This window comes from Phocoena sinus, chromosome 13 (assembly GCF_008692025.1).
Source record: "Phocoena sinus isolate mPhoSin1 chromosome 13, mPhoSin1.pri, whole genome shotgun sequence".
Lineage (NCBI taxonomy): Eukaryota > Metazoa > Chordata > Mammalia > Artiodactyla > Phocoenidae > Phocoena > Phocoena sinus.
The window spans coordinates 7,244,714-7,387,125 of record NC_045775.1 but is presented as its reverse complement, the minus strand read 5'-3'; the positions used below and the strand labels follow the sequence as shown (position 1 = coordinate 7,387,125).

The 142,412-nt window shown below is 52.7% G+C and overlaps 2 protein-coding genes, 1 long non-coding RNA gene and 1 other non-coding gene across 4 annotated transcripts; 3 read left to right on the top strand and 1 right to left on the bottom strand.

Annotated features, from left to right (window-relative positions):
* The first annotated feature begins 9,101 nt into the window (after window positions 1-9,101).
* Window positions 9,102-21,791, top strand: LOC116764276. The gene is made up of 3 exons (XR_004352829.1): window positions 9,102-9,115; window positions 9,291-9,293; window positions 19,999-21,791. It is a non-coding gene; the product is annotated as an uncharacterized LOC116764276 (long non-coding RNA).
* On the top strand, window positions 9,434-18,119 carry ODC1 (ornithine decarboxylase 1). Its single transcript, XM_032652720.1, has 12 exons — window positions 9,434-9,586; window positions 12,396-12,542; window positions 12,633-12,764; window positions 13,036-13,209; window positions 13,369-13,541; window positions 13,817-13,951; window positions 14,081-14,162; window positions 14,367-14,450; window positions 15,105-15,267; window positions 15,349-15,461; window positions 15,550-15,764; window positions 16,491-18,119. The coding sequence occupies exons 3-12, from the start codon at window positions 12,663-12,665 to the stop codon at window positions 16,633-16,635; spliced, it is 1,386 nt and encodes a 461-aa protein (XP_032508611.1). The 5' UTR covers window positions 9,434-9,586; window positions 12,396-12,542; window positions 12,633-12,662; the 3' UTR covers window positions 16,636-18,119.
* Window positions 11,149-11,280, top strand: LOC116764814. Its single transcript, XR_004353026.1, has one exon. It is a non-coding gene; the product is annotated as a small nucleolar RNA SNORA42/SNORA80 family (small nucleolar RNA).
* Window positions 21,792-25,081: 3,290 nt separating the features above from the next.
* On the bottom strand, window positions 25,082-136,723 carry HPCAL1 (hippocalcin like 1). The gene is made up of 5 exons (XM_032652976.1): window positions 136,416-136,723; window positions 57,041-57,127; window positions 31,017-31,412; window positions 28,349-28,454; window positions 25,082-25,926 (listed from the first exon to the last, which is right to left on the bottom strand). The coding sequence occupies exons 3-5, from the start codon at window positions 31,392-31,394 to the stop codon at window positions 25,829-25,831; spliced, it is 582 nt and encodes a 193-aa protein (XP_032508867.1). The 5' UTR covers window positions 31,395-31,412; window positions 57,041-57,127; window positions 136,416-136,723; the 3' UTR covers window positions 25,082-25,828.
* Window positions 136,724-142,412: the final 5,689 nt, after the last annotated feature.

The window sequence follows — 142,412 nt, the reverse complement described above, 5'->3', positions numbered from 1 at the left end:
ACAATAAAAATGAAGGAAAAAACTCTCACCAGACACACAATTTTATAAATGTTTTCTTTTTACAATATAGCACAATATTTCTCCATATCGTTAGAAAGCATTCATAAATATGATTTTACAGATTGAATACTATTTCATCCTATGGCTGCAGCATTTTTTTTTTTTTTTTTTTGCGGTATGTGGGCCTCTCACTGTTGTGGCCTCTCCCGTTGCGGAGCACAGGCCTCAGACACGCAGGCTCAGCGGCCATGGCTCACGGGCCCAGCCGCTCCGCGGCATGTGGGATCTTCCCGGACCAGGACACGAACCGGTGTCCCCCGCATCGGCAGGCGGACTCCCAACCACTGCGCCACCAGGGAAGCCCTGAAGTCTCTTCTTTTAAACCCAAAGAACAAATCAAGGAAATAATGATTACTGCTGTTTTTTTACATAAGTTACTGAAGGAGACAATGTTGTACCAAGGAGGGGGTATGAAAGCTTTTCTGTTTCGGGGTCAAGTCCAGTAGGTACAACATTGGTGCTGTGTATAAATTATCTCATTTAATCCCCATGGCAACCTTATGAGGTGGCTTCTTTATTTTCCCCTTTTAGAGATGAGGAAACTGAGACTCAGGGAAATGAATTAACTTGCCAGGGAGGGCTGGGATTCAGACACAGGCCCTCTGTCCCCAGAGCCTGCTCTCTTGACTACTCTACTGGGATATATTTAACCCGAACGCTGGGCTCTTCCAGAGACCAATTCTGGCTTGGGTGTGAAGGCCTGGCTACAAATTTTTTGGTGAGAATATTACAGCTGCTTCTTTCAGTTTTACGTGGCTGCATAACAAACAGCCCAAACTTTAGTGGGTAAAACATCTATCTATTATGTGCACAGATTGTGTGCGTCAGGGACGGTGGTGCCGGGTTTATCTCTGCTCTGTGACATCTGGGGCCTCAGCTGGGAGGATTTGGTGGCCGAGAGACTCCCCGGCTTGGGGCTGGGTGTTATCTGTTGGTGTCCTAGCTCACATGCCTCGGTTGGTGTTGGCTATCAGCTGGCAGCTCAGAGCTCCTGCACATAGGTTCACGTGGCCTGCAGTTTCTCCCCGCCTGGTGGCCTCAGGGTAGCCTCACTCTTACAAGGTGACAGTTCCAAAGCTGAACATCCCGGTTAGCAAGGCAGAAGCTGCATCGCCTTTGTCACATTCTCTAGGTTTAAACAAGTCACAGGCCTGCCCAGATTCCACTTCGCTTCTCGATGGGGTCGGCAGCTGTCTTTGCAAGCTCCGATTCGCCTCTCTCTTCTTGTTTCCTGCCCAGCTGCTCCTGAATCTTCTAGCTCCGTCAGTGCTCAGCTGGGCCCTTCCTGGGACTTGCAGCCTCCTCCATTCCCTGGTCTATCACAGATCTGTCAGGCGGTCCCAACCCAGAAAGAATTTTGGTGTGGGGCTCTAGGAGAAGCGGCAGATAAGAGGAGACCTTTGATGTATATGGTATCTGCTGAGTTTTGAAGGCATTTACCAATCACCAGGCAGTAGCTACCTCCCTGGACTGTCGGTGAAAACGTTTATTCAGACTCTGAAATTCCAGACCCTTACATTTTTTAAAGTAGCCCCTCTCTAACCGATTCACTGAATACTTTTTGAACACTTTTGTCTCATCCGAATACCCACCGTTTCCCTCCCTCCAGGAAGGCGGTGTCTTCTTTGCTCCTCTGCCCTCCCGAGCTCTGGCATGAGAAAAGAGGGCTGAATGGAGACCAGGGACTGTGTCAGGAGGGCAGGAGGGCTGTGGGAAGCACGGTTGTCAGGGTAGTGCCCCAGCAGGGCAAGGCCATCATAGGAGCACAGGTGGGGCAGTCTGCCAAGGAAGGGAGGGAAGGTTCTTCCAGGGAGGGGAGTAAGCAGGTCCCAGGGGTTTCCCTTGCCGGAGACAGAGTGATGGAGACAGTTTCCTGAGGCACTGGACCCTCCCTCAATGTTGGAGAAGAAGCAAGGGAAGACAGGAATTTCTGTTTGGACTGTCTTGCAACCCAACACCCCACGGGGGCTGAGCTCTGGGGATCACAGCCTTGTAAGCTTTCTGTTAACTCATCTTGAGCTTTGACGACGAGCCCCTGCACACACACACACACACACACACACACACACATACACACACACACACACACGATCTCTATTCTTCACAGCAAGCTCGGGAGTCCTGGAGAAATCTGAGGTTCTCCCAAGTGGCTTATCCTACACTGTTGTCCCCTGCTTTCTTCTGGCAGTGGAACCCTCGTTTTGACAGATAGTGGATTTGTTTGTTAGGGCTGGTGTAACAAACTACCACAGACTCAGGGGCTTAGACAACAGAAATGTGTTCTCGCACAGCTCTGGAGGCTGGAAGTCCAAGATCTCTGGAGGCTGGAAGTCCGAGATCAAGGTGTCAGCAGAGTTCACGCCTTCTGAGGGCTGTGAGCGAGAATCTCTTCCAGGCCTCTCCCCCAGCTTCCAGGGGCTTCCTGGCGATCCTTGGTGTTTCCTGACACGTAAAAGCATCACCTTGATCTCTGTCTTTTTCTTCTCCTGGACTTCTCCCTGTGTCTTCCGCCTGTGCTTGTCTGTCTCTGCGTCTAAATTTCCCCTTTTTACAAGGACACCAGACATGTTGGATTCGGGTCCATCCGAACAATCTCCTTTAACTTGATTACGTCTGCAAAAACCCTACCTCCACATAAGATCCCGTTCTGAGGTACTGGGGCTTAGGATTTTAATGTATGAATTTGCGGGGCAGCCGGGGGCACAATTTAAGCCCTAACAGACAGCATCTTCCAGGGAGCCATGCTCTTCATGGGAGGCCCAAGCCCACACCCAGTGCTGGGGAGTGAATCGTAATCAGCTTATGTCAACCACAGAGGCCCTACTCTCCCAGGTATGAAGAAGGCAAGAGGATATGGTATGTTCCACCCAATGAGACAGGAAGGGAAGTCTGCTGAAGAAAATCATCTCTTAGATACAGAGAGACATAGAGGAAGAGATGCCCTTTCCTTTGTCTTATCTGTACCTGATGCCTAGAACTGGGGCCATCTTGGAACCACAAGGGGAGTTGGGCTCACCTTCTGGGCCTGGAAATGACAAAAGTGGAAAGGCCTGGGTCTTTGGTGTTGTTCTTGAGGTTCTAAGTGGATGATACTGGAGCCTCCCTTCCTTGAGACTTCTTGTCATCGGAGATGATTAATTTCCCCTGTTGCTTAAGCCAGCGTGTAATGTAACAGTGTGCTTACCAGACTCTCCTTGGGAAGTGTCCTCTGAGTGGGCAGGAAGAGGCTGACAAGCCTTTGGAAAGGGAGCTGTGCCCGTCGCTGGCTTGTTGGATCTCAGGCCCATTCCCCACCCCACCAGGCCCTGCTCTGTCTCTTGGGAGGAGTGGAGACGGGCACTGACCCCTGGAAATCACGCTTGCTAGCTCTCTGGCCAATAGATTCCAAGTGGGAGGCCCCGGCAGGAGCCTGAGGAAGGTAGAAGTGGACCTTTTCCCTCCCACCTCTCTACTTCGGGCAGCGTCCACAGCAGTGGCCGCTTCCCCTCAGTTCTAGCACATCTGGTCGGCACCTCTCCCTGTGGTTCCGGCCCCCACTGGACAGCCCCCGGGTCCTCTGCAGGTGGGCCTCGCTCCCGTTTACGCCCAGCCCTATGGGTGGTGGTGCTTCCTGCAGCGGTTAGATATTCTGTTATCTCTGTAGCTAGTTCCCGTCCTAGTTAAACTCCCTTTGCTGACCTGCCTTACCTCTCTGGCCTGAGCGATACAGGGCACGACCTGCCGAAGGGGAAGGTTTTGTACCTGTGGGTGGTGGCCTCCCCGCCTTCTAAGGTCACCAGGTCCTGCTGTCAGCGAGGATTTGGTGGGACTGGTGGGAAATGCAGGTTGAGGCCAGAGCTGAGTCGTCTGCTCAATGAAGGAAAAGACCCCGGGGGTCGGATGCTGCCCCCAGAACGGCCCCACCCACAGACCTCTGTCCTCTCGCCAAATGAGGCTGGGCCTGTGGAGGGCTGCCTCTGTGTGTGCCCCGGTCTGGTTCTTGCCCTGCGTGCCACGGGCCCCTCGCTGACTCAGCCCAGCCCTGGACAAGCCTTTCCAAGCCCAGAGCTCTCCTCCAGCTCTCCGAATACTCATAGCAGAGCTCACACCTTTGCCCTCGGGCCCCATGGTGGTACCTCGTGACCACCGTCCCAGGGACCAGGACACCGGAGCGCAAGCCCGGGGATCAGCGGCCCCTCCGGACTGTGAGCTCCTTGAGAGCAGGGGCCTCCTTCGCTCGCCTTCTCCCTGGTGGCTGGAGCGGCCCTGGGCTAGGCCGAGGGCTCACAGGCTGTGCAAAGGGAAGCAACGCGCATCCCCTTCAGTTGCTCCCGCAGCCTGTCCTTGGGAGCCCAGACCCACGGCTGCCTTGTGTCCAGGGGCCCCCGCGGCTCTGTCCGCCATGATGCCGCAGGCTGTTTGGAACTCAGCTCTGACTTGGCAGGAAAGGGATGCTAACACCGCTCCTGGGAAGAGCACGTTCCAGAAGGTCTGGGTTGTGCAACGGCCCTCCACATGCTGTTCCCTGCCAGGGAGAGAAGTCTTGCAGGCTCTGGGGATTCCCAGAGGTGGGGCCCTGCTAGGGTGGGCCCCCTGCAAAAATGGGGCAGTGGCAAAACCTAGCAGAGGTGCTACAGCATGTCGGGTCAGAGGTAGTCACCAGGAGTTTAAGAGACAGTTTTCTTTTAGCGCCGGGGAGAAGGTCAGGTTTCACTGGGCCCCCGTCAGCTCCTCACTGGTCCCCAAGAACCCCGCCCCCAGCTGCATACAAAGGGGGGGGTGCCTCCCTTGCCCAGCACATCACTTGCATGTAGCAGACATTCAATATAAACATGTATTGCACGAATGAATGAATAAACGACCAAAGGAAAATATTCCAAATCTTTTATCCCCCAAACTTTAGATAGCACACGGGGAGAAATTCCCACAAGTTAATCAGTCATGTAGCAAATACAACTCACAGATCTCTCAGGACAGCCCTAGTTTCCATTTAACAAGGTTGAGCGACTTCTGTGGACCAGGTACTCGGCTAGACACTTACGAAAACCAGCAAATCATGGTCCTAACTTCAAAGGGAGTGGGAGTGGGGGAGGCCCAAGGTGCCCGGACGGCGTGATCCATGCTGTGATGTCAGGCGTGTGGGGCCTGCAGAGCAGAGCGGTTTCGGGTGGCTAGAGCGGCAGGAGATGGGTGAGGCTGGGAAGGTGAGCAGAGCAGACCTCGGAGGCTCCTGGGTGCTAGGCTGAGGCATTTGGACTTTACCCTGTGGACCAAGGGCCACCAGCAAAGGGCTTTAACTAAACAAGTGGTCAGATCTGAAACCTTCTGTCCTGCGGTCAGCCCACGCGTTAGGAAGGTGGCATGTCTGAAGCTGGCCTGGGCACACACTTCCTGGGACTCTGTCTTCAGTCCACTGAAAAGGCAGGCTGTGGGAAGCAAAGCATCGCTAAAATCAATGCGCCAGGCAAGTGAGCTACTGCTTCTCAACCTCTGGACAGAGGCCACCTCTTCTCTGCAATGTACTGTGTGGCCATTGACGTGCCGCAGGGCCTTGCTGGGCTCCCAGAGGCCTGGCCCACTTCCTGCCAGATGGCCTTTGCCCCAACAACTCCCAGGGAGCCACACCAGGGCGGAGGCCGGGTGGGGCGGTGATGCAACAGCACTTCATAATACAAACGTCCCGGGACTTCCACCGACACTGGTGTCTTTGGCTCTTCCAACAGGTACTTCTGGAGATGCTCTACTTCTCTGATGACACCTGGGTTGCTCAGAGCAAGGAGGGCCTCCACGGAAGTTCCCTGTGCCCAGAGCACATCACTTGGATATTGGCAAAGATGGTACACTTTCTGCCTCATAGGGTGGATTGGATTTTGGGAAACACCTAAAACAATTTAAGGGCAAGCCTGGAGTATCAGTGAGTGACTGAGCTTCCAAACATTATTTTTGGTCCAGCATCCACATGTGACTAGCAGTGTCCCGTGACTAATTCCTATTTCCCTGAGTTGTGGCATCCTTGCAGGACAGGTCCTAACCCCCCAAAGTCCTCCCGTGGCTGGATGTCATGAGCCTCACTCCAGAGTCAACTCTTACTACACTTCTGGGAAGAAATCTGATGCAGAATATATATGACCATGACGTGTGGACAGAACACAAACCCATTTTCCAGAAAGTTCTCAATTTTTTATTGGAATGTTGACTCTTCCTTTACTGAGGACATGGATACATAAATTCTTGCTGACCATTGTCTCTTATGTTACTTCTTCTCAGTAAAGGTGACTCCTTAAATTTGTAATTATCATATACCTTTATAAGCCCTTTCGGGTAAGTAAGTTAAGAAAAGATACCTTCTGTGCCAGACATGTCCTCACTTTTGGTTCAGAAAATGTGATTTGCAGATTCATACAGAGCTCTTTGTAAAAGAAGTCAGAGATTCTTAGAACACCAGAGTGCAAGAGCCTGAGTTTTCATTCAGTCCAGTTCAGCCAGAGTGCATTTTACAGAAAGAGCTTGAGATCCAGAGAGCAGAAGTGATACCCAGGGATGAGCTAGGTGCCGAGGGTAGCCAAAAAAATTAGAGGTGGTCCCAGAACTTAGGTGGGATGACTAAGGGTACAGAACTTATTGCCATGTCCAACGTGGTTTTAGATGTTTTTGTTCACTTCCCTAAGTTACTGCTTCTGCACCAAACACAAAAACCTCATCTCCATGTAAGGGTAACTTCTAGGTGTTGGACTTCACATAGTTTTCAAGGATCTGCTGCTTTTCTCTAAGGAAAAAAGAAAAAGTAAGGGAGAAGATAAACTCTACTGAAAATATACAGAAAGACATGAATGCCATTCATCTGAACAAAGCCAGGTTTAGTCACTGTAGGTTTATCTTTTCAGATCCAGATTGGTAACTGGGTTTAATGACTCAGGCCTGCTGACTCCCAGACCCAAGGCCAAATTCTAAGAGTCTGTCTGCAGCCAGGAGGGCCAGTTCTCAGGGAAGCCACACCTCCTCCTTGCCTTGCTTCTGTTTCCCCATCTGGGTCAAGATGGGTCATCTGGGCAAGGCCAGGCCTCCCCAGGGGAAAGTGCAGCACATGGGCAGTTTGGGGTGGGCTAGCAGGAGAGGCAGTGTGTGGAGGTGACCACATGTGAGTAGCACATGTGAGCAGCAGAGGGACGGATCACCTGGCTTCCTGAATCAAGAACTCGCCTCTGGGTTCCAGCTAATACTTCTAATTCTAAAATTTGGTCACAGAACTGAGCTGAAAGGGACTCTAGATCAGGCCCGAACTCTTCCCTTGATGGCTGGAGAGAGGCTCACAGGGGGTCAAGGAGATGGTCAAGGTCACACAAGGCAAGCTGCTGGCGGGACGGGGTGGGGGGGGGGGCTGGCTATCCACACCGGGCTCCTACTAGGATCCCACACGCTGAGACATCCGGTTCCCTCTACTGGGAGGAAGCCGAATAGTGGGGACAGTGTTTGCCACGCAAGGACTGGTTGATTGATGTGCCTCGGAGAGCTGGGCAGTGCAGACAATGCTCCCCTCTTGGCCCCGGCTCTGGACATGGGAGACTTCCGGAGTTTGAGGAAAAATCTGCGTGTCACTGGAACAAAATGTTTCTTCTCAGAGCGGGGATAAATACCAGTGTTCACCATGGAATCAAAGCTGTCCCACTTAGTGCCTGGGATTGTAATGGTCTCTGATGGGATTGTTAATTTCATTATTAATCTCATTCCCTCCTAGGAATTAAAATTGCTGAGATGGGGATAACTCCCCTCTCCCCCTCTCTCACTGGTACCCAGTGGTTACTCAAGGACTATGTAAAAATAAGGTTGATCAGGGTGGCCAAGAGAAAAGGGAGCTCTGCCTGTCATATCCCTTCACATATGAAGACTCGTTACTGTTTACTGCTGTCTTCCCTTTTCTTGATTCTGTGGAAGCCATGCATGGTCCAGGGAGAGTTACTCATTCATTCCTGCATTCATCAAACAAGTACTCACTCCTCACAAAGAAGGTTTTTGTAGCTGTAAAGATCCTTGGGTCTTCTAGTCCAGCCTTCTTCTGAGGCCCAGAGAAGGGAGGTACCTTACCCAAGATCCCACAGCAAGTTGGGGCCAAGGTGGGCTACAGTCTTGAGCTCTTCCAGGGTCCCTGCCTGGGGCTAGTTTCAAACTTTTTTACTCCCACCCGCAGCCCTCAGGTCGGTCACACCCTAGGTTGGGACATAATCACCTGTTGGATTTTGTCTACAAGGGAAGGAACGGTAAAAATACAAGGGGCGAAAAGTGCCCCAAATCCCTCCCTGGGGCCGGCAGTGGGGGGCGGGGGTGGCCTGCACCCTGGAAAGGCCAGTTCTCCATCAGAGCCTTGGCTGCACTCCTGGGGACTCCCAATTGATGACAGTTTTTGCCATATGTATTTCTTGAGTAGACACTGGTGGTGTTGGGACTCAACTCTCCCAAAGCGTGCCAATCGCTGCTGCCCTTTAAGAAGTCTTTGATGAGTGCCACCCAATACAACTAAGGGCAGTGGATCGCTCGGTGGCTTGCAGACCTGTTACTTCCTACCGCTTCCCCTAATGCCCTGAGACGACGAGTCTTTGGCTTAGTAAGCGTAACGTGCATCTTCGCTTGTCCACTGCTGTCTGCCACCTAGTTGGAAGACACCTGGATATGTTAGACACGGTTTACAGGCGCAGTGGCTCGGGAGCTGCCCCCAGCTGTGCCGCTAGCTTGCCGGGTGACATTTTTCCCTTCTGCGTCTCTGCCCCCTTCTTCGTTGGGTGGGACTGCGCCAGAATCGCTTCCAGGTCCCTCCCATAGGAATGGAGACGCCGGGCGGAAGGAGCCAGAGTGTGCCAGGTGGGGTCCACGTGGCCCGCTCGCGCCCGCGATTTCCTTTCTCCGCCCGAGGGCACGAGGCATTTAATGCCAGGTGGAAGAACAGTGCTGCTTGGCGCAGGAGCTGAAATTTAGCGGCGGTCGGAGGCTGGTTTCGCAATTCTTCGGCTGCGGCTCTTCGCCCCAGGCGGAGCGCCAGGCGCAGGCGCCTGAGGGTGCGCTATTGGAGCCCAGGGCCCGCGGCGTGTGCGCCTGCGCGGGCCTGCAGCTGGCCCGGGAGGGGCGGGAGCCGCTCGGATGCGCTGACGTCGAACCGCCCGCGCCCCCCGCCCCTCCGCCCGGCTCCGGGTTGGCCGCCGCCGCGCCCCGCCCCCTCCCTGGGAGGACGCCCGGACGGAACCGATCGCGGCTGGTTTGAGCTGGTGCGTTTCCATGACGACACGCGCGGCGCTATAAGTAGCGGAGCTGCGGCGAGTCGGGCTTTGTCAGTCCACTCAGTCTTCCTCAGCCTCCGCCGCCGCCGCTGTCCCTCTGCCAGCGCTCCGGCACCACCTCGGGCCGGCGGTTCTCCGCGGGAGGGAGTGAGGTGGCGGGCGGCCGGGCGGGCGGCTGACGGGGGTGGCGGGGACAGCGGCGGGGCGGCCGGCGGCCCTGCGCGCTCGGCGGCGGCGTCTGGTCTCCATGGGGTCTGCCCGCGGCGCCCGTGCGCTCTAAGGTGAGAGGGGCGCGTCCGGGCGGTTGGAAGGCCGGGGGAGCGGGGGTGACGGCCACGTGTCCCTGCGCCCGGGCCCGGCCTGAGGCCGGAGCAGCTCCCGCGCCGTGGAGCTGCGAGGACACGTGGTCGCAGAGCCGGCCGCCGGCCCCTGACCTCGGTGAGCCGCTGCGCCCCCGGCCCTGGCGTCCCCGGTGAAGCCGGCCCCCGGCGCGCACGGCGGCCGCCTTCCCGGCTCAGGGCAGCCTGGGCTGGAACGGCCCGGGGTTCACCTCCTCCGAACCACGTCAGTGAGGGTTTCTGAGCCGGAAGCTGTTGAAAAGGGTCGGTCGTTCCTTCAACTGCTGTTTTTTTTTAAACCCATGTGGCAGTCCGGTAGCAGGTGCAGGAGAGGTAGGAGGCGAGCCGGCGCAGGTCTCCGGGCTCCCATCGCTCGCACTCACTTCTAGAAGAAAGAGACGTGCCATTCCGCCGTATTGCCCTGGAATTTACTTTTTTTTTTTTTTTCATTTTAGCTTTTATTTGTGCTATGTGTACAGAGCGAGTGACCCAATATAGAAACCCACTCGGGTCGCTAGAGCTGAGATGAGATAACCTTGTAGTAACAACTGATAATAGTCAGCCGGCCGTGGCTTAGAGTTGTTTACGGGATCTTTGAATGACTTGGTGAGTCAAGAAAAACCTATATTATTAAGATCCCAGTTCAGGCTTAGGCATAGGAGCCAGTCCCAAGATCTTCCCCAAAAGGCCACCTGTGTTTGAAAATGCAAAATAATGGGGGAAAGTGGGGAGTAGAACCTCTTAAAATGTCTAGGGAGAACAAAGAATGTGTTGACTTCATTCAAACCTAAAATAGGGCATAATTTAGTTTACTTGTAAATTTTTCAGTTGCTGTTTGAATTAGTACCTGTCTTTTCTAACGTTACCCAGTTTGCAGTAAAGCATTTCATAGCAGAGAGGCGCTATCTTGCGCTAGTCCGAGTCGTTTTAAGTAACTTAGCTATACAGAAAGAACACCAAAAGGTGTTCTTGCGTGAAATGTCTCCATATCAAAAGTTATTGAGATAGGGCTTCCCTGGTGGCGCAGTGGTTGGGAGTCCGCCTGCCGATGCAGGGGACATGGGTTCGTGCCCCGGTCCGGGAGGATGCCACATGCCGCGGAGCGGCTGGGCCCGTGAGCCATGGCCGCTGAGCCTGCGCGTCCGGAGCCTGTGTTCCGCAACGGGAGGGGCCACAGCAGTGAGAGGCCCGCGTGCCGCGAAGAAAAAAAAAAAGTTATTGAGATAAAGCTTTGAAAGATACAAGAAAGCAAAATACTTAGTAGGGGTGTATTTCAGAGAAACAAAAACGTCCTAAGCTTAAGCCTGAACATTGCCTTAAAAATGTTTAACAAGACTCTAAATAGCCCAGTCTGTCACCGGTGAGCATATTTAAATGTTGTTATATAGACAGAATGGGTTTGCCAGCAGTTAGTCTCTTCCCTTCCCCTACGCGCGATTTAGGCAACGTAGGTGGTTGACAATGCCAGCAAGTCACATTAGATCAAGCCTTGCAAGTTCTACCGTGCATGGGTTTGGATTTATGGCAGGCCCGTCCCCCTGGGCCTCTCATAGTGTCCCATGCCAGAGCAACCTGGCCCAGAACCATTGCCTGGCCTCTGCCCGTAGGCTGCAGGCACTGAAGCGGGTTGCACAGTGGAAAAGAAGCCTTCCCTGGCAGAAATTAAATAGGTTAAAATCAGTAATTTTAAGACAACTGTCATTGACCAGTGTCGTATTTCATGAAGGCCAAGGACAGTGGCTCTGATTGTTAAATGAGCTTTATTTTTGCTTATTCATAAATTATTGTTGGCTTACTTTTGTTACAGTTAGCCAAAACTTATTCCCAGGTGATGATCATTCATAGCTAAGCAAGTATTAGAGTGCCGGTAAGGACAGTTGAGGTTCCCAGAGTTGCTAATTTAGTAGGCAGTGCTGGTTTAAGAATACTGATTTCTGGGGCTTCCCTGGTGGCGCTGTGGTTGAGAGTCCGCCTGCCGATGCAGGGGACACAGGTTCATGCCCCAGTCTGGGAAGATCCCACATGCCGTGGAGCGGCTGGGCCCGTGAGCCACGGCCGCTGAGCCTGCGTGTCCGGAGCCAGTGCTCCGCAACGGGAGAGGCCACAACTGTGAGAGGCCCGCATACCGCAAAAAAAAAAAAAAAAAAAAGAATACTGATTTCTGATCAGCTACAGCAGCTGTAATACATTATGTTGATTTGAAGATTGCAGTTTTAAAAAACACATGCCTAGCATGAAAATTAGCTCATAAAATTCTCAGGAAACTTAAGAGCACTCAGTAAGTTGAGAGCAGCGATGCCTGTTGGTCACTAAAAGTTGTTCTGTATAAGACTTAGGAAATAGCAAGATGTTTATACAGCAACTTTGAAAAATTGCTGTCATGCTATTTTAAGCTTCTAAAGAGAAACAGATCGGAAATAAAGTAAGCTAACTGTCATGAAACTTTTTCCCTATCAGTGAACTAAGTGCGGGAAAGCTTCTGAAACCTGCATTCAGCAGTTTTTAGCAGGGATATTTGAAATGCTTTCTTTGAGGTGGACAGTACTATATATGGAAGTTCAGTGTGAAAAAATCTGGCGTTGAATCTGTGGTGTCCTCATTCCGTTGAGGTTTGTGGAGTCACGTGACCTAAAGCTAGGAATAATGGGATTCCCAAACCCAGTGAGTGAGGTGTCTGTGGAGGGTGCTTGAGTGGCCCCGCTTCCTGTGCGCGCTGCCAGTAACTGATCTTCCAATTTAATGTGTTCCGAAGGTGGACGGCAGATGGTGCGTTTGTCGGGACATTCTCACTGCTGCAGCTGGGGCACGCACACCTTTCAGTGGGACTTGGAATTCCGAGAGAATTGCCTTTGTGGAAAGCTGGCATAATTTCTTTAAATTTCATCTCTTAGTTTCCCTTGTAAGTATTCATGGTTGTTGCAGGCTTATCTTATTAGGGGTTACTAAGTGTTGCTAAGACTTCTGAGTAAATCGTCTTCCCTGTCTGCAGTTTGTTGTTTCAGAAAGATATCAAGGAACCATGAACAACTTCAGTAATGAAGAGTTTGACTGCCATTTCCTGGATGAAGGCTTTACTGCCAAGGACATTCTGGACCAGAAAATTAATGAAGTTTCTTCTTCTGTAAGTGTATGTTAAGTTCTTGCTGGGAGTGCAGCTTTGAGAATGTTGGGTTGGATGGGAAGCTTCAGTGGGGTCTTGCGGAAATGGAAATGTCTTATTAGGGAATTTAGAATTTAATTGGCTATGGATCGTGCAATAACAATGATATTCATGCCAGGAATTGACTAAATAGAGTAGGATTCATGAGAATGACGGGCAAGGGAAGGGAAGCCTGCGTGTTGGACACATTGTTAGGCCGCTGATGGGTTTCCTGTAACCACTGTCACTGCAGGACGATAAGGATGCCTTCTATGTTGCGGACCTGGGAGACATCCTAAAGAAACATCTGAGATGGTTTAAAGCTCTTCCTCGGGTCACCCCCTTTTATGCAGTCAAATGCAATGATAGCAGAACCATAGTGAAGACCCTAGCTGCCATAGGGACAGGATTTGACTGTGCCAGCAAGGTGAGCAAAAGCCGCAGAACTCAGATGATTGTAATGGCCTCGGTGTTCCCAACAGGGCAGGGGAGGCTAATGAATTGAGTGGGGGTGGTGACAGTTTCCCACGTTTCCTGTTTCTTCCATGTACTAGCTACATGTATTGTAACACCTCTTCTTTTTCAGACTGAAATCCAGTTGGTGCAGAGTCTCGGGGTGCCTCCAGAGAGGATTATCTATGCAAATCCTTGTAAACAAGTGTCTCAGATTAAATACGCTGCCAATAATGGAGTTCAGATGATGACTTTTGATAGTGAAGTTGAGTTGATGAAAGTTGCCAGGGCGCATCCAAAGGCCAAGTAAGTTACTCCTCCATTTGAGGGCAGGGTCAGATGTGGCATCTGTATAATAATGGCAGACAAACTCAAATTTCCAGTTGTTAGATTTCCATACTTTAGTAAATTGTCTGTGTACTGGGTCAGAGACAAAGTAGAAAAAAGCTTAAAGCCTCTTGATTAGTAAAACCAAATTAGACTTAAACCACAGGGTATCAGAGCCCAGGAGTCTCTGTGTTAACCATGGCTGTAGGTGATCTTCTGTTATGGGAAACCTGATACACTTTCCTTGCCTCTAGGTTGGTTTTGCGGATTGCCACTGATGATTCCAAAGCAGTCTGTCGCCTCAGTGTCAAATTTGGTGCCACACTCAAAACCAGCAGGCTTCTTTTGGAACGGGCGAAAGAGCTGGGTATCGACGTCATTGGTGTCAGGTGAGATCTTGGTGATGGCAGAGGTAGAGATTAAGATTACACAAGGCAAGTTTTATAGGTTTCCTCCCACTGTGAATAGTTATTTCCAGAAATAGTAAGAAATAGCATATTCTACTTTTTTTGCCCCAGCTTCCATGTGGGAAGTGGTTGTACTGATCCGGAGACCTTCGTGCAGGCCATCTCTGATGCCCGCTGTGTCTTTGACATGGGAGTAAGTATATGTGAACCCCAAGTGGGAGGAGGGGGCGCAAGGATGACAGTAATAACTAGTCCCAATTCCAGAACTGACCTTTTGTAGAGGTCATCTCATATTACAGACATTTAACCCCATCTGCTGCGTGCATTTGTCGTGCCTTGTTATGAATCTGGCTACTTGGTTGACTTAATTTGACTGAATTAACTTTCTTGACTCTAGGCTGAGGTTGGTTTCGGCATGTATCTGCTTGATATTGGTGGTGGCTTTCCCGGATCTGAGGATGTAAAGCTTAAATTCGAAGAGGTAATTTATAACAAAACTATAATCTGTAGCTCTTAGCAAGTTCTTTTTTGGAATATTTCAAAACTTGTTTTAACAGATAGTAAAGGGACTATACAAACGTGAAAATAAATGTCTTGGTGGGGTAATTTGAATGACTTCTGTGCTATTTAAAATGGTACTTAAGGGACTTCCCTGGTGGCGCAGTGGCTAAGACTCCGAGCTCCCAATGCAGGGGGCCCGGGTTCAATCCCTGGTCACGGAACTAGAAGAAGTTAGGCCATTATATGCTACTCATTTATAAAATAAATCCATATTCTTTTTTGTTAAAATTATGTGCATAGGCAGAATAGAAAGTTTTGTTCTGTTGGCATGTATTTGCTAGATAAAAACATTTAGGCACTTTGTAAGTCGTAATAAATTTGTATCATTGTTTAATAAAATCATATCCATAACATCTTAAAGAGGGTAGAAAGGGTGTCTGGAGGGGAATCAAAATGAAACCACACGGATGTACAGGCTGGTTTTCAGGGAGATGTTTATCTTTTGCTGTTGTTTGAGGGTAAACCTCTCCGCTGATGACTGCTCTCAGTGTTTTTGATGTGTCATGTCACAAGGTGCTGGTCCGTGTGAGTTCCCCTTGGTGACTAACTGCTCTTTTCTGTCTCACTCTGGTAGATTACCAGTGTAATCAACCCGGCGTTGGACAAGTATTTTCCATCAGACTCTGGAGTTAGAATCATAGCTGAGCCAGGCAGATACTATGTTGCATCAGCTTTCACGCTAGCAGTTAATATCATTGCCAAAAAACGCGTATTAAAGGAACAGACAGGCTCTGATGGTACGTACAAAGGATGATTCATCGCGTGTGTAACGAAGTTGGTACATAAAGTGGTAATTGAGACCGATTCTGCTTTTCTAGATGAAGATGAGTCAAGTGAGCAGACGTTTATGTACTACGTGAATGACGGAGTGTACGGGTCTTTCAACTGCATCCTCTACGACCACGCACAAGTGAAGCCTCTTCTGCAGAAGGTACCTTGTGAACACGCTGTAGCCAGCAGTTAAGGTGACTGGTCAGGACAGGTGTCAGCAGGCGTGCTTTTCTCCCTCTCACATGCAGAGACCCAAACCAGATGAGAAGTATTATTCGTCCAGCATCTGGGGACCGACCTGTGATGGCCTGGATCGCATTGTTGAGCGCTGTAACTTGCCCGAGATGCATGTGGGCGATTGGATGCTCTTTGAAAACATGGGTGCTTACACTGTCGCTGCTGCTTCTACCTTCAATGGATTCCAGAGACCAACCATCTACTATGTGATGTCAGGGCCAACATGGTTAGTGACAACAGTGTGTGTGTTTATGTGTCCTGTAAGAAAATAAAACCTTCCAGGGTATATTATGCTTGCTCTTGTCGAATAAGAAATTGTATTACTTAGGGTTAAATAGTAACTTTTTTTTTTTTTTTTTTTTTTTTTTTTTTTTGGTTCGCGGGCCTCTCACTGTTGTGGCCTCTCCTGTTGCGGAGCACAGGCTCCGGACGCGCAGGCTCAGCGGCCACGGCTCACGGGCCCAGCCGCTCCGCGGCATGTGGGATCTTCCCGGACCAGGGCACGAACCCGTGTCCCCTGCATCGGCATGTGGACTCTCAACCACTGAGCCACCAGGGAAGCCCCAGTAACATTTTTTTAAATTGTTTTTCTCTCCATATTAATGTATGCTTTAGAAATTTTGGAAAATACAATGGAAGGAAAATCCCTTCAATAATTGTGATCTGTATTTTCAGATTTTTAAGGCATAATCATTTTAGAAAAGATTGATCAGGATATTTCTGTGCAGCTAGAATATTTTAATTAGTGTCTGTGACTTGTGCTTTCCTTGTTACCGTAAAGATGGTTCTGAAGAAATGCTTGCTGTAGAGCTACGTTGAATTGCTTCCTGATGACATAGTAACCAAGGACATAAATAGGCTCATGAATAAGTTATTCTCAGTTTCTCGGTGTGGAATTGCTCAGTGAGGGGTGACTCAGGGTTTCTGAGCATGCCACTTCTGTCTCTTTCAGGCAACTGATGCAGCAAATTCAGAACCACGACTTCCCACCCGGAGTAGAGGAGCAGGACATTGGCACTCTGCCTGTGTCCTGTGCTTGGGAGAGTGGAATGAAACGGCACCCAGCAGCCTGCGCTTCAGCTCGTATTAATGTGTAGATACCATTCTTGTAGCTGTTAACTGCGAGTTTAGCTTGATTTAAGGGTTTGGGGGGGAACACTTAACTTAATTACTGCTAGTTTTGAGATGTCTGTGTGAATAGGGTTGGCATAGATGCAGCAACGTGGAAGACTAGGCGATGGGGTCACACTTATCTGTGTTCCTATGGAAACTATTTGAATATTTGTTTTATATGGATTTTTATTCACTTTTCAAACATGCTACTAAAGCGTGCCCCTCAGCTGCTGAGCAAGCGTTTGTAGCTTGTGCATTGGCAGAATGGGCCAGAAGCTCGGTGCTGTGACCTGTTTGAAGTAAAGTATAGGCACTGGGAAATGTCTACAGCGTGTCCATTCCAGATGGCTCACCTTGCGTATGGTTTACAGGTGGGAAATTGATGCTTTTCCCATAGGCTGAGAAAATTGCCCCAGAGGACTAAGGCGTTGACAGGTTTTTAATATTTTGAAGATCCATGGAATGCCTTTTTCCTGTCTGACATTTTTACTTCAAGTCCACAAGTCCTGTAGGAAGTTTGCTTTGGATTCTCAGAATAGTGAGTGGGTCTAGCCCCATGTGCGGTGGAGGGAAAAGGAGGGGCGAGACAGTGGGCAGTCTCTGCTGTTAACGGCTCAGTCCACCCTGGATGCGACTGTGAGCCTGGAGTGCCCAGGGCCCCTTGTTAACTAGCCGGCCTGCGGCGAGCAGGGCCAGTGCCCAGGCCCCCTGCACCCTGCCTCTCCAGAGGCTAGACACAGGCCCTCCCCGTCTTGACTTCACTAGTTGCATAGTTACAACTAGTTAGGAATGTAGCACAGCTTTTGGTAGTTGTTACACGTGTTGTAGATCTTTACCTTCCGGCCTTGGCCTTTTATATTCTCTTACTCAACTTGTACCCCCAGTCCTCAGAAGAGGTTGGCAGGCTCTCATACTAAATTTCCAAAATGGGAATTGTGAATTCCTGCTGTAGCACAGGGAGGAGGGAGGAAAGGAAGGCCATGTAAAAGCCAGGTGTCACCTTAGTAACTGCCACTTGTCTGTACCAGGCACTGCAGACGCCATTGAGTGTCTCACCAGCTTCGTTAGAGGGACACGGGGAGACAGCATGTGGTACAGATGCAAATGCTGCAGCTTCTTGCATCTCAGGGACTACATTAGCGCTTCTGCTGATGCTGTTAGTACCTCTACCAAGGAGTTGAGGGGAGTGACTTGTGTTTCTAAAAAGCCACCTTCCCCCAAGCCCTGAGTTCCACCTGGACACAGCACATTGCTGTGATCGCTGACGTCACATCTTGGCTGATTAGCCAGACCCCTGAATAGGACTTCTTAGGAGCCACAGAGAAAATAGGTCTGACTGGAGTCTGGGCAGAATAGAGGAAAGAACACGAGTGGACTGTCTGTCCGACTTCCTGTGAGCACATCCTTTTCTGGGTCCTCAGTCTGCCCGCTGCTGATGTTCAAAATAAAGGAATTGGTGTTCTGTATGGATTAAGTGCCAAGAAATGCAAGCTAGATGCCATGCCTAAGATTTTGAGAAATGAGATTTTCTACCTTCAGAAGTGAGGAGTAACAGGACGCCCTAGTGACAGCACTGAGCTTGGATTGAAAAGAGGAGAGGTTTTCCACTCAAAAAGTATGCAGTACTGAGGGCTTGGGAACTGCTCTTCTCGCAGCCTGTTAGGTAAAAGTGCAGTCCAGCCAACTGGCCAGTGCTGGTGGGGACAGAAGTAGCCCCAGGTAGTCCCATGGCGCCCATACAACAGCCTCTGAACCTGGCTCATGGCAGCTTGGTGAAGCCACTTGTGAGCCCTGGAGCCTGTATGGTGACACGGCCTGGGCTGGGCCAAATGACCTCCCGTGGCCCCTACACCTGGGTGTGGGCGAGTTTGGCAAAAGGATGGAGATCTCAGATGGCTGGATGTGTGTCGGTCAACACTGTCCTCCAGGACCCTCAAGTTCTAGCTTGTAGTGTGCACTTAGTATGTCCATTACAGATGGTACTGTCTGGTCATTCATAGAAATGACATTTCTAGACCTTGATTTGAAGTGAATATAGCTCTGGCCTCCACCAAGGCTGTGGGTGACTCTTCCTCCTGAGGGTGTTGGAGTCTCCACGCAGGCCCCCATGGGAGGGGCTCCTGGTTCAAGGTAAAGGAAGTGGTTTCCAAGCCCCTGCATTTGGATCACTTGGGGAGCGTCTGAAAATGCAGATTGCCGGGTCCGCCCCAGGACTGGGGACGGAGTGTGGGGCAGCGGGTAACCACCTGGGCAAAGTAAGATGTCACTGATGCTCCTTACACCACAGTAAATCCCAGATGAAAGTTTTCATTGTGACAGGTTAGGCCACAAATGTATTAGAAGAAAACATTTGAAGTCAAAAATGCAAGGGGCAGGGGCTTCCCTGGTGGCGCAGTGGTTGAGAGTCCGCCTGCCGATGCAGGGGACACGGGCTCGTGCCCCGCTCCGGGAAGATCCCACATGCCGCGGAGCGGCTGGGCCCGTGAGCCATGGCCGCTGAGCCTGCACGTCTGGAGCCTGTGCTCTGCAATGGGAGAGGCCACGTGGAAGGGGCCAATTTCTTTCCTGTTCAAAGAGCTCCAATAAATCCGTAAAAAAGAATTCAATAGAAAGTGGGCAAGCCACTTAGGTTCACAGAAAAGAAAAAACTTTGAACTTGAACAAACTTTAAAATTCAAGTGCATATTAAAACTATGAGAATCTATCACCTGTCAGTTTGACGAACGTAGAAGAGTGCACTGGCTTGCTGGGTAAGCAGGCTGGCTCGCCCAAGGCAGGTGGGAAACAATAAGAAGAATCTCTGGAGGGAATTTGGCAATATCAGAAATAATCCACGTTATCTTTGCCCCGACACGTCTACTTGTAAGAGTTTTCTGATAAGTCGGCGTAAGGCTTTTCATTGTGACGGTGTCTGTACAGCACGTATTAGAAACAACCGTATGTATGCTCGTCAAGAGGCTACTTGCTGATGAGAAGGTCACTGGAACACACGGCTGCTTCAAGACGCAGAGCCCTGCAGGAGCTGGCGGGGGACGCTCTCCAAGCTGGAGAAAGGGGCAGAGGAGCACCGTGCAGTGAGCTATCCCCTGTGTAAAAGGCAAGCCAGGCCTGGTGTGCACGCCTATACCTGCACACGCGTGGAAACTTCTGAAAGGACCGACCGGAAACGCAGCAGGAGGATGGAGGCCTGAGGAGGGGAGTGGAGACTGACTTCATATGCACTTTTACACGTGTCTATTGCTGACCTTAGAGGAATCAAATGTATATGCCTTCTGGGTGAGGAAGGAGAGGCCCAGAGAAAAAGTCCTCAGTCGCGTAACTCCCACGCGCACGAGCGGCTGAACCAGGGCCGGGGGGCAGGGCGGCGTGGGACAGGGCCGGTCTGCAGGGCTGGCTCGCGCCCACCCAGCTCCTGAGGCTGCCGGAAGTAGCGGCCGAGTCTTCGGGGCCGAGTACTCACCCGCCCCCCACACACACACACCTCTGCCCCGCAGCCCTGTCCCCCCCCGGGCGGGGCCGTCTGCCCTGTCAGGGCGCAGTCCCCCCGGGGACGGGGTCAGAGCCTGAGCCTGCCCCTGGACCCGTGCGCACCCAGGGTGCCACTGTCCACGCCTTCCACAGCCCTCTCTAGCCTGGCTGACCAGCCTTCGTGCTGCCTCGCAGGCGGCCCGCTGGCCCACGCAGGTCTCACTCAGCCTGTCTCCAGTAGACCTGTGCTCCCCACAGCCCACGGTGACCCCTGTGATGGTCACCTTGCATCTCTGTGCAGACTCCATCCTTGTTTGTCAGGTGGTCAGGCTGTATTTTATGTGGCAACCCTATCAACCAGGCTTCCGAGTCCCGGGTACCAGGAGCCCGGCCTCAGCTTCTGTGTGCTGTGTGGCCCACGGGAAATCAGGTGCTCCCCCGGGCTTTAGGCTGTCAAATGGGACAGAGGCAGAAAGCTCCTACATGAAGCTCCGAAACCAGGCTGGGGGATCCGCGCTCCCAGGCCCGGACGGCCCTCCCGGCTACGGCCGCCAGGGGGCAGCAGCACCTCGTGCTTGAGACTCCTCGGCCCATCTGGAGCTGCGACCAAGTGGGCAGGTCCTTCAGTCCCTCAGCGAACGATGGCAGAGGCCTGACAGGAGGGCTGTGGGGACTGGAGCGTGGCCTGGCTCGGGGGGATATCCAAGGGCAGCCACACCTGGGCAGCTAGGCTTTGAGGCTCCAGACAGCTCGTCCTGGACCAGGCTGCTCCCCCCGAAAATCTTGCCGAGCCCCACAGACGAAGACTCCCCCAGCCCAGCCCTCACCCCCTGCTTCACACGCAGGGAACAGCTGGGGGTCCCCACGGCCTGCATTCTCTGCCCCCTGCCTGTCCGGAGTGGGTGATGCCCCCAGCCTGGGCTCCTGAAGTACCCACACCACACTTGGTGACCTGGCCGGCCACCCCTCAGGCGCTCCCTGGACACACCGCTCGTGCCCGTGCCCCGCCCGGGCCCTGAAGCGTGGGTGGCGTGGGAAGCAGGGGGCACTGCCCTCACAGTCCGCCCGCTGACCAGCCCTTGAGGCCTAAGTCCAGGTCCTGCTTATCCCCACACATCGGTCCCCGGGCGCCCAAGGCTGCTGGTGTTACCCCTCCCCAGCTTCGCCTGGCCCGGGGCCATACTCTTCCCACAGCGGGGCCGCCCCACCCTGGGCGCCTGGTGCCAGCCCCGGCTCTGGCGCCCCCTTCTGGAGGAGCCAGGAACCATCTGCAGCCCTCGCTCTGAGGGGGAGGGGCAGAGGGGCAGATCCTGGCCCACGGGCATCCTTGCCCTCCCCCAAGGCTCTGCAGCCTGTCCCTCTTTATGTCACACTTAGTCATTCCACTTGTAGTACCTTATTCTACAGAAATAATCCCGATGCACACAGAGATGTATATAAAACGTATTCACATTGTTTGTGACAGGGAAAAGCAAACTGTCAATCTAATTGCAAAGAATCGATTAAACTATGGGACATCAATATGATGGAACACTACATGATACCTCATTAAGTGAAAAAAGCAGGAATATGAAATAGCAAGTGTACTACAATTCTATTTTTGTAATCCCTAAGTGTACAAATATATTTATAGAAAAAATAAAAAGACTGAGAATATATACACCAAAATGAACAGTGCGTCTGGGTATTAAATTTATAGGTAATTGTTCTCTTGTTACTCTGTATTTTCTATAAAGAATATATGTAACTCTTAGAGAAAGTTTAAAAGCTATCAGAAAAATGAAGCCTTAAAAAAATCCTATCACAACAGTATCATGCCAAAAGCTAAGCATATATTATATTAAGAATTCAATGTTTTCAATTTTAGATTGAAATCTAAAATTGAATTTTAGATTGTGAGATCAAGGTCAGCACCCTTGGCTCTCTGGGCCCCTGCCTTATGTGCCCAGGGTCACGTGGCTTGTCAGTGGCCAGGCTGAGGCTTGTACCCCCTGCCTCTGTATCTGAGGCCCACTGGGTGCAGTTCCAGGCTGTGGGGTGGACCCCACGCTTCGTTTGTTCACTCACTCATTCTGAGCCTCTAATTTTCTTTTCCCCCCTCTTGTTTTTGGCCATGCCACATGGCTTGCGGGATTCTCAGTTCCCCGACCAGGGATCGAACCCGGGCCGTGGCGGTGAAAGCCTGGAATCCTAACCACTAGGCTGCCAGGGAACTCCCTAATTCTAAGCCTGGCCTGTACCGGCTCTGGGTAGGGGAAGGGGGAAGGCGGCCAGAAGGAAGTGAATTATGAGGTCAGTACAAGGGAAGCAACGCTGTGGGCGAGGGGAGCACGGGGGCCATGGAGAGTATCTGGGGAGGGTGGGGACGGCTTTCTGGAGGAAGGGACGTTTGCATGGCGTCTTGGGAAAGGCAGGTGTGTGGGCGTTTCAGCCCAAGCTGGGGACAGGAGTAGGGTGGGTGCCCTGCTGTGAAAGCCGACTGGGCCAAGCTGAGAGCCAGGGCCAGGGGCTCGGGTCCCGCTCCCACCCACCTGGAAGGAGCTGCAGGGCTGCCACCCAACACAGCCTCGCACACGTCCCCAGAAGACACTCACCTGCTGATATGGGCCCAGGCCAGACGTGCTGGGAGTCTGGTGCCGAGTCTCTGCACGGGTGGTGCCTGGGTGCGCGTCTATGACACTGCCTTGTAGGGCAGACACACACCCCAAACTAGACGCCTGAGTCCCACCAAGCCCTGTCTGCAGAGACCACACCACCTGCCCCTCTACACACACACACACACACACACACACACACACACACACACACACACACACACACGGTGAAAGGGGCAACTGTCTGGGGGGTAGGATAATCTGACTAGTTCTGATTCTGCCACTGAGTTGCTGGGACCTGAGGGACATGGCCGGTTGCTAGCCAAATCCCCGGAGTGAGTGACGGGCCTGTGGGTCATCCCTGCCCTTCCCTGGGCCGGTTTCCTCATCGCCTGACTCCCTAAGGCACCACCCTGACCCCCAGATCCACATCTTCCACATTTGTGTGGAAGCACTTGGGATGGTTATTTTAGGTCAACTCGCCTGGGTCGTGGGTGTCCTGACAGTTGGTTAAACATTATTCTGGGTGTGTCTGTGAGGGCGTTTCTGGGGGAGCTGAACATTTGGCTTAGCAGACTGAGTAAAGCAGAATGCCCCCCTCCCGCCCCCCGCAACGTGAGCAGCCTCATCCAGAGGGTTGACTAGACAAAAGGCTGAACTGAGCAGGGAGATTTCGTCCTCTGCCTGCCGGGTTTGGGCTGGGATGTCGGTCTCCTGCCTTCAGATCCAGACTGGAACTAGTGCCGTTGGCTCTCCTGGGTCTCCAGCTGGTAGATCTTGTGTTCATTCCGCCTCCGTAATCTTATGAGCCAATTCCTTGCAATGAATCTTTCTCTCTTTCTCCCCCCGCCCCACCCCAGAATACATGTGCGCATACAGAGGGAGACACCCCCTTGGCTCTGTTTCTGGGGCGAACCCTGGCTACAGCAGTCATTCCCATCTGTGCCTGATTCCTGGGCAATGTCCCTGTTAGCAGTACTGCAGCACTCCCCGCCTCTCCTCAACAGGCAACAAGCACTATTGACTGAGCCTTGGCCAGTTCTCCTTACATTTGTAAAATACAAGCCCCTCTCAGGGAGGGGAGATTCCTCCAGGCCAGGCGGAGTTGGCAAGGCACCATCCTGCTTCTCTGTAGCGAGCTGGGTCCACCCCCGGGTCACCCGGCCTCCGCCTCCTACCCCCCCTCCCCCTGGCACCGCCCACGAAGGTCCAGCCTCGGGCAGTGCCACTGGCTGGAAAGTCACTTACAGAAGGGCTCACCGTTTCTATTCAGAGGCCTGGAGTGGTAAAAGGTATTAAGATTACTGAAATCAGCAAAACAGCCAGGGTCCCTGACAGCCTGCTGTGGGTCAGGCTCCGAGCTACACGCTCGGCCCACTTACCTTGATCACCTGTCTCCCGGCTGCACTGCTTCCACAGGTGAGACTCAGCGAGGTCCCGTGGCCCATGGGTGGATGTGCCAGACGCTGGAACCAAAACCCCAATCCTGTTCACGCTTCCTGGCGCCACGCCCTCTGTGGGGAGGGGGCCCTCATCAGCTGGGTGCATCCTGATCGGCCAGTCATGGTCACCTCACACTCCCGGCCAAGGCACTGAGAAGCGGTGGGCAGGGAGCACAGGAGAATTTTGGAAAGTTCTCCTCCCCTTTAAGGAAGAACAGAGGACAGGCTGCTTCTCGTCCTGCCTGTGGAAGGCTCCCGTGTCAGCTGCACTGCCCTGCACGGTGACAGCCCTGCGGGGACCCCAAGGATTCAAGTGCGCGGACAGAAGCTGCCCGTGAGGCCGGGGGCAGGGCGGTGGGGGAGGCGGAAGGAACCTGGGCATCCTTAGCGACGCCCCCAGCTGCCGCATTAGTCTCGCCACGTGGTAGAAACATCCTTCTGGTTGAAGCCCCCTCTGCTGGGTTTCCTGCTTCTGAGACCAGAAGCAGCCTGATGGCCACAGGCTGAGAAACCAGGCCTGCCCTCATGGCCCCGTGCTGGTACCCCTGATCCCCACTCTGTCCTCGCTGGGGACGTGCGGTCCTGCTACCTTGCTGATTAAACCATGGGGTTGGCGGGGGAGCCGGGGGAGGGGGTTGGATACAGGCAGAAGCCTGACAGTCAAACCTGCCAAGAACTGTCATCTTTCATTTCCACAAATATTTCTTGGCATTAGGCAGATATTGAAGAACAGTCTGCACAAGATTTATAGACACAGTAATGGCTATGTGGATACAGAAGGGGCCAAGTTTACAAAGAGCAGCAGGACCTGCCGAACGCACCTGTGCTGGAGAGCGCGGAGAGCGCGGAGGCCGAGCACGGAGAACGCGGAGGCCGGGACAGCACGATGGGGCCTCCCGATTCCACACAAAACTCAGACAGTGCCGTTTATTTGATCATTTTAATACAGGAAATACCAGACCAATCAACAGGGAGGACAAACCTTACAGAGAGGCTGCGTTCACTACGCGGACGGGAGGGTCTCCACAGCCCTGGGCACGCATGCACGTCCTTTTGAAAAGGGCAGGTTGAGGGCATAAATACCACAAAATAACCAGGCTCGGAGGGATCACAGGCCACGAGGGAACCACGCTTCAAAGGCAATCGAGGCATTAAATACAGGACCTACACATTACATTTCACTTCACCATGACTTATATATTAAAAGGAGACCACAGTATATATACGTGCAAGCGGCTTTGGTCAGAGAAAATGAACCGAGCTGGGTGGAGCCATGCACGGGGAGGGCTTGCCCATCTACTCTCCCTCTGTTCTTGTCCCCATTTTTCCTGCGATCACAAAATCAATCAGCTGGCCTTGGCGCGATCTTAGAAAGTCCCACGGGGATCCTCGGGGTGTCCTCTGGGCTCCCTGCGGGCAGGGAGGTGCCCCAGAAGCCAGGACACCGTGAGCCCTGGGAGTAACCACATGCCAGGGAGTTCGCTCTGGAGGGACTGGGGAGGGGTCGGGAGGAGGCCAGGTGAGGAGGGAGGCGTGGCCACCAAGCCGGCAGATGCGTGTTGCCTGGCCGCCCCGGGAGAGCAGGAATGATTGAAGAGGCATCCACTTTTGCAAGCAAAGCTTAAACGGCAAGACAAGCCTGTGTTTCTCTGCACTGTCCAGACGCCGACCCCTTAGAACTGACTGGCGCTGCTGGGGTCACACTGTAACAACCGGACAATGGATGGGTCGCTCTTGGCACCTTTAATGAATTCTTCCAGGGACAATTTGCCTGTGGGATGGAGGACGGGAGAAACGGGAGTTAGCCGGTACTCACAGTTCATCACCCTTAGGAGAGCATGGGGACAGCCCCTGTGTCAGGGACGTCTCCTCCAGCCCAAGTCTTGAGCCCTCCTGAAGCTAGACGCGTCCAGGCTGCACACACTTCCAGAGCATTTCCGGAAAAAGCTTTTTTGCTTTCAGTGCTCATTGCAAAGCACCGGGCACCTCAAAGGATGTACCCAGTATGGTAGCAGACCGTGCCTGGTGGGGCAATTCAAACCCTTGTAGAAATAGCCCCACGCCTTATTTAAGAAAGATGCGCCTTGTCCAGAAAGAACATGACACCTGCCTCTAAACCAGAACTAACCCAGGGTCGAGAGGGCCAGGCCTGGGTGGGGACCTACTGCTTGCCTCTGCGTCTGAGGCTCTGCAGCTGTACAATGAAATAGAGCCATTTACCCCAGAGGACAGCAGTAGAGGGAATGCAGGAGCTTGAGGTCGTGCCCCGCACACAAAGGGCTCACAGCTCACAGCCATGGGCAAGCTACCAACCTCTCCACGTCCCAGGGTCTTCATCTGTGTGGTGGGATCGTGGGAACACCCATCTCAAAGGGCCACCGGGAGGGTTAATTGGGAGGATGTGTTTGAGGGGTCAGCCCACGCCTGGCCTGCAGGATGCACTCAGTTAGTGAGCTGCCACCGGGAAGCCAGGCAGGGACCTCCTGCTTGCCCACTGCCGAGAGGGACACGTCCTCCTGTGGGTCCCCAGCAGCGGGGGCAGACAGGCTGGCCCCAAGGGAGACTAAACAACCCCAGGCTAAGGGACGGATTGGGAAGGGAGGGGGCAGCCACCCCCTCGGCAGAAGACAAGACCTCTGGGGCCCTCTGATGATGGACGGGGGTTACTGGGCTTTGTTACTATTCATATGGTCGGTGGGGACTTTGCTCTGACCGCCCAGGGCGAGGAGCTTCTGAAAGCACCAGCCTCTTCTCCGGGCAGAAAGCGAGGCTGGCAAGGCGCTGGGGGTCCCTGAGCACAGTCTGTCCTGCAGCCATCAGGGTGTTCCTGGTGCTTGGCCAGGCTCAGGTCACAGGAGAGGGCTTCAGTGACACCTGTGCTTTCCTAGGGGGGCAGGGAAGGTGTGGGGCAGTCCCCGGAGGACGAGGGCCTAGCTCTGGACCACCCCAGCTTCACTCTTCTCTCTTCCAACATCGCCTCTACCACCCCTCTCCGAGCTCCAGGGATGCACGGATCCCGGTGTTCACAGGAGAAGCTCTGTCCCGGTGGGCACAGGCCCAAGTTCACAAACACCCTGGGAAGGTGCCCAGAGCGGGCCCTGAGGGGTCGGGGCTGAGGTGGGTGGAGGGAGAGCCAGGCACTGTGCTAAGAGCTCTACTGGCTCTATCTCACTGAATCCTCAAAACCACAAGAGACTGAATTATTATCCCCATTTCACAGAGGCGTAATCCGAGCCTCAGAAAAGCCAAGATTGGTTGGAGCAGGTCTGTCGAACCCAAAGCCTGTGCTGCTACTCTGGAAGGCAGAAGACATGTTTTAAATTGGCCCAAAGGCAATGCCAGGCACGAGGCTGTCTTGTTTTACGTTTGATGGATCATGTTTTGAAAACTGTTTCCTTGCGGAGATGTGCCTGCAGCCATGTTGCCCCCCTCCCCCTGCTGGCTCAGTCCTTGGCGTCATCTGCAAACCACACTTTAGGGTTTAGGAGCACTTTTCTGTACATTAGCTTACTTTTAATCTCCAGCACAGCCCGGGGGTATTTTCTCTTTTTCTTTTCTAAATGCTGCATTTCTTTATCCTCCAAAAGCAAATCAGACCTGACTCTGGGACTGCACTTAACACTGGCAAGAGGTGCGGATCCATCCAGTTTCATAGCTACCTTCCCCGGCAGGGACCCTGCAGAAGCTCACGGCCAATGCAGAAAAGGAAACACAGGGCACGTCCTCACTGTATGGTCGCCATCGCCCCTCCTGGACACGCCACTTCTGCTGCGGTGTGGGCCCAGAGATGCTGGCAGAGCTGCTGCAGGCCAGCACATCCCGACAGAGTCCCTGGGGCCACTGAGGTTTGGGGGAGGGATGACGGGGGGCAAAGGGACCCCCACCACCTGGAAGGCTTGATCCCAACCCCTCCAGGGCCCGGGTGCCAAGGGCACAGCTGCCTCTTCTCCCCAGGACACGCCCACGGGCCTACAGTCTCCCCGTTCTAGAAGCAAGGAGACTGTGGCTCATGCGGCAGGATGCTGACCCAGTGCCCCGACTCCGAACTCTGGCTCTCCCCTCAGCGCAGCTGCACTGGCCGGGCAGGGCCAAGGGTGGGCCAGGTGAGGCCTGAGAAGCTACAGAGAAGGAGGAAAGGGTCCCAAACACATCTCTGGTCCCAGCAGTGGGGCATAGACACACAGGGATCCTACCGTCATTGTTGGTGTCCATCTGTCTGAAGATCTTGTCCGTCCGTTTCTCCGGCGTGGACTCATCCTCGGGCATCTTCATCACGGAGGACACCATTTTGTATATAGCCTTCAAAGGGGGACACGGACACATGTGCTCAGAGGTTCCAGGGTGTCCCTGGGTGGATGGGGCACAGGCATGAGCTTCTGCCCAGCCCACAGCAGGACAAGAGGTCAGGACGCTCACAGCCTCAGGACCCTTCCCCAGCTGGAAAGTTCCCTGCTACTCCCAATACTGTGGATGCATGTCACAGACAGCATGTGAGCAGAAGGAAGCCCGACTCACTTACGTGACCTTCAAGAACAGGCCAAACAACCCACTCTGACAGCTATGAGCCTGGGGTGTCTGCGGGGGCAGGAGGCGGGACAGTTCCCAGGCCCTCTGGGGCGCTGGGAATGCTCTCTAACTCACAGAGGGTGGTGGTGACACAGGCACATACGTGCACAGCCCATCACTCAGCACACGTAGCCACAAACATTTGACTATGGGATGGCTGTACCTGAGTTAGAAGCAAAAAAGACAGCCCACAGGGAAAGCCACATAACTAGCCCCAGAAAGGCCAGCGCCAGGACAGATGGGTCTCTCCAGCAGGACCGAGAACCCCAGGACACTGCCATCCAAGGGCTCAGCACCATTGCCAGCCGTTTCTGTGTGTCTCTGTCCAAGTGGCCCGGCCCAGTGTTGTGTTTTGTGTGTGTGTGTGTCCAGGGGGCGTGATGAGCCCAGTGACCAGCAACTCATCAGAATAACTCGCGAGGGGGAGGGGCTGTGCCACTGTGGGTTTCTGTGCGGAGATGGCTTGACTGAGAGTCTCATTTCCTGAAACAACACACTAAGGACAGCAGAAGTCTGAGAGCTGTAGCATGTTAAAAAGCAGGTTTACAGGCTTCCCTGGTGGCACAGTGGTTGAGAGTCCGCCTGCCGACGCAGGGGACACGGGTTCGTGCCCCGGTCCGGGAAGATCCCACATGCCGCAGAGCGGCTGGGCCCGTGAGCCATGGCCGCTGAGCCTGCGCGTCCGGAGCCTGTGCTCCGCAGCGGGAGAGGCCGCAACAGTGAGAGGCCCGCGTACCTCAAAAAAAAAAAAAAAAAAAAAAAAAAAGTAGGTTTACAAAACAAAACCAGAAAGGAATGATCCCAAGTGAGGCTTCTGGTATCTGTTATACTCTCTCCTCCTTGGCCCGTCTCCATTTGCCAAGGAGGGTGGAGGTGGCCAGGCCTCACAGCACGGCCAGTGTGTCTTTCAGGGCCTCTTGAGACAGGACCCCCTCCTAAGAGAGGCAGGCCCTTGTTCAAGTGCAGAGGAGGCAAAGACCCTCCCCGGCCTCTGGTGGGCTCTGAAGCACGTAGAACCCAGTCCGTTTTGACGATGGAGTAGCGGCCGGGCGTGCCGCTCAGCAGGCCAAGCCACCTGCGGGAGCCACGGGAAGGGTCTCAGAGTTTGGGAACTTGGTCTGGGGGCCTAGCAGCCAGACCCCGTTTGGGGAAGGCATGGGGCCCCTCGCTGTCCTGCTGTGTCTCTAAGTCTTGGCCGGGCCAGTCTGCCTGGCCAGGGCCAGGGAAGCGCACAGGCCAGCTTGTGGGCCGGGACAGGTGATTCCTGAGATTTCTTCCTTCTACCGCCGCTTGTCACTAAGAGCCAGGAGCGACAGCCGAAGCAGAGTGCCCTGAACCTGTGCTGATTTATTCTCACTGTGCAAAAACCACCTGTTTGGGAAATAGGTTGGTCACTCCTCAGGCCACTGGCTGCTGGTCTAGGCGTTCATGAGTTTGATACCCTCTGTTTGTGGCTTAGCCCGGAAGTTCCTTCCATGTAGAGGACATCTCCTCTGAGGAATTCTAGAACTGAACCTCCCAGGCTCCAGGAGTGGGAGTGCAGGGAGGCACCCAGGCAGCGGCAGCTCTGTGCCTCTCTACCACACACCTAGGAAGCTGGGGAAGTGAACAAAACACGGTTTCTTTCTGGAACACAGCTTCCCCTGCCAGAGCTGCTGACTGTAGTCGAGGCGAAGAGGTCTCTGCAGTGCTTTCTGTACCAGAGCTTATTCTGTGGCCACTAATGTTTCCGTTTTGCTTTACAGCTGCACCTTCCTGGGGACATGACAAACTGTTTGTTCTTTTATTCTCAGACACGGGGACTCGAACAGGTCTTGGCAGGTGGCTTCTGCAAGTGTCAAGGGTCCTCTCAATTACTGTAATTCTCTCTGAATTACTAGAGCTCAGCTCTGTTAACTCTCTGGAAATCACAGTCCCCCACCCAGCCTCAGATTCTGTGAAACGCAGGGAATGACACCTCCATCCCCGGCTCCGCCCACCCCACCCCAGCCCCGCCAGGGTCGGGAAGGCCACAACTCATCAAAGGGCTTAGGCCAGGCCTGACGGGTGGCCAGTGATCAGTAAACTATGGCTCTTCTCATCACTATCTGCAAGGACCCGCCAGTCTGGTAACAACTCGTCACTTTCAAAAGTGCACGAGGGAGGGGGCCTGGCAGCCAGCTAGCTGCGAAGGGCTGAAGGCGCGGGGAGGACAGGAGCGCTGTCCGGAGTGGGTGGGGCCTCGGGGGGCCCGCCCCCACCCCACCCCCCACCCCGCGGGCGCGCTCCGCCAGCCCCTCCCTCTCCGGGGCGCACCTGCACGATCTCCAGCATCTCGCTGCGGCTGATGTAGCCGTTGCCGTCCAGGTCGTACATGCTGAAGGCCCACTTGAGCTTCTGCTCCAGCTTGCCCCGCGAGGTCACGCTCAGCGCGATGATGAACTCCCGGAAGTCGATGGTGCCGTCGCCGTTGGTGTCGAAGGTGCGGAAGACGTGCTCTGCGAACTTGGAAGCGTCGCCGTAGGGGAAGAAGTTGGCGTAGATCTTCTTGAACTCGTCCACGGTCAGGTGGCCGGTGGGGCAGTCCTTGAGGAAGCCCTTGTACCACTCCTGCAGCTCGTGGTCCGTGAACTCCGTGTTCTCCCGCAGGTCCTGCAGCACCTCGGGCCGCAGCTTGCTGTTCTGCTTGCCCATGGCGGCCGGCGGCGACACCTGCAAGACAGGGAGCCGGGCTGGCGCCATCAGGGCGGGGGAGGGCGCCCCACAGCCTACAGCCACCGAGCGGCGCGGAGAAACGTCCCCCGCGTGTCCCGCACCAAGGGCTGGAGAGGCCCGCCTCCGGCCCTCCCCGCGATGCAGTGCCCCAGCCTTCCTAGGACCCCTGCGGGGAGGCGGGCCCTCGGTCTGTGTACCACCAGGAAGGCCAGGAGGCGCCGGTGGAGTCAGGACAGGCCACCTCGCGCTGCAAGGCACATCCTGACTTCCAGAATGTGGAAAGGTGGAAAAAACTTGAAATCAAGTGCCCAGCAGGGGCTGTACAAGATTGGAGGATGAAACCCTTACTCTCACCACCCTCATCAGCTTCAGGCAAAACTGTCACGCTGACTGCACCCCACACCCTGTGTTCTGAGCAGTTCTTTTCTTGTTCGGGCACGATGTTCTGATTTTATCCTTAGAACAGGCGTCCAGAAGCTTTTAAGGAGTCCCTCTTGTTTGTTTTTGCCTCTGAGAAGCCCTCTGGTTGGGAGTGGGGGGCAGGGGGATCTAGAATTAGCACCAAGAGTACATGAATGTCTCTAAGGTTCGTAGTAAAGTCTCAGGCACCTGCGGGCGTGCAGAAGCGTGCTCCCCAACGAGGTTTTCCATAAGACCCATCCGTTAAGACTGACCCTGGGGTGATACTCTTACTAGACATTAATGCAGCTTTCACCTCGCCACCTCACTTTATTTTCTGATTTTTCACAGTAACACAGTACATGGCTTACTCATTTTTGAAGCATATAGAATAGAAAATAAAAACAAAAGGTTTTCCACCCTCGTCCCAGAGGTAACCACCTTGAACTGCTTCTTAACATTTATGAATGCTAAATGTTAAGTACCGAATCCCCATTACTAAATATAATCAGTGTAGTTCACATATTTTCCCTGGCACCTCCTTTTACTTCTTTGTCTCCTCCCAGGTTTTATTAGTTTCATACATATATGTCATTGTTTTTACTTGTTATCTTTATGACTTGAAATTATATGAAATTTAAATTGATATACATTTAAATTATAGAAAAGTTCCTTTTCTAACCCCCAGGTAGGGGGATTTAGGAATATCTTTCAAAATTACAAACACGTTCCCTTCGACGCAGCAACCCCACTTCTAGGAACAAATCTAAAGATGCTCCCACCCATGCAAATAGCCTGTGTACACGGCCAACTCCTGCACGTTGTCTGTAATAATAAACAACCCAGGTGTCTGTATTACTAACTGATGTGAAATAATCATCAAGATCTGTTTTTAAGTGAAAAGAGAAGGTGTAGAACAGCACATAGAGTTTGCTGCTGTTTGTGGAAGAAAAAAAAATATATATGTGCGTGCTTGTATGTTTGGAATGACTTCTTGGGAAATGATAACACTGGCTACAGAAAGAGAGACGGCTGATAGACAAGGGTCAAACGGAGACTTTTTTTTTTTAGTTTAGTTTAGTTTTCATTGAAGTATAGTTGATTTTTTTTTAATGTTCTTTGGATCATTTATTCTTTTACAACAAACATTTTCTTTGAATAAATATCCCTCTACCATTGCTTTCAGTTTTTATTATTATATATATTTTTTATTTTATTTTTTATACAAACGTAGACTTTTTAGTGTAAATCTTTCTATAATTTCAAATGTTGAACTCTGTGTATTTTTTTAATTCAAAAAAATAAACACACAAGAATCCTCTATTTCTTGCTTGAGCAACTTGACCCGGACCTCTCTCTCTCTGTACGATCAAGCTACTGATTCCCTTCTTCCCTAACCTCTCCACCTTCCTATCACATCAGCTCCTGTCATGCGTGGGAACCACTATTTGTACATTGTCAAGGTTTACAATCTCTACTTTCTGCTTTACCTATAGGTTGATCCTAATAAGTGGAAACCAGCAAATCTCTACGTAACTTGGTTGTCAGTTTCCAATGGCCCCCAGCAGCCCCACTCCCCCGCCCCAGGGCCCCCAGACTTGACTGAAGACACCCCGCAGACCGCACACTTCCACCTCCGCATTTCCTGCACTAAAAAAGGCTAATCTTCAGTCCTTTACTCAGTTCAGCTCCTCTCAAGGCTTTGTATTTTCCACACTCCTCTTAATTGTGAAAGTCTCCTAGCCAGTGTCTGGAGGGTGTGGAGAGGAGTGGTTTGTCGTAGGTGTCTCTCCTTCAACTTCCCATCTCATGCTTCAGAGGCAGCATCCACGAGCAGAAGGGGCTGCAACGTGGAGGGTTTCACCACATCTGCCCCTCCTCGCTCCTCACTCCTTCAGCTGAGACCTGAGGCCCTTTTTCCAGCAGCGTGTGCCCACGTGTCCGTAGGGGTGGGCAGAGCGGGCCAGCTGCTGTCGTGGACTGAACTGTCCCCCCCCCAAATTCACATGCTGAAGTCCTAGCCCTGGGACCTCAGAATGTGGCTGTATTTGGCGACAGGGCCCTTAAAGAGGTAATTAAGATAAATGAGGTCACATGGGTGAGGCCTAATCCAATCTGACTGGTACCCTTGAAAGAGAAGCTCGGGACACAGACACACAGAGGGAAGACCATGTGCGGACACGGGGAGAAGGTGGCCGTCTTCAGGCCAAGGAGAGGCCTCGGAAGGAGCCAAACCAGCCGACACCTTGATCTTGGGCTTGCTGTCTCCAGAAGCGAGAGAGAATAAATTTCTGTTTTTGAAACTGTCCAGTCTGTGGTGCTTTGATGCCTCAGCTCTGGGGCCCTAAGACAGCTGCCCCGAGAACGGACCTGGTACCGTGTGGCATCAGCGCCCGTGAGGCAGCGCCCCGTGCCAGGCACCGTGAGGTTCCCAAAGCTTTAACTCCTGATCTGCCAGCATCAGGGACAATCAGAAGGTCCACGGACTGTGGGACACTTTTGTTTTTATCAGACACCTTGCCTGTATTAGTCCCACTTCACCAGGGAGGAAACAGACCCGGAGGCTCTGGAGGCAAAGCCAGCCCTCAGACCAGGTCGTCTGGCCCCCTCCCACATCTTGCCGGGGGCAGCCAGGGGAGGCTGGTCCAGGGAAGGGCACCCTGGTCATGAATATGGCCTTCCCGGCCGCCTTCAATAGTTAATGGTACAGCCTTTTCCCAATTAGCATTCCTGCACTTTTCATCGTGGAAACAACCCACCTTCTGTGAAGCTCTGGGCTCTGAGAGCTCAGGGTTGGTCCTTCTACATCTTCTCTGTTTTTTTTTGCTGCGCCGCATGGCTTGCAGGATTTTACTTCCCTGAGCAGGGACCGAGCCCAGGCCCGGGTAGTGAAAGTGCTGAGTCCTAACCACTGGACCACCAGGGAATTCGCACGGTCGGTCCTCTTAGAATGCGTTCACCTCAGTGAAGACCAAACCACCACTCAGAACAATGGCATCAACTGGCCTCAGGATGTGTCTGTGATTTGTGTTGTTTCTGATCCCACGGAAATGCCGACTCCTAACACCTCCTCCACCCAATGTAACGAATGTTTATGGGAAGGAAGGGACCATACCAGGGAGCATGACAACTACGGTCAACACAACCACTGGAAGGTGACAGCCGAGGGCTCCGAGGTCCGCCCGGGAGGCTTCAGCTTTCCCAGCCCTTCTCGCGTGTCCCCGCAGGCGGGCGCGTGGGGCTGCAGAATCGCAGCGGCGCCCTGGGCCCGGCGCACAACAGACATCTGTGTTGGTTGAGTGGGCCTTCCCGCTGCAGTGCTGGTACTGGTTGTGTACACACACATACAGACACCTGCTAACTCTGAGGCAGGGTGGTTTCTGGCAAAGCTGACCTTCCAGCAGAGCCTGGGTGTGCTCCCCTTTGGGGGATGCGATGCAAGGGGTCCTTCCTGAGAGTTCTGGGGGCTCACGGGATGGGGAGAGGGGAGAAGGTAGGACTCTGGGACAGACATATGAGGCCTGGGTCCTGCCTTTGAGAGCTCATCAAGGCCAGAGCATGTAGGATGCAGGCGAGTCACTCACACTGGTCCATTTTAGCATCAAAGCCCCCCACTGCAGCCACAATTCCCCAAGCTGTGCCAGGCACTGTGCAGACCGTTTCACAAATGGTGAAACTGGGGCCCGGGGGTGTCAAGTAACTTTCCCAGGGTCCCACAGCTGCTGGAGCTGGGATGTGACCAGGAGTCCATTTGAGCTTGACCACAGAGCTCTACGGTCAACCCTGAACCCTGCGAGATGGGCAGGGCCGGCCTGGCATTCCCAGCTGTACAGAGAGGAAAAGCCAGGCTGGGAGAAATTGAGGGATGGGTCCAGGAAGCAAAAAAGATAAGTTTTACTTTGGGGGAAAACTGTCAAGAAATCGTGGGTGGAAAAACATGATTTCCTGCCACTGTCTTGAAGGTTGAGTTAGTCAAATCTGGGGCTGTCAAAATCAGGGCTGATGGGAGACCACATGTTTGAGGATGATGTTGCAGGAATCCATCACTGATTTCCCAGTGTCCTTTAGGGAGACCCCACGGCTTTCAAGTAGGGTACCCACCTCTGCTTTGATTTCTTCACCACACCCAGTCAGCTGAATTAAAGGGCTGACTTATAGCATTACCGTTTTAAAAGTCGGTAACATTAATTTTGCTACAGAAAGTTCAAGACAACTCCAAGGATGTCGAAGCCATCCTGGGGCACCAGGGAAGAATCCAGAGTTGGGGACAGGGCTTATGTTTGTAGAAATTCCCTAAGAGCCCAAGCTGAATTTGGAGGAAGAGAGCTCTGGAGAGTATTGGTTGCACAACAGTGCGAATGTACTTAACACAGCTGAACCGTACACTTACAAATGGCTAAGATGGTCAGTTTTATGTTATGTATATTTTACCACAAATTTTAAAACGGGGTGGGGGGGGTGGCAAGCGGTATAAGGTCCACAGTGTTCTTTGGGCCCCTCTGCGGTCTGATGGTCTAGGACCCCTGGGCCTGGAGGTCCCAGGTCGAAGAATCCTGTATCCCTATTGAGATGCAGAAGCCTCTCATCACAAGGGCTGACCGCCCCCCCCACCCCCGCAAGAAAGGCAATGGAGTCAGGGAAGGCGGTACCGCATCCCCTGAGAGAATCCGGAAACTGGCTGTCTACCAGCCCTGTGTGGCTCATCACATCCTGCACCCGCGTAAGTGTGCAAATGCTTGTGGTGCACACGTGCCCACTAGCCGCTGCTCTGCCCCCAGAAACCTCAGCCCAGGAGTGCAGGCCACCCTTGCCCTCGGCGCGTCCTCTGGGTCTGGCTCCAGGCTGCGTGCACAGGCCGTGCGCACTATAGTCCAGTCCACTGGGTCCTCTGAATGCCTGGGGACGAAGGTCCTGGCTCTCACTGCAGGCTGCTTATGGCATACGGATGGGGCATAATAAGTGACACAAAGGAGGGGGAAGGTCCAAGCTCCGAGGAGGAATCCCTCATTCCCACGTGGAGCGGAGGCAGTCTGCCTAGGAAGGTGGCACGCGGAATCCAAACTGAATGACAAGGACTTTAAGAGCCACTGGAGGCTCGACTCCCACCGGCCACCTCTAGGGCGCACACGGCAGGTTCCAGGCCCTGCAGGCGGGGGTCACGCTTGACCGGACTGGGAGCAAGGGCACCTCCGTCATCTCCGACTTAGAGACAAAGAACTGAGGCTTCTGCGAGGCACGAGATTGTCTGTGACAGGCGGGGCTTCCAGCTGGCGACCACCTCCTCTGTCTCCTCGCCATTAAACTTCTCACCAGACAGTTTCACAAGACGGCCTTCCCACTGTGAAGTGGGGCCCGTGAATGTCACATAAAGCCACCCCCCGGCACTCCCCATCACCTCCTGAATCAGCCTGCGTGTGCTTTCCAAAGGCTCGGGTGAAATATTTCTAAAGAACCTCATTTCAGCACCCTGTCCCAGCGGCTCTTGGCCTGAAGCAGGCAGCCTCAAGGGAACATGGTGGATGGAGGAACGCTGCACCCCAGTGACCCCTCTGTTACTAATTAAGCCAATGAACCAACCTTACTGACGACCAGCTGGCTGGAAAGAGGGCTCACAAAATGCAAGCCTTTCTGCAAAGACAAAGCCACCACTCCCACTTCCCGGCAGAAATGGCCCCCTGGCCCTGTCATCAGGCAAACACCCCAGCTTTCATTTACCGGAAAATCTTACTTTCATCTACAGTGAAAGATGGGGTGAAGAACGGATGTGCCAGGGGAGGACGACTGATTCAGGGTCAGAGCCATCTCTTACTGGGCTTAAAAAGCTTCACGACCAAGCAGGGGTTGGATCAGACAAACAACACCCTTCTGAGGGCATCGAAGACGACGTATTAATTCACAGTAATGGAAAAATGGGGGAGGGAGTTAATGTAGCGCTAACGGCCATCTCTGTGGTCCTCAGTTACTCTGTTACTGTTCTTAATGTGTTAAATTGTAAAGAAAAAAAAAAGTAAACATGTAACTGGGGAGCCCTATGAAAATATTTAACCCAAAGTCTGTATTGCCTGCAAATTAAAGCCTTTTTAATGGCGTCGTTCCTATCAGCTGCCCGCCTCCTGGAACCGAGGGCGCTCATGTCCCATTAATCACAGCTCAACGCCTGCTGCCGGCGTGGGTAGGCATTTCATCCCATTGCTCTAAAACGCTTTCATCACCTCAGATCTCCAAAGCTTGCTGGGCCAACCAGACTTAGAAACACTTGGGGGGAAGATGATGGGAGAGGTGGGAGGAACCAACTCCTCATAAAAGGCCAAAGGCTGGAGGGGCGGCTGCAGTGAATTTGCACTTCAAGGGACTGGAGGGCTCATTTGAGACAGAGCTTGTTCTGTCCGGCAGAACAGGACACGGTGGGCGGGGTGGGGTACGGGGGGCGGGAGGGGCAGGAGAAAAACTGGCGGTTTGCGTTGTTTCTCATGCAGCAGCAGCCCTGGGTCTTTCTCCTGATGACTCATGGACAAACGCTCCTCCTGTGGCTGAGCCCGGGTCCTAGAGGGAAAGGAGGCTCACTGCGTTTGTGTCCTTCTTTCCTCCCAGTATGCAGGTGGGAAACAAGCCGCCTGCTGCCTGGGCTTCTAGTGCAGCTGCTCTGAGGAGGGGCCAGTCCTGTCCCGAGAGGTCTGCGACAACTGCCAGGACCCGGTGCAGGGGTGGCTCCGGCTGCAGTGCGGTTGGGTGGACGCTAGAGGGCGCAGTCGGGCAGGCTCCCCAGGACTTGAGCTGGAGACCCCGCCTCCCAGCTTTCTGACCCCGCCCCTGCCACGCCCCCTCCACCTCGCTGGTGCCTCAGTTTTTCCATCTATAAGCTGTATTTGTCCAATATAGTAACCACAGTGGCTACTGAGCACTTAAAATGTGGCCGATCTGGGGCTTCCCTGGTGGCACAGTGGTTGAGGGTCCGCCTGCCGATGCAGGGGACACGGGTTCGTGCCCCGGTCCCGCAAGATCCCACATGCCGCGGTGCGGCTGGGCCCGTGAGCCATGGCCGCTGAGCCTGCGCGTCCGGAGCCTGTGCTCCGCAACGGAAGAGGCCCGCGTACCGCGCAAAAAAAAAAAAAATGTGGCTGACCTGAATGCATATAGGTGCCCTAGGCACAAAATTCTCACTGGATTTTGAAGACTTAATACAGGGAAAAAATATCTCATTAATAATTTTTCGGGACTTCCCTGGTGGCGCAGTGGTTAAGAATCCGCCTGCCAAGGCAGGGGACATGGGTTTGAGCCCTGGTCCGGGAAGATCCCACATGCCACAGAGCAACTAAGCCCATGCGCCACAACTACTGAGCCTGCTCTCTAGAGCCCACGAGCCACAACTACTGAGCAAGCCCGCAGGCCTAGAGCCCGTGCTGCACAACAAGAGAAGCCACGGCAATGAGAAGACCACACACCACAACAAAGAGTAGCCCCTGCTCGCCGCAACTAGAGAAAGCCCGCGCGCAGCAACAAAGACCCAACGCAGCCAAAAATTAATTAATTAATTAAAAATAATTTTTCTATCCTGATTACATGTGAAATGATAAATGATAACATTTGAGATACAGTAGATTAATCATTTTGGTAACATTAATCTCATCTGTTTCTTTTTACCTTTTTAAGGTGGTTACCAGAAAAGTTAAAATTACATATGTAGGTGACTTGCGTTGTCTATCTAGTGGTTGCTCAGCACTGGGTAGATCCTTGGGGCGCGGTTTAGGGGGCTACCAAGTTCCTTAGCGTCCTGTTTACAGACCCACTGCTAACTGCGACCCAGCTGGGAGAGGTGGCCTGTGTTTATTTCACTCCTTGGTGCCCTTGAGTGAAAGATAAGGGTGTTTGCGTTTCATAATTACATGTGAGTCCCACAGGTTTCTATTTTCAGCAGCTTCAAGAACTTTGCCGGAGGCCAGCTGCAATGAAGACCCAGGTCTGGTCCTGGCTAAGGTGTAAGGCCAGGGGGAGGGGCTGCAGAAAGGGGGTGTCCCTCCTCCTCTTCTGAGGGAGAACACAAGAGCCCCAGGTGAGATCTAGGGCAAGAGGGGGTTAGTAACACCTCTGGAGCCAGTGGCTACTGGGTGTACCTGGATCCAAATTCAGCCCATGTACCTCGGGGAGCCACCTGCTGGTTGGGCTCCAGGCAATGACCATAGCTGAGAAAATCCAACTGAAAGTCCTCCTGACTTCTGTATCCACCCCAGCAGTTTAAAACCCCACAACTCCCCAAAGCTTTAAAAATATATAAAAGGATGGAAGGAGGGAGGGAGGGAGGAGAGGAAAAGAGAGAGGAAGGGAGAAGGAAGGAAAGAGGCAGGCTGGCCAAGCAAGGCAGAGAAATCTCCTCCTTATCTTGAGCCATCCTCTCCTTCCACTTTCCTGAGGTTGACATGCCCTAAATGAGGCAGGGGAAAAGGAAGAGGTGGAGAAAAGGAAAGGAAAGTCCCCGAGAGGAGAGGATGTTCTTTCCCTTGCAGAAACCGCTAACACAACAGGAATAGGAACTGTGGGTAGCTTTCCCTGAATACTTTGTGCCTGAAATCACCAGGTCAACCATGTGGCTGCTCCTCTCAGCCACCCAGCAAACTCCTACTCATCCACCAAAGCCCAGGTCAAATGTCACCTACTCACGGATGCATTTCCTAACCCCTCTACAGTTGCTCTTCCTTTTGCATTCCAATACCATTTTTAAACCTATTTCTATTATGACCTCAACTTTTAGTACATCGTTTACTAATGTTTTTCGCTCATTAGACTGTGAGATCCTTTAGGAAAGAGGATACCTCCTCATGCTAGTAGGAGAACCTGCTAGCCTGTTCTACCTCCAAGGCCTTTGCATTTGCAGTTCCCTCCACCTGTCTGCCCTCCCCCTCAGTATCTGCAAAGTGCACTCCCTCAATGTTCACATCTTTGCTCGAGTCTTCTTGGCGGCACCTCCTCCAAAGAGTCCATCTCAAGCAGCGGATGCTGCTTACCCGCCCTTACCCTGCCCCCTTTCCGTGGCCGTTCCTATACTGATACATGGTTGACTCCCTGCTTTTGCTCACCATTACATCCCCACACTGCCCAGAACAGGGCCTGGCACACAACTAGGCTCAGTAAAAATATCTGAATAACGGTTGCGTGTCCAAGGGCTTAGCGCAGTGTCCGAATGAACGAACAGATGAACAAGCGAATGGGTTTCTTCTAGGACCCTCTTGTTCTAACAGTTTGGGGCTCTTCCAGTAACAGGAAAATGGGAAGCAACATCAGGGATTAGGATGACAAAGTGCTCTCTTGCTCAGGTTCGAAGCTCCAGGAAGGGACATTCTGTAATTCAGACTTGGTGTTCTGGAAAGTTCCATGTATCGGCACAGGACCAGCTGCAGCAGAGTAGAGGTCCGTTCACCAAACTGGTGCTATCTCCTCCCTCCTGCGGTGAACACCCCCCCAGCTATGTGGTCCTCCGCCACGGGGGCTCACTCTGCCCTCCAGCTGGGATCTCATCTCCTCCCTCCTGCGGTGAACACCCCCCCCAGCTATGTGGTCCTCCGCCACGGGGGCTCGCTCTGCCCTCCAGCTGGGATCTCATCTCCTCCCTCCTGCGGTGAACACCCCCCCAGCTATGTGGTCCTCCGCCACGGGGGCTCGCTCTGCCCTCCAGCTGGGATCTCATCTCCTCCCTCCTGCGGTGAACACCCCCCCAGCTATGTGGTCCTCCGCCACGGGGGCTCACTCTGCCCTCCAGCTGGGATCTCATCTCCTCCCTCCTGCGGTGAACAGCCCCCCCAGCTATGTGGTCCTCCGCCACGGGGGCTCACTCTGCCCTCCAGCTGGGATCTCATCTCCTCCCTCCTGTGGTGAACACCCCCCCAGCTATGTGGTCCTCCGCCACGGGGGCTCACTCTGCCCTCCAGCTGGGATCTCATCTCCTCCCTCCTGCGGTGAACAGCCCCCCAGCTATGTGGTCCTCCGCCACGGGGGCTCACTCTGCCCTCCAGCTGGGATCTCTCAACTGAGTGGTGCAGCCTCACCCTAGAGCCAAGGTCACTGCTACTGGAATCTTCAGGGGACGAGCGCTCTGAACTGCTTCCCCAGTGGAGGAAGGCAGGTTAGTAGGTCAGACGCAAAACGCAACACCGATTGCAGAGGAGATGGTCAAGGGGAGCAACAGGAGGGGCTGACGCCCCCCAACCCTCCCCAGAAAGAGCCCATGCCCCAGGAAAACGCTCTAGTCCAGGACTCAGGACTCTATCACTGGTCTATGGAACGATAAAAGCTCCGAGGTTGAAACTAACGAACATATGAGTCACACAGCATCACCTCAGGGACGCAGAGCCGGCCGCAGGCTGACTGCTCTTTTGAAGGAAACCTAAGAGGCCACGGCAGGCTGGACACCGTGGGCTGAAGACAGGAACCGGTGTGAGATTTCAGAAGCCACTCCCTCCACTCCCAGCCCCACCATAGATCTGCTCCCCCTTCGGTCAGCCCTGGGGGACACAGAGCTGGCAGAGGGGCCACCACCTCAGCTGGCTTATTGCGCATGGAGGTTTGGGACACCGGCCCCTGCACATCTTGGAGTAAATTCCTCCTGGCTGCCTGGGCCCGGCTGGCTGCGGAGTGACCCACGCAGACCAAGCCCGCGTGGGAAAGACCCGCAGGCAGGCGGCAGAGTGAGCGGGCAATTCCACTCTGATGCTCCCGGCCGGGATGTGAGCCGCTGTCCTTCCCCGAGGCAACGTCCTCCCAGCAGGAGAGGAACAGAGAAGGAGAGGCCCAGCCGGTGGGCCAGCACCCAGCACGCAGTGGCTGGACAGGCAGCTCTCGGGAGGCATGGGGCGGGGACTACTCGCCGGGCTTCAGTCAGGCAGGCAGTCCCCCGTCTCAAGGCTCCAGACTAAGCCTCTGACGCTCCTCTGTAAAGGGGACCGAATGCCAGCCTCGGGGGCTGCAGTCGGGATGGGGACTGTGTACCGAAGGGACCCCCGCCGGACAGTAAATGGCCTGAGTCTCCTCCCAGGACCCAATTCTCCAGCCCTTTGGTCTTGGCTGTCTCTGGGCTTCTCTGGGCCTCAGTTTCCTTGGCAGTAAATGGGGATAAGGGTCCCAACCCGTTGGTTTCACAGTGCAGTTGTGAGGATAAAGGGAAATGAAGGCTGTGAAAGGGCTTTGACAAATGTAAGCATCAGACAGATATACGGAGGTCATATCACAGCTTTTATGATAAAAGGCATGCGCGATGCACTTGATGGGCTCAATCACAGCATCAGACAGAGCCAGGCTGGGAGGCCGCAGGCTGCAGGCGGTCCCGCACTCTCCGGCCGACCCTCTCCCTTGCATGCCCGACACAGTGGTATTAAACCCTGGGCCACACACCCGGGTGGGCAGAGGGCCTGGGATCCCGGCAGCTCAGTACATCCAGCGGGGGCAGGGCCAGTGGAAATCCAACTCCTGCTCTTCAAAGAGAAAGTGAGGGAAAAGGATGGGAGGAGCCCAGTCCCTCAACAGCGGCAGAGCCTTGGGCTCACACTGCCCAAGGCAAGTCCGGCTCCAGCCCGAGGCCCCGGGGATCAGCGCGACGCGGACACCACGAACCCCCATCCCGAGGAGGTGAAGGGCTCTCTCCAACAGCAAGGTGTCTCCTGGGGCTTCTAACTGGTTCAGGTCCACTTGAACGGGCACGAGGATCCTGTTTACCACGGGACAGGCTCCCTGAAGGACAAGGAACTTCACAGATACTGAAGGAGAATAAGCCCAGAGCAACCCCTGCGCTCCCGGGAGGCCGGCCGCTCAGATCTGTGCTGGACAGAGCAGCCCTCGGTGGGCCTGTGACACACCTGTGCACAGACACACCATACTGCACACACCACATACACCTCACACACACACACACACACACCCCACACAATACCCACAGACACACCATCCATATACACCACACACATCACACACACACCACAACATGCCACGTATCATGCCCTACGCACATCACACACACACCATACCCATCCCACACACAGCACACCCCTTTCCTCCACACTGGGGTGGTCCCCACCACTGACTGTCTGAAAGCCTCAGTCTGTTCTCTGGCTCCTGGTACTGGGACGGAAATCACACTCAGGTCTGGTGGTGGGGCTGGCGGTGCTCTCGGGGTGAAGGCCTTTCCTACACGACAGCGTATGGAATGAGTGGGATTTCACTCCTGGGAATTCAATTATCTCAGAGAAAACACTATGGGCCGTGCTTATCCTTCCTGCACTCGTGCCACCTCTATTTTATACACCAACTAAACTCGCAGGTACTTTATGCACCAGCAGGACCTGAAGACGCGACATGTGAGCCGTGCCGGAGCTGGGCTCTGCGGGGGCAGAGGGGCGAGTGGGCCTCCAAGCTGCCATCCGGGGAACGTCCACCCAGTGGAGAAGGGTCAGAACAGCATTCCAGGAGAAGTCAGCGTTCGAGGCGGCGTGAGGGTGTGAACACGTGCGAGGGTGTGAACACGTGCGGTGTAGCTGGAAGAACAATGCCGGGGAGATGGGCGGGGAGCCCAGGCCGCATCCCCACTTCAAACACTCACAGGCCCGAGCTTCTGGGGAGACCACCGCCAGCAAGTACCCGTTCAGGCTGCACAGCTGGGCCTGCTACCTCCCCAGGCACCTTCCTGGGCAATGACTGGCCTAGCAACACAACAGTAGTGAACAGCGTAGAACAGCGTGGAGCAATACAGAGCAGTAGAGGACACTGAGGAACAAAAGGACAAATGCAGGCTGGGGAGGGGAGAGGCAGCTGGGGAAGGAAGGAAAAGGCACCATCAAATGCTAGGAATTCTGACGAATTACAAATCTGAACTGCGCTTTGGGTAAAGTCTGAGTCAAAAAATACCTGAAAAAATACCCTTTTTCAGGCAAAGGGTAAGGATTGGAATGGCAGAGAGCTGTGAGGTAGATGACGGGCATTTGCAGTGAGCAGAAGGAATCAGGTGTTATTAGCACAGCCACCGACGTTCCCCCCTCAGGGCAGACTCAGGAGGCCTGGGCGAGCTTGGGTAAGTCACAGGTCTCACGGCTTTACTTTCCTCATATCTAAAAAATATGAGTTTGGACAATGTGGCCCCCAGGCACGTCCCACTCTAAAAAACGTTTTGGAGTCTATCCCCAGTGGAGGCCTCCACAGCACTGGAGAAGTCGGCCCACATGGCTGGAGTGTGTGTCCCTCTCCCCAGGATCCCTGGGAAAAGACCCATTCCCTTTTTTCCCAGCAGGTGGTAGAAAGCTAATTTCTGCCAGGTTCCTGCCTGAGTGATGACTCAATTCTCAAGCCATGGGCCCTAAACTAACCCTTTCCAAATTTTGAATTCCTGTGCCCCAAATGAATGAGGTTTGGTCACATTCTGTGATGTCTTGGGTAGAAACAGAAGAAATGTCATTATAAACATTAGGCTTGAGGTGTTTTCAAGAACCACTTGGCCCCCCTGGGGTTTTGTGCCGGTTGACACAGGGCTCCGACCTCAGGGCAAGGTCCACTCTGCGAGGTGCTGCCCACGGCAGAGCCCCTGGAGGGGTGGCTTCCCCCGAATGCTGCCCGGCTTCACTCAAGTGCGCTTCAGCACACCAATCCCCATTTTTTGTGTGTGTTTTTTGAAACTTGGAAGAAAACTTCCAGTAAATCATCTCATCTGCTATTTGATTCATGTTTAATGTCTTTGGAGAGAAATAAAAACAGTAAGTCATTCTTCCTAAAAGTGGCATCAGCCTGGCCAGGACACACAAATGGTGAGGTGCCAGCTGCCCCTTGGTGGGCCCAGGGCTACGGTCTTGAGCTGTCATCAGAGACTGTATTTATAATCAGTGAAGACAGCTCACAAATGTTGCCCTTTGCCATTTTTATTCTTTAAATCACAGCACCAGAAGCCGTAGATTCTGCAGGGAGAGCTGGGGCCAAAACACAAACTCACACAGAAAGTGTCGATCAACACAGATTAACTGAGCACCTACTGAGTGGGAACCATTGGGATACACAAAAGTACAAGGTGCCCCCAAAGCTCCTCCAGTCTAGCTGGGAAGGAAGGAAGACATGGAAGGCGTGAATTCCTCCTTCCTCTTCTACTCCGAGTTAGTTCCTACTCTAGCCTAACTCTGAGACAGCACGGTGCTGGAGGTGTGTGGGGAGGGAGGGAGGCAGCGGAAGGGGTGCAGAAGGGGGAGGGAAGGAAGGTGGCATTCCAGCCCAGGGCCCAGGGGGTCCCTCCTTGACCCTTTTCCCCAAAGACATAGAGCTGAGTTCCAGTTACTCAGGGCGCAGCTAGGAATAATCCACAGCCAATTAGCACAGTACCTCACACACACACACACACACACACACACACACACACACACACACACACACACGATGGATGCGTAATTGGTGAGAGGAAGCAAGGAAGAAGAAGAGATGGCCGGCGACGGGGGCGCCCCTGGCAGCAGCCCCAGCTCCTCCGTGGGCCCAGCAGTTCAGCGCATCTGTAGCCGCGGAGCGCTGTCCAGCGTGCCCGAGAGCCCGCCTTCCTGGCCCTCCAGGTATCGGAATTGTCCATCAGAGGCCGTCTGACACAGATGTTCTGCGACATCAGTGGAAGAGCCAGTTTCCTGGAGACCCTCTGAGGTCCTAGGAACGGCCACCAGAGGAAGCAGCGTGGGCTCGACGGGAGAGGTGGGCGACAGAGGGGGAAGAGCCGAGTGGGCTCAGACCTGGCTCAGGGGCCCCGCCAGCGGCCAGCAGGCAGAGAGACCCCGGGGACATTGCTTGATCCTTCGTCTGTTCATTATGAAGCCTCCCTCTCTGTCCCGCCCCTTGGGCGCTGAGCAAAGACTGACCGGCAGGTGCCCTTCCTTTTACCCCTGCCTTTCTTCTCATGCAGAAACCTACCCAGAGCAGAAGCTCAGGGATGCCGAAGACAGCGATTCCCTTGCCTGGGGCTGGCCGTCCTGCAGACAGGCCAGGACAATGGCCCCCACCCTTCCACTGACTGCGCAGTGGATGAAAACGCTGAGCCAAGTGGTACGTACCACATGTGTGCGTGTGTGTGTGCACGTGTGAGCACACGTTTGCCCACGACGCTCGTCGTGGAGGACCTGCCCCTGCGGTTGAGGGTTGAAGGAGACGCCCATAGGAAGTGATATTACCAAGTCATCGCTAGTTACTCTAAAAATAACCATCAACGTACAAGCTAGGAAGGATTTCCCTTTCCCGGTGCCCCGCCTCAAAACCACAGCAGTTTCCATTCTGCCGGCCACTTCCGGACGGCAGGTGGACAGCACCCAGAGGAGAGGTTAGCCCGGGGTCATGTTTCTCCTGGCCCCTGCAGAACCCCTGGTCTCCATGTCCCTGTTCATCTACCATCTTACACAGCCATGGTTAAATCTCTATGAGCAACTATTATCTTTGAACTGTGTGCAGAGGTCCACCATGCAGTGCGATTTCGGCTGCACTGAGATGCTTCTCCTTGTTGGATTATGGTTGCGAGTGTCCCACTCCTCAGGCATGATCTACACCCTCCCACCCATCCGGCTCATCTCCTAGCCCCCCACTTGTTCATCCCCTCCAGTGACACTGATGTCCTTGCCGCTCCTGAACACCTCAGACATGCTACTGCCACAGGCCCTTTGCACTGGCTCTTCCTCTGATATCAAATTGCTCCCTCGCCTCCATCAGGTCTTGGCTCAGGGCACTTCTCAGTGAAGCCTTCTGTAAGTCCTCTGTCCAAAACTGAAGCCGCAACAAACATTCTTATCCCCTTGCCTACTTTATTTTTTCTCTTTATTTTACTGAATTGTCTCTCTCCCCCCAACTAGAATACAGAGTCCCTGGGGCCAGGTTTTATTCTAGTTCGTTCTCCATGGGAAGTCCAGAGCCTGGAAGCTCTAGTGTGTGTGATCGGTACATGTTTGTCAAGGGAATGAATGCATGATTGCTGGGGGTGGAGGCTGGGACCCGCAGCCATAGCACGCAGGTGCCCCTTCTCCAGTGCCTGGAGCAGGTGGGCCGAGATGGAGGATGCAGGGGACACACTGGCTTGTCCATCACCAAAGGCAGAGGGAAGAGAGAAGGGGTCCCCCATTTCCCATCACTGACCCAGCACATCCTGACCAAGGATGTTCCTGTACCAGAGGTGCCATCTGCCCCCCAGAGCTTCTGATCTCGTGGTGGTAGGGGTGGAGGGGTTACTGAATATTTGCCGTGTGTGCACTGAAATACCCGGGGTCCCGGGATGGGAAGAGACACCACAGACCAGCTCCTCTGCCCGCTTTGGACCCCTGCGTCTGCTTCAGCTCCCGACGCCTCGCTACTATCTTCAGCAGGACTCAACCTGGCCAGGCACCACCCTCACCCCGTGCACCGGTGCCCACCCGCCAGCCTCCAGCTGGGCATCTGTATGCAGGTGATGTCCAGGCAAGGAGACCCAGACCCAGCTCCAACAGGGCTGATGAAAGGAGACTGGACTAATGAAAGCAGCACCTTCCACGTGAAGCTGTGTCTGTTTTCTTTGGGGAGAAAAGCCCAGAGACCCACTCACTAATCTGTCTCCTGAGGCAGGGGCCCCGCCTGAGTCTCTTGTTCCACCCCAGTGAATGCTTTCACTGGGTGAACAGGGAAGATGAGAGAAGGAAGGATGGGGCAGTGGGAGTAACACCCCTCCGTCAGGAAGTCCACACCCCAGTGTCCAAACAAGAGAGGCAGGAAAGCCCCACCCACGGGATGCCGGGAGGAGAGTTTTCGGCTGGTGCCGTGGCATCTGTGCCGGCGTGAAACAAGCTGCACCCGGGGTCTGCGGGGGCCTGTGGGTCTGAGCTGCCAGCTCACATCTGGTGGGAGCCCCCAGATGGAACCGGCAACCTGGCATCTGCCCTCAGACACACCGGTTGTCATGCCAGGCACCCAGCGACCTCGGAAATTAAGGTGGTGACACTTCAGCAGGCTTGGGGTCCAGATCTTAGCCTCATAGCCGAGCGCTAAAGGTGATGCCTTCTGGGTGGGAAGATGAGAATTACAAAGTGGCACCCTCTGCTTCTGAGGGCGAGAAAATTCCAGACATCCCGGGAGGGCTCTGAGGCTGGCTCTCCTGGGCTGGGCATGGCCAGGCAGGGCTGAGCCTCCAACAGCCGCTGCCCCAAGCCCTCCCCCCACTTGGGGAACAGAGCCCACATCCCTGGCCTCCGTGGGCGCCCACAGCACTGGGGGCGGGCAGGGCAGGGCTGAGGACTTAGAGCAGTCACTGTAGTAACTACTGGGCACCTGGGCGGGAAGGCGGAGGAGCTAAGGGGCCCCCGAGCCTCCTTCTCACCCCAGTGGTACCGGCCCCAGCACCGCACCGGACACTATTCTTAGCTCTAATCTCGTAACCACCCCAGGGAGGGAGGTGTGATTAACCAGCTTATGGGTGAGACTGGGGGGTGGCTAAGTGGCCTAGAGGGATCTGAGTGCACAGATCCAAGTCAAAGGCCTTTGTCCCACCCACCGACTGGTTCCTTCCTTTGGGACAGGACTGAACACTCAGCTCGAGAAGAGCAGCACAGCCGAGCTCTCAGCGCTGCAGCCAGCTGGCTCAGTGCAGCCCGCAGGGCAATAGGGATCACAAGGGAGCAGTACAGAGTGCCTCTGGGCACAGGTGACAGGCACCGGCTCTGCCCAGGGTCAGGAAGGCCTGGGAAGGGATGGGATGTGTGAAACAGATACAACGGGAAAGGTGGTGCAGGCAGAGGGCAAGGCCGAGCAAAGGCCCAGGGGCTGGATGCCACCTTCAGACCCTGCAGGTGCCCTGCGTTCACAGAGCCTCCCTCACACCCAAAGCTTGACATGAGGCCTGGAGGGTAGCGGATTCAAACAGATGAAGGGCTCACAGGTCATGCTAATTACCTTGCACTTTGCCCCTTGTCTGACAGGAGAGCAGGCGGGGTTCAGTGCTCCAGGTTTGGGGTTCGAACCCGGTTAGGGCCTCGCCATGCAGGAGGACAGGAGGGGCCTCTGGGCGAGGAAGAGATTCCTGTGATCAGTCTGGGGAGACGGGAAGGGCATCAAAGCAGGGGGCTGGAGAGAGACGACTGGGAAGAGGGAGGTGGGTGGGAAAAGGGGGCGTCTGAACCCAAGCTGTCAGAGGTAAACGATGCGGCTGGGGTCCCGGTGTGGCCATGGGAAGGGCTGCGTAGACAGGGCGAGCGGGGAGGGTAGGCTCAGCACTGGGACCCTGTGCCTCTGGGAGGATGGGGTCTGCGTAGAGGATGACAGGAGATGTGGGGGGAGAGGGAAGAGCTCAGTGGCAAGAGCATCAGCGACCAGGGGCCCCTTCTTAGCTAGAGGAGGGAGGACTCTATGCCCATTTCCCACTTTGTCATCAGGGGTGACAGCTGGAGCCAGCTGCAGGGTGCTGCGTCCTTGCACACCATGGTCTGGGGATGGAGCAAAGTCAATTCACCTGGGAGAGGGGCACCAAGCGTCCTGTGGGACGTGGGCTGGGAGCACCGAGGGCCCCGACCACACTCACCCTGCCCTGCTCGGGACTGTCCTCTTCAAAGTCTGCCCCTTGCCCTCAGGGAGGCGCGGGAGAGGAGTGGAGGGCGATTGCGCCACCCACTCAGGCACTGGGAGGCTGCTGAGCTCCCAGGGCGATCCCCCGCCCTCCAAACCCCCCTCCAGGCCACATGGGCCCTCAGGGACACAGGAGGGAGGCCGGGGAGATCAGGAGAGGCAGGCGGGAGGGGCCCTCCAGGACCCCAGACCGGAGGAGCAGGAGAGGAGAGGAGGGAGTTTGCCCCGCCCACTGGAGCCCGGGAAGCCTGCTGAGCCCCCAGGTGAGGTCCTCTGCCCTCTGAGACTGGGGTTGGGGGCTCGCCTGGGCCCCTTCTGTTCCTTGAGCCTAAGCCCCACCCCGCACAGCCCCCAGGGCCTTTTCCAGCCCTGGGGGTCCTAAGCATGGGCCCCGCCCCCCCCAAACCTCACCCTTGCTTAGACCCCGCCCTCCACAGCCAAGGCCTTTCCATCCCCCGGCTTTTTTTTCCCTTTCCCCCCTCCTCTGTTTTACTACTGTGGTACTGATGTACCTTCTGGTTGTCGATTCATCTATATTTTTATTTTTACATTCTTTCTAACATATCCGTTAGTTTCCTAGTCTAATTTTATTTTTTACTTTGTTATTTTTCTCTTTTTTTTTTTTTTTTGCCACCCCATGCAGCTTGCGGGATCTTGATTCGCAAGCCCAGGGTTGGGGGAAACTCCTGATGTGGGAGCTCCAAGTCCAAACCACTGGACTAACAGAGAACCTCAGACCCCAGGGAATATTCATTGGACTGAGCTCTCACAGAGTTCCTCATCTCAGCACCAAGACCCAGCTCTACCCAACAGCCTATGAACTCCAGTGCTGGAAGCCTCAGGTCAAACAACCAGTAAAACAGGAACACAATCCCACTCATAAAAAGAAAGAAAAATGAGACAGCAAAAAAATATGTCTCAGATGAAGGAGCAAGGTAAAAACCTACAAGACCAAATAAATGAAGAGGAAATAGGCAATCTACCTGAAAAAGAATTCAGAGTAATGACAGTAAAGATGATCCAGAATCTCGGAAACAGAATGGAAGCACAGATTGAGAAACTACAAGAAATGTTTAACAAAGATCTAGAATAACTAAAGAACAAACAAACGGAGATGAACGACACAATAACTGAAATGAAAAATACACTAGAAGGAATCAGTAACAGAATAACTGAGGCAGAAGAATAGATAACTGAGCTGGAAGAAAGAATGGTGGAAATAACTGCCGAGGAGCAGAATAAAGAAAAAAGAATGAAAAGAATTGAAGACAACCTCAGAGACCTCTGGGACAACACTAAATGCACCAACATTCGAATTATAGGGGTCCCAGAGGAAGAAGAGAAAAAGAAACGGTCTGATAAAATATTTGAAGAGATTATAGTGGAAAAATTCCCTAACATGGGAAAGGAAGTAGTCACCCAAGTCCAGGAAGCACAGAGAGTTCCATACAGGATAAACCCTAGGAAAAACATACCAAGACACATATTAATCAAACTAAGAAAAATTAATTCAAAGAAAAATATTAAAGCAGCAAGGGAAAAACAAAAAATAACACACAAAGGAATCCCCATACAGTTATCAGCTGATTTTTCAGTGGAAACTCTGCAGGCCAGAAGGGAGTGGCAGGATATACTTAAAGTGATGAAAGAGAAAAACCTACAACCAGGATTACTCTACCCAGCAAGGATCTCATTCAGATTCAATGGAAAAGTCAAGAGCTTTTCAGACAAACAAAAGCTAAGAGAATTCACATCACCAAACCAGCTTTACAACAAATGCTAAAGAAACTTCTCTAAGTGGGAAACACAACAGAAGAAAAAGACCCACAGAAACAAACCCAAAGCAATTAAGAAAATGGTAATAGGAACATACGTATCGATAATAACCTTGAATGTAAATGGATTAAATGTCCCAACCAAAAGACACAGACTGGCTGAATGGATACAAAAACAAGACCCATATATATGCTGTCTACAAGAGACACACTTCAGACCTAGGGACACATACAGCCTGAAAGTGAAGGAATGGAAAAAGATATTCCATGCAAATGGAAATCAAAAGAAAGCTAGAGTAGCAATACTTGTATCAGATAAAATAGACTTTAAAATAGACTGTTACAAGAGATAAGGAGGGACACTACATAATGATCAAAGGATCAATCCAAGAAGAAGATATAACAATTATAAATGTTTATGCACCCAACATAGGAGCACCCCAATACATAAGGCAAATGTTAACAACCACAAAAGGAGAAATCGACACTGCACTTACACCAACAGACAGATCATCCAAACAGAAAATAAATAAGGAAACACGAGCTTTAAATGACACAAAAGACCAGATAGATTTAATTGAAATTTATAGAACATTCCACCCAAAAGTGGCAGAATACACTTTCTTCTCAAGTGCACATGGAACATTCTCCAGGATAGATCACATCTTGGGTCACAAATCAAGCCTCTGAAAATTTAAGAAAACTGAAATCATATCAAACATCTTTTCTGACCACAACGCTATGAGATTGGAAATCAATTAGAGGAAAAAAACTAAAAAACACAAATACATGGAGGCTAACCAAGAGATCACTGAAGAAATCAAAGACGAAATAAAAAAATACATAGAAACAAATGACAATGAAACCACGACGACCCAAAACCTATGGGACACAGCAAAAGTAGTTCTAAGAGGGAAGTTTATAGCAATTCAACCTCACCTCAAGAACCAAGAAAAATCTCAAATAAACAATCTAACCCTACACTGAAAACAATTAGAGAAAGAAGAACAGAGAAAACCTAAAGTCAGTAGAAGGAAAGAAATCATAAAGATCAGAGCAGAAATAAAAGAAATAGAAATGAAGAAAACAATAGCAAAGATCAATAAAACGGAAAGCTGGTTCTTTGAGAAGACAAACAAAACTGATAAACCCTTAGCCAGATTCATCAAGAAAAAAAGAGAGAGGATGCAAATCAATAAAATTAGAAACGAAAAAGGAGAAATCACAACTGACACTGCAGGAATACAAAGGATTATAAGAGACTACTACAAACAACAATATGCCAATAACATGGACAACCATGAAGAAGTGGACAAATTCTTGGAAACGTACAAATTTCCAAGACTGAACCAGGAAGAATTAGAAAATATAAACAGACCTATCACAAGTAATGAAATTGAAACCATAATTAAAAATCTTCCAACGAACAAAAGTCCAGGACCAGATGGCTTTACAGGTGAATTCTATCAATCATTTACAGAAGAGCTAACACCCATCCTTCTCAAATGCTTCCAAAAAAATTGCAGAGGGAGAAACACTCCTGTATTCATTCTACAAAGCCACCATCACCCTGATACCAAAACCAGAAAAAGATATCACAAAAAAAGGAAAATTATAGACCAGTATCACTGATGAACATAGATGCAAAAATCCTGAACAGAATCAAACATATTAAAAGGATCATACACTATGATCAAGTGGGATTTACCCCAGGTGTGCAAAGATTCTTCAATATATGCAAATCAATCAATGTGATACACCACATTAACAAATTAAGGAATAAAAACCATATGATCATCTCAATAGATGCAGAAAAAGCTTTTGACAAAATTCAACACCCATTTATCATAAAAACTCTCAAGAAAATGGGCATAGAGGGAACCTACCTCAACATAATAAAGGTTATATACGACAAACCCACAGCAAGCATCATACTCAATGGTGGAAAACTGAAAGCATTTCCACTAGGATCAGGAACAAGGCAAGGATGTCCACTCTCACCACTCTTATTCAACATAGTTTTGGAAGTCCTAGCCATGGCAATCAGAGAAGAAAAAGAAATAAAAGGAATACAAATTGGAGAAGAAGTAAAACTGTCACTATTTGCCGATGACATGATACTATGCATAGAAAATCCTAAAGATGCCACCAGAAAACTACTAGAACTGGTCAATGAATTTGGTAAGGCTGCAGGATACCAAATTAATGCACAGAAATCTCTGGCATTCCTATACACCAATAACGAAAAATCAGAAAGAGAAATTAAGGAAACACTCCCATTTACCACTGCAACAAAAAGAATAAAATACCTAGGAATAAACCTACCTAGGGAGACAAAAGACCTGTATGCAGAAAACTATAAGACACTGATGAAAGAAATTAAAGATGATACCAACAGATGGAGAGATATGCCATGTTCTTGGATTGGAAGAATCAATATTGTAAAAATGACTATACTACCCAAAGCAATCTACAGATTCAATGCAATCCCTATCAAACTACCAATGGCATTCTTCACAGAATTAGAACAAAAAATCTTACAATTCATATGGAAACACAAAAGACCCCAAATAGCCAAAGCAATCTTGAGAAAGAAAAACAGAGCTGGAGGAATCAGGCTCCCTGACTTCAGACTATACTACAAAGCTTCAGTAATCAAGACAGTATGGTACTGGCACAAAAACAGAAATATAGATCAGTGGTACAGGATAGAATGCCCAGAGATAAACCCACGCACATATGGTCACCTAATTTATGACAAAGGATGTAAGAACGTACAATGGAGAAAAGACAGCCTCATCAATAAGTGGTGCTGGGAAAACTGGACAGCTACATGTAATAGAATGAAATTAGAACACTACCTAACACCATACACAAAAATAAACTCCAAATGGATTAAAGACTTAAATGTAAGACCAGACGCTATAAATTCTTTAGAAGAAAACATAGGAAAAACACTCTTTGACATAAACCACAGCAAGATCTTTTTTGAACCCCAGAAATAAAAACAAAAATAACCAAATGGGACTTAATTAAACTTAAAAGCTTTTGCACAGCAAAGGAAACCATAAACAAGACAAAAAGACAGCCCTCAGAATGGGAGAAAATATTTGCAAATGAAGCAACAGACAAAGGATTAATCTCCAAAATATACAAATAGCTCATGGAGCTCAATATCAAAAAAACAAACAATCCAGTTAAAAAATGGGCAGAAGACCTAAATAGACATTTCACCAAGGAAGACATACAGATGGCCAAGAGGCACATGAAAAGATGCTCAACATCACTAATTATTAGAGAAATGCAAATCAAAACTATAATGAGGTATCACCTCACGCCGGTCAGAATGGCCATTATCAAAAAAGCTAGAAACAATAAATGCTGGGAAGGGTGTGGTGAAAAGGGAACCCTCTTGCACTGTCGGTAGGAATGTAAATTGATACAACCACTATGGAAAACAGTATGGAGGTTCCTTAAAAAACTAAAAATAGAACTACCATATGACCCAGCAATCCCACTGCTGGGCACACTGAGAAAACCATAATTCAAAAAGAGACATGCACCACAAGGTTCATCGCAGCTCTATTTACAGTAGCCAGGACATGGAAGCAACCTAGATGTCCATCAACAGATGAATGGATGAAGACGATGTGGCACATATATGCAATGGAATATTACTCAGCCATAAAAAGGAACAAAATTGAGTTATTTGTAGTGAGGTGGATGGACCTAGAGTGAAGTAAGTGAGAAAGAAAAACAAATACCGTATGCTAACGCATACATATGGAATCTTAAAAAAAAAAATGTTACTGATGAACCTAGTTGCAGGGCAGAAATAAAGAGGTAGACATAGAGAACGGACTTGGTGACATGGGGTGGGAGGGCAAAACTGAGGCGAAGTGAGAGTAACATCGACATATATACACTACCAAATGCAAAATAGTTGGCTGGTGGGAAACAGCAGCATAGCACAGGGAGGTCGGCTCGGTGCTTTGCGATGACCCAGAGGGGTGGGACAGGGAGGGTGGGAGGGAGGCTCAAGAGGGAGGGGACACAGGGACAAGTGTGTGCATACGGCTGATTCACTTTGTTGTGCAACAGAAGCTAACACGGTATTGTGAAGCAATTAGACTCCAGTAAAGATCTATTCAAAATAAATAACTAGGGCTTCCCTGGTGGCGCAGTGGTTGAGAGTCCGCCTGCCGATGCAGGGGACGCAGGTTCACGCCCCGGTCCGGGAAGATCCCACATGCCGCAGAGCGGCTGGGCCCGTGAGCCGTGGCCACTGAGCCTGCGCGTCCGGAGCCTGTGCTCCGCAACGGGAGAGGCCACAGCAGTGAGAGGCCCAAGTACCACAAAAAAAATAAATAAATTTAAAAACTAGTTTAAAGAAAAAGTCTGCCCCTTGTATTTCTTTTTTTCTTTTTTGGCCTTGCTGCATGGCTTGCAGGATCTTAGTTCCCTGACCAGGGATCAAACCTAGGCCCTCGGCAGTGAAAGTGCCGAGTCCTAACCACTGGACCGCCAGGGAATTCCCTGCCCCTTATATTCTGATTCGCTAATTCTCCTCAATGGACGCATCCCACAACCAAAGCACCCAGGCCAAATGACTTACCCACAAAAACCCGGCCAATTTAGGACAAGAAACCTAGACTACTGTAGGACCTGGGTGGTTCTTTTTGTCTCCAGGCCTCAGTTTCCTGACCCATCTCATGGGAGTGCTGGGCAGGCTGTCCCCGCAAAGCCCGGTCTTCCCTGTTTGTTCCGCTGAGCTGGGTCAAGTCCGTGCACACCGGCACGTGGTCGGGATCCCATAGAGTGGTAGAGGCCCCTCAGCTCTCCATCCTCACCTGCCCCCAGGCCCGTCTGGTCTCCAGGAACACTTACCCAAGGCCAAGTGGAGGCGGAGAGGGAGCAGGGATCAGAACCTCGGAGGCCGGTTCCACGTCCTGGCCCGGGCTGCTAGACCATGCCCTGCAAGAGAGGACAGACCAGTCATGTGGGGTGGGGACACCCCAGCTCAGAGCAACTGACTTTCTCCCCGGTCGGTTCCGTGCAATCTACGCACATTTCCCCGTTATCTTCTCGCAGTACAAGGTTCTCTCCCCCCACAGCAATGATGATGGTTTACATGCACTCACTGGAGCGGTCCTGAGGACGGGAACAGAGTAGCTCACCCACCGGGAAAGCCCAGGCCCCCACAGTGTGAGGGCCCCCAGGGCGCCCCTTGCTGCTGCAGGCTGAGGGGCTGCAGCTCCCCCGAACTGACTGTGAGCTCCACAAGGGCAGGGAGGCGGCGTCTGTTTCTGTGCAGCAGGCTCCTGGCCCAGAGCCTGTATGCAGCAGGTGCTCAATAAATAATCCGTGTTTGACAAACGAGTGCCCCAAAATGCATCACACGGACATGACTGCAGGCAGAGCGCGCTTTGCTCAGAGTTGAAATTCGACCCTGCTTCACCAATACAGAGCTTCATATGCCAGTTACATTACTTAGACGCACTGCTAGGATTCCAGACGTGGAGCAGAAAAGCCACACATCTTCCCACCAGAAATTCTCACTGGAGGTCACTTACAGATTTTATACATATACAGACACACACATATATATCTATATGTAACATTTTTAATAGACTTTATTTTTTAGAGCAGTTTTATGTTCACGGCAAAGCAGAGCAGAAAGCACAGAGATCCCACAGACCCCCTGTCCCCCAGACACAACTTTCCCCACCTTCAGCATCCCCTCCACACACCGGGGTATATGTGTTACAACTGGTGGACCTACAATGATACATATTATCACCCCAAATCCATAGTTCACATGAGAGTTCATTCTTGGTGTTTTACATTCTGTGGGTTTGGACAAATGTTTAATGTCCTGTATCCACCATCATAGTATCATACAGAGCAGTTTCACTGCCCTAAAATTCCTCTGTGCTCGCCTCGTCTCATATTTTGAAAAGGCGCTTTCACGTCAATGATCTCAGCGAATTCATCTCACGACTCTGTGATCTCTGCTTTGACACTCAGGGAAATCAAGGTCCGGACAGGGTCAAGGGCCCTCCACAAGGTCACCCTCGTGAAAACCGGTAACAAGAGTCGGTGGCAGAATGTGCTAGAAGCATTGTGTCTGGTGGTCATTTTATCATCCTAACAGCCTCCTAACAGCCCTGGCGGGGAAGGTCCATTCTAACCCCCGGTTTACAGAGGAGCAAACAGACTTGGGGACACTTGCCAAGGTCACACGTGGCTAAGTGGGACGTTCAAAATGCAAATCCCTAAACCCACTTCTGCTCTTTCCAGATGCACTTGTTAGTTACAGGGGCTTATAGGAGGCATGAGAGTGCAGGGGGAAGGCACCGCCTCGGGTTAGGGGGGCCTTTGCTTTCCCGGAGCTGGAGCAGGTGGGTCCCAGGGCTTCAGCCCTCCTGCGGGGACCCCGCCCTCCAGCCATACTGCACAATTAATACCTAGGGGCCTCGCCTGGCTGCAGGTCAGTCCAACATCCGGCCACAGAGGCCCCACCATTCCCAGCCTCATGGGGGCAGCCCTGCAGGAACATCGAGCTCAGGGATCAGCTCAGGGATGGATGAAAGCATCCCTAGTCCACATGGACACCGTCCTGTCTCACCAGACACACCCCAGCTCTCACGGGGCAAGCTCTGTGCAGTGGGGAGAGCAGAGAGGTGCACCTGTGCTGAGCGGCCCTGTGATCTCTGGCATCCTTAGTTTCCCCATCTGTGACAAAGCGGAGGGGCTGGATCCCTGGGAGGCTGGGCCAGCTCTGACACCAGGCTTCCTAGCAGGAGGGGCCATCATTCCAGAGGCTTCTGGCTCCCAGGCTGCTTGGGAACACTCCATTAACTCAAATTGCAAATTTCCTCCTGGCTCTATCGCTGAGCCACAGGGGCTCCCCCAGCCACCAGCTTTCCTGTGACAGATAAAGATTACAGTCATTGCTCGAGATGGAATCGAGGAGCAGAAGTCATTATGCAGAAATCATTATGTCGAGTTATGTCTGGTTGCTCCTGATTTCTGCCTCACAATTGTCTTACAAATGGTCCTGCCTCTTCCTCTCCGGGACAGCAAACTGCGGAGGCCTGGGTGATTCAGACAGACCTCCTGGGCCCAATTGTACTGCTCCAAACTCCTCCTGCTGGATGGGGCATCAGCGTCGTAGGGCAAGGTTCTCTGTGACACCCTTTCCTTTCTCTGGGCACTTGGGACAGAGGAGAGGTAGAAGACAAAAGCCCTGGGGAGGGGGCACACTCACTGACTCACCCACATGCCCCACTGCATTGAACCCTCCTAGGAGGCCCTCTTCACCCATCACTTTCTCCTGGGGCCCTGCCTGACCTCTCAGCCCTTCGTTCACGTTAGGCCTAAGGCACCTCCCTCTCTTAGGTCTGGGGTCTCTGAGGAGTGACTCAGGCAGTGACTAGGATTGATTCATTCTTGTACTCCCAGCTCCTAGCACAGAGCAAGGCCTCGGGAGAACAGAGAGGGCTGTGTGGCTGGACTGCTTGGGCTCAAATCCTAGCTCTCCTATTCCCTAGCTGTGTGACCCTGGCCCATTATTTAACTTCTCTCTGCCTCAGTTTTCCAGGCTGTAAAATGGAGACGATAATAATCCGACCTAGTTCTCAAGCTCTTATAAAGATTAAATGAGCTAATGTACACACACACAAAAGACTTGCTCATAGGAAGAACGCACTAAATGTCAACACTGACTAAAAGAGCAGAGAGGTCTTGAAAACATTCTTGTAAGACTCTAAGCCAACTAGAAAGACACAAACTATCGAAACTGACTCAAGAAGAAATATGTCTGAAATACCTATAACAAAGCAAGAGATTGAATTAATAATCAAAAAATTACTCACAAAGAAAAGCCCAGATGGTTTCACTGCTGAGTTCTGTAAACACTTAAAGAATTAATAACAATTCTTCACAAACTCTTCCAAAAAATAGAAGAGGAGGGAACACTTCCCAACTGGTTCTATGAGGCTAGTACTACCCTGATACCAAAACCAGATAAAGTCTTCACAAGCGAAGAAAGCTACAGACGAATGTCCTAATGGGCATGGATGAAAAGAAAAACAAACCAACCCTCAACAAAATACTAGCAGACCAAATCCAGCAACATAAAGGATAAAAAGAATTATACATCACACCAAGTGGGATTTATCTCAGGAATGCAAGGTTGGTTTACCATTTGAAAATCAATTAATGTAGTATATCATACAATAAAATAAAAAGCAAAATCACATGCTCGTCTCAATTGATGCAGAAAAAGCATTTGACAAATCCAACATCCCTTCATGATAAAAACACTCAAACTAGGCATAGAAGGAAACTTCTTCAGTCTGACAAAGGGTAGTTGTGAAAAACTCACAGCCAACATCATGCTTCATGGTGAAAAGACCGGATGCTTTTTCCCTAAGATCAGGAATGAGACAAGGATGCCCACTCTTGCCACTTCTATTCAACATTATACTAGAGGTTCTAACCAGGACAACTAGGCAAGAAAAAGAATACAAGCCATCCGAATTGGAAAGAAGAAGTGAAATTATTTCTATTTGCAGATGACATGATCTTATATATAGAAAATCCTAAGGAATCCACACACACAAAAAAACCCACCTAAATAGAATTAATAACATAAGTTAAGCAAGGTTGCTGGATACAAGATCAACATACAAAAATTAACTGTATTTCTGTACACTCGCGATGAAAAATCCGAACACGAAATTAAGAAAACAATTCCATTAGTGATAGCAACACATATAGTTGTAAATGTACTAAAAACCATCGCGCTGTATACGTTCTAAGCGTGAATTGTATGGAACGTGGATTCTACCTCAATAAAGCTGTTTTTAAAAAAACAGAATCCAGGCCGGCGCTCTTGTGCTTCTCTACCTCAGAGGACAGAACGGCAAAGGCGCAGGGAGACAAACTACAGGGCTTCCCAGTGCTACAGCCCGGGGACCCAACGGGGCTCAGAGCTCGTCAATGTGGCCGACCTTGAGAACCTGGCAGACTCAAGTCCAGGCTGAGCTGCAAAACTGCCTTGAAACACCCGTCTCTCCCCACAGCATGCACTCCAGAAACATGCTGAGTGCCTGCAGTGTGTATTAGGTGCAGGGACACTGGCCCAACTTTTGAGGAGCCCACAGCCCAGTGGGGTACCCGCAGGCCTGTGCCAGATGTTGGGGGTGGGCAGCCAAACACAAGCTCTAAGGATGGCTCTGCATTCAAGGAGGTGATCTGGTCCACTGGTGGGGCAGGGAGGGAGGAGTCCCCTCAGGATACACCCTCGGTCCAGGCTGAAAGAGCTCAGTTCCCGAAACCACACACGCTGCCCCGCAGGGCACTCACTGTGAATTGCCACCTAAGAAGCAACAGTTCTAGGGCCATTTCTGGGGCCAGTTCCTCCTCTAGTTGCCCAGGCCTGGAGGGCTCAGTGCCCATCGTCCTTGCTGCCCAGCCCTTGGGAAACGCAGCTACACAAGCTTTTTCCTGCCAGGGCTCGACGCCTCCTCTCGCCCAGACACAGGCCTCCTGGGCTGCCCCTGATCTGCCCACTCATACCAGGGTGGATGTGTGCTCAAGAGATGACAAATTATTTTAATATATCCTGAAGTCCAACTTAATTCAGCAGCAAAGTCCCGGTGGGAGAAAAATATAGTGGGTCTGGAGTCAAAGACGGATGGATTTTGGATTATGACTATTTCTGAGGTGACTGTGGTTTTGGGATGACTAATCCCCCCATGGTCCCCAGGTAATGAGGGCAGTGGCTCGCAGAATACTTTCACACAGACGTTTGGCACAAGACAGAGGCATTTTCTTCTACTGCTCAATTCAAGAACTGAGTTAGAGGGGCTGCATGTCCTGCAGGTGTCCCCGGGGGCGGGAAAGACCACAGAACATACCATGGAAGCCAAGACGTGCTGGTGAGACCACACAGGATGCAAGCTTCACAAAGGGGAGCAGGACTGGAAAGGACATCAACGCGATAGCGAGCTAAACCCTGAGCCCTGCGTGGCCATGACCAGTACCCAGCACTAGCCCTCCGGTCACCTGGGGCCCTGGCGGCTGGCCAGCTGCATTCCCAGCTTCCAGTGGGCACTCACAACGTCTTATTGTAGCTCCTGTGTCCACTCCCATTACTTGGGTATTTGAGCTCCTGTCACAGAACAAAAGGAACCTACAATCTCCAACCATTTTGAAAAACTGTCATATTTACTAAAGATGACTACACACACGCCATGAACCAGAAATCCAACTTCTTGATGTGTTCCCGACAGAAAGTTGGACCTACGTCCACCGAGAAGGCTCACAGCTGCACGACTTGTAAAAGTCCCTGCTGGAAACTGTCCCTGTGTCTATCCACCATCAATGAATAAGAAACTGTAACGCGTTGGTACAGTGGAGGACCACAGAGCAATCAAAACGAGCCTCAGTGACACACGGCACAGAGATGAAGCCCTAAGCATGACGCTGAGTGAAACGGAAGACACAGAAGAGCACACGCTGCGTGAGTCCATTTACAAAACGGACACACGGTGGTTAGCATCAAGCTAGCGGCTGCTCCTGGTGGGGGGCGATGACCAGAAATGGTCATGAGGGAGCTTCCGGGCGCTGGTGACACGGATTTGTTCACCTTGTGGAAACTGACCAAGCTGTCCACTTAATGCACACAAGTTAAATTTCAGTAAAAAGTTAAAGAAAGGAAGCAAGGCACCCGCTGTCATTCCTGCATCCATCCCAGCCCACCCGGCAGAACTGCGGGCTTCCCGGGAGGCCCACCCAGGCTGAGGACTGGTGGTAACTGTTCTCAAAGCCCATGGGCATCTCCCAAGATAGGTCCACTTATGAAATGGTGGGAAGAGAGAGCTCTGAAGTCGGGCAGGCTGGGTTCAGGCCCTGACCTCCTCCAGGGGCCCCAGTTTCCCCACATCCGTCCAGGGAGGCTGCTAGAGATGTGAGTTTTCACGAAGTGAGACCACTGTGGACCCAGCGCCCAGCCTGCACTTCCTGAAATGTCAGCCATCCGTTTATTGGACAGAAATTTACCGACGAACTACTGTATGTGCCAGGCGTCAGGGGTACTGAGTACTGACCAGCACCCCGCTTCTCAGAGGGCTGGCTTTCCAGTAACAAGACCCCAAAAGAGAAAGCACGCGCAGATCACAAACTGCTAGGAAAAAAATAAAGTGAAGCGATCTGACAAAGATTACCAGGCGGCTAGGTAACTCTAGCTTGGATGCTCAGGGAAATCCTGAGTCAGGGACACACATAAGGAGGAAGGGACAGACTTAGGAGGACAGCTCAGAGCAGAGTGAACAGCAAGTGCAAAGGCCCTGAGGTAGGAGTGTGCTTGGCATTGTCAAGGAGCAGCAAGAAGGTGAGTGTGGCCAAAGCACGGCAAACAAGGCCAGGGGAGGGGGGTAAGAGATGGGGTCAGCAGTGAGCAGGGGCTCAGAGGACGGGGCAGGGAGTTCACATTTTTATTTTAAGCACAATTGTTGTAGAAGAGCTCTGGGAAACCAGAGAGTGCTACAAAAATACCAGGCATTGGGGAATGGGATTATAAGATTCCCTGGAACTGAGGGCAGCAGAAAGTGGGACCTTCTTGCGACCCTCCAGGCCTCCCCCAGTGGTGGGGGGTTGGGGGTAGGGGCAGGTGACTTCTAACGGTCCTGCACTTCCTTGAGACGTAACATTCGAGTTTGTTCACTCTTGATCCTCCGTGGGCAGGAAAGAACATAAAACGGCTCACTGCCCACTAATGAATTCCTAGAGCCTCCGGAGGCCCAGCCACTGCTCCCACTCGACAGGCGCCCGATGCCAAAGACCAGGGGCCATAAAAACCCTGCCTAGCGTTCTTCTCAGGCGGCGTCTGAGGCACCTCCTGTTCCTGACAGAGGAGGAAAAAGCAAACCTTTGCCAACAGAGAACAATGAGGCAGCCACAGGGGAAACACCGGTAGGCCCGGGAAAGGGGGAGCGAGAGATGCAAACCCGAGCCGGTAATTTCTATCTGGGGGCACATTCTGCCCACAGAGACGCCCACCGTCAGCTGTCAGTCTCGGCCAGAGAACGAGCCTCACGCTTTTGCAGTTGAGGGGACCCTAGAGACCTCAGGCTGGTGCCGGGAAGTGGCCAGGCCTCCCCCACCCCCGTGAGGCCACCTCACCTGCCATGTACATGGACCCCCACCATGACTTCACTTGGGAGGAAAAGGTTCCGCTGCAAATAATAACAAAGAAAAACCACCCACGTTGTCCCACCCTTTCTCTCACTTTGCAGTTGAGCAGACAAACATCCCCGAGAGAAGGGTCTCACCCAGGACCACAGAGCCAGGTCCAAGCCCGACACGGTCCTGGAGGGATGCAGGCGCTTTCAATCTGCTGCGCAGAGATGCGAAGATTCAGGCCCCTTCCAGGTGCTCAGATTGCATGTCACCTGTCCCCACTGGTCACTTGTCCCATGAGCTGGGCCACAGGCCTCTCTCTTAAATGTTCTGAGAATTTTATGAGTAACGGTGTTGGAGAAGAGAGGGGAAGGGTTTCGAACGAGCTGTCAACATTGCTCTTTTCCTCGAAAGCCCGTGGGCAGGAGAGGACAGGAATGATGCACCCCGTGAACGGCAGCAAGGGTCACATCCGTGACCCCAGCTGACTTCATGACAGCGGGGGACACGCTGGATTCAGTCTCACCCCCACTTCATGGATGAGAACACGGAGGCCCAGAAGTTCAGGGTCTCTCCTGGAGCCACAGGCCCAGAGAAAGGAAGAGACTGTGGGCTTCTGACTCCCACTCAGGTCACTCAGGGGAGGTGTCAGCACTCCCAAAGGGGCTACTTGATGTCCAACCAGTTCTTCCCCTGCAGAACAGCTGTCCCTTCGAGGAAGGAGGCTCTCTGCCGGCCCGGGACGTGCCCGGTCTGGTCCCAGGCTTGAGGTGGGAGCTAGCTCTGGCCAGCCCACCTGCTTCTCTGCCCTATGTGCCTCCATCCACTGACACAGAGGGCACACAGACCCAGAGCCCTGCCCTCTTGGGGCTTAAGTTCTGGTTACGTATGGTTCATGCCACACATTATAAGTCCTGAGGGGGGAGAGGGAGGGGTTTGCAATTCTAAACAGGAGCCAAGGAAGGGGTCACCAGGTGACAGTGGCCATGCCTTGTGGACAGGCGCCCCGTGGCCTCTGTTCTCTGGCTGCAGGCCCAGGTGGGGTCCCTCACTGTGGACGTCTGGAGTAAGTAACGACGAAGAAAGAGAGCACGGGGGTGCCCTTACCGCACCTGACATCCCAAAGTCCCCTCCCTTCACAGACAGTGCGGCCACAGCTGGTCAACAAAGGACAGGAAGGCCGCTCCTCGACAAGGTGTCCCTGGGCCCACCCTGGATGCCCCGGACAGCAGGTACTAGAGCATCAGGAATGGGGCTGGGTACCAAGCACCCCCTTCACATGGAAACGGCCCAAAGCGCATCAGATTTGGACTCTGACATGTCACCATGTGGCTCTGGGCAAGTCACCTGTCCTTCGTGACTGCTTCCACCCTGTGAGCTCCCGCAGGGGACTGCAAGGACCAGAGGAGGCGACACATTCACGTGGAGGCCCTTGAAGCTCCTAGCGTTTAAGGCTCTACCTCAGGACCACTGGGCACACTCACACACCGCCCCAGTCTCAGGATCATCACCCACCTGTAGATGGGGAAATGGAGGCTCAGAGACATTAAGCCACTTTCCCGAGGTCACACAGCCGGACGGTGCTATGCCAGCTGAGCCTGCCGGGCCCTGCAGGCCATATGACCTGCACAGTGGAGGCTGCCAGAGACTACACCTTGCCTTCGAGGAGCGACAGATAAAGGGGCGAGGAAAGCGGCGCTAATTAAGCACTGAAGTGTAATTAAGCGAGACGTGCAAGGCAGCACAGAGGGTAGTGAGGTGGGGTCTGTGTGGAGGGGCCTCTGGCCAGACTGCCCGCAGAGCAGTCTCCTCAGGCCAGGCTCCAGATGCCTGCCCCGTGCCCTGACTGAAGCCCTGGTGGTCCCCCAGGCCCCAGCACTGAGCGTTTGAGGACTCTGACAATCCAGCCCCAGTCCAGGTACCCCTGGGGCCTCAGGCTGAGGATGTGGAAAATTCCGAGACTCCTTCCCACACAGCCTCCCCCCATTCCCGGGGCGCTGGGAGTCTGTGAGGCCTGCCTGGAAGCCGCCTGCTGGGGCTCCTGGCCCTTGAGACTGAGCGCTGGGAGGGCTGGGTCTTGTTCCTACATCTGTCACGCACGGCGCCTGGAGGGCGGCGGAGCGGATCCTCAGTCGGCGTTTAATGAATGAATCGGCAACCAGGCCGCTCCGAGGAAGAGGAGATTCGAGATGAGGCTGCTGAGAACGACACAGCCAGACCATGGAGGGCTTTGAGCACTGGGGTCCAGGTCGCTTTTGGCAATATGGAGCCACGGTGGGCTCTTAAGCAAGGGATTAGGAGGAAGACCCGCGTGGCAGCCTGGGCAGGAAGGAAGGACAGCGGTGCCGAGGCTGGTGTCAGGGAGACCATCGGAGGAGTGGGGGTGAGCGACGAGGGCACTGACACTCGTGAATATCGGGGATTTTTAAGGGTGACTGCGATCACATGTGGCTTTCAGCTGGTCACACACAGAAATGGGAAACAACCCCGCCCCCCAAGACAGAACTCTAGTGCATTGTTGGCCTTAATGTCCTAGTTGCTGGTCCACCCTGAAACCCCCAGGCCAGCTTGTGCTCCGGGCTGTGCTTCCCAAAGCAGGTAACCGGGAGGAAAAGCATAACTTCCCCACAAAGAAAGGAAAGCGCCTAGAGAGCATCTGGGCTCCCCTGAAACGCAGCAGCCTGCAAAGCAGCCCGCCAACGGACAGCCAGGGCCGTGGAGCATTAAAGCAAGTTCTCCTGCGAAGCCACTTATCCAGCCTCTTATTCAGCACAGAGCTCGCGCAGCCGATGTGCCGTATCCGTGATGAAGGGATAGTCATCTGAAAACACATATAAATTATTCATTCCCCGCAAACCAGCAGCCTCTGGGTTCCTGCGGCAGTTGAAAGGCTCTGCGAATCCTATTAGAGACAGCGCTCAGCCGAGCAGACGCTGGATCCCGCCGCCGCCCGGTGTAGGCGGCTCTAGCCGGGACCCACGCTGCGGTCCATTCCGCGTCCGCGGGTTAAAGAAGCCCGGCGCCACGTGGAGAATCACAGCCCTGCCGGCCTGACCCGGGCGGCACGGGGCCCCTGGGCAGAGCATTTACACAGGAGGACCGGGTCCCAAGGAGCTGCCTTCCACACAGAGCCTCCCCAGGCCCCCACTCCGGGGTCTGCAACGCCCTACCACCACCCATCAGGACCCAAGCCTGGGGTCGGCCCGCTTGCTCGAATGCAGAGTCCCAGGCCCTGCCCCAGACACCCTCTGGGGCTCAGTCCGCAGCACCGCATTTCCCACACACGCTGGAGCCGAGGTCACCAGGAGAAAGTGCTGGGGTCCCCGAGTCACCCCCGGATCAACGGCAGCTCAGCCGGCCTCGCAGCCCTGGACAGCCCTAGGTCAGGTTCTGGGCCTCTCAGGGCCCCAGGTGCTCTGGGGGGCTCTTGGGAGGATGACAAGAAAGAACCTTTGCAAAGCAACTGTCACACATGGGTCTCTGCCCTTTCGGTGTCTGTATCTTTGATTCCAGCCTCTCAGCTCACTTCACAGCTGGGAAGGAAAGCCTCAGGGGTTTTGACTGCCAAGGCGGGGCTCCGCGCCACTATTTCCTCCGCCTGGAACACGCCCTCCGTCCCCACGGCCCGTTCCCCGGGGAGGACTCCCACCTCCCCGCAACGCTCCCCTCACTTTGAACGCACTTTGCCGGGGTGCCGCTCGGCGTCTGTAGCACAGGGGAGGGGCTGTGGACGGGACGCCCACAGGCGGGCACAGAGCCGCGGGTCAGCGTGGCGGTGAAGCGATGACCGCGTGAGAGGGGCGCCCGCGGCCCACGGCGCTCGTTCAGCTGACAGCTGTCTCTCTGCAGACTTGTTGCACGTGATGTGGGCGCGCGGGCTCTGTCCCTCCATCCCCGTCCTTGCAATGAGGCATCTTCTGCAAGAGCGACACTTCTCACCTCTCTCCTTGGCGGGGAGGAAGGAGGGGGCTTATCTGACCTGGCTAAAGAAACGACCTTCCAACTTCATTCCCCCAGACCCGCTCCCGTCTCCCCTACTCTTGTCCCGACAGCGGACGCTGGCAGTGGGTCTGCTGTCTGCCTACGACTGGGAAACATTTTTAAGGGTGAGAGCAAGTAGCAGGAAGATGATTCTGGCCACAGAGCAAGCTTGCCAATCCAGAACTACCGGCAAAAATAGCGTGTGTGTGTGTGTGTGTGTGTGTGTGTGTGTGTGTGTGTGTGTGTCTGGAGACATTTCTGGTCATTATAACTGGGGCGGGGGAGGGATCGGCAGTGGGGGAGTCATCTACTGGCACCTGATGGGTGAACGCTCCTAACACCCCAGTGCACAGGTCGCCCCACCACAAACAGTCATGCAGCCCAAGCTGTCCACAGTGCCAAGGGTGAGATCCTGACATAAACGCTGTCCCCTGTTGCTCATCACTTGGGTCCACCTCTCCACTGGTTTCAGAATCTAGTGGCCTGGGGTGTGCTGATGGAACCACACCCTCATCTCCAAATGCCAGGTCAAAGGTCCTGCAGGGCGCAGAGCCACTGCTCTGCCCGCACCCACTGCTCTGGATTCGTGGCGACCACAGCCACGTTGTACACTCACCCCACTCGGGGGCAGCGGGCAATGTTTTAGGAAGCCCAGCCCTCGGGGTAGTATGAGCCCCCATGAAGACCTGGGGGCTGCCTCTGTCCTGCACCAGCGGTGACCCAGGCCAACCAAGATGCCCAGGGGTTCCCACATTTGACCCTTCTCACAGGAGTGATGGGCTGGTCTCTGAGATGGAACAGAAGTCTCATATATGCATCCTTTCACTCATTCAAAACACATTTAATTGAACACCTACTATGTGCCAGGCACTTTCCCAGGTGTTACCGATGCAACAGGGAACATGCGCAAATCTTGCTTTCAAGGAGCTCACTTAAGTGTCCCAGGAGATTATGGGGCAAAGTGACAAGTGCCATAAGGATAGTGAGTATGAAATTCGAGGGGGGCCGTGGTGAGACGTACAGCCCTACCTAAGGATCTGGGAAGGCTTCTTGGAAGAGGTGACATCTAAATGGCAACCTGAAGGATGACTAAGAGTTAGCCATGCAGAGAAAGAGGAAATGCAGAGGGGTGGGGTCTAGGGAGAAGCTTTTCCAAGGATTCCCAAGATGCTCCCTCACCCAGGCAGGGGCAGTTGACACACCACAGGGTGGTGGGCGGCTGCAGTCAGGACCCCCAGCTCCCAGGTTAAAGGGGCCTGAGAGGATCAGGTGGGGAAGCCTTTGCCAGGAGCCCACAGGCTTGTGTCCAGCAGGGCTGGCCTGGGTGTTAGAAGCCCAGGGGCCAGTCATATTGAAGACACAAACAGCAGACACACATCCACCCCCGCCCAGACCACAGCAGTGGCCCTGCATAAATACTCTCTGGCCCCCTGAGGAGGCAGGCTGACCTCTGCTGGCCTGCCCACCACCTTCTCACCATCCCCAGGGCGCAGGACCCTGGTGTCCCTAGACCAAGCCAGCCTCGTGCACTTCCTGACTGAGAGCTGGATTTTTTTTTTTTTAATTATAAATTTACTTTGGCAAAGGGAAACGCAGCCCACAGTTTCACAACCAGCTCTGCCTACACCTCTTCGGTGCTGTAGACATTTGTGCAGTTAAAATTGTGCCAAGGTTTTCTGCAGTGATGACAATTCCTGTCTGGACCTCCAGGTAGACCCGGCGCAGGGAGCCCACCCTCCCTTACAAGAGGGCCCCCTGGCTCCCAGAAGCTTCGCCCAGAGGACGCACAGCCGGGCCTGCTCCGGACTCCAGCTCGGAGGCTGCAGTGCAGCCTGCATGGACCAACCGGGAAGAGTCAGGATCCGCGTGTGCGCAGAAGCCTCCCACGTCTTTCCATTTTTTCTCAAACCTGCACGCTCATGAATGAATGAATCTGTACTAAACCAAAGCGCACAGCTTGCCTTTAACCCTGTTAAATTCGTCTTATGTTCCGCTCGTCCTTTCAACCTACCAGAGCTTCTGGAATTTCACAGCTCTCCAGTTTTGTACCCTCAGCCAATCTGATACACAGGCCACATCTTATAAAGCGGCGGCTGAAAACACAGACGCGGTCGGCAACCACCATCCCGTCACTCAAGGCGTCGGGGGGTCGGGTCATTCGGCTGCCTGTGAGGCCACCTAACCACTGATCTTCAGCGCCCGTCACCAGAGGCTCAGCTGCACCATGCGTGAAGGGCTGGGCCCCCAGCTGTCCTCTGACAGCCCAGCCCATCAAAAAGCAGGCGGAGTTGCGTGTCCTCATGTATGGCCACCCTCAGACCTGCCTCCCAGAGCCATCGACACCTTGCCTTCAAATTAACTCCCGCTGGGAAGCTGGGACGTCAGGTCTCATCTCTAGAATCGCTCGTTTGCTCGGGTGGACAATCACAGGCCTGTGGGCTGGAGACCCAAACACGCTTCCAGTGGAGGGAGCAGAGTGGTACGGGGGGCAGGTCACAGGGTCGCATCCAGTGCCAACTCCCCACTCCGTCCTGATGCCCCTGGGAGGGTGCCAGGGGCACGAGGACCACCTTCCATGGAATGAGAAGGCTGGGCTGAACCACGTCCAAGTCCAAAACTTCATGACTCTCCATTAAATTTTACAAAAACTTTTGCTGTAGTTGCCGTTGTTTCATTTTGTTTTGTCTGTGGCCACGCAGCACGGCACGCGGGATCTCAGTTCCCCGACCAGAGATCGAACCTGCGCCCCCTGCATTGGAAGCGTGGAGTCTCAACCACTGGATCGCCAGGGAAGTCCCTACAAAACCTTTTTAATGACACAGGAAAATGGGCTGAAATGAGAGTAAATGGAAAAGGTGGGACGTGACACGAATGTTACATGACGTCAAGGAAAACATACTGCTATGTCTCTTCACCTCTCTGTAAATAAATACTGACCAGAAGAGATGGCCCCAAAGGTTAGCTGTGATTATCTCTGAACTGTCGGCCTGCAGGTTATATTTGCTTTCTTCTTTTGATCGTTACCCGCCTTTTTTACAATGAGCATTTAACATATATAACCAGGGCAAAAATATTTTGAAGGACATGCTTCTCCACGACAGACGCCCAAAGGACAGCAAGCTCCCCCTGGCCCTGCGCCCTGCACCGTGCAGCACCCCCCTCTGGGGACAGGAGGTAAAACTGACAGCTGCAACCACATCTCTCTGGCCCCCGTGGGCCTCGGAAATGTTAACGCTTCCTGCAAAGGAGTCCCACACCTCCCTTCAAGGCAGCCTTTTAAAAAAACCAAGCGTGAGACTATACTTCCTCCATTTTGCCTTGGGCAAGGCAGCTGCAGAGTCTCGACACTGGAACATGCCAGAGAATTCAGACAGCTGAAGGCATCCTCAGGATCCTACTATGTCAGAAATCCCATCGAGAGCCCGAATCCAAACAAGTTCCCCCAAAAGGGCCAGTGTCATCCTGTCCTCTAACACCCAGGCTGACAGGAGGACACGAGCCTGGAAATTACCACCTTGCCTCAACTAAGGCCTTCAGTCCAAAGGGAAGAGGCCTTCCCAGCCCCATGCCTTCTGGCTCCGGCAGCCCTCCCTTCTCTGCACCTGCTTCGATGCCCTACCCACGTGCTGCCTTCCCTGCCCCTCGGCAGCTCGTGCCCCCGGGACAACTCTGAATGTTCATATATGTTTACGTGTTTACTTTTCCACACTGGGCCAGCAGTTCTCCAGGACAGAGCTCCCTAAGAACCTGTGTGTCTCAGTGCCAAACCCAGCGCTTGGGTTGAATGGAAGACAGGAGAGAAGGAGAAAGCAGGTGGTTCTGTGTTTTGGTGAATAACCTTGGCCCCGGGCACCGCCCGGGGAGCTGCTCATCTGCTGGGGAGACAATGTGAGCAGAGAGGGAGGAGGGAGGACCTAGGGGTGGGCTTGGAGGCAGACGGGGAGGAGTGGAGGGAACCGCGCCCAGGTGGGAGGGCGTCCTATGTGGCCAGGCACTCGGGTGCCAGCCAGGTAGTGGGTGAGGCCACTTAACTATCCCGGAGTCCACGATTGGGAGACAAACTTATCAGCAAGCAGTATGGCAGTGACCGTCCACACACCTGTCCAGGTGACCCCCTCTGCATCTAAAGCAATGGAAAAACAGAATAAATCCAGAGCGTCCAGCAACTCTGGACACACAAGGTACTTCAGTACATTTAGTACCAAGGGCTTTAGCTGGGGCTCAGTTCAGCCACCTCCCACTCGGCCATTCAGGGTGGACTCGGCCCCCGCTGCCCAGCTTCCCTCACGCCTCTTGGTGGCGCCTTCTAGAAGGACCAAGCACTGAACAGCAGTGTGTTAGTTTAACAAATCGTAGTGCACGCCGAGGAGTGAAATAGTAACAAAGCCTGCAAAGTCTGGCCACACAGGGTGATTTTAATAAACAGAGTAACATTTTTCAGTAAGTTATGACGTTAGGTCACAACACAGTATGTAAAAAATAGAGGCCCGTTATGGTAAACTTGAATGAAACATGCATTTTGTGACATTCACGAGAGTAGGAACTCTAAGACAGTGTGAGCCGGGGCGGCCCTGCCCGGTGAGGAGGGTTTATTTCCCCACTCAGACTTTTAAGGTTGCCCCAAATTGCTCTCCACTCTCCCCCACGGGCTCTGGCACTGGCTCAGCCTGGACCACCCTCCTCGGCAGTGGTCCCCATACTTTGCTCACCTATCACCTTCTTAATGAGGTCTGCCATCACGACTTACCTAAAACTGCAAGACCCCCGCCAGCTTGTCTCCACTCTCCATCACCCTGCTCGATCAATGCCTTCCCGTGGCGTGTAGCACCTGACACGTGATACGATTTACTCACCACGTTTATTATTGGTACCCCCCAAGAAATGTGCACCTCTTGAGGCAGGAAGCTTGTCATTTTATTTTTCAGGTGGATCCCCAGAGCCTAAAACGGTGCCTGGCACATAGCAGGCACTCAATAAACACCTGTTGAATGAGGAACGAACATGTATAACTTTTGTAACAAGGAAAAAATAACAGAATATTTAAATCTTTTTTCTTCTTCATCTAGGTCAGTCATATTTCTCCTTAATGCTAGACCTGGGTATTTTCATATGCTTTGTCGGCATTAAGAATGGGGTCTTTTTTTTTTTTTTTGCAGTCAAGCCCTTTAAGGTATAACTCACATACTGTAAAATTCACTCATTTTAGGTATACGGTTCAGTGGGTTTTACAAATGTGTATGGCTGTATAACCACCAACGTAATATTTTCAGCACAAGAATGGGATCTTTGAATATTATATGATAATAAGTGGGCGTGGCTGACATGAATATTTATCATCTCTCCAACTACTCTTCTGATTAGTTTACTAATCGATAGGTTTCCAGTTGATTCCTTCATATTTTACCAGATACAGAAGAAGGGCAGAAAGACATCCAGCACATGCTCAGTGCCCCGTGTGCACAAGGGGTTGCTGTAGAGACTTTTTTGGGCTTTCATTTTCCCCTCCAACTCTCAGAGGGAGGCACTGTCCCCACCATACATGGGGCAGCTAACTCATCCAAGGTCACCCGGTTGCTAAGAAGACGATCTGGGGCTTAAATCCAGGTCAATTCTGATTTCAGAATTCACGCTCGTCCCAACAAATAACGGTACAGTTAACGTGACCGCCACCACCAAGCATGCAGCTGTAATTTGTGTTCTTATTTCTGCGTCTTGTCTGACAGCTTCGTCTTGAGTTTCCTAAATGATATGAAACAGGAGTAGGGGTCATTCCCAGTCTCTCTGCCGTTGTGCTTTACCCGGATGGCTGTGACACACAACTCTGGGACTAAGAAAAGCCCCCCAAGACCCCCTAAGACCAGCCCCAAGATGAGTAACAGGGTGTCCGGGCAGGAGAGGTTTCTTTTTTTTTTTTTTTTTTTTTTTTGCGGTACGGGGGCCTCTCACTGTCGTGGCCTCTCCCGTTGCGGAGCACAGGCTCCGGACGCGCAGGCTCAGCGGCCATGGCTCTCGGGCCCAGCCGCTCCGCGGCATGTGGGATCCTCCCGGACCGGGGCACGAACCCGTGTCCCCTGCATCGGCAGGCGGACTCTCAACCACTGCACCACCAGGGAAGCCCAGGAGAGGTTTCTTGTCAATACGGTGCTGCCTGGTGAATTCTACAGAGAACGAAACGTCGCTAAGTGAACAAAAACAGGCGTTCAAACAGTAGATGCGGGCTGATCCGCCGTATGAAATCCTATCTGTAGGGTTACGGACCCATGCAACAGCATCCCAGGGTAGGATGTACACCGAAGTGTTACCTCTGTGCTGGGATTAAGGGCAGGAATTCTCTCCCTCCCCACATGGCTTTGTTCGTCTATGATTTTCTCATTTTTCTTCTCCAAAGACAGCTAATTAGGAAAGATACTCCGGACCCCCTCTGGGCTCAGATCTCCCTGCAAAGACCACCCTTCTGCGGCCAGCCCATGGATTCTTCCACTGCACAGACATCAGCCTACCACCCCTCCCCCCCCATCCCTCCAGTCCGTACTTTAAGGTGTCTATTCTGTGTGGCGAGTAGGCCAATGAAGCCCTGTCCCCTGGGCGTTCCCCCCAACCCATCCCGCCAGACTGGTCCTCACCGGGGATGACGGGGTTAGGACACCATCTCTACGCCACTTGGTGGGGGGGAACGTCTGCCTGCCTCCTCTCTGTCCCAGCTTGGCTCCCAGGCCTTTCCAAGAGGCCGTCACGGAACCTCTCAGTCAAAAGCACTCTCTCCTTTCCACCCAACACCCCCATCTCCAGACCCCGCTCCTGCCTCACTTGGATCCCATCACATGTTTCATCTCTGAACTAGATGCACCCATGTCTGTCTCCCTGCACGCTCCTAGGAGCCAGGCCTCACCCGCACCCAGCACGGGCCTGGCAGTCACGGGACCCTGGGAAGGCCAGCTCAGTTCAAACCGTGCCTCCGGTCTAGAGCGTCAGCCCCTCCGAGGGCAGGACAGGGCCCCATCTCTGCATCCTGTGCTCTATAAGACCTTGAAGAGACAGCAGTACATGAAGAGCAAGGGTACAAATGAACTTATTTACAAAACAGAAGTCGAGTCACAGATGCAGAAAACAAACTTATGGTTACCAAGGGATAAGCAGGGGAGGGATAAATTGGGAGATTGGGGTTGACATATACAGACTACTATATATAACATAGATAACTAATAAGGACCTGCTGTATAGCACAGGGAGCTCTACTCAACACTCTGTAGTGGCCTATATGGGAAAAGAATCTTAAAAAAAAAAAAGAGTGGATATGTGTATAACTGATTCACTTTGCTGTACACCTGAAACACAACATTGTAAAAAAAAGAAAAAATTTCAAAACAAAAACATGAAGAGAAACAGCTCCCCAGGGCAATCTGCAAAGACCTCAAGAACCATCAGATGGGGGGCAACAGGCAACCCTGGAAGGTAGGTGCCGATATTGCAATGAAAACAAAGACCAAAAGGGGATACACAGAGGAGAGGGAGCCTGCTTTGGGAAGCCACCATCCGTGATTTCTTTTTTTTTGCCCTGTACTCTGCCAACTAGCTGATAGGTTGTTACATAACTCTTCTAATTAAAGTAAGTGTGTTACGCGGTCCGCTGTCCCCTGGGCTCCGGCGTTCTGCCCCAGTGACCTGAAGGTCGTGGCCCAGTGGCTCAGGGGAAGATCTAGGACACCCAGAAGGAAAGAAAGGAGGCGCAGGACCGTGGGGACGGGCACAGACGGGGGCGGGGTGGGGGGCTGCGAGCTAAGCCAGCCAGGTCACCACAAGCGCCGGGCAGGGAAGCAAGGATGCAGCCAGCTGGATTTTCCTTGAGGCCCAGGGGGAAAACAGACTAAAATGCATCAGAAAGGCAGCCATGCCGGAGCCCAGGTGAGGCAGGGTGGGCGGTCTGGATTAGGAGCCCCAGAGCCCTCTGGTTAGGAATGGAAACATCCGAATCTACCGGGGTCGGGGCGCCACTGGGCCACGCCAGGGCGCCCAGCTTCCCAAGGGCCTGTGCCTGCCCGGCCTGGGGGCCTTCCTGGTTCCAGAAGCTGGGGGCCAGGTGGGAGGAGAGTCTGCTTCCCAAGGCTGGTGGGAGATCTGAATGAGAAGGAGGTCTCAGATCCGAGGGGGTCAGCTCTGGTCCCCTGCAGGCAGGAGCCACCCCAGGACCACAGAGGCTGCACCCGGAAACAAAGCTGTGACATGTGACTCAGCCTGAGCCCAGGACTCAGAACGCTGAAGACGGGGACACCCTCCAGCCGCCCCAGAATCAAGGGGCCTTTCGTCCTTGTGTTAGGATTCTGAAACATTAAAAACCCGCCAAATCCAGGGGCTTTTGTGTCTGGTATCATCTGTCCTGAGATCTGCTCTGCCACCCAATCTCCGGTTTCGAGGAACATTGCTGTCACTTGTCGCTTTAGATCACTTTAAATTTTAATTTTTCTATTATCAAGTCAAATGGTAACGATGCCACGTCGAGGCCTCCGCCCACCTCATGTCTTATTCACGGAGAAGCAGCAGTGTCTTCAGGGAGAACGTGCGGGAGGCCCGGTTCCGCCCCTCCCAGGACAAGCCCCGCTGCTCTGGGCCTCAGTTTCCCGCCTGCCTCCCATCCAGTCCGGGAATCTTGCCCACCCGCCTGCCCCGGCCCACAGGCCATTCTTTTTCCTGGAGCATCATCGGCGCTCAGACCTGCTAGCCTCACCGGCCTGGAACATGCCTGTGGCTCTGAGCCCCCGATGGCACACCTGTTCAAGACCGTTCCACCTGTGGGGTGAGGCCAGCATGGCGACAGTGAGGCAGGGGGGCCCTGAGTGCTGATCTGCTCACTCGGGAGGGCGCTGAAGGATGAGAGGTGGGGAGAGGGGTCCAGGAAGCTTCCAGAGGCCACAGGGGGCTGGCCGCCTTCTCCAGGATCAGCCTCAGCTTCCGGGCCAGGGAGTGTGGGCCCCCGCTGCCCCAGTGGCAGTGCCTGTGACACTGTGTCACATCTATGCTCCCCTGCCCATCTCCCCACCCAACCGGGGTCTCCCGGGCATCACGCCTCACCCAGCGGGTATCCCCCGCATGGAACACAGCATCTGGAACACAATAGGGGCTTAATAATTGAAGGAGGGTGGGAAGTGGGCGCTCGACACACTCAGGCAGAACCAAACTGTGCCCCAAAGAAGCACCTCTCGGGAGATTCTGCTCCCTCACCTGAGCCGCGCAACCCACAGCGCCACCCGGCTCCCTTACGCGGCTCATGCCACAGAAAGGCAACCTTTCAGATCTTCAGCCCCAGCTGAAGAATGGTCAGAAACAGAGATGAAGCCAAAGTGAGAGCAGAACCAGCTGACCTGGTTCTGACCTCCGTTCACCCAACACCCAACAGTTAAGCAACGCAGTTCTTGGGCTTTTATGTTAGAGAAAGAAGGCCCTCGAGGTCTATTCTGTCATCTTCAAACTCACCAGGCAGAGGAAACGAGGGATGTGAAGCCGCCTTTTGAGGACGAGAGAGCCGTCCAAAGTGCAGCAGACCCAGTCACGACCCGAGGAGAGGGCGGCCAGGCCCGCGGACCGTAGTCTCCCCGCCACCCACATTGGCTTCCTGAACAGGACCGGGGCCAACCCGGCCCGGAGCCCCGGGACAGCCAAGTGTGCGGGACCCCGCTCGGCTCAGACGCGATCCAACCCGTCCCGAGGCTAGCACTTCCTCTTCCTGCCAGCATCCATCTAACTGTTCCTCGGAGAGACAGTCCGGTTCTGCACACAAAGGCCTAGCTAGAGCTTCCCCAGCTGGGGACAAACTCACAAAACAGGCCAAAATCCTAACCCCAAAGTCCCCTGTGCGTGCGCGCACGCACACACACGCAGACCAAATCCGTGCACGCAGCCATGGACACACCGGGTGCACACGCACACGTGCTGCCTCTCGGTCCTCCACCCCATGCCCCACCCCCTCTAGGACTGCTGGGAACTGGGTTGGAAGAAAATTAAGCTGGAGGCGTTGGGGTGGGGAAGTAGTGGCTAGTAAGGGGAAGGGGAGATTCAAGAGACAAAGAAGAAAAGGGCTCCTAGATTTATTTAGCTACCTCCACTGGGGCCCCACCAAGGACAAGCTTGGGCTGCCCTGGGCAGGATGCCAAACACAATACCTGAGTCCCCACCAGCCCTGGGGCCTAACCCCGTCATTTCTTGAAGGTAAGTGGACCAGGTACGGCCTGCACGTAGAGATAAGGGCTGTATACAGAAGGAGAAAGTTGGTTTCTCCTGAATGTTAAGAAGCATATTTCAAGCGGTGGAAAGGGTTCAAAGGACACACTGGGAGTGGCCTAGTGAGGCCAGAGCCTTTCCCTTGTTCAGAATCCTAAGTTGAACTTCTTAAAGTATAACTAATTCCGGTCTGGTTGGACTCACGCTGCTTTTTAGCTCAGTGCAGCTTTCCCTGTTGGATCCAAACACAACGTATAGTATTTGATTAAGAGGGAATCAAGGGACCTCCCTGGCAGTCCAGTGGTTAAGATTCCACGCGCTCCCACTGCAGGGGCTTCCTGGTCGGGGAACAAAGATCCCGCGAGCCACACAGCGCAGCCAAAACAAAAACCAAAACAACAAACGATAAAAGAGGGAATCAAATAGGGGACAGCTGCCAACAAAGCTGGCAGGCTTAACTGCCACCTCCTCCAGGGATCCCGCCCAGCGCTCCCACTGCACCCGCCGTCATGGGAGCTGTATCAGGGCCACCGTGAGAACACCTCCCTCTGTCCAGAGAGCCCCTGGGGGCAGGAGCGGTCCTGCAGTACTTGGACTTGCACCTCATCAAAAGGAACTGAACCAGAAAGCACCAGGAGGCCCACAGGCACTGCTGGTTAAAACGACCGACCACAGCAAAGCATGTTTTATCAACCAGCTCCCTGCCTTGCGGCTGGCCCCATTCTCATTGCTTAGGCAGGGCTCGGTTACATTCCCTCGGGCCTACTCCCGGCCCTGGGCCCGGGGCCCTACGTGGGAGATGAAAACGGAGGCCCAGCTATGGGCCTGGATCCCGTGCAGCCTAACGCTACACCCAAGGTCACCCAGAGGACGTCCACACATCAACGGCACGGAGAGAAGGACCAGGTCAGAGCAGAGGGGAAGGAGGGGACGGGAGCTGGCAGCAGGCTGAGGGCTGTCCTTTCTGGATCCGAGACTCTCTCCTCTGAAGTTCCTTAGGAAAACTCACTTCTTCCTGGACACGCCAGGATCTAAATCTGCCTCCTGTCTCACTGCTGGGAGGGCCTCCGCGGCTCCCACCTCTCTGCAGTAGCAGACACCTCTGGACTCACACCCTGGATGGGGGCCGGCCAGGGCCCAGCTCCACTCCACGCAGAACCCAGACAGGCGCACGGGGCAAGTGTCTACACTCGCCCGGCCCCCAGACTCCCGGCCAGGAGGCAGGAAGGCAGATGCCCCTGCAAGGCCGAGAAGGGCACCCCAAGACCTCTACAGGGTCTCCTGATACCGTGAGGCCGGAAAACCCCAGAGAGAATTTCCCAAGGGGTGAAGGAAAGGACAGCCAGCCACGAGGGCTGCCGGGGCCTGTGGGACGTGTGACCCCGAGGAAACAGCCCCAAAGAGGCAAGATGGGGCACAGAAATCAGGCCACAGCTATTCTGTGACTCTCCAGGGCACAGGGGGACGTCTCCCTCTCCCTGATCCCACAGAGCTAGAGGGACATCCCTCTGCTGTTGCCGCCACCCTGAAGCGGCATCTGTAGCTGGCTGGGTGCTAGGCAAGTTCGGCCACGTGGGCCAGGCGGGGCAGCCGGGCGCCGGGCGGCACGCTGGGCGGGTCTGGGTCCTACCTGGAGGCGGCCTCACACTTTCCCCAACCCCCCAGAAAAGGCCACAGGCCACCACCAGCTTGGGAGACGCGCTTTGGGGAAAATGCAGTCCTTGTGGCATTCCTCTGCTGTCTCTCCCCACTCGGGATGGACGATGGCTAAGAAAACGAAGCCAGTTGTGGCCATGACTTCCAACAGATGTAATCAAATTATCTATTACTGGATTCTGCAAGTACTGAAACGTTGTAATTCAATTCCTGAAGTGTCATTTGGAGCTGCTGGTGCAGGTGACGGGGAAGCTCGGGAATCACGCATCGTTCAGGCCCAAACACACCTCCGTGACCCGGAGCTCCGGTGCCCGGCGCCTGTGCTGGGGGCCGGCCGAGGATGCCACAGGGGCGGGGGGCAGGTGGCGGTGACTGAGAGTCTGGGAGGTGTGCTGCAGAGCAACGAGGACGTGACACACTGAGCTTGAGGACAGATGCACCCACCGCACCGGGGGAGTCGGAAGGCTCCCGAGGGAGGTCCCTGGCGGTCAGCAAAGCTCCACTGACCGCAGGATTAAATGCTAGGCCAGCACTGGGGACAGAGAGGAGAGGGACCTGCCCTGCCCTCAGGGGCCTCCAGTCCAGTGACTGCGGATGCACACCTGTGGGCACACCCAAGCTGACACCCACGCACACACATGCACTCGCAAAGTCCCAGGGCAGGCAGTAAGGACCACATGACAAAATGAGGACCCCAGGCAGCGTGGGGGTCCAGGACAGACCTACGCCCAGCACCAGGCCCACTGTGACAATTCCAAGGTTCCCATGGGGGCTGTGGACTGTGAAATGGGACAAGAGTTTTTCTGGCGCTTTGACAAACTGACGCTGAGAAGCCTAAAAAATATATATCTAAAGCAACATGTGGGACTATAGCGATTATTATTTCACATATCTACTGGTTTCCTTCGAAAGTTTATGAATTTTCCACAGGAGGGTATGAAAATTTTAGTTTAGGGGCTTCCTTGGTGGCGCAGTTGTTGAGAGTCCGTCTGCCGATGCAGGGGACACGGGTTCGTGCCCCGGTCCGGGAGGATCCTACGTGCCGCAGAGAGGCTGGGCCCGTGAACCATGGCCGCTGAGCCTGCGCGTCCGGAGCCTGTGCTCCGCAACGGGAGAGTCCACAACAGTGAGAGGCCCGTGTACTGCAAATAAATAAATAAAATTTTAGTTTAAAAAATGCCAACAAAGTGCCCCCAGATACAGCGCCACCATCTGCCCACCTCCTCAGATTAAATCTCATATAAGTGCCAGCATGTGCAGGGACAGAGCTCTCCTCAAGGACCAGGCAGGTGACAAGAAACTGGAGAAACAACTGGAAATAGCAAGACAGAAACATCTCCTTCCACCCAACGCGACTCGGGGGCCGTGCTCCTGACGGGCTCCTCCCACAAGAGGCAGGCCCAGAACGACTGCGTGTGGCTCCAGGCCCCTCTCGCCTGGTAAAAGCCCCCATCCTCACACTGAGGGTCCAGCGTCTGCCCTGCAGCATTGTCCCCCAAAAGCCCTGACTCCGTCCCCTGCGTGAGATCCACTGGGGCTCCTGCAGCTCTAGCATCCTTGATCTAACAGCCAAACCACTGATGCTTTCACCGAGTGCCAAGCGCTCCCTGTGCCCATGGCTAGAGGCTCAGAGATGCACAGGCAGAGTGTCTACACCAGGGGGTAGAAACCAGGACGGCACATAGTTCGGTGGATGGGAGGGGCGGGCATCAGAGGCTTCCAGAGGTAATGGTGGAGCCACTGAGGTGGGAGGCTGAGGCTACAGATGGGCCGGGGAGGCGGGAGGCGTCAGACCAGGAGGGACCAGGTGCCGTGAGCTAGGCATGCTGGTTCCCCCGGCGCCAGACAGATGTGCTCTGGGAAAACCAGATCTTTAACTGAATTTGAGATTTTGCTATTTATAGGAATGCAGCAGTGAGCGCCTCTGGTGCACAAAGCATCCCTCCGTGGCAGGCGAGGCACTTCCTCCGAAAGACGGTGAGAGGAGTGGGTTCCAGAAAGCAGAAGAGCCGGGTCTGGTCCAGACCGACGGCTCGGTGTGCTGCTCACCCTTCATTTTCCCGGAGCCGCATGAGGTCAGCACAGACAGCCCCTCACTCAGATGAGCGTGTGTGAGCTTCAGGCCTGGCATCTGTGTTAGTGGCTGTCATGACTGTCCCACCTCAGCAGCTAAGGCAGGCAGAGGCGACTGTGGGGTTGCGACGGGCACATCGCGATGCAGGAGGGGTGAGGGGGAGCCATGCCTGACCAAGCGGGAAGGCAAGCCATGGCTCCTGGTTGCCGCCTCCAGAAACAGCCATCTCTGGGGAAGACCTGCTGTCTCTCCCAGGCCAGAGTCCAGTTCCACTCCACCCCCTTCCACCTCCGGGCTGGCGGTCCACACGGCAGACACACTACTCACCCGCCTCGCTGCTGGAAGGTGCACTTGTTTCCAAGAACATGTCTAGAGTTGGGGCTCCGGCCCTGGAAAGTACCCTCAACACACACACACACACACACACACACACACACACACACACACACACACGCACACACACACGAGGGCCTGGAGCAGGTGCACGGTGAGGGTGTCCACTGAAATAACCAAGATCTTACTGTCCTAGAACATCATTCCAGAGGAGCAAAAGCAGGGTCAGAGGATCTGAGTTCTAGTCCCAAAGGCCACTCTCCTCCAGGAGGCCCATCACGACCAGGTACCTTCCCTGCGGGGATGTCCCACTGCCCAGTGCCTGCACCCCCTCTGCACCCCAAGTCACCCTGCCCTGCTTACCACTTAGCAGGCCCACTGAGGGCCACCACCCCCTGGGCGCTGAACGCCTTCTACACGGCAGGCAATCGTGACCTAGAATGGCGGTGCGGTATCTCCACCTTACAGAATAAATCCCAAGGCTCAGGAATGGGGAATTGCTGACCCAAGGGCACAGCCACATCTGGACCACATCCTGGCTCCGGGCCAGGGGCGCTCATACCTTGGCTGACCTAGGAACCACCTAAGGAGCTGGTTTAACATGTGGATTCCTGGCCCCGCCCTGGAGATTCTGATCAGTAGCTCTGGGAGGACCCAGGAGTCTCACCTTCCCCTGCCAGCTCCCCGGTGGTTCTGAGGGAAAGTGGGTCACACCTTCCAGAAACACAGTGATGGCCCAGAACCTCTCATAGAACTGAAATGCCACACATAAAACTTATGGGAGTACGTATTGACACGGCTAAGTTTGGGGGCAGCAGAAATGGAGGTGATGGAGGGGAAACCTCCACCCACCCACACTGGAGGGTGCATCTGCTCGCTTCACATTGCCGAGCTCTCTGAGTCAAATGCTCTCCCTCCTCGCCATGGTGTCACGGTGACCTCAGAAAAATGGCTATCCTGCTGCTCTGCTCTTTACTGCATTTGTTTAAAAACAAAAACCAAAAAAACCCCAAAACCCCCTCATCTTCAAGTCCACTTCAAAAAAAAAAAACAGCATGGGCTAGAGAGAACGGTGCTGCAAGGCTGTGTGACTCTGGGAAAACCACTTTCCCTCTCTGGGCTGGAGATTCCCAGCCATACGGGAATCCCTAAGATCCCTAAGATCCGTCTCTGCTCAGGAATCACCTGACCTCATCCTTTCTATAATACAGGCCAGGGTTGTCCTAAAGCCACCGTTCAAAGGAGCCCCTTTATGGGGTGCTTCTATCTGACAGAGGACAAGTGTAGGCTGCGTGCCCCTTCAGCGTGGGTGCTGGGGAAAGGCCAGGGCAGGTGCCATGTGGGTCCCCACCCCCAGCCCCGGGCATAAACAAGCGTGCATTTTGCACAGCCTCGGGGCCTGCAGCAGCAGAATGGGATCCCGTGTCTGCAGATAAGCACTGCTATGTCCCCCCCACAGGCTGTCAATTAGCAGAAGCCTACAATAGCACATTGTGAAGGCCTGGGCCTCCTTCCGTCTCGGCGGCTCACCTTTCTTTCCAGAAGGAATGAAGGCTCACCTTAATGAGGAAGTAGAGGGACGAGCAGAAATGTTCCTTCTCTGTTCTCGCCACACTTCCCGGATGTCTCTCTGCAGAAATAAACCCCCAAGAATGCCTGCCTGACCTGTCAGGGGAGCAGGACCCAGAGGCATTCGAAGTTCTGCCTGCTGTTACACTAGCCTCCCACAGGTACTGTCCTCACCTGAGGTCCAGGTGCCACCCATACACCTGCCCCGGGCTCTTCCCCCCCGCCCGAGGCCGCGCCAGCCTGAGACTGCCACCCTCCCCCGACGCCACCACTCAAGCCCTGACTGCTACCGCCTGCTCGTGCCTGTGCTCCACTCTCCCCCATAATGCTGCATACAGCAAGTGCTCAATACAGATTGGCTGCTTGAGAAACCCATATTCAAGGACAGCAGAGTCAAGTCGAACCAGCACTGAGGCCCTGCTCGACCACGTATTAGCTGCGTGACCTTGGGCACGTCACTTAACCTCTCTGAGTCTCAGTTTCCTCATTATGAAAGAGAGATGATAGAACTCCAGTTCCTGGTGCTACTGTGAGAATCAAATTAGCTGATGTATATGAAAGCACTCAGCAAGCTCTCAAGAGCCATGGAAATGTTATTAATGTTATTCTCAAAGGACACAGTCACCATAACAGAGCCCAACCTTCTGATGAAGAGAGTAACATTGACCACATAAGAAGGGCTGGAAGCATAAAGTTAGCATTGCTGTCCACAGCTTAGGCATCAGCTACAAAGTAATTGACGAATCGACCATCTCAAGTCCCTAAATGTGACTGGTTTCCCAAAACCAAATGAGGAGACAGAAGTAAGATCCAGACAGCTGGGGTTGGCCAAGATCCTTTGCTGGGAGTTCTCCCTTCAAGTAGGGTAACTGATTCAAATTTCAGAGACAGAACAAAATGTGAGTTATTGTGTACACTTTCCTCACGAGATAATGGATGGAAAGTGAAACCAGCTTCTCTCTCTGATCCCCCCACCCATCCACCACTGACTGAACTCCCCCATCACCTGGGAGCCTGTGACCATCAGATGCCCTGGGTGGCCACTCACACCAGGGTTTCCAGGGTACTCTCGCCCATCCCGATCTAATATTTATAGAAATAGAGGCCCCGGCCAACAGGCCAGACAATGAGCTCCTTGAGAGCAGGGCCCACGTCTGCCCATCTTGTTCTCACACGGTCCCAGCACCTTGCAGCCGCACAGCACATGCAGGAGACAGGCTGTCGGCTAAGTAATGAAACGTGTGATGGAAGGAAGAGAGAGAGAGAGAGAGCGAAGAGGGAATGGAGGGAGAGGCGAGCTCCACTCTGGACCGCGCACAAGGCTCAGCCCTCATACTAGGAAGATGGCTGTTTTCCTATCACAGGGGATTCATTGTCCAAAGGAAATTTTGATGAGATTTAGTTTTATTTTGTTTTTGCTTTCCATTTTTCAGTCTTTCATCAACAGCGCCGTCAGATAAAGCCTCAGCTACCCTTCCTGGAAGCCTAAGGATCTTCTCAATTTCTTGGACAAGGCGTCACGTGCCTGGAATCCCCTCCCTGCTCAGCGCACTCTCCCCTGGCAGCCCCTTCCAGGGACGCCTCCCCGACACCCTGTACCCTAGGGGAGTCGGGCCTCCCCGCCTTTAGCCCGTGCCCCCTCCATCCATGTGCTTGTGGGATCTGACTGCCCTCGCGAGAGGGAGCCTTTGCTAGTGACCAGCAGCCCCAGCGCAAGGTCAGACAGGATGCCAGCGGACAAACAAAGAGCAAGTGAGCAAAGGTGCCGTTCAGCCCTGACGCCAAACCGGAGGGCGAGGCAAAAGGAGGTGGGAAGCAAACTCAGGGTCTCTCAAGCTGGGGGAAGAAAGAGGACCCCGGCCTCCTCTGAAAGGGGTTTTCCGTGTGCACTACTGCATCCCTAAATACGGAAATAAAATCGCCCACCACTGCTGGGAGCACTGGACTCTGCTGGGGGGCGGGGGCAGGGGGGCACCTCAGGGTGGAGAGGAGCTGGCCCGACGCCAAGCCACGGTGTCACTGAAGTCAGGGTCCCGGGAGGAAGGGAACCGGGTGCTGTGGTTGGTCTGGGTTTGGAGAGTGAGGCCACCAACCACCCACCACGCAGCAGACCTGGAAACCCAGCGTGTTCATGGTTCAGAGACATGGCTTTCTTGCCTCCGAGGCCCAGGTCTAGCTGGGAGGCTCCACCTGCAGAGAGAGCCAGAGAGACAAGGCCCCATTCGCCGTGGCTCAGGGCTCCCTTCGGGGCAGAGGGTGGGAGAAGGGCCTCCAGGCCAACTCTCTGACCTCGGTGCTGCCACACAGGCCACGAGGATGGGGCAGGAGTGGGGACGTCTGGGAACAAAGGCGCCTCGTTTCAGCTCCTTAGCTGCTGGCTGGCAGTCCCATGCCTGCGGGGACTACAAAGGAAAACAGATGTGGAGAAACCAGGTAAAATGCAGGCCCACGGACGCCTGCAAAAGCACCACACCGGGGGTGCCCACATCACCTGTGAGGCTCGACTCCAGCCGGAGGGCTGGGGCTGGGGGCGCCCTCGCTGGGCCCACCGTATGGCCACTGCTGTGGTCGCCAGGAATTTCTGAAGTAGAAGGAGGCTCTTCAGACAGTTACACTACAGATTTATTCTTGTTTCCCTCCTCAGACTTTCTGTTAAAAAGGTAGGGCTTGACCCAGCTATCCTGACAACCCGACATTACACCTGTCCGTTTATCAAGGGGGACCAGAGTCATCGCAAGCAGGGCCATGTCTAGCCAGAAAGGCTCTTCCTTCTGCCGGCAATTCACAAAGGCTCCTGGGCCACGTGGAAGGAAGCAGGCTGGGAGGAAGATGATGGGCGGGTGGTCAGAGCTAGCAGCAGCCCTGGGGGGTGGGTACACCTGGGGAGGTGTGGCCACTCCCCCCTCAGCCCCCACTGCTCCTTATGATTTCTCATCCCTGGTAAGAAAACGTCCTTTCTGGGCTTCCCTGGTGGCGAAATGGTTAAGAATCTGCCTGCCAATGCAGGGGACATGGGTTCGAGACCTGGTCCGGGAAGATCCCACGTGCCGCGGAGCAGCTAAGACCATGTTCCAAAACTACTGAGCCTGCGCTCTAGAGCCCACGAGCCACAACTACTGAGCCCGCGCGCCACAACTGCTGAAGCCCATGCGCCTAGAGTCCGTGCTCCACAACAAGAGAAGCCATCCCAATGAGAAGCCTGCGCACCTCAACAAAGAGTAGCCCCCGCTTGCCGCAACTAGAGGAAGCCCGCGCACGGCGACCAAGATCTAATACAGCCAAAAATAAATAAAATAAAATAAATTAATTAAAAAATAAATAAATAAAGACTATGTGGTTAAAAAAATCACATTGGTTATTAAAAGAAAGAAAGAAAGAAAAGAAAAGAAAAGATCCTTTCTGCCCAAAGAAGTTGCTGTGATTTCGTAACAGGATGACAGTCTCCTTACTGTTGCTGTCGGGGATGGGATTGTTCGGGGGAAAGAAACATGATTTCTTGATTTTCTTCTCTAAACTGCAAATGGGGAAAACAACAGGAGTAAATAACATTGTTCTGAAAACACCTCGTGGGGAGGGAAGGTCGTGATGTTTAAAAGAACATTCTGGTTCGATGCTCAATTTAGGGTAATCTAATCATTGATGCAAGTGGCATTTCTGCTCTTTCTAATACACTCCTTGGGGGAAACGCATCACCAGCGATGGTGGGAAACCAATCAGGATAGAATTCTGCCGGTGCCAAGCCCCACAAGGGCCCGCTCCCTCCCGCATTTCATCTGGGGTTTACCGTGACGTGCTGCCGCCTCTCTGCCCACATCAGCGCCACAGAAGGTATGAGACTTGGGCCTTGCATCACACAGCTCACACCATGGATGAAGGAGTAAGATAAGGAAGCGCTGCGAATTAATAAGGAAAATGCTCACATGGGAAAGAAGGAAACCTGAGATGGGGTACGCGGGACTCCGGGCTAGGCCAGGGTGTGGGAACTTGGTCACCTGCGCGGCTCTCCCTCCTCCCCAGCCCCAGCCACCCCCCAGCTGCGTGGACCCAGCACTCCTCCTCTATCCCACTCGGCCATCCGGACCTTTTATAAAAGGATGCAGCTGCCTGAATGGACAGTGTGGGTTCGTGGGAGGAACACCTGGCCCACAGGTGGAGAGCATGGCCCACAGGTGGAGAGCACGGCCGTCTCAAACTGCTTTTTTGTCTGGCCACGTCGCGCGGTTTGTAGGATCTTAGTTCCCCAGCCAGGGACTGAACCCAGGCCACGGCAGTGAAAGCACCAAGTCCGAACCTCTGTACCGCCAGGGAATTTCCTTAAACGGCTTCATAGATGAGGATTTACAGCTAGGATTTGGGGGATGGGTAGCCAGTGAAGGTGTGAGCCCCCAAACACGGTCAGGCCTGAGGAGCTCACAGGAGCCCAGGGCAGGAGCTGGACCTGGGGGAGGCCGGGGCCAGGGCCCAGGACCCCACGGGAGGTACCTGGAGAATTAAGCTGAGGGCTTCTCAGTACATCGGCCGCTCACTTAGTGCCACCAACGCTGGAATGCTAACTGGGGTGCTCTTTCCTGCCAGCCAAGCCCCGGGTGGTGGGGTGATGGGGGCACGGGCTTGCTGTGAGGCCAGACTGACCTGGGTCCCCATCCTATCCAGTTACTTAGCCTTTCTGAGTGGCTGCAGGACGAAGGGGACAGTGTATGTGACACCCGCACTGGGGCGCCCAGCACCGAGCAGCCTGTCTCCACCCCCTCCCCCAGTGTCTGCACCACCTGTCCCACCTCGAGCTTCCCCCTCAGCCTGTCCTTCGAGGTCTAATTCAAAGCCACCTCCCAGACCCTCAGGCTAGAACGGGTCTCCGGCCTGGACTTGGGAGCTGTGTGTCCTTAAGCAGGTTACCTAACCTTGCTGGGTATCCATTTACGGGTAAAACAGACACAATAAAAATACCTGGCTCACAGGGTTATTGCTGGAATCAGAAAACAAATGATTTGAATGAGTGAGTGAATAAGCACAGGGGGCGGGGCGGGGACGTATCCCCACCAGGCTCCTCCCACGGGGGGCTCTGTCCCTTCACAGGCACGAGGCAATGAGGGGGGCACCAGGCAGCTCAGAAACCATGCTTCCCAAGGAGGCGAAAGGCCAGGGCATGAGTGAACCCAACGACACCAGCCTCTCCCCCTGACCCTTCTCTGGACCTGCATCTCCACGTGTCTCTCCCACGACCTTGTCTCTGCATGTCTTCCTCTGTGCATATCTTTCTCTCCCTATCTCTCCATCTCTGCCCAGAGTGTCTCTGCATCTCTCTCCCAGTCTGTTCGCCCTTCCTGTGTCTTTCTCCATCTCCCTGTCTCCCTCCCCCATGTCCCTCTCCCACTGTGCACATCTCTTTCTTTCTTTCATTCCGTGTGTCCGTGTGTGTGTCTCTCTCCATCTCTCCCCTCCTCTTGGTCCCCTTGCCTTCTTCTCTCTGCAGATCTGTATGTGTGCGTGTGTGTGTGTATGTGCGTCTGTGTCTGTCCGTCTGTCTGTCTGCACCCCACCCCCATCATCTCTCTCTCTCCACCTGTCTCTCCCGACGTGTGGAGAGCAGGGCAGGACCTCACCTGTGACCATGGACTCAGGCTTTGCACGGCATGTCTTCAGGCTGGTCTCTTGCCAGATAGGAACAAGTATGTTTTGCCAAAAGGCTCACAAATCAGTACCATCCCACTCTGTACAAGTCCTGGGGTAAATTACTGTTACATGACTAATGTTCCCTGGGACAAGAACACACTTTCCAAGACAGAGCCCATTGCCTCAGCCAGGGACCCCCATGTCCAGATAAGAGAAAATAGGTACTGATTTCTGAGACTCTCATAGCAAGGCTTTGTGGGCCCCCTATACAGAGCCAAAAGAAACCTTAATAAGTTCTTTCTTTACCTATCTAGAAAAAAGTGTGTATGTCTACGTGGAGTTTTTTCTTCCAATGCCTTTGTAAAACTGCCTTCTCACTCTCCTTGACCCCTGGGCAGTAAGCAGATAAAGGAGGTCAAACAGTTATTGATCTTCCCAGCCATTTCTAGGGTGTCACCGCAAAAACCAACACAGACAGTCTCCAGGAAAGGTTGTCAGGACTGAACACCATTGTTGCTCCTCACTTACTGTTTAGCAATCAGTTGATTGTATGGCTGTCCTGGAAAACTCTTATGCGCCCTTCAAAGCCCAATTCAAAAGTCCTCTCTCTTTGCTGCCACTGCTCAGCCCAGGAACATCCCACCCATTGTTCCCAGGGAGCCTTCAGAAGGCTGGGTGCACGTGCCCCCTTTGCCTCCTGACCTTCTGCTAGTCTGTGAGCTCCCAGGGCACAAGGTCACCATCTCCCTCATCGTCTCCCAGCAGCTAACACAGGGCCTGGCACCTGGAGGAAGCTCAGTGGACCTGTTCATCGAAGGACCTATGAGGAGGTGACCATAGTTTGTAAAACAAAGGTTGCTCCACAAGTTTTCACAGTAGACCCTCCCATGGGGCTGCATGCTTAGGATCAGATGCTTTTGGAAAAGCTGGGGCACTTGTACAATAAGCCCCCATCCATATCTTCCACCCCTGGAGTTTCTGGAAGAACCCAGAAAGAAGCAAAAAGGAGCCTTAAGTAGTTAGAACCCTGGTCCCTGCCTTGACAGTGCAGCACGATGGAAAGAACGTGAGATTCAAAGCCAAGAGACCTGGCCTTGAGTTCACGCCTCGGCCTCGGGCTGAGCAATGAGCCTGGGAGCCTGGTTCACGCCTCCGTACAAGGACAAGGGTGCTTGTGGGACGCCTGGGAAGTGAACGTGTAAGGTAGCTGGCCCTGACCCTGACCCTGGCCAGGCGGGCCCTGATTTCAGCCCAGAATTTCTGAGAAGAGATCGGCGGTTCTGTTTAAGTGAGCTGCGGAGCAAAGTGGCCTCTTACCCTGACAGGGAAAACGAAGGCACGGGGCTGAGAGGATTGGGGAGTGGCTCCCAGAGGCCTTTTAGCTGCCTGACAGGTAGGAGGTCCTTAGAAACATTTGTGGAAAGAGGGAGTGGACATAGGGAACTCACCTAGTGCACTTCGGTAACCTAAACGGGAGGGAAGTCCCAAAGGGAGGGGATAACTGTACGGGTACGGCAGTGTACGGTACTGTTGTGCAGTGGAGGCTAACACAACATTGTAAAGCAACCATACTCCAACAACAATTAAGCAAAAAAAAAAGGAGTGGAAGTGCGGGGCTGAAGGGCTGTGCACAGGGAAGAGGGAGCCAACCTCCGCTGGGCCTGGAGGGGCAGAAAAGGAAGATCTGTGAGTCAGACAAAGACAAATATTATATGATATCACTTATATGGGGAATCTAAAAACTAATACACATAAACTTATTTACAAAACAGAAACAGACTCACAGACATAGAAAACAAACTTAGGGTTACCAAAGGGGAAAGGTGTGGGGGGGGATAAAGTAGGAATCTGGGATTAACAGATACATACTGCTATATATAAAATAAACAACAAGGTCCTACTGTATAGCACAGGGAACCATATTCAATTTATCTTGGAATAACCTATAATGGAAAACAATCTGAAAAAATATATATATTATGTATATGTATATATAAAACTGAATCACTTTGCTGTACACCCAAAACTAACACAGTACTGTAAATCAACAATACTTCAATAAAAATAAATAAAGAATAAAATAAAATAAAATGCCCCTTCTATTATCAAAGAATAATAACAGTAGTTGAGAATGTTTTATGTTCTTATTTGACAAAATTTAAAGTTAGAAACCCTATCTTGGCCCTAACTTAAAAAAAATTTTTTTTTAACCAGTTCATAGAATCCTAAAGTCTGGGAGCCACCGCCCCTTCCTTGGGTCCTAAAAACTGACTTTCCCTCAGGCTTCTCTTGACCCCCAGAGCCTCGCCTCTCCAAGACTCACGTGAAGCACCTGTGTGACGCCCTGACCCCCTGCCAGCGCTGAGGGCAAAGCTGAGGTGGCTGCAGCCTCAGGCAGAGAGTGGCAGAGGCTGGGGGTACAGGGGACCTGCCTCACCGTGGATGTCACCCTGACCTCATCGTCCCAGGTCCCACACGCCTGCATAGGCCCTTGCTGCTTCTCAAATCAGTCTTCGAGGCCAACAGGGCAGACATACTCCCCATTTGACAGATGAGGAAACTGAGGTGCAGAAAGGCCAAGTGACCTCTCCAGGGTGCCCCAGCAAATGAACGGCAAGTCCTCACTGACTGACCACCAGCCCAGGGCAGTGGGGATTATCTCTGCCCTCATCTTAACCTGGTCAAGCAAACAACCTCCAACCACCCTGTGTCTAAAGAGCTAACAAACCATAATTTTCATGAAAAGTCTTCGTTTTCAGTGACCAATTCAAATCAAAAAGCATTACGTGTCTAACCAGCTCAGAATTTTTTAATGTCAAGAATGGAACCCGTCATCTGCCTACAAGAAAGAGCCTTGCAGTCTTCCTGACCAGCCAGTAAGCTCTGTAAAGGCGGGTTCCATTCTTGACATTAAAAAAAAACCCCACGTCTCCTTCCCCACCTCTCCCTGGAGGCCTGTGATGGCTGCTGTGAACTCTCCTGACCCCTTGGCAGGAGACCAGACCAGATCCCAGACATCCCCAGAGGGCTACAGGGGAAGAGACAAGCCTGGGTCTTGCCCCAGAACACAGGACCTGTGCCAATGGAACCAAGTGATGGGGGATGGAGTCAATTGCTTCCCGGATAATTAATTTAGGTCCAGACAGCCCATTAAGAGAAAGAGAGATTCAAGACTAGAATGGAAAAGTTTTAGCTAATATGTGGGTGGGGATAAAGGTATATTCTACCTTCTAAGAAGGGGCTTAAAGGGATTACGGGCGGGGAAAGAGGAGGGTCCCAATACCTCAAAAGGAACAGGATGCAGAAGAACCTCCCTCTGCTAGAAATCTGAGATGGGAAAAGAGGGAGGGGTCAGGCAGGGGTGAGTACGGAGAGGCAGCAGTGCTCCTGGTGTTTTGTTTTGTTTTTAAAATAACAGCTTGTTGAGATATAATCTACACACCACACAACTCACACATTTCAAGCGTATAATTGAACAGCGGCACAGAGGCGTGCAACCATCACTGCAACCAGTTTTAGAACATTATAAGAAATCCCTTACCTGTTAGCAGTCACGCCCCGTTTCCCCCCACCTCCCAACCCCAGCCCTAGGCAACCAGGAGTCTACTTTCTGTCTCCATATATTTGCCATTCTGGATATTTCACATAAATGAAATCACACAATATGCGGTCTTTCGTGACTCACTTCATTCACTCAGTAGACTGTTTTCAAACTCCGTCTGTGTTGTCGCATGAGTAGTACTTCACTCCCTGGACCGGGAAGATCCCACATGCAGCAGAACAACTAAGCCCGTGTGCCACAACTACTGAGCCTGCGCTCTGGAGCCCGCGAGCCACAACTACCGAGCCCGCGAGCCACAACTACCGAGCCCGTGCGCCACAGCTACTGAAGCCTGCGCGCCCTAGAGCCCGTGCTTCACAACAAGAGAAGCCACCGTAATGAGAAGCCCGCGCACCGCAATGAAGAGTAGCCCCCGCTCACCACCACTAGAGAAAGCCCGCGCACAGCAACGAAGACCCAACGCAGCCAAAAAAAAATAAATTTATTTTTTTTAAAAAAAGAGCATAGATAGAAAAAAAGACCAGAAAGAAAAAAAAACAGAGCTTCGTTAACTTCGTTCCCCCTGAGCTGCCCCTGGGTTGTGGGAGGTGCTCACCTCCCTCTGTGAGGCCACAGGGCCTGTCGGACCCTCTCAGGCGGGCTGCTCTCTGAGCTCGCCAAGACTCAGCTGTGTCTGTCCTCAGACCTGCTTATTCCAGTTGTACTTATTACACTACTTAATTAAATTTTACAAAAACCATTGGAATAGGTGTTAAAAAGGAATTGCTTCTATGAAATAAGAGTTGAACTATCTGGGGAAGACTGCTGTTAACTCAGGCACAGACAAAATAGCTGTATAATATTAGGGATGTATAAAAATCTGCAAGGATTGGGCACTTAGTTCCTGCTTCACTTGATAGAAACCAAGAATCACAGAAAATGTATTAAAGGATACTACAGGGCTTCCCTGGTGGCGCAGTGGTTGAGAGTCTGCCTGCCAATGCAGGGAACATGGGTTCGAGCCCTGGTCTGGGAGGATCCCACGTGCCACGGAGCAACTAGGCCCGTGAGCCACAACTACTGAGCCTGCGCGTCTGGAGCCTGTGCTCCGCAACAAGAGAGGCCGCGATAGTGAGAGGCCCGCGCACCGCGATGAAGAGTGGCCCCCGCTTGCCACAACTGGAGAGAGCCCTCGCACAGAAACGAAGACCCCAAATGAAGACCCTAGTCAAAATTAATTAATTAATTTTTTTAAAAAAAAAGATAACGTAGACACCACCAGTGGTAATCCGAGAAAGGCCTGGGCCTTAAATCAGATGATGGCAGAACGAACACACGTCTTATGTTAAAATGAAATGTTTTACATTAAAATCAAATGCTCTAGGTATGCCTGTATTCTTTTTTCTTTCATTTTTATGATCCCCTCTTTAATACTCTTTCTCATTAAGCAACTTGTTGTCAGGGCTGATGGTAGCAGAAGAGGGCTTTTTCTGGACACAAATATACAATGGTTACCTGGGCAGGTGTGACAAGATGTCATTTTTTCCTATCTCCTTTTTATCATCTAGTATTTTCAAGATGTTCTAATGAGTATGTAGAGAGTATGTAGCTTTTATAGTAGAGGAAAATGTGTGATAAATTTTCCTTTTTAAGATTCAGATTCTATTACTTCCAGCTAGCAATGGGGAGAAATTCAGGACTGCCACACTGTCCGGGCCAGCACTGTCGCCGGTGGTGCCAACAAAGTACCCCGGGGCTACACAGGTAAATAAGGAGGAGAAACAGAAAGGGAGCAGCATAGAACCAACCCGGACTCCCGACAGGAGTATGCTGCTACTTTCACTGAGAGGTAATAAACACCGAAATAGAGTCCTTACTTTGGTGGAAACTAAGACAGGCCCCTCCACTAAGCATTTTGGGTCAGCAGTCGGAGAGGCAGCCTAGCTTTTGGAAATGAGACAAGGCTGCCAGATCAAACAGGTTTGAGTAACATCACGCCACGCAAATCTGGATTTCCTGGGAGAAGGCCAGAATCCAGAGTATTTCTAAAGAAACACAAGGCTTCTGCTTTGATACGTGCAAAATAAGGCAGTTAAGAGGCCCGTCTCACTGCACCTAAACTTCTCCACTGCTGATCAGCTTCTGCGCCCCCAGCACCATGCTGGGTTTCCAGCAGGCATCTAACAATGGGATGAAAGAATGCGTGATGCAGTGCAGAGTGGCTTATCAGGACACTGATCCTTCTGCTGCAGACCAGGGCTTCTGAAATGGCAGGGGCCATGGAAACATGCCTCCCATCCTTCTGCTGCACAGCCACTCCTCACATTCTCATAACTAGGCTTTCTTATGTTTGAAATACAGTCTGCTAAGCCAGGACCCCGACTGAATCCACAAAGACATGGAAATGAAGGGACTGGGGAACTGAAAGCAAGCCGATCAGCCCGTGCTCTGTGCCAGGAACACGGTGCATCCCAGGGATGTGAGGGAGGCCTCCGGGAATTCCCACCCTCACCCGGAGAGAGGTGATAACCCACGGTGTTTAAATCCGTAGGGGACCAGGAGCCGGCAGAAGGACCCAGAGTCTCTGAGCTGGACTTGAAGGAAGGGACTGACACCCCCAAATCAGATCCTGGAACCCCAGGGTAGCAAGAGGCACTTCCGAATGAGGAGTGGAAAGTGTGGCCATTTGAAAACTGTTTTCCTCCCCCCACCTCTACCCCCCGCCCCGTCCCCACTGCCCCCCCATAGGTCACTACACCCGTGACTGGAGCTCAGCCGGAACGACCATTATCAGGCACTGGGAGGCACAGTTTTTACCGAACATGAAACCACCGTGATCCAAGTCGGCCACCAGCTCGGGAGGAAGCTTCCCCTGGATGTGCTGGATCCCGGACCCCGTGAGGTTCGGCCACGGCCGGGCCTGGCGCCGAGGAGGTGCTCAGAGGGGAAGGCTAGTGGGTCAAAGACCAAACCAGTGACCGTGTGAGCAAGTCCTCCCAAAGATCAGGGCCCACCGCTCGGACCCCAGAGGCCACGTGGTCAGACACACTCCCTCTCGTGAGCTTGGCCCGCATGGCAGGCTGAGCTCATGTGACCAGCTTCCACCACCAGCCAGCACCTGGGGCAGGTGATCCAGAGACGACTTCTGAAAGTGAATTCCAGCCGCACAACACTCGGGCTTGTCTGTGAGCGTCGTGTCCCTTCGAGGATGAGAATGGCTCGCAGCACCCCCTTCCCCCCGCCCCTCTCGCCCCAAGCAAGTAAATACAAATCCCTCAGAAACTAGTGTGGGCAGTAGACAGGGTGTTGACAGGGAGAGAGAAGGGGGAGGGAGGGGGAGGGCCAGCATCTGTGTAGTGGGGTACGGGGGCTTTAACAGACATGGAAAACAAAAGGGGAGGGAGAGAGAGAGTGACAGACTGGGTCATGTTCTCATTTTTATACCGTCGTCCTGCAGGTACAGAACTTTTAGTTCGCTTGCCGGTGACCAGGCTGAACGCTCTCCCGGCACCTAATCAATGTAACTAAACACCTGTCTTGGGTCTGGGGTCCTCAGTTCAGTTGCCCAGTCAAAGGCGGGGAGGGGGGGCACTCAACAGATCGTTTACACCACCTGGTTTGAGACTTAAGACACAAACACCCTCAAAAGTATCTGGAGATGTGTTTTGGTTAACAGTCTCTAGAAGACAGAATTGCTTCCCTACCCAAAGAGGAAAAAAGCCTCTTCGTGGAGCAGGGTGGTGAACCAGTCAGACAAAGTGTGCACCGGGGGCTCCAAAGGCCGGTCCTAAATGAGGCACGAGGGCTGGGATGGGGTCGAGGACCGGTCAGGTGGGGCATCCCGGGACCAGGATTCCTCTGCCACATCCCAGAGCTTCCCGGCCCGGCCTCTGCGGGGCCGGACCAGCTCCTCGGCAGCACTGCTGGAAAAAAAAACAGAGGAGGCCAGCAGTGCACCTTCACACCCCCGTGCCACCAGCACCCCGCCTCCTCTCAGAGAAAGGCACCCATGGAACAGAGCTGGTGCCCCACCAGGGGACCTGTGGGCCCCTGCTCGGACCAAGGCAGGCCCAAAGACCCCAAGGCATCATGCACACGTGAGCACACACTCACACATACACGCACAGATACATGCCCCCTCAGGAGCACACTCAGACGTGCCCAGAGACTCACGCTCCATTTATAAACTCAATTACTCCCCCTGGTTTGCGTACATAGACCATCTGTGTGCTCGAGCTACTTAGAAAATCTTCCCCCAAATGGCCAAATGTTCTCAGTGGTTGCCCCTTTGCAGGGAGGGGTATTACACATTATTAATCTGTTTTCTAGTTTCTTTATATTTTCTGAATATTCTACAGTGAACATGCACGTATCACATTTACATTCAGAAAAAGTTCAAGTATACAATTTTTAAAAGTCTTTCTAAGGCAAGTAGTAAGTAGCATCCAAGTAGGACACACTCAGATATCTCATTTTGATTCACATATAACAGCACTGAGCGTCTCCATGTACAAAGGAACAAACCGAGGATGGGAAAATGCACAGAGCTGCCCAAGGTCACCCAGCTAGTAGATGGTGTCTTACGGCTGGGAACAGGCTTCTCTGGTGTTTCCCAAAGACAGCAGAGTGAGCGAGCGAGACAGAGAGACAGAGACAGACAAAGGGAAAGAGAGAGAGAGAGAGAGAGACAGGGAGAGACAGCACATCGAGAGGGGAGGGTGGAGGGTGGAGGGGACTGTGGCGTGCAAGAAACCCGTCTTACTCATTTGATTATAAAATATTTCTGAGCCACCAGATGGTATAATAGAGGCTGCAGATGCCTGATAGCTTTTCTTCATTTCTCTGCACCAGGCTCCATTTCAGGGCCCTGCAGAGTGATATCCAAGAAGTTATTGTGGACGCCATAAAGACAATAACTGTACAATTTAAGAGACACTGCTCAATGCATCCGAGGAACAGATGTGCCTTCATTCCTGCTTCCCAGATAAATGGGCCTTTGGCTACCCCTCAGGCAACTGGGGGCCCTCGGGCAGGGGTGGCCCCTTCGTGGCATGGCCGCCCGCCCAGGGATCTGGGCTCTGTTACATAATTAATCCTTGGCTCAGAGGATCAGTACAGCCTCCACAGACAGCCCGACTCAGCGGTGATAGCCCCGGGGAGAGCGCGCATCAAAGGCCGTGCCTTCCTCTCCTCCAAGATCAAAGCAGGGTTGGTGAGGTCTCCGTAGCACACACTCAGTCTTCCCAGTGGCTTGTTCTGCTTTTCTTGTCTAGTTTTAATAAGGGACCCTGCATCTCCGGTCCTTCAATAGCTCGAGAACCTAGTTTAAAAGCAACAGGTCAGGGCCCCATGCAGACGGGCTACACAGCCCTCTGCTCCACGCTGCTCGGCCTGCCCTTCAAAGAGCTGGTGCGCTAAGGTTCTCAATAACCCAGGAAAAGCGAGATCCTCCTGGGGCGCGGGCCTGCCCGAGGCTCGCTCCGTAATTGCTTGCCTAGGAAGAGCTCGGCCGTGGGCCGTCTGTCCAGCCTCCAGGCTGAGCCCTCTGTCCTTCTTCTCTGGTCACTCTTTACCCCGCCTCCCCACCCCGAACAAGAGGAGGGCAGAAGGACTCTATACGCCATCGCCATCGGTGGCCCATCTAAACACCCCTCTGCAAGGACGTGCTTTGCGTCTGCCCTTCAAACTCAGTTTTAGTCGGTTCCAGTGGGGTGACTCTGAGCCGCCACTGGCCACGCGCAATCCAAGGTCTGCAGTCAAAGGCAGCTGCGCCGTACCAGAGGCCCCACCCTAAGCCCTTCCTCACCCTGAAAATGCTGCAGACTTCAAGGAGCCTCCAAATTCAGAAACGAAAGGAAGGATGACCCTGAGAACGGGAAGCGCTTACATGAAAGTCTGTGGGCAGATGCTAGGCTGGCTCACCTGCCCGCCCCCCGAGCATGGCCCACCATCCAAACACCCCCTACACACACACACACACACACACATACAAGTCCTGGGGGAGATATTGTGCCATCAGTCCTTCACACCCTAGTGTGAATTACCACCAGGTTGCATTCATCCTGCCCCAGAAGGGAGCCACTACTCAGAGCACGGACCCTCTTAGCAGAGGGGTAGGGGAAGAGGGGATAAGTAATGAGTGAGGTGTGTTTTAAGGGGGTTGCCTTAGGGGAGAACAGGGGCAGGATGGGCGCAGGAGGGGTGCAAAGAGGAATGGAAAGGACTGAATGTTTCCCTTGTCTTAAAACTCTGCCAACCTCAACTTGACTTTAGTTAGAAGGAAACAGTCCTCCTCCCTGGGGTCCCACGCAAGGCCCTAAGCAGGAGCTGGCAGCCTCCAAAGCCCGTGTTTCCACCGCGTGGCTCAGCCGCGCCCTGGCTGGTGCGTCGGCCTCCCCGTGAGGGGGACAGGGGACACTGCGGGGAGAGATGCAAACGGCCACTAACACGCCACAGCCTTGGATTCAGGCCACAGGACAGACAGACAGAGAGAATCCTCAAAGGCCAGGCTGGAACATTCTGGCCAGCCTGGAGGGCAGCCAGCCCACCCCAGGAACAGAGTGTGCCTCTCCTTGCCCTGAGACAGAACCAAACTCAACCAGAGAGAGAACTGGAGGCACAGAAAGAGCTTAAACACATCTGGCTCTTTACGGCCCAGATGCCTTAGCACATGCTGTTCCTGATGCCTGGAATGCACTCGCCCCAAATTCTTCCCAAGCCAAAGTCTAGCAACCCTAAAAGCCCAGGCTAGCAAATCTCGCCCCGCCTCCCGCCTCTCTCAACCACTAGGCCCTGCAGGGTCAATCAGTCCCTCCTGGAGCTCTCTGGGCACTCGTCCCCTGGGGCTATATTATTTATGTTCCTCCTCCCTATCAGGCTGGAGGCCAGGGACTGCAGCGCTTTATCACGGTATCCCAGGAGCCGGAGCTGCCCGGCCTTGCACTCCAGGCGCCTGCGCAGAGAAGGCGGGGTGCCCCTTGGAGCCGAGCAGTGCAGCGTCCCCACCCCCAAGCTCATTCAATGACGAGCCACTGACTACTCACCAGCGATAAAACATCTGCCTTCAATCCTATAAAATCCCTATCTAAATGAAACAGCGCAACTCCACAAGGAAGGACCCCTGAAACTCCAAACTCCTGGATCTTTTCAAAATATTTGAATTTTCCCCAGGGTAATCAAAAAGGCGTTGCTTTAACACAGTCACATCCTTGCGGAAGCACTGGGCCATACCAGCTTCTGCTCTATCTGCGCTTCTCCCACGTCTCCCGGGCGGTCTTACAACACAGCCTGAGCAGCCCTGGAATCACTTCCCAATTTTGTAAGGGCCAACAGTTCCCCATTAGGTTTCCGAAGTCTGTGGGCAGCTTCCATGACTCTAGGGGAGAGTTTTGCTTAAAGACCCAGCCCACACCCTGTGGTCACAGCTGAACCTAATAGAGAAGCACCCCCGTAGTTCAGTTTCTGCCACAATTTCCATTTTACATCTAGACCCTTGGGTTCAGCCTAGGCTTTAAGAAACTTTGCCCGGGACAGCCAATTTAAAGCACAGCTCCGCTGAAAAACCTCCCTCTAGATGCATTATATGGAGCATAGGTTAGTGGGCCGTCACGTAATTTATTTGGAATTTACTGCACATCCAATACAGTATGTGGAATTTATGACAGATGTTCCGAGGGGAGGGGGAGGGATGGGATGATTTAGCCCAGAGAAGAGAAGTCTGAGGGTTAACTGAATGAAATCATCTTGATTATAAGAGCTCTTTCTTACCCAGAGGAAAGTCAACAGGACAGGGACGCAGGGACGGGGGAGGGGAGCTCTGGGCACTGAAGCCAGCCAGACAGAAACCTGCAGGGCCTGTAGGCTGCAGAGTTTCTTCTCAGAGGCTCTTCAGAGATCAGACTAAGTGCCAAAGGAAACTCCCCTGGTATCCAAAGTGACAGTAGAAAAGCAAAGCTTTGGGAGTGACAAGCTTGGGGCTGGAACCCAGTTCTGCCACTTACAGACCTGGTGGCCCAGCCAGTTCAGCCCCCTGTAAGCCTGCATCCCCGTGGGACAAACGATGTCACCCCTCCGGGGGCATTGCCACACCCACTTACAGGTGGCCTCGCAAAGTCACCACCTCTACTGTTGTAAGTGACATTCTGAGTTATCCAACATTAAAGAAGCAATAATAACTAGAACATTTCTCTGACAACCCTTGGCAGGATTGTGGTGCAGTTTTTAGCAACAGGCCCTATAACATAATCGCCCCTATAACATAATCTCCCCTATAACATAATCGCTATGCCTTACGTGGTCAGAGCAGCCTGAAGCCCACAGGAAGAGCTCCAGGAATCAGTAAAGGAAGCATTAACAGCCTTTCTGTTCAGGTGAAGCAACTGGGCTCAGAGAGGTTAAGCCACTTCTCCAAGGCCACACAGCTGGTTGGAGGGCTACATTTCACACTCAGGTCTGTGTCTTATTTCTGTTCTGGGGGTGGCGAGGTGGGGATGGGGCCAGAAAGCAGGGCAGGCGCACATGCCCCGCCGCCTACCATTTGATTCCCAAATTTCTGAGAGGTCACAGTATGAGAAATAAAGAGATGTCTGTGCCCACAGACTTTACCAGATCAACATAATCAAGTGAAACAACTTCATCCCAATGTCATGAAGCCCAGATTATCCAAGAATCCCCTGCATTTAGGGGCAGAAGGAAAATGTCTTCCTTCTTTAATCCCCAGCCTTTAATCTCCCACCTGTCAAGTCTGGATCTCTCGGGATAAGGAAAGGGGAGGGTATCAGCCAGGGTTGGGCGATGCAGGAGCCCCAGGCCCTCGACAGCTCTGGCAGTAGGAAGAACTGGTGTCAAGTAACCCCAGGAGGCCCACTGGCCCAGGGGACCCGTTCGCCAGTCTGGTTGCTAAGCCCCAGTATCCAGAAGACTGTAGCGAGCTGTCTCGGAGTCTTGCCGTGTAACCTTGTACGCTCCGTACCACGATTTCCCTATCTGTAGCACACAGATAACAGCGCCTACCTCACGGTGTTATTGGTCTGTAAACGTTTTATTGTTAAAAAAAGAATTCCAATATGGACAAGACAGAGAGACTAGTGTAATGAATGGTGGGTACCCATCACCCAGCTTCAGATGCCCAACTCGTGGCACATCTTGTCCCCTCTGTGCCACCACCACCGCCCCCCCCCCCCGCCGGTGCTTCCTGGGAAACATCCCTGTCCATCGCTATCTCAGTAGGTCACTGGGGCAGGGGCCCTGACCTTTAGACACCAGGAGGGGGCACACAGTAAGAACTCAATAAACACTAGCTTGCACTTCTCCCCATTATTACGTCAATGAGCCCACATGACCGCACTGCCACAGCTGGCACAATGAACCGGGCACGGAGAAGCTGGCCAAACAATCACAGCCACCACTCTGTGAGCATCTGCCAGTGCCAAGCGAGACAAACGTCACCTTGCTGAGTCTGCCTTCAACCCTACGAAGTGGGAATTATCCCCACTTCCCAGCTGGGGAGACTGAGGCTCAAAAAGATTAAGCCATCTATTTTTTAAAATCACACAACTAACATCCAGGCCTGTCTGGTTCAAAAGTTCACACTCTGTTCCCTTACGTTGCCTCCCAGTAATTTGTCAAAATACTGTCCATTAATATCTGCTTGGTTTTGTTTTTAAAGTATACAATTCAGTGGTTTCTAGCATATCCATAAGGTCGTACAGCCATCACCACTGTCTAGTTCATCACATTTCCATCGTCCCTTCAAAGAAGCCCCACACTGTGGCAGTCACTTCCTAAGGCCCCTCACTCACAGCCCCGGCAACCACTAATCTACTTTCTGTCTCTTTAGATTCGCCTATTCTGGCCATTTCATATAAATAGAGCCGTACAATAATTGGCTTTTTGTGTCCGGCGTCCTTCACTGAGCATAATGTTTTCAAGGTTCACCCGCGTTGAAGCATGTGTCAATACTTCATTCCTTTTTATGACTGAATAATATTCCACTGTGTGGATATATCATGTTCTGTTTATCCAGTCATCAGTTGAGGGACCTTTGAGTTGTTTCCACATTCGGGCTATTATGAATAACGCTGCTATGAACATTTGCGTACACGTTTTTGTGTGAACATGTGTTTTCGATCCTCTGGGAATGGAACTGCTATGTCATATGGTAACTCTATGTCTAATTGTTTGAGGAAAGCCAATTTGGTTTTCCAAAGCGCTGCACCATTTTATACCCCTACCGGCAATGCTTCTATTTCTCCACATCTTCACCAACACTTGTTATTGTCCAGCTTTTTGATTCTAGCCATCGCGGCGGCGGCATCCGTTTATATATATGCATTTATAGTTCGTCCTAAACTTCTGTGAAATCTCACGGGCTCCTCAAGGCAACCACACAAGGTAGGCAGAGAAGACTTTTGCATCTTACAGATGAGTAAACTGTAGGCTCAGAGGAAATGAATAACCTGACTGAAAGACGATAGAAGGTCACCTCCATCTCAAAGAAATAAGAAGTATGATTCTGAGCTCAGTTTCTCCTCTGCTCTAGAGACCGGCCAGACACTGGCAACTCCACGAGGAAGAAGGACTCCCGCTGTTTATTGTGACCGCGCTGTGAGGTTTACATAGATGTCAGCACCTCAACATCACTCAAACCAGTCCCCTTGGTCTAAAATGCACCACTCCTAAGAAAAAGCAACCCTCCCCAGTAAAGAATCATGTCTCTTCAGTTCTGCCCACTAAAAGGATTTATAATGCTCCTTTAACTTTTTCTAAAAATAGTAAATCCCCTCCCCAAATCCAAAGATGGTCAGTGACACAGATTAAGCCAGTGCCGCAGGGGCGGCTCGTCCTCAGAGGGCAGGCTCTACAGCGTCACCGGGGACACCACCAGGGCCTTCCTAAGCCTGGGTCTGGCCCAGGTGCTTCCTTCCCAGGGGACTGCACACCCAGCCACTGAGAGTGCTTGGAAAGGGAGGTGGGGAGGAAAAGGCAGGCTGTGGGAGGAAGGGAGCAAGGGGATGGGTGGCAAGATCCTACTCACAGCTTCCAAAGGCCATAATGGCAGAGAAAGGGCCCAGGACGGGGCTGGAATCAGGGCCTCTCCTTATCACCAGCTGTGCAGCCCTGAGCACATTTCTCAACCTCTCTGAGCCTCAGGCACCTCGTCTGTAAATAGCGATGAAACACCTGTAACACCAAACCTCCCAAGGCGGCTGTGAGAAGTAAATAAAATATGAAAGCAATTTGACAACTATCAAGCTAGATGAGCTGTTATAGTCATGAGGGGGGAGGGGTGCAGTGACGTATTTCCATGTATTGTTTTCTTCTAAAAATAGTCATCAGGGGACTTCCCTGGTGGTCCAGTGGGTAAGACTCTGCGCTCCCAATGCAGGGGGCCTGGGTTCGATCCCTGGTCGGGGAACTAGATCCCACACACCACAACTAAGAGTTGGCATGCTGCAACGAAGATCCCATGTGCTGCAACTAAGACCCAGTGCAGCCTAAATAAATGTAGTATATTTTTTTAATAAATAAATTTTAAAAAATAAAAATGGGGGCTTCCCCGGTGGCGCAGTGGTTGAGAGTCCACCTGCCGATGCAGGGGACACGGGTTCGTGCCCCCGTCCGGGAAGATCCCACATGCCGCGGAGCGGCTGGGCGCGTGAGCCATGGCCGCTGAGCCTGCGCGTCCGGAGCCTGTGCTTCGCAACGGGAGAGGCCACAACAGTGAGAGGCCCACGTACCGCAAAAAAATAAAAATAAAAATGGTCATCAGAACTGATAATTACTTGTAATTTCACAGCAGACCTGCAGCAACAGATGAAACCTAGTAAACATAATAAATGGCAAAATCTTTACAAATGTGCATATTTCTAACCTAGCAACTCTACTTCTAAGAACCTATCCTCAGGCATAAACACACAAATTGGGGGAGGGAGGTACAGGAATGTTCGTTATACCATGTGGTAAATTGTAATGTTCAAAATGCTCACTGCCCCTCCCCCACAGCGAGGGGAGGGGGTACGGTGAGGTAGGCCACCCCACTGACATCAGGCCTGGCCATATGGTTTGCTTTAGCCAATGAAGTGTGAGGGGAACTGACACGTGGTACACATCAATTCTCGATTCTGAGCAGAAGCTTAAAGAACCATCGTGTTCCACCATCTTTTCTTCTTTGCCATGAGACCAGCAATGTCTCACATGAGGCTGCCCTGTCCGCCTGGGTTCCAGAGGGACGAGGGCATCAAGCAGAGCCATAGCCAACAGGGATAGTCATGTAACTTGAGCAAGAAAGAAACCTACGATGCTGTAAACCATGGAGATTCGGGGGGGTCATTTGTTACCAGAACATAACTTAGCTGACTGACACACAGCCCTGTTCCTATTAATACAGAACTGCAAACAACCTAAATGGCCAGCTAAACAAATTCTATCTATCTATCTATCTATCTATCTATCTATCTATCTCCACAACGGAAGGCCAATAAAATGATGTAGACATTGGCATGGAAAAACGTTCTCAATATGTTAACTTTAAAAAAGCAGAATTTTAAAAAAAGCAGAATATAAAATAACAGTACTGACAAAGGATTAGTCTCTGAAATACAAACATGTCTATAAATCAATACGAAAAAGATAATTACCCAAAAAGAAATTGAGCAAAGGAAATGAACACACAATTCACAGCAGAGGAAACCAAAAAGGAAAATAAACATACTGAAGTGTTCAGCCTCGCTAGAACTCAAGAACATACAATTTAAAACAACCGTGTGATACTGTTTTACGCCCATCTGTCATGTTTACAGGTCTTTACAGAACCATCAATCAAAATAAGTGAAAAATATGATCTTATTTTTGCTAAAGATATACATTTCTATTACAAGTATATACAGGGCATCTATAAAGTCTGGACAAAGAAGACATTCTTTTGTTCCCTCACAGGTTGAAGATGTTCTTGACGATGCTGTGTCTACCTGGCAATGTTTCCAGACCTCACGGATTCCTCTATGTAGACAGGAATAACTCTTGAGGGGTACACGACAGCATGCTAGCAAGAGTTGTGGGGGATTTTTTCTTTCTTCTTTGCTTTTCTGTGTTTCCCAATCTTACCCAGGAATTTTTGTGTGAAAAAAACAATTTCTTCAAAAATCAAGTCAAGCTCAAAAGCAAAACGGCCACAGGTGAACCCTGGACGTGTCAGCTTCGGGAGCACGAAGGAATTCCAGTTTACAGGGAAGGTCTGGGGCAGAGGAAGGAATACACCTGCCTCCTCGAGAACACAGACTCTAGAAGCTCGTCCTAGGTGGTGCCTCGCCCCTGGGCATGGCCAGGTGAAGGCGCACCTGACGTCAGGACCCTGGGGAGCTGCCTGGGAGGCTGCAGTGGCTCCTAGCCCCGGAGGGAAGGCTTCTCGCTACCTGTGCTGAGGCCAGGAGGCTACTGAGACCATCATGCTGGCTCCCCTGATCTCCAAGGCAGAACCTTTCCCCCAGAGGGTTCACAGAGAGTGAAGGAGAGTCAGAAGGAGAAACGCCAAAGCCCCAAGCACAGGCACAAGTGTCTACATGTAATTACGACCACCTGATTTACACTCTGCTCTGCTTCCCGAGCCTCAACAGTAAAAACACATTGCTTGTACCAGAGGGGAAAAAATAATCTTTAAAAAGAGAAGTAGCGGGCTTCCCTGGTGGCGCAGTGGTTGAGAGTCCGCCTGCCGAGGCAGGGGACGCGGGTTCTTGCCCCGGTCCGGGAAGATCCCACATGCCGCGGAGCGGCTGGGCCCGTGAGCCATGGCCGCTGAGCCTGCGCGTCCGGAGCCTGTGCTCCGCAGTGGGAGAGGCCACAAGAGTGAGAGGCCCGCGTACCGCAAAAAAATAAAATAAAATAAAGAGAAGTAGCTTTGTCTGCTTCTGCCCAAAAGGCTGATTAAAGACCAAGCCCACCAGGACCCAGCTCATACCTGGACCTCTGCACCCCACCTCTCCACCCCCAATTCACACCCCACCCGGCCCCTCCTGGCTTCCCCTGCCTGGCCCAGTCATCTTAAGGAGAATCCCCCCACCCTTGATATCTGATACCCCCAATCCCTGATCACATTCCTCATCCCCCACCTTTGAGGTCCAAGTCCTCAACCTGCCTGAGGCAACAATCCCGTTAGGCCAGCTTAGCAAGATTCCCCCAACACTTGATGTGTCCTCTTTGTAATTTTCCATCCACTGACCCCTCGACCCTGCTCCTTGGCTATGAATTCCCACTTGTCATCGCTGTATTCTCCCCCCCCCCACCCCCCGTTTAGCAGGGTCAACCCTTTTTCAATGGTCCTGGATAAAGTCTCCCTACCGTTTAGCAAATGTCAGGATAATTTGTAACAGCCCTCGGCCTGGCAGGGAGTACAGGGGCCACCCTGGGCAGAAGCTGCCCAAAGAAGGGGTGGTAGGATCAAAAAGGGACTTGCAGAGAACCACCGGATGGTGGGGATGGGACAGTGGCTGGAGGGAAGGAGGGCAGTTCCAGAGAAAACAGGGACTTAAACACACATTAAAAAAAAAAGTCAGAGAACATGATGAACTTCATGGTCCTGTAACAGAGTCTTTACTGGAATGAGATGGTAGATGCTTAGGCCAGAGGAAATGAGAAGGGAAGGGAGGTGGGCTGGGGACGCAGTGAGAGGACGCGGGCTCTGGTCCAGCACTGCCTCCAAATGGGTGACCTTCGGCAAGTCACTTCCCCCTGGAACCACCCTCTGTCAGCTTCCACAGAAGTAAGAAGGGCGGCAGATGAGATAAGCAAACGAGTGTTTAGGAACCATGTCTCTGCGAGTCTGCAAAACAAGTAATTCTGCTCTCACGTCAGGGAAGAGGGGCCTTCAGCAGCCCCGGGGGCGTGGGACCCACTCCAGTTTGATGCCAGCGGCAGGACAAGGAAAATCCTCCGACTGCAGCCTGTCTCCACGCACCACCGCGATGCAAATCAACACTCAGAGCTACGCGGAGTTCAACAAGGCTAAAAGCCTCAAGGCCCTTCTTCAGAAAGCTCATTACCGCTCGTCCGCAGGCTGCCATCTCTCAGGTCTTGTGACGGGATGACAGTGGTGTCCTTGTCTCCCACCCGGTTAGCTGGGAACCCTGCGCCCCAAAGCTGTGTTCAGCCCCCTAAAGTGCAGGCCACATCCGCCAGGTGGCAGGGAGGGGACAGCTGCGGCTCAAGGGTCGGTTATGCGGCCTGGAGCACGGCTATGCAGTGACCGGCGGGGGATGCTGAGGGCCAGGACAGATGCTCACACGCTCACCGGCCACGTCCCAAGCTGCCTTTCCTCTCAGCCATCCTCACCCACCCGGTCTAGGCAGCCACAACAGTTCATAGGAACAGTGGGGACAGGCGCCCTCACCTTAGTGACCTCCAGTGAACGCACCTACAGCTTTTGATAGGATATGCTTTACGATCCAAAGAAGGTGCGCACTGGGGAGGCCTCGGAGATTGCCTAGGTTAGTGTTTTCAAACATTCTGGCTAAGAATTTAAAAATGAAATCTTACCCAGAACCTCGATAAAATGCAGGTGCGGGGTGAGGGGGGGTGGCAGGGCAGGCGGGGCGCTCAGCAGGGCTCAGGCCCCCCCGTCCACCCTCCTGCACCCCCAGCTGCAGAGCAGGTAACTGCGACGGCTCAGTCCAACCCCCTACCTGGTGCCGCGAGCGCAGGTGTGCACCAGGTTACAGCCCAGCCAGCAATCGCAGGGCATGACACGACAACAGGCAACACGGGGCTCCCCCCAAGATGACAAGAGGTGACACGGCCTCCCAAGTGAAATGACCGCAGGTGACACGAGCCCCCCCCAAGGGAAATGACAACAGGTGACAAGAGCCTTCCAAGTGAAAGGACAACAGGTGGCACAGGGCTCCCAGGGAAACAATGGCAGATGACACAGGACTCCTAGTGAAATGATGACAGGTGACATGGGGCTCCTAGTGAGATGATGACAGCAGGTGACACAAGCCCTGCCAAGGGCACGTCACCAGCACAGGCAGTAGCTCAGCCAGGGGCCACCACGGCATGGCCAATGTGGCCGAGCAAGTGATGGCGCCTTATTTGTTTCCAAGTCCAAGAAGATCAGAAACACCACGCCAGATGGGGAGGAAGGAGTAGCCGGAGAGGACACAGAGCCTGGAACAAGCGAGGAGATAGACAGGGCACAAAACACGCGAACTCACAAGGTGAACGGTTTTCCGCTCCCCGAGGACACGCCTAGCAAGGAAGGATGTCCGAGCCAGCCTTGAAAAGTTCCTGGGAGTTCACTTCCTACCCTGGAAAATCACTTCCTGCATCCATTTGGCCAACAAAGATTTCCTGAGTGTCCCTGGGTTTGGGACACTGCTCCGTGCCCCAAAGGACATAAAGGAGGCCTAGCCCAGTGCTTGAGGACTTGGACAGGAGGAAACGCAGGAGGAGGGTGAAGGGAAGGATCCCCCGGACCACAGGAAGGGCACGCGCAAAGCCTAGGAAGCAGGAGAGGCTGCCGGTTCCACAGACGGCAGCCGCTCCTGAAGGCTGGGGCCAGGGCCACCTGGGGAGTGGCGGAGGGGTGGGCAGGCGCCCAGGAAGGACAAACCTGGACGCCAGGCAGTCCCCAGAGCTGGAGCTGCTCTCTGCAGATGACTGACCCGTCCCCAAAGTGCGACTCAAGAAGGCGGAGCAGTCGCGTGTGGCTTCTTTTCTGTCACTACTGCAGCTGGGAGGCTAGGCAAGAGGCACGGATGGGCGTGGGGGCGACCGGGGACGTGGGACCGCCTGGCCCACGGGAGGGATGAGGGACAGGCCAAGACAGCGGACTAGAGGGCGTGGACGGGAACGCGCTGGTGAGGAAGAATCCACAGGGCTTCGAGCAGCGGTTCTCAAACTGCGGTTCCTGTATTGAAAACGCAGATTCGCAGGCCCGACAGAGCAGCTTCGGACTCCGCAAGGCTGGCGTGTGGTCCACGAATCTGCATCCCCAGGTAGAGGGTCAGGGTCCGCGCTTTGAGGAACAGGCGTGGAAAGCGGCTGCTCTGCACATCAGTAAGAGAAGAGGGTCCAGCAAGAACCTAGGCCTGGCATATAAGAGGCACTAAAGAAAGAGTCCTTTTCCGTTTCCACGGTTAGCGCTGGCCACCACCTGCTGAGTGTGCTAAGCCCTTAAGTGCATCATCCGTGAGATTAACCCCTTACCAACGGTATTAGGTGAACACTATCATCCCCATGTGCTGTAGGCTGAGTAATGTCCCCCAAAGTCATACGCTGACAACCTCACCCCCAGGACCTCAGAATGTGACTATATCCGGAGACAGGCTCTTTAAAGAGGTGATGAAGTTAGAAAGAGGTCATACGGGTGGACGTAATCCAATCTGACTAGCGTCCTTAGAAGAAGAGGTGATCAGGACGCAGACACGCACAGAGGGGTGACCACATGAGGATGCAGTATGGAGGTGGTCGTCCACAAGCCAAGGAGAGAGCCCTCAGATGGAACCAACCCTGCTGACACCCTGATCTCAGACTTCCAGAAGTGTGAGGCCATCGATCTCTGTTACTTAAGCCTCCCACTCAGAGGAAACACTGAGAGTGGCGTGGTTAAGAAACTGACCCAGGACTTCCCTGGCGGTCCAGTGGTTAAGACTCCACGCTTCCACCGCAGGGGGGCATGGGTTCGATCCCTAGTCGGGGAACATTTATCATCTTTCCTCCTCAGCAGAAGGATCTACACTGGGACCATCAAGGCCTCACCGAGGCCCATTACAAGGCCCTCATCACACACTCAAAGATCACGGGACCACTTTGAACAGGAAAACACCTCTGGCTCTCCACAGAAACTGCACAAAGTCTTTAGTTTAAAAAGCAAAAGAACCAAGATTTAAATAACAGGAAATGTTCTGAGGGTGGGAGACCCTGCATGGCTCGGCTAATCCTGGAGCCAGACTCTTGGGACCGTCCACCGATCGGTGCAGCCACAGCCTGTGCCCCCGTGCACACCAGCGGGGCAGGGCCTATCGCCGCTGCTTTATCAGAAAAAGCGTGGCAAATCTGAGGCCCAGCTGATGGGGCCAGCGTCACCTCAAACACACTTTGTTAGAGGAATCTTCATCTCGGAGGAATTTCATGGTTCCTGCAGCTGGGAACCACGCCAGCCCAGCACCTACCTGGAGGCCAGGAATCGGGCCTGGGTGGGTAGGGGGTGGGTGGGTAGGGGGGTGGAAGCAGTGGGCCAGGATGGTGGGACGGGGGCTGTGCCTGGGGGGAAAGTGTTAAGTGATGCAGGAGAGACGGGTCTCACTGCGAGGCAGATGTCGCCGGGCCACGTCCGTGCTGGAGGCTCTAAGGGAGAATCTGTTTCCCTGCTTTTTCCAGCTTCTACCAGCCACCCACACCTCTTGGCTCCTGGTCCCTTCCCCCATCTGCCAGCAGCGGCGCTGCATTGCATCGCTGCCCATTCTTAAGTCACACTGCCATGGGACTGACTACAGCTGGGAAAGGCTCCTCCCTTTTAAGGGCTCGGCCCTGGTGGCACCGGGTCCACCCTGGTCATCCAGGACACTCTCCCCGTGGCAAGATCCTCCATCGTAACCACATCGCAAAGCCCTTTAGCATGTAAGGGAAGGTAACACATTGTATCCAGGGATTAAAATGTGGACCCCCTTTCAGGGCCATTATCCTGATGACCACAGGACTGCCAAGGGGCTGGATTCCACAAAGCTGGAGCCAAGGGTTTCTACCTTCTGGGTGCGTGAACCCCCCCCGGGCAGCTCACAGGCATTCCGAGGCTCACCCCTGGTGCCCCTGATGGAGGAGAGGTGGGATGAGGCCAGGAAGCTGCATTTAACAATCTTCCCTGACAACCCCTCACAGGCCAGAACATCTGTAGCAGACCAGTATTCAGGTGGGGGAGTCACCCAGATGGTGGTAAACAAATCTTACCGAGCACCTGCTCCATGCCAGGCCCTGCTGCAGGCTGGACTCAGACACCCCTGAGTTCCCATGCAGAGCTGTGGCCCCCTCGGAGAAGTTACTTAACCTCTCTGGGCCTCTCAGTGTCCCCTTCTGTGAAATGGGAGCCTCCCCAGCACCCGCCTACTGCACAGGGTGCCTGAGGGAGACAAAGGAGGCCACGCGTGGAGGCAAGTGCGGGGCGCCCCTGGGCTGTCCCACCCATTACCACCGGGCCAGGCTGCCTCAGAACCACACAAGCAAACGGCCTGGGGACAGAAATGGCCTCAGCTGAAGTCTTTTTACACTTACTAAATGCAACAGGCCATTGCAAATGAAGCTTCTGCTACCATCAGTCAGGAAATGAAAAGTTACGGGTCTGGTGTAACCATAAATCTCCCACTTGTGAATACATATATAGTAAGTCGTTAGCGTTAATGCCATCTGCAGAGAACGCTACCTAGAGAACCAAGCCCCGCGCAGTTCGGCTCTGAATAATATCATTCTCTCCGGGAATAAGACAGAGCTCGGGGCCAAAATTAAGTCCTGGCTGAAGGTTGAGAGTACTCACACCCAGATGACTCTGGTAAATTGGTTCCTGTCCAATCCCAAAACAAAAAAATAAATCAGAAAAAACCTACTTGAGCCCCAACATTACCAAAATAACGAACAAGAATACAATAGCACTTTAATGAACACTAGCTCATAGAATCCTCGTGACAGCCTTCCCCGGTCAGGATAATTCACACGTGAGGAAACGGAGGCTCAGAGCAGTTAAGGGACTTGCTTGGGGCTCACGGCGCCAAGAAGCAAAGAGCCGGCATCTAACCCATCACTGGCCGTCGCGTGGGCTCGAGAGAAGCAACTGACCCAGTCCCCCTGCCACCGGTGAGCTGCTTTACACATTCTGGGGTAACAGAACGGCTGTGCAAGAAACGCACATTTGGAAATTCTGTCTCACGTGATCTAGAAGAATACCAAAATATTTCCCCAACTCTTAGCCGTAGTTGCCAATCCCAGGAGTAGTGGGGAAGGCGAAGCCAGATTCCAGGTGGACGCGAGTGACAGGAGCCATTCCACAAGCTGCACGGGGCTCTGGACCACAGGGAAGAAGGGCCCTGGCTCACATCCCAGATGCGCTCATCTCCTTGGAAGAGGCTGCGGTGGAGAGGCTCTCGCTCTCTCTGCCTCTAAGATGTGGGGTCCACACGTCGAAGCAGGGGACAGCCCCGTGTGCTCTGGCCATCCAGACAGAGAGCTGGCTCCAGCTTGGGGAAGGAGGGCTTCCCAGAGGAGCTGACACCTGCCGTTGAGCCAAAGGGACAGCAAAGACAGACAGCTGGAGGCCAGAAGGGGACGCGTTTGGGGGATGGTGACGGTCCAATGCAGCTGGACCCCAGGGTGGATCTGGGGCGAGAGGCCTCGGTAGCCAGCAGCCCAGGCTGGAAGCCGGGAGCATCTGTCAGAAAGCCCCGGCCAACCTCAAGGTGCATGGGGAGAGGGGGAAGGGGGGGCAAGGGCTCTATAAAAGACAGAAGATGTATAGTGACACCACCCCCAAATCCTCCAAAGGGGAAAACCACGTCTCATAAATTTACCAGCGCTGCCGCTGAGAAGGAAGTAAGTCCCTCACGCAGGGCTCCACAGACTTCAAGCCAGCCTCTCTCACACTCTCCCCTCTCATTCTCACCCTGACAGCAAGCTGGCCAGGCCTTACCTAACCTCATAGGTGGTGACACTGAGGCTCCGGAGGCAGGGAGGCCGCGCACACCAGGCCGCTAACTCCCGGGCCAAGTGTCCCACCAGCACGACCTGACCCCCACCTTCACCCCCAAAGAGTAGCCGGTCAAGGTCTTGTTTGTTTGTTTGTTTAAATTTATTTATTTATTTATTTTTGTCTGCGTTGGGTCTTCGTTGCTGCGCGTGGGCTTTTCTCCAGTTGCGGCGAGTAGGGGCTACTGTTAGTCGCGGAGCGTGGGCTTCTCATGGCGGTGGCTTCTCCTGTTGCAGAGCACGGGCTCTAGGCACGCGGGCTTCAGTAGTTGTGGCACATGGGCTCAGTAGTTGTGGCTCACTGGCTTAGTTGCTCCGCGGCATGTGTGGGATCTTCCCAGACCAGGGCTTGAACCCGTGTCCCCTGCACCGGCAGGAGGATTCTTAACCACTGCACCCCCAGGGAAGTCCCCAGACAAGGTTTTGAAAGCAGGATGAACCACAGGGCTCCCACCATCTGCTTAAGAGACCAAGGATGCCAGACGGGGATGACGTGCCGCCTCCTTCAACCCACACTGAAACCAGCACCCTCCCTTCCCAGTGACGTGCTGGGGCCGACTGGGCAGCATTCGCTCAGGCCCCATGGCCAGCAGCCTGAGAGGCAGGGAGACCCCCGCTGCACTTTGAGACCTCCAAAGCAGCCCCAAGATTACATGGCTACGTTAATTCACCCATACACCCCCCAACAGGCCTGGGATCGAGGCTGTCCAGTGCCCCTGCTGCCTCTGCACTTATTCTGTCCAGGATGCATTTGGGGAGCTCCCAGCAGGCCATGGGTGCGGGCACCGAGGTGGAGTCGGGCCACCGCAGGCCCGTGGCAAAAGTCCAATCTCACCCCCCTCTGAGTTCTCTGGGTCCTCACCTCACTTTCAGGCGGCTCTGCAGCAGGTTAAACGTTAGTGCAACAACCTGTCTCCTGCACAGAGTTTTAAACAAACCCCAACTGCAGACGCAGAGAACAAACGTATGGATACCAAGGGGGAGGGGGGTGAACTGGGAAATTGGGATGGACTCATATATACTATTGATACTATGTATAAATAGATAACTATGAGAACGTACTGTATAGCACAGGGAACTCTACCCAGTGCCCTGTGGTGACCTAAATGAGAAGGAAATCCAAAAAAGAGGGGATGTATGTATACGTATAGCTGATTCACTTTGCTGTACAGCAGAAACTAACACAACATTGTAAAGCAACTACTCCAATAAAAAACCAAACCCAAGGGTCTTCCCTGGTGGCGCAGTGGTTGAGAGTCCGCCTGCCGAGGCAGGGGACACAGGTTCGTGCCCCGGTCCGGGAAGATCCCACGTGCCACTGAGCGGCTGGGCCCGTGAGCCATGGCCGCTGAGCCTGCGTGTCCGGAGCCTGTGCTCCGCAACGGGAGAGGCCACAGCAGTGAGAGGCCTGCGTACCGAAAAAAAAAAAAAGAAGAAAACCAAACACAACTGCTTCGTCATTTCCCAACAACCGCCCCCCAAGAGTGGGAAAAGGCCAGTCGGATCTCATTCAACAAGGACCCGGGGTGCAGCCCCAAGAAGGCACTAATTAGCCCTGATTTAGCCAGAGAGCAGGACCACAGGGCAGGGACGGTGAGTCAGGCCAGCGGCACCTGAGCAATGGCTCCTGGGCCCTCCTCCAGCCAGGAGAGCAGATGTTTAATGCGCACTTTTCTGACTCGTGACGTCCTAAAACCACACAGCACGAGGAAGCTTCCTGCAGGACACCCCAAAAGAAACATCATGGCAGCTCTGGGCCTGGAGCTGGGGACTGAGGCCTGGTCAGCCTGATGCTGACGAGGGAGGCTCCTTGGGACCCACTCCGAGCCACTCTCTGCAGAAACGGGTGCAGGGAAAGGCCGAGTAGCCTGGGCCTCCGGGGCTCCATGGGGACAGCCCATCCCAGCACCTGGGAGCCTGCACCAATCCTGGCCCAGCCACCTGGAGCCTGAGAGCTTGGACAAGCCACCCACCAAGTCCCGATGTCCTCATCTAGAAAACAACGGTGGCCCCAGAGAAAACCCCCTGAGAAAATGTGATTATCGCAGGCGATGGGTTAAAAGCACTGAGTTCAACCCAACAACTGCCCTCACCCTCCACACACACACACACACACACACAGAAGAACAAACAAGAGGCCAGCTATTCACTGGCCACTGGCCACTGGCCACGATGATAGAGAACTCCATTTTCACCAAAGGTCAGACAGGTGAGGCGGGAGCAGAGCGGTGTTTTCACCTTCCCTCGCCTCTGTTATTCACGTTTCCCCAAAAGGGAGGCTGAAAAGCAGCAGGGCCAACGAGAAATCCCAAAACTTAATGCGGTGGTTTCTGAGAAGCGCTGAATGGCTGTGTTACACTCAAAGCTGTGGAGGGGCCGTCCCTACAGCGAGGAAACTGAAGCAGAGAGATGGTGACTTTCTTCCCAAGGTCACGAAACAGGTAGCCTGGCTGAAACCCAGGACCTGACTGCAGGAAGCTCCAACCCTGCCCGGAGACACGCAGTCACTGCCAGAGCCCGAACCTGAATACCAGACCTGGAGAGACAGAGTGCTGTCGTCATGGCAACCAAAGTCTTAACAACTTTGGCATTTCCACAACCTTTGATTGATCCAGCTCTCGAAATTAACATCACAATGAAACAGTATTTGCATTTATTTTAATTGGCTTTTACATAACTCAACGTCTCGGTTTCACCCTTAATGACAACAGGGTGAATGAGTTCTTAATGGTGGGACCCTTAAAACAGCAAGATGAAAGTTCATAATTTAAAATTTTCGTGTTTGGAAAAATTCTTCACTGACCTGCTGGAAGCACATTTTTGCTTAATTCTCCTCATTTTTTCTGAGAAGACAGCAGGACCTTTTGCACGTTGAAATTCATCAACTGAAATTCATAGACTTCCTGCATCGCACTTAAAAATTAATAATTAGAATGCTTTTGGTGCTTTAGTGCAAGACGTGTGAAGTAGCAACAGTTGAAGTGTATGTGAGTTCCATGAGGACACAGGGGAGGTTTTTTCTTTTTTTTTGGTGGGGGGGGGGGGTCTTTTTTTTTTTTTTCCATTGATGTGTCCCTTGTGCCTAGAAGAATCCCTGGTAGGCCCTCGATAACCATTTGTTGAATGAGTAAAGGTGGGCCACTTCTCATTACCTGCGATAAAGCATGTACAACACTTAGCATGGTGTCAGTTACTTGAGCTTTTACTATTTTCATTATCATTATAAGTGAGGTGAGGCTCCTGCCTGGAGAAGGCACTTCTGGGCCTGTAAGGATATGGGTGCAGGTGAGAGGGAAGGGACCTCACCTGGGGGCCAACACCTGTAACTGCCTCAGTCACCCACCACCCCCAGCAATTCCCCAACACAGGCTAGAGTCTCTAGACCACACGTGTTTGATCTCTGTTCTCCGGGGAATTCTGTCTACTGGGAAGAAAGATGTATTTTTTTAAATGCCATTTCCCCCCCTCCAAGAGGTGCTCTAACACGGACAATACAGTCGCGTGCACAGGAAAAGGGATCAACTGGTATGGAAAGCCCTGCTCGATTCTTGAAGGATGTGTGGGTGCTTGTTGGGGGAGGGGGTGCGGTCAGGGATTCCCAGAAGGAACAGCACGTGCAAAGGCCCAGAGGAGTGAATGGGTGATGAGGAACTGCCAGTCAGTGGAATTCAAGACATGATGTAGGGGATGAAGGGTCGGTCGAGAGGTCAGGCAGGGTCGAGGGTCACAAGGAGGGCTTTTCAGGCCACGCTTAGCATTTGGACTTTGCTCTGCAAGCAAGGATTTGAGGGCGTGGAGCAGCGCAACCGACTTTAGAGAAGGCTCATGCAGGGCTGGGGCTGGGGCTGTGTGTGGGCGACCGGTCTGGTGGGTGTGGGAAGAGGCGGGGTCAGGAAACCAGCTAGAAACACAATCACGCAAAAAGGTGGTGTCACTGCAGCACAGGAGCAGTGAAGTTGGAGAGACTGGGATGGATCTGGGCGATCTAGATCTTGATGACTAACTTAAGAGACCAGCTTGATAGGATGGAGGGAAAGAAAAGCTGAGAAGGGGCTAGAATGTCTCCTGGGCCTGCCTCCACATCTGAGCAGGCAGTGGTCTATATGGGGGACTTGGGAATAGCAGGTTCTGTTTCGGACACTCCATCAAACAACCTAAAACCCAGCAAACCATGGCTTTGACAAGAAAGGGTTTTCTTTGTGTCCAGGGCTTGGGCAGCGGTTCAAGAATGCCATCAAGGACCTACAGTCTCTTTCTGTTCTACCATCCTTAGCACATGGATCTCAGCCTCGTGATCAAAGGATGGCTACCCTATTTCCAGAAATTGCGTCTGCTTTCCAGGCAGGAGAAGATGGATGGGTCAAAATCCTTCTGTCTTAGGACTCTGGCTTTTTATTCAGGAAGGGAGCAGAGACAGGAGAGCATGCCAGCAGCCTTGAAGTGACATCTCACTGGCCAAAACTCACTGGGTTCTCCAGGCTGGAAGGTTGTGCCTTTAGTTGTCCAGCCTCTGAGCAGAGGGGCCCTCGCACTTGCTGTTCCCTGTGCCTGCCGTCCTGCCCAGCTTCCACGTGACCAGCTCCCTCATTTTTTCCAGTCTTTGCTCAAATATCACCTTCTAATGAGGCCTTCTCTGACCACTCTTTTAAAATTTCATTTCTCACCCACCCCCCTATCCAATACCTCTGGACCTTCACTAACATTTTTCCACAGCTTCTTTTTTTTGTCTGCGCCTTGCAGCTTGGAATCTTAGTTCCCCGACCAGGGATCGAACCCAGGTCCTCAGCAGTGAAAGCCTGGAGTCCTAGCCACTGGACCACCAGGGAATTCCCTTTTCCTCCCCCCCCCCCCCCGCCGCCCCACATCTTCTAAGTATTACTGTATTATACTACAAATTGACTAATTTAGCTTCCTGATTGTTGCTCCCAGCTAGAAACATCAGCTCTGAGAGGGCAGGATTTCTGCCGGATATTCTCCTAGAGCAGAGTCTGGCACACAGTGGGAGCTATGTGAATGAATGAATGAATGCAGGGCCGGTTCATGAGAGAGCACCTTTCCCTACCTAGGGATTCTTCCCAAGCCCGGTCTCTACTGAAAGGGAGACTACTCAGTACATGGTCCCTGCCCTTAGGAGCCCCTGGCCTGCAGGAAAGATGAGACCCACGTTCGGAGGTGACTGGCCAGGACCAGAGCCTTGCAGATGGCAGGGCCGTGGGAGCCGGAGCAGCAGTGCCCCAGGAAGAGCAGGGCACCTGAGCAGGGCACCTGAGCAGGGCACCTGAGCAGGCCCAGAAGGCTTCTTGGAAGAGGCAACCCCTGAGAAGGCTGGCAGTTGTGAGAGTGATTTGGGAGGGTGCAAGGGGCAAGCAGAAGGGTGTAGCAAATGTTCCTCTCCTCAAAGGATGGCGCTGGGAATCGTAACCCAAGCCCAAGGCCGTGATGGGGAGTCCCCAGGACCAGCTCCCCAAGCAAGGAGAAGGTCAGATGTGAAAGAAGTCCCTTAAAAAAAGAAAAAGAAAAAAGTCTCCGAGAGTTTCATGGCAAGTCCCCACCCCATCCTGGCCCTCTGTCCCCGACAAAGGTGACCACACAGCTGGCTGTAATCCAGAAGCAGGTTTAAGGGAGCTGCTTGCTCAATCTATGATCTGATCTGAGCCAAGCTGACTGCCCTCATTTCAACAGATGTCTTTAATCTGAGCAGTAAATTCCCAGGCTGCCCAGCACGCAAATCATCATTCCCTGCGGGGCAGAGACAGAAAGACAGAGCAGGTCTGACGTTCCAGGAAGATGGAGAAGCAGATACATATGTCCACATCCTTTGTAAGGCTCAGTCAGTACACGCCCTGGACCTCTTCTGTGGGCTAACATCTTGCAGGAGGAAAATGAAAACCACAGGTTGACTCCAGACCAGAGAAGGGAAAAGGGCAGAAGACTGGGAACTCAAATTCCACAAAGGAAACCAGAAAGACCCTGCTGTTTTAGGCAATCACGTGTCAGGGGCAGCAGGACGTGAATAAGAAGACTGGTGATGAGGATGAGGATGGTGATAATGATGGTGACGGTGACGGTCCTTACATTCATATAGCACTTTAGAGTTTACAGGAGGTCTAATGGCTATTTGTACAACAATCCTGGGAGCTTCTATAACTCCCATTTCACAGATGAGGAAACAGATGCTCCAGGGCAGTGCTTTGCAGACCCAAGGGACTTGCGTGGAGAAGGTGAAGGTGGGAGGTGTTTGAGCCTCGGGGAGGAAAGGAGGATCGGGACAAAGTGATAGAGGTGACTTTTTCCTTTAAAAAGAATGGTCTTGGGGTGGGGGAATGAATTGGGAGACTGGGATTGACATATATATACTACCATGTATAAAACAGATAACTAATGAGAACCTACTCAATGCTCTGTGGTGACCTAAATGGGAAGGAAATCCAAAAAGGAGGGGATATATGTATACATATAGCTGATTCACTTTGCTTTACAACAGAAACTAACACAACACTGTAAAGCAGCTATACTCCAAGAAAAATTATTTCAAAAAAAAAAAAAGAATGGTCTGTTCCCTATCCATTAGACGGTAAGGAAGTCAGGACAGCATCAGGAAGAGACATCTCCAGTGTACAATTACCTCCAAACTGGAACCCAACCAGGCAGGATGTCCCTAAGCCCAGGCCACTTGGGGTCTGAAGGTTGTTTTCTTGTTCAGAGCGCAGCATCCCCTGTAGCTGCGAGACCAAGTTCTCCGGTCAAATCACAGAGCACACAGAGGCCGGTGTCTGCCACTTTCTCAATGTCGCTGAAAGCCAACACAGCCACCAGCTCTGTTCCACACCCACGTACAGCCTCTGCAGGCTGTGATGAGCCCACTCGAGGTCCCCACCAATTAACGAGTTTGTGCAAAACGGGCCGTCCAGCGGGGGGGCCGAAGGAGGCCTTTGCTCATGACCACCAACCCGCAGAAGGGAAGGAAAAGAGTGGATGTACCTTTGCTGATGAAGTGACTGCAAAGAAGCAGAGGGCGGGAGAGCGAGGCAGGGATGCCCACCGCGGGCCTCCAGCTGCTCATGTTGTGGGCGGGGGAGGCAGTCTGTTTCCACGGGGTTGGAGGATGCTGACGCCGAACTGGATGAAGGGAGATAGGAAGCTGCCAGGCGTTCAACAAGACGCAGGAAGCACAAAGAGCTTTCTACACAGCTAACCATCAAGGGATTGCCTTTAGAAACTATTAGATGGAGAGGGACCCAAGCATAGGCACGAGTAGGATTTTTTCCGTGTATAAAATCATAAGCAGACTGATAAAAGCAAGGTTCTACACTCTGGAAAATGCCTGTGGATAAGAACAGCTCAAATGAATCAGTTGCTGTGTCATCCCTCCAACAAGGCCCGGGGGCCGTCACCCCACGGGACAGTGAGAGGGGTTCAAGGCCCCGTTGTGTGGCAGTGGCCAGCAGCATAAGCCAGGGGAGGTCAGCCCAGGGTCCCCCTCCTTGGCTTCCCGCTGTCTTGGGTCACAGTCATAATATGAGCTCCCCAAGGGCAGGTCCTCCAACACCTTGTTCATCGTTGTATCCCCGGGCCCAGAGCCGGACTTGGCATACAATATAGAACTATTGAACTAATTTGTTGAACTGTACAGGGTAATCATCGTTCACACTAAAGAGAGCATTCCTGGCTTTATTCAAAGATTTTGTTCCAGTTGTTGTCTTGGGGTAGGTGTTCCTTCGATTCATTTTAAGCATTTTGGCAGGAAAGGTAGGGTTATGCATGTTAAAAATTAAGCAAACAGAACGGAGGGCAAAATTCTGTCAGAAATCCCTGTGTAAGTCAATAAAACAGAGGACCTTTGTTTAGAAAAATTTAATTCACATACACAGTTTCAGAAATATCACAGAAAGTGAGGTTTATTCCTTCTCCAGGACAACTGGGATACCCAGGAAACCAGTGGGACACACCCGGTCTCCATGGTAACCTACCTGTTTCCAGTGACAGGAGAGCTTCCTTCCCGCCTCCAATGTGGAATCCCGCAATAAGCTAAGGACCCAGCTTTCAAAAATAACAATTTCTGAACACAGGGGCCATACTAATTTTTTTAAAATATGGTTTCCTCATAGTGAAGATCCTGAAATAATTAACCAGATGTGTATGTAATTTTGCTGACAATTATATTTTCTTTCACAAAATCATAAATACAGACACTAGACTATAAAGATATGATTTTTTTAAAATTTCTAATTCAAGAAACTATGAGCAGGCACTGAGCTAGTAGCAAAGGCAACCTCTGATTTATCACATTTTATAGCAATGTTATTTGCCTGGAGAGACAGCCCAGCCCCCAAGCATCCCTCTCCTTCATTCACTCTGAAATTAATCTTTCCTATTAGCCAATTTCTCTTATGGCTGGCTTTGCCTTCATAACTTTCCACTGCTGACTCAATATCCTGGACTCAGACAGATTAAACCTCTGCAAAACGACAGTAATAACAGCCTAAGAAGCCTTTGGAGGGATGCCACCGAAAGTCAGGCACGGCCCTGACAAGGGCTGAGATGGCCCTGCTCACCAGCCGGTAAATAAAGACGGTCAACCCGACGTAAGCCCAAGATCAACGCAAGGTCAACCCAAGTCAACCCAACATCAACCCAAGTTCAAGGCAGGAGCAGCACAGGCAGGGGGGAAGGATCACCCTCAGAAGCCCTTCAATTTGCAGGAGCTGAAGACCAGCAGTTCCACTCTGGGGGAGTCAGGAAGGAAGGGCTGGGATGGGATGGGAAACCCAAAAAGATATTTTCAAAAAGGGAGCTAAAAAACATCATCCTGAGAGACAAACAGTAAGGAGATTATTCCTGGAAGAGGGCCACTGCGCGATCACTCGGTGAGGAGAATACAGAAGGAAAAGCTGGGGTAGGTGGTCCGAGGACATCAAACCACCTCATTAAAAGACCCAATGTCAACACAGCAGGAGCCGCGAAGCCTCCTTACAGGGCAAGAAACAAAGTGAACGCCCAGATTGAAGCAAACAAAACGGAACAAGCACATCCTAGATCATAAACAAACTCTACCCCTGCCATGTTGAAATGGCGAATTTCTTGGAAGACTTGGAACACTTTTTTTTAATATCCAAGTTAATAGAGTTACTCAGTATTGAATTTAGATGAGATTAACAAATTCTAACAATGTAGCATGATAAATTTCCATTAATTCAAATCATCACAAGTATGGAATTTATGGGTTCCAGCCAGTCTGACTATAAAAAGAAAGTTTGCTAAGCAAATTAAGAGGATAAACAAGGTTATCAGAGGAATGCGTTCTTCGGGTTCCTTTCTAAAACCTTCTTTTTTTCCTAATTGCAAAACTAATACATTCCCGTGGATGAAAATTTAGAATGTAGAGCAATGTGAAAAAGCAGAAAAGAGAAACCACTCATGATCCCATCAGACTCAACTGCTAACAGTTCGGTATATGTCCTTCCCATCTATTTTCTCTGAGCTTTTTTTCCCTCCCTATCTAGTTGTACATCTTGCTTTTCAGCCCCATATTTAAGAGACACGTTTAAATTGCTTATTTTCAACCCCTTTAGCAAATACTTACTAGCTTAGTAACAGAAATATGTTCATTTCAAAGAATTCTTAGTAACTCATTAAAAAGACCAATTTGAGGTGAAAGCTGGTCAGGAGTTTGCATCAATACATATACTTTTGTCTGAGAATAATACAATTATTTACCTTCTACAATACTCCCTAATTCTGACTTTTCTCTGGTTCACAATTAGTCAAAACAAGTTCAGTCCACCGGTTTCTTAGATCGCGAGCAGCATGACCTCCCAGAAAAAACAGAAGTGCCCCATTACACCGAGGAGGGCAACATCTACATCCTCTACACTGGCTTTTCTTGCCCTATTGTCCTCTTAAAGGAATTGTAAACATGGGACTTCCCTGGTGGCACAGTGGCTAAGACTCCGCGCTTCCAATACAGGGGGCCCGGGTTCGATCCCTGGTCAGGGAACTAGATCCCACACGCATGCTGCAACTAAGCGTTCACGTGCCGCAACTAAGTGTTCACATGCCGCAACTAAGGAGCTGGCGAGCCGCAACTAAGGAGCCGGCGAGCCGCAACTAAGGATCTCGCCTGCCGCAACTAAGACCCAGTGTAAATAAATAAATAAACAATTTTTTTTTTAAAAAGGAATCATAAACAGCTTCTAAGTAAGGCTCTTGGATCTAGAGCATAAGACCTCAGCTCAACTGCCAACCTGCTTCCGTGCTCTCACAGCGAATACCCCAATGAAATCACACTCTTCCTTGGTACCAGGAGTCCCTGTCTTCTTAATCTCAGCTTCCTTAAGACATAGCACCATCCCTGGCACAGGAAGTTATAAGAAGGCACTGAATGGACGGATGGGTGGATGAAACACACAAAGGTCGTCTCCCTAAGTTCAGTACCCTCTGCCCTACCCCTTCCTTCTAGTCTGTGCTCCACAAATCTGTTCCTCAATATTGTCACTCTCTTCTGAATTGTGATGCCAGCTCTTCAGAGGGCGGTTGCATCTGTGTTTCGTAAGAGGTTCATTTTTTTGTTGCAGTCAGTTTAGCTATGAAAATTCTCTCCATACTTTATGTTGGATGTACCCTACAACTCAAATTTACTTTTTTTTTGGCCACTCCACACGGCATGTGGGATCTTAGTTCCCCAGCCAGGGATCAAACCTGCACCCCCTGCAGTGGAGGCGAAGAGTCTTAACCACTGGACCGCCAGGGAAGCCCCTCAAGTTTACAATTTTAAGCATTTTTCCTGGCTTGTAGAGCTGACAGAGAATTTACAGGTTATCGAGCCCCGAGCTGCATTCGACAAATGAGGAAACTGAGATCTGGGGAGGAAAAGCCGCCCATGCCAAGTGAAACCAGACATTCATAACAGGAGGGCAGTCACTCCACCAGCCCATAAGGTCGTGATGCTTTCCAGGCCACTGTCCTGCAGTTTTCATGAGCGCGTGAAACACTCACCACCAGCGACAGCACAGGAAACAGCATTAGTGCACTGAACCGCACAGTCGCACATTCAGGCATACAAAGCAAGCCCCTTAGCTGAGGTGCTAAGTTTTAAATAATTCAATTCACTCACCATCCTACAGTTGAGAGAAGAGGATGGTGGTTTGGCCACACATCTGGACATCCACTGAGTCCCAGGCTCAGTGCCAGGAATGCGGGGCCATGGAGGAGAAATCCACAGGGGCCCCGTATGCAAAGAGGCCCACTGCCCTGGGAGAGGCAGAGAAGCTCAGTCCCCAACCTGCTAGGTCAGGTCCTAGAGAGGCGCATCAGCAAAGGGCCTGGAGAATACGGCCAGGAGCCCAAACCGTCCTCCCTGGGGGGACAAAGGTGACAGTGGCTACCCCTTGGGCCTGAAAGAATGGGTGGTGAATTAGCCAGGGTTCTCCAGATAAACAGACATATGCAAATACAGGATATGCATATATCTTATATCTTGTGTGTGTGTGTGTACACACACACACACACATATATATATATATACACACACACACATACAGTAGTCCCCCCTTATCCGAGGGGGATATGTTCCAAGACCCCCAGTGGATGCCTAAAACCACAGACAGTACTGAACCCTATACTGCTATTTTTTTTTTCCTGTACATACATACCTATGATAAAGTTTAAACTATAAATTAGGCACAGTAAGAGATTAACAACGATAATAAAACAGAACAATTATAACAATTTACTGTAATAAAAGTTATGTGAATATGGTCTCTCTCTCAAAATAGCATACTGTACCATTCTCATCCTTCTTGTGATGACATGAGATGATAAATGCCTACATGATGAGATAAAGTGCGGTGAATGACGCACGCACTGCGATGTGATGTTAGGCCTCTACTGACCTTCTGATGATACGTCAGAAGGAGGACCATCTGCTTTGGGGATCCTGGATCACTTGAGCCATCAAGATGTTGACGGCTGGATGTCAGGAGCAGATGATGTTGACGGTTGGATGTCAGGAGCAGATGATGTTGACGGTTGGGGATCCCAGAGGGATGAGGTGGGACAGTGTGATATTTCGTTATGCTACTCAGAACATCACAAGATTTTATTTTATTTTATTTTTTCTTTTTTTAACATCTTTATTGGAGTATAATTGCTTTACAACGGTGTGTCCGTTGCTGCTGTATAACAAAGCGAATCAGCTATACATATACATATGTCCCCATATCCCCGCCATCTTGCATCTCCCTCCACCCTCCCTATGCCACCCCTCTAGGTGGTCACAGAGCACCGAGCTGATCTCCCTGTGCTATGCGGCTGCTTCCCACTAGCCATCCATTTTACATTTGGTAGTGTACATATGTCCATGCCACTCTCTCACTTCGTCCCAGCTTACCCTTCCCTCTCCCCATGCCCTCAAGTCCATTCTCTACGTCTGTGCCTTTATTCCTGTCCTGCCCCTAGGTTCTTCAGAATCTTTTTTTTTTTTTTAAGATTCCATATATATGGGTTAGCACATGGTATTTGTTTTTCTCTTGCTGACTTACTTCACTCTGTATGACAGACTCTAGTTCCGTCCACCTCACTACAAATAACTCAATTTCGTTTCTTTTTATGGCTGAGTAATACCCCATTGTATATATGTGTCACATCTTCTTTATCCATTCATCTGTTGATGGACACTTAGGTTGCTTCCCTGTCCTGGCTATTGTAAATAGTGCTGCAACGAACACTGTGACTCTTTTTGAATTATGGTTTTCTCAGGGTTTATGCCCAGTAGTGGGATTGCTGGGTCGTATGCTAGTTCTATTTTCAGTTTTTTGAGGAACCTCCATACTGTTCTCCCATCACAAAATTCTAAACTTAGGAATTATTTCTAGAATTTTCCATTTAACACTTTTGGACCACAGTTGAGCACAGGTCATTGAAACCTTGGAAAGTGAAACCACCGATAAGGGGGAACTACTGTATATACAGATAGACTTATTACAGAAATCGGCTCAATTTGAGGCCAAGAAGTCCTACAATCTGCCAAGTACAAGCTGGAGAACCAAGAAAGCCAGCGGTGTAAGTCCCAGTTCACACCCAAAGGCCCAAGAACCAGGAACACTGAAGTCCAAGGACAGGAGAAGATGCCTGTCCGAGCTCAAGAGAAAGAGCCAATTTCTCCTTCCTCTGCCTTTCTGTTCTACTCAGGCCCTCAGTGGATTAGATGACACCCATCCACAATGGTGAGGGCAATCTTCTTTACTCTGCCTACTGAACCAAATGCTAATTTCTTTCAGAGACACCCTCACAGACATACCTATACATCCCACACATAATGGTTTACCAGCTACCTGGGCATCCCTTAGCCCTGTCACATAAAATTAAAAAATAAAATTTAATCTGACACATAAAATTAATCATCGCAGGTGAGATTTTTTCCAAGAATCTTACAGATTAGTTATTCTCATGAGGCCACTTGCAGAGTGACATTCCATCATCCACCCATTCGGGTCCTCTGTGCCTACCACTATCCTGTCGTAACCCCCCTCATTACCCCCCTAACACTAGGGGGCATCCCCCCAAGGAACAGCTAATTCAGCAGAAATGGGCTATGTGATGCAGTAGCCAAAGTTTGGGAAGCAATGCTGAGACTGAATGATGATGACGTGGTCGTGATGATGGTTATAGCGATGCTACTGATGGCGATGGTGATGATAGTGGCGATGGTGGTACCAGTGATGGGCGATGATATGGCTGTACTGGAAAGCCAGCAACTGGCCCAGGACAACACCCAGGGGGAAGGAGTTACAGTGGAAGGAACACGGTGAGACCTTTACACTGCTTGAGGGTCCCTGGCCCTGAGGACCTAGAGTCCCTTACCTGCGCTACACCTCCCCTGCCCCACCACCACCACCACCCCCCCCCCCCCCGCCACCAACAATGTTGAAACTAATTCCCAAATGCACAAGTTTTCACTTTACAGCTAGCTCTGGGAACAATGAGGCAGGCCATGTTGTCTTTAGGTAAAAGCACATCACCAGGAACGTAGGCTAATAAGGCAGTAATCCTTTGTCCTGTCTTTAGAGAGAAAGGAGAGAGAAAAAGCCATCCCCAGAGAACAAGAATGCCAAAGTTCTGGCATGAAGGAAAGCCGGGGCTTAGCGTCTGTCCAAGGCCTGCTTCTGCCTCTACTCACCAGGAAGGAGAAGCACACCCAAACGAGCCACAGCAGCCAGCACGGCCGGGCTCCCACCCCTGGAAGCTGAGCCAGGCCGTCCAGGCTGCGTCACAAAGCGTGGCACTGGCACCGCACGACTGAGGGATTTTTAATAAAGCCTCATCCCTGCCACCGCCGCCCCACGCTCCGGGGAGGGCTGAGAGCGAGAGAGTGGGCGAGCCCGCCACCAATCCTGCCCCTCAGGGGACCCCCCACCGGCTCCACTCAGCCACACCCGTAAATACAGAAAATGGCACGACATTGGAAACGACTGTCTTTAAACCCAGGTGATTGATTTGGAGAGGTTCTCACTTCCCTCCAAAAGTGGATTACAGCGCAGCAGAGAGAAAGGATGGGAGTGACAGCGAAGGGTGGGGAGCTGTCGTCAATTCTGTTTTCTGGAAACGTCTGTTAAATGCACAGGAAGGAAGCAGAGACCTGAGCATTTTGCTGCTGGAGGGAAAACAGCGCTGTGATCCACACATACGGCTGCTCAGAACCATAACTCTGCCGGTGTTGCCAGGAGTCCCCCTTCAGCCCATTGGCACCCACGCACCCAAACTAATAAACGCTTTCCAAGTGCCCAAGGTGGGAGGGGATTAGGGGGTCTGGGCCTCCTAATGTCTGAGAAATAACCCACAGGTCTCTCTCTATGTGCCACCCCCCGCCCCAAGTTCAGGGTCACTGTGGCTGCATCAGGGACCCTGTGCGACACTTTGCAGGAGATGAAAGCTGGGGCAATGCAACACGGCAGCTCCCCAAACTCCAAGTCACGACCCTCCCGGCTCCCTTCCAGGACCCTTGGCACACACACATTCACAGGCTCTCATGTCATGTGTCTTGCTGCTACAGTCTGGGTCAAAATATGCCTAATAATCCTGAATTTGAAAAGGAACATTGATTGCTAGGGAAGCCCTGCAGCAGCCTCCATCTCCGCAGACGTGTGACCAGCCAGACTCAACCGGGTCCTCTACATCCAGGTTTCATGAGATTGTCTGATGGGGGCCCAGAACCCCTTTTCTCACATGAGCAAACTCAGAAAGGGTCACTCAGCCAATAAACAACAGAGCAGAGACTGACTGGAACCCCGGTCTGCCTGACCCCATCCCTGGTCTTTCTCCTGGGATATTCTGAAAAATAGGGTCTAACAACCCCAATCCTTCAGGAAGAAACAAGACACTCTCAGTGTCCGCGGTGAAAGTTCTCTGCATCAGTGAGTGGTAGAGACCATTTGTGACCTGGTGGTCTACACACCAGACCCAGATCGATCTATATACACATGGTATACAATTTCTGTGATTCAGGCTGCACATTTGTAAAATGGGATCTCCTCCCCTGCTACTTTCCTCAAAGAACAAAACTGACACAAGAGGGGACTTCCCTGGTAGCGCAGGGGTTAGGAATCAGTCTGCCAGGGCAGGGGACACGGGTTCGAGCCCTGGTCTGGGAAGATCCCACACACCGCGGAGCAACTAAGCCTGTGCGCCACAACTACTGAGCCTGCGCTCTAGAGCCCACGAGCCACAACTACTGAGCCCATGCGCCACAACTACTGAGCCTGCGTGGCCTAGTGCCCGTGCTCCAAAAAAAGAGAAGCCACTGCTATGACAAGCCCGCACACCGTGATGAAGAGCAGCCCCCGCTCACCACAACTAGAGAAAACCTGCGCGCAGCAACGAAGACCCAACACAGCCAAAAATAAATAAAATTAATTAATATTTAAAAAATGACACAGGAAGAGACTTCTGAACGCACAATGTATGGAGGCGCATGCACCCCCTCCCTCCCCCAGGGCCTTCCTCCACATCTATTCACCAAGAAACTTCTCTGCATGTCCACACACTTAAACTGAGTCACTCCTACCCGGCCAAGTACTGGGGCAAAGGAAGCTGCGCCCTGTACCACTCGTGCCCTTGAAGGAATTTACATTGTCTGGGAGGTGATGGCAGGAAAAGCCACAGAAGGGCATCTCCTCACTACCTAATAGGCCTGGAAGAGAAGGTTTAATTCTTGCTGCTTCTACTATCTACCAATGGCTTTGGGCTACTTATTTTGCCCTGGGCATCCTCCACGTTTTCATTTTAAAAAATGGGTTTCATCCCATTTGCCTCACATGTTCCTGCTGAAACAAGATAATGTAGCAGGGCCTCACAACACAAGTACACACTCTGTACTTTAAATTCCAACACTGTGCTGGATACTCAGGAGTTCACAAAAGAAACGTGAGGGAGGCAACTTCAGTTAGTCCAGCCAACATGCTCTGGGCATCCCAGGTGCCCGGCGCTGTGCTAGGTGACAGATGAGGGGCCAGTAAGACCTGAGGCTCCTTCAGAGAGCTCCCCGACCCATAGGGAGACAGCACTGGCTACTTCAGCAGCCTGAGGGAGAAGCCAATTCTAACTGGAAGACTCCAGGAAGGCCTCCCAGAGGGGACCCTTGAGTCAAATCTATAAAAGGAACCATAGGAAGAAAAGGCAAATCTAGAGACAGAAAGCCAGAGGGTAGTTACCCGGGGCCAGGAGTGGGAACAGGGAGTGACAGCTAATGGGCATGAGGGAGCCTTCCGGCGCGAGGAAAACGCTCTAAAACTGGATTGTGGTGACAGTTGCACAACTCTGTAAGTTTACTGAAAAGTATCGAATAATACTTTTTTTTTTTTTTTTGGCCACGCCGTGCAGCATGCGGGATCTTAGTTCCCCATCAGAGATAGAACCTTCACCTGCGGCAGTGAAAGCTCAGAGTCCTAACCACTGGACCACCAGGGAATTCCCATCTAACGATACACTTTTTTCTTTTTGGCTGCGGCGGGTCTTCATTGCTGCGCGCGGGCTTTCTCTAGTTGCGGCGAGCTGGGGCTACTCTTCGTTGTGGTGCACAGGCTTCTCATTGCAGTGGCTTCTCTTGTTGCGGAGCACGGGCTCTAGGCACACAGGCTTCAGTAGTGGTGGTACACTGGCTCAGTAGTCGTGGCTCGTGGGCTCTAGAGCGCAGGCTCAGGAGTTGTGGCGCACGGGCTTAGTTGCTCCGCGGCATGTGGGATCTTCCCGGACCAGGGCTCAAAGCCGTGTCCCCTGCATTGGCAGGCGGATTCTCAACCACTGTGCCATCAGGGAAGTCCTACTAATACACTTTAAATGGGTACACTCTGTGGTATATAAATTATACCTCAATAAAGCTGTTAATTGAAAAAAAAATTTTTAAAGATCGAGTAGGAGTTTAGTGGATCAAGTGTGGCTGGGAGAGAAGGAAGACGCTGTGCCCACCTGCCTGGCCTCACCCTCACTGTCCCACCTCCCTCCAGACACCTCCTCCCGAGGCTTTTCCCCAGGCCCGGGCCTGGGGCGGGAGCTGCCCTCCCAGCACCTGTCAATTCCACCAGCTCACTAGATGTTCTCCCCAAGACCAAGCTCTCAGGGGCAGGGATGAAGCCCGTGGCCAGCTTTCGGAGCCCAGCTGGAAGCAAGACCACGGCAGGTGTTCAGAAGAAGTTAGTGAGGAAGAGACTGAACTGGGGGGTTGGGGGGTGGAAAGGGACAGGATGAAATGGAAGCCGAGCTCCAGGCTAAGGGAGGAGGCTTTGCTGGGCGTTGGGCCGAAGAGGCATGGGTATGGGGAGGAGGGCGGGGCAGCAGAGGTCTGACCCGCTAGATGGGTGGGGAAATGGGGGAAGGGCAGGGCGCGGTGGGCTCTGGGCTCTGCTGTGACATGTAGTAGCACGGAGCACACACGCAGCACGGGGTCAGGGCGGTGGGAGAGCTCCCTGTCAGTGCACAGACGTGACGGCAGGTGCCTGACCCAGGGGACACCTCCCTTGCTGAAGGGGACACACAGCAAGGGGAGACTTCGTTTGGGCAACGGCGTATTCAGGCAATCAGGGAAGACTTTCAAGAGGGGAACTGCATACCTCCAAAAGCTTTTTTCCTGTGTCCAGGACCATGGCTGCTTTATCCAAAGAGTCAGAATTTAACAATCCTGAGTATTTCTTAACCAAGGGTCAGAAACCCATCACTAGCTCCTCAAAGAAGACTTCTCGCCTAATGAGGCCGGTGAGGCGGATGCCAGCACCCCTACTCCAGTCTTCTGGCTTCCTGCCAGCCTGTGTTGTACTAAGACTCTAAAGAGAAACCAATATCCAGAAAACACAGCTACTGCATTAGCGAGCAGGGGTCTAGGGGTAGAGGGTACACTAGGCTGATAAAGGAAAATGCAAAGGTCAAAGAAGCCATTTTGCTGCCCTGATGCAGGCAGGGGAGGGAGCCTGAGGCCTCTCAGAAAGTGTCTTTAGTTAGTCACGTGTCATGAACGCAAAGATATGAAGCACTGCCTCTGAAATTCAATTCGACTTGAAATGACATGGCCGAGGCAAGGCTCTCTTAAAGGATTCACTGAGCTTTTCAGATGATTTTTTTTCTTTTTAATTCTTTAGACTTGCACCTTGCTCAGTGCCTAAGAAATGTTCCACCTGTCAAACTGTATTGATTACCTGAAGTTACATTAAACCCACACCAGTAGATTCCAACGAATTTTTTTTTTCTTTTTGGTGGAAAGTGATTTGAAAGAGTTCTTTCCATGGGGCAAGTGGTACCGAGAGGCCCTAAGCTCGCTCTGCTATCTCCATATACAATTACCCTCTGCCACCCTTGATGAGAAACTCAACCCAAAGGGAAGAGGACAGGAGCCACATGAGGTGCACAGATGCGCAGACTTGCGTGTGGGCATGAAAACACGAAAGGAACCCAGCGAGACTGTGGGATAATGGTGAGTCCTAAAGTAGAGCATGATTAAGTCTCCAAGTGCCCTCCTTCCCCAAGCACAATGACATCAAGGGCTGACAAACTAGCAAAACACACATAATCCCCCATCAAGTCTGGGCTGGCAGCTCATAAATTGGAAGCATTATCCTGCAACAAACCAGCACGGTTTAGGGCTTGGTGGAATGCTAAATTCTAATACAAACCCAATCCCCAACCTAGATAAAATTTTGGCTGCCAAGAAGCTTGCTATCTGATGCCAAATAAAGTCTGGGGCTCCTTATTATTACCCTGGATTATCAGACCTTGGCACTCTACCACTTCCAAGTGGCAATGCAAGGTCTTAGAGTAAGTCTCGGGGAGGCCTGTGGGAATAAGGGGAATACAGACTACCCTGAGGGACGAACACTCACTATGGTATTTTTTGTTTTTAAAGACTTTTTTGATGTGGACCATTTTTAAAGTCTTCATTGAATTTGTTGCAATACTGCTTCTGTTTTATGTTTTGGTTTTCTGGCCACGAGAAAACCGCGGGATCTTAGCTCCCCGACCAGGGATCAAACCCGCACCCCCTGCGTTGGAAGGCAAGGCCTTAACCACTGGACCACCGGGGAAGTCCCTCACCATGCTGTTTTATGTGAATGGTGACCTTGGAATTGTGCCCACAGAGCCCTGAAAAGAGGGGGGTGCCAGCCCCAGATGATAGCACTACCTCTTTACCAGATGAAACTTCACAGCAGCTCCAAGTAGAAATGGGGCTTGGTGAGTGCAAGGCCCAGCCTGGGGAGTGTGGGCCAACGGGGGCCCACTCCCTGCCCTTTTGTCGCTTGTATTTCTAATTCTGCACAGCCCTGAGGTCAGAAAGGGACATTAGGACAAATTCTGAAGGAATTCGTCCAAGCTTTTTATTTCTCTAGAGTCTCTCTCTAGAAGGGCTTATTGGAAATGAATGGGTCATTGACTAGAGTTGGGGCAAATCTTTGTTCTTCTGGGGTTTTGACTTATTCTTGTTTCTCCACAAGAAGATGACCTTCCGGACATCTGATTCCCAAAGCCAGGTCTCCCAAATTATTATCGCACGTTGACATCTATTTCCCAACTTACAAAAATCGGAATGCAAATGGAGCAGGCAAGGCGAGAACACGGCACCACGACCCCCCGGCAAGCAGGAGGCAGAGCCCCTGGCCCTTCCCTCTGGCACATTATCCAATAGAACCTCAAGAGCTCAGTAATTACAGGCCTTTCAAAAGTGAAACAGAAATAGATCTAGGGCCAAAACAGTGGTTTCCTTAAGGCAAAGGGCTGGTTTTAACTAAGGGGGAAAAAATCCCGGCTTTTGGTTTGTCTTCTGAGCAGAGAAAGTCAGACTGATTTTTTTTGAATATTATTATTGAGTTGGATTACGGGGAAGAGAATAGGATTCAGATCAAGAGTCTTGTCTCCTCTAGGATATAAAATCATTTTACGAAACACGAAAAGCAGGTTCCATTCTAAGTGTGCTCCTGACACCAAGTCAGGATAACAAATGAGCTCATTCGTTCCCCTGACACGCGATCACTGCTGAGATCTCAGGGCTTCGGTCCGGGTGGAAGACAAACCAGAGGTTTCTGCTACTGTGTCATAAAAGCCTGAACAAGCTTCCTTGAGAACACCAGCCGGGAGCATCCGATACTTGGAAAGGCACCCAGAGCCAGACGCAGGCCCTGCCCACTCCCTGCCAGCGCTTCATTTTAACAACCTCATGTACCATGAGGTCAGCTGCTCCCTTGGCAAAGGGTATTTTTTTTTCCCTACCGGGAAGGGTCCTGAGAGGAAGAAACCAGAGATGGAGGGAAGGAATCACTGGCTGTGGCAGAAAGCGTCCGAGCAGCCCTGGCCAGCTCACCCTGCTGGGCCTGAGCAACCGCTGTGGTGCTGCTGGCAGGACTCCGCCAGAGAGAATCATGGTTAGAGCTGTGTGCATTCACTGCAGTTCAACGAGTAGTAGGTTTGAAACTAAGCAATCTAAAAATTAAGGCGTGGGACTAGGATGCAGACCCTCAGACTCCTGCGTAAGGCTGATCAAAGGGAGAGGGGATTGCCGTTGACGGGGGCCGGTACCCAGAGGGTGTTCAATGCCAGGGTCTAAGGCAGGAACTCATGCTCCGGCAATCATGCTCCTCTAGGGGGAATCGGTGTTGGCGGGGAGGAAAAGGGGGCAGCCTTCGGCGTGACCAGGCCTGGCCAGGGTGCCCTGGGAGCCCGAGATCCGTCTCTGCGGGGAGCGCCACTTCACACCGGGGCTCTCAGATTGCAGATGTGCACGCCCCGGGGACTAGGCACTTGTTGAACAAAAGGGCTCCTGACTTCCTCAGCCTCTGCCTTCGGCCAGGAGAGGGACCCCCGCTCGGGCGCCAGAGCCTTCGCAGCTGGAGAAGGGCCGGCGCCCCGCGAGGCGCGCTACTGCACCTTCGAGGCGGCGCCGCCCGGGAGCTGCGGCGGGGAGGCGGCGCAGCAGGCAGCCTAAACTTTCTCGAATCTCGGAGCTTCATGGTTAAGTTAGGACGGCGAGTGAGGCACAAAACACGCGCGGGGTGGCGGGGGGCGTGTAAGAGTCTCACCCACGATAAAGAAAACAAAAGGATTTTTTAAAAGAGAGACGCTAATGCAATTAACATTAACACCTACTATGTGCCAGGCACTGGGCCGAGAGCTATCTTTAGTGGTTCTCATTTTAACCGTCACGACAGACCCCGAGGGAGGAACTGTCCCCACTTGATAAGAAAACCGAGACCCGGGAAGGTGGCGTGTCGGGCCCAGGTCGCAGTACGAGTCACGGCGATGCCAGGGCTCCTAACTCCGCAGCAGGGCTCTGTACGTTGCCCCTCCGCCTGGGGAAGAGGGAGCAGATGGCCGCCGCGAGGGCCCCCTCCCCTGGCCAGAGCACACAGGCGACTCACGTGGGCCGCGCGGACCTGTCCCCGGGCAGGGCTAGCCAGGGCTGCCCCCTAAGCCCGGGCTAGCCCCCTCGGATTCCAGCTATCCTCCGGGGCTCTGTACTCCGTCCGCACTGGGCCGGCCGGCTGGGACCCCGGGCTCCGCGCTCGGGGTGGACCGCCCACGCCCACCCTGCCACACGCGCCTCACGCACAGCCGCTCACACACGACACGCTCCCCGCCCCGGTCCCCACCAGCAACTGCGCCCCGACACACAATTCCACAAACGCAGCCGCAAATGTGCACATCCAACTGCACACACGGATCCGCACGAGGACACGCCATTCCAGGGACACACCACCGTACTCAGTCACCCACAACTCCACTGCGCAAAGAAACACAATCACCCCTCAACACACACACGCACACACACACGCTGAGAGCCCGATCGCAGCGCACGCCGGTACACACGCCCGTACTCCCCGCAGCCCCGCAGCCCGCCCCTTTCCTACCTGCTCCGTCGCAGGACGCGATCCGCCGGCTCCCCAAGCCCAAGTTCCGAGCCACCGGCGCTGGGGCGGGCGCGGGCCGCTACGAGGGGCGAGCGCGCCGAGGCCGGAAAGGGTGCCTAGGAACGCGGGCCTCCGTGCGCCCGCAGCCGCCGCGCCGGCCCTGCGCTCATCTCCTCGCAGAAAGACAAAAGGAAGCCGGCAGTGAGGGAGAGAGCGAAGTGGAGGTGCCCGCCAGTCCGCCGATCCGCCAGTCCGCCGTCTGCAGTCGCCGCGGCCCGCCTGCCAGACAGGGAAAGGAAGGGACGCGAAGGCGGGGCCCGGAGGCGGGGCGCCCGGCCGGGGTGGGAGCTCAAGTTTCCTGCGGACCCGCCCCCGCCTCGACCACGCCCCAATTTAGCCCCCGCCCGTCAACCCACTCAGGTCACGCCCCCGTCCCTAACCACGCCCCGCTTATGGCCCTGCAGCTCCGGGCCTCCGCTCTTCCAACGCCGGCCCCTCGCTACTCTCTAGCGCACGCTCTGCCCGGCTGAGGCCTTGACCCGGTCTTAGCCCCGCTTGGATCTCGGAGCAGGGGCGGAGCCAAGCACCGGCTCCGCCTCCCTAACCTTTGGCCTCTGGCCTGAGGGTGTGGGAGAGGCCTGGAGGCGGCACGCGGGAGGGGCCGACCCCGAGTCCTCTTCCGGAAGTGCGGCCCGGGTGGCCCAGAAGGGAAAAAGGCTTCAGTCGCCGCAGGCTGCCTACCTGGTCCCTCTGGTCCGTTTCACCACCCGTCCCGTGAGCAGATGCCACAAGCATTCACGCGCCTGGTTCAGGGAAGGAGACCGGGGCCGGGAGAACGGAGGCCTGGGTTCCAGTTCTGGTTGCCTTTGCTGACTCTAGGCCATTTTGACAAATCCCCTGGACTCCCTCGGCCTCGGTCTCCCCACCCATAAAATGGACGGGACGAGGAGCGGGCTTCCTCGGGCCCTTCCCTCCTTGACATGCTGTGGGGGGTCAGTCTCTGCTCAGGAAAGGGCTTGGTTGCCATCTTAGTCCCAGGAACTGAGAATCCCTGGGCCTCGGGGAGGTGGACAGGTGTCTCCTGCAGACGTTCCCGTCTGCCTGCCATGGCACGCGTGAGCAACTAGCAGATAAACATCAGGGTCTGTGCTTCCCAAGACCCCTTACCAGCAGCCCCAGAAAATCTGGGTCGTAGAAGAGCAAATATGTCCACACCCCCACCACTACCATCACCACCACCACTACCATCACCACCACCCCCTCCACTACCACCACCACCCCCTCCACTACCATCACCACCACCACCACCACTACCATCACCACCACCACCACCACTACCATCACCACCACCCCCTCCACTACCATTACCACCACCACTACCATCACCACCACCACCACCACTACCATCACCACCACCACCACTACCATCACCACCATCCCCTCCACTACCATCACCACCACCCCCACCACTACCACCACCCCCTCCACTACCATCACCACCATACCCTCCACAACCATCACCACCACTCTACCATCACCCCCACCACACCATCACCACCACCCCCTCCACTACCATCACCACCACCCCAAAGATCCCCAAAGAAATGTAACCACAGAAACAGCCATAAATGTGGAGCTGGGAGTTAGTGTTAGGCTGAGACAAACTGTCTTTCTAGCGTCTCCAGGGGAGAACTCAAATCCTCCCTCAAATCCTCCCCCACAAAAGCACAGTAAGTGAATTCCCACTACACAGGAGGCTGCACAGAGAAATGGTGATGGGCAGCTTTGGGGGGAATTGGCTGGGAGCTGGCAGAGAAGGTGGTCTGATCCCAGACCCCTCTCTCTGCAGACAAATGATGGAACTAAACCTGCAGGGAGTTCGTCTCCTAGGGCCCTGCTTCAAGCCTTAAATGCGGTAATGACCGTCAGCAGGGGCAGTGCCGGGCTGTGGTGATGTCATCGGGATCCAGCTCTGGCACCCAAGGGCTCCGTCTTTCCTTCTCAGCAGAGACCAGTGGCCAAGGTCATTGCCTAGGCTTCTGGTAGCATATCCACGCAGAGGGTAGGGTTACAGCTGAGCTGCCCTGACTCAGATGCCCAGCCCAGGCCTATCAGCCTGGGGTAGTGGGGGCAGGTTATGTTCTGCTGTGGTCACACTTAGGACCCTATTTCTCACTCAGGGTGCAGTTCAGTGCAGGTCGGGGGGCATGGAGAAGAGTCCATACAGGCACTCAGGAACCCTAGCCCTTCCATCTAGAGAGTCCACCACCCTCCTTCAGGGCTTCTGAGGCCTCCACTGGCCCCTCGGCTACCAGCCAGCAATGAGAGAAGAGAGAGTGCCAGCCGGGGGTCTCAGGGGTCCTCAGGAGCCAGCCCTGGAGGAGGCACACAGCACATCCGCCTCATTCACTGATCGGAATTAACCACCTGGTCCCACCTGAATGCACGGGGTCTGGGAATTACAGTCTCCTGTGTGCCCAGAAGAGAAACAGTCACTTTGGTGAGCTCATTGCAAAGTCTCTGCTACAAAATCAGAACACAATTTGAAGCTCAGTTACAGGGCCACAGATGTCCACCAGAGCACGGTAATCACTGTCATCAAGGTCTGAGCTGTGACCACCTATGACGACACACAAAACCCTCTCAGAAGAGGCTCACAGAGCAGGTGACATTCTTGCTGGGTCTGGAAAGATGAGGAGGGGAGAAGCAGAGGCTGGAGGATGAAAAAGCCCTGGGAAGGCACAGAAGCAGACGGGGCGCGTTCCTGGACTCCCCCGCCTTTGCCCAGGCTCTTCTCTCCCACAGCATGGCTTCCCCTTTTCTCCCCACCAATCTGGCACCTACCCGTCCCTTGAGACTCAGTTCAGCTCCCACCTGGCCCTCCATCCCTCAGCTCAGATGTACTTCTCCCTTCTCTGAACTTCTAAGGAATGCATGTTCTCCCTCAGGTGAGATACAACCGAGAATCTTCCTTTCTGTGTCTGCAGCTCCTTCAATACCCCTTATGAAGCTTCGTGGAGAGCATGCAGTGGTCACTCAATAAGCACATGTGGGGCTTCCCTGGTGGTGCTGTGGTTAAGAATCCGCCTGCCAATGCAGGGGACACGGGTTCGTGCCCTGGTCCCACATGCCGCAGAGCAACTAAGCCCGGGAGCCACAACTACTGAGCCTGTGCTCTAGAACCCGCGAGCCACAACTACTGAAGCCCACGCGCCTAGAGCCCGTGGTGCTCTGCAACAAGAGAAGCCACCGCAATGAGAAGCCTGCGTACCACCACGAAGAGTAGCCCCCGCTCACCGCAACTAGAGAAAGCCCGCACGCAGCAACAAAGACCCAACGCAGGCAAAAATAAATAAATTAAATAAATAAATTTTAAAGAATAATAAATAAGCACATGTGGATTTAATCAATAGAGCAAGAAAGCAAGGAAATTCAGAGTAGCGTGTTACATTAGTTTCCTGGGGCTTCGGTAACAAAGTACCACAAACTGGGTGGCTTAAACTACAGATATTTATTGTCTCGTAGTCTGGAGGCTGAGTGTCCAAGATCAAGGTGTCGGCTGGGTCGGTTCCTTCTGAGGGCTGTGAGGGAGCGTCTTTTCAGGCCACTCCCCAAGCTTCTGTAGCCTCGGGTATTTCTTGGCTCACAGATGGCTGTCTTCTCCTTGTATCTTCATGTCAGCTTTCCTCTGTGTGTGTCTGTCTCTGTGTCCAAATTCCCCCTTTTCATAACGACACCAGTCATTGAATTAGAGCCCACCTTCATGACCCCACTTTAATCAACTGCAAAGACCCTATTTCCAAATAAGGTCACGTTCACAGGTACCAGGGGTGAGGACATCAACATCTTTACAGGGGAACAATTCAACGCATAACGGGTGTCATACGACTTGTTTTCCATATGATAGCTGTGCAAAGTTAAAGGCGGGAATGACTCTGATTATTCTTAGTAATAGCTGACTTTTCTGATTTTTTTTAATTGAAGGGTAGTTGATTTACAATGCTGTGTTTCAGGTACACAGGATAGGGATTCAGATATACATACATATTCTTCTTCAGATTCTTTTCCCTTATAGGTTATTACAAAATATTGACTAGAGTTCCCTGTGCTATAGGTAAGGGTTAGGGTTAGGGTTAGGGAACGGGTACTGTTTAGGGTACAGGTTAGGGTACGACAACGGGTACTTTGTCCCTTTGGTCCTTGTTGGTTGTCTATTTTACGTATAGTAGTGAGCATATGTTAATCCCAAACTCCTAATCTATCCCTCCCCACCCCCTTTCCCCTTTGGTAACCGTAAGTTTGTTTTCTATGTCTGGGGTATGATGTTTTGGAAGCACTTTTACATAGACCACATCTAACATTCTTGAGATTATTTCCCCCCCATTTTACAGGTGAGGACACTTCTGCTTGGAGAAACGAGGTGTGTAAGGTTGCATATTAGAATCAGTGACAGCCAGGTTTAAAGTCAGACTCAGTGTCACTGTGCTGGGTCCACACAGCCATCAGAAAAAATACTATTTAAAAACACTATCTGTACTGCTTTGCTGAACTTGGGTGCGCATCTTACTAGGGAGGTCCTTTCAAATAGATGAAGTTCTAGCTCACAAACCCCTGCTCCGGAATGTTTGAGAAGGTGGAGGCCCGCTTGTTTCCAGATCCTCTTTTTATTCTGTCACTGTTTCATTCGTAATTACAGTGTGGCTGCCAGGAATAGAGCAGGTGATGGTGGCCCCTCTGGCTGCCCGCCCTTCTCCTGACCCCAGAAGCCCAAGGCAAAGGAAACAGGCAGAGAACTGGCTGGCAGCACCGGCAGTAAGAATCACTGGACCTGCCTCTGGTCAGTGGATGCTCAGAAGTGGGGAAATTGAACCATTAGCCCATTTGCTTAGCCCTGAGGTCCACCAGTGTTTGTGGCGGCCCCCAAAGGTGATGCTGTGGTCCATGGGTCACCCAGGGAATGTGACTCAGGGGCACGTTCTGATGGATCCCCCTTTCCCCATCATCCTTGCAAGCTCCGGGGGGTCAAGATAAACCAGGTTTCTGATTTCCTCATTTGTAAAATGTGGATATTAATGTCTCCCCTGCACTAAGAGAGGCAAATGTGTGTACGAGGGCCTATGGTATGAGAGAAACTCAATAAATGATCAGTACGTTACCTTCACCAGCACCAACATCATCATCACATCAAAGGCTAGCTGACTTAGAACAAAGGTATAAAGAAAATCATCGCAGTGAATCCGTCAGGAGACCTGGGTTCTGGTCCCAGCTCCGACAGGTTTTAACGGTGCTGCTTGGACAAGAACAGCTACCCTCTCTGAGCTGTTTCCTCACAAGTGCTCTGCCTTCAGGTGGCTGCAGGGAGAGGTGCATTCAGATGCACCTCGGAATGGGAAATGCCTTTGTCCCCTGTTGCAGTGCAGACCAAGGACCGAGCGTGTTGATCTTAAAGCAGTGGCTCCACAAGGATAGGTGGGTGGGTTGCTCTAGAGCCCCCAGGGCAGATGCATGTTGTTGATTTGCAGAGCAAGATGGGCCAGGGCGTGTGTCCATGCACAACATGGCTGTGGATAACGTGGTTACCCAGTGCAGGAGGAGGCATCGGGGCAGCAGCCTGCCAGCCCCCGCAAGCCGAAGCCCCCAGCCCAGGGCTCTGCCCGCCAGGCCTGACATCATTTCCATGTCAGTGAATGAAGTGGCGAGCAGCCCAGAGTCTGTCTGGCTGCATAAGGCTCCCTCGAAAGGACAAAACCCAAAGCCAAACACAAACAGTGGCTTGACCACTGTTTCAAACCAGTTCATACTGGAAAAGGCTGCTTGCCTTTCCAGCTCTGCTCCTGATGGCTTCTTTTCTGGGAAACAGAGCTCCTGGTGCCTGAGAAATTGGTACATGCCCTGAGCAGGACAATAGGCGGGTGCCTGCGACAGTTCCACAGCTACTGTGGGGTGCAAGGAACAGCCTGCAGTCCTGTACCTTCTTGCAGCCAACAGTGTCCAAAT

Bases quoted from the DNA above. Each gene is read 5' to 3' on its own strand.
- ODC1 (XM_032652720.1), top strand. From the start codon at position 12,663: ATGAACAACTTCAGTAATGAAGAGTTTGACTGCCATTTCCTGGATGAA. The intron at 13,952-14,080 runs GTGAGATCTTGG...TTTTTGCCCCAG, and splicing joins ATCGACGTCATTGGTGTCAG to CTTCCATGTGGGAAGTGGTT. The intron at 15,462-15,549 runs GTACCTTGTGAA...TCTCACATGCAG, and splicing joins TGAAGCCTCTTCTGCAGAAG to AGACCCAAACCAGATGAGAA.
- HPCAL1 (XM_032652976.1), bottom strand. From the start codon at position 31,394: ATGGGCAAGCAGAACAGCAAGCTGCGGCCCGAGGTGCTGCAGGACCTG. The intron at 28,455-31,016 runs GTGCGCCCCGGA...CCCCCTTTGAAG, and splicing joins AGATGCTGGAGATCGTGCAG to GCTATATACAAAATGGTGTC. The intron at 25,927-28,348 runs GTAGGATCCCTG...TCCATCCCACAG, and splicing joins GATGGACACCAACAATGACG to GCAAATTGTCCCTGGAAGAA.